We start from the raw sequence: 144,179 nt of genomic DNA, 5'->3' as shown, positions 1-144,179 counted from the left end.
CATAGGCAACTTGGATGGCACTCCAAGCTCAGGTCGACCTTACACACACTTCAATAGGATTTTAGGGTTGTATTTTATTTCTTGATCATTTTCGAACCCCAAATTAAGTAAAATAAATCAAATGAATCATCTAGGATTCCCTCAACTTAGATTTTTTTAGAATAACTTTAACATATATCGAATCAAACTGAATCAAAAAATATCAGAGAAATGCATCTACGAACCACATCGAGATTAGATTTTCAGGATGCATGTCACGTAGATTACATCAAGAGAGTTTAAATGAGCCTGTTAAAAGAAATCCAAGAGAGTTAATCTTTGGAATTGAAGACCGGATTACAGGGCGAGAATGATGCCTAACACCTTCCATTCTCGTAATTAGGTAACGGATCTAGACTTCTGGGATCGTAAATCATTGTAGTATCACTCGTGGGTCCTAGGTCCCTTACCTAGGTGGCGACTCTGGTCATTCTCTTTTGCGTGAAATTCAGATTTCTCTAGTGATCCCAAGTTCACGGAAAAGAAGATTTATATCAATAATTGAAAAGCACACGCCGCTCGTGTGGGTACCGAGAGACCAAGAGAGGCGGGTCGCGCCCCTCTCACGGGATCGAGTCCCACAGATTGGCGACTCTGCTGGGGACGACCTAACTTCATTATAATTTCAAAGAATGACTCACCTGGTTTTGATTAAAAAGGCTTGTTAAAACTCTCTCTTTTATGCTTATGCTGCTTTTGATAGATTAGTTTGTATGCTATGCTCTATTTCTTTATCACATCATACTACAAACTAAATCTAACAAAACCTGAAGGCATCATAGATTATGAAAATTTACTGCACACACTATCATCACTTCATCCAAACCCTTACATATCACATGCACCCACATCCTATTTAGGAATCCAGAGTGCTATCTAGCGTGGTAGGCTGGGAGGTCATTACCCAGTGCCTCTTGTGTTAATGAAACATTACACCCTTAGCCCAGTACCTTCGTGGTGCGTATAGCACGGACATACGTACTTCACATGTGTGAGCTTAGATTAGGATATCCTACCCATTTTTGTCTAAATTAGGCCGTAGTCCATCTTTCAATGGCTACGATCTGTTTTAGTTGAACGAACAAGTCATGAGTCGTGGTCATTTCTCCACTCCGCTAGATTAGGATTAGGATTTGATGCCTTCAGGAACCCTTAGAGCCTTAGATTTTACCTAAATTTTAGGTTTTAGGAACCCTTAAAAGACTAAAAATCACTAACCTAATAATTTGGGTTAATCAAATCCTGGTTTTGGAACTATTGGATCATGGTCCCACTTCATAGGAACCTATAGAGCCCTCTTTGGAACACTTAGGTTAAGTCGAGTTCTAAGTCTTAGGGTGTCAAGTCCGGTAAGCCTCATCACAACCAGTTGCCCTTGTTAGCAACTGAGTCTTAGATTAGATTCCACGTAGTTAACATTTATCCTTATGGGGCATGCCTAGTTAACTTAGGATGTAGGGTCCACTTGCATTAGTTTAGAAAATTGCATTTAGTTAGGAGCATATAGGAATAGCATCCTAGATGGAATTTTTGGATAAGAAAACGTAATCTACTTGAATTAATTAATCCCTCATAAACTGTTGAAACAGTTGAGTCCAGTCTAGATCGGTGTCCTAGATGAGTTAGCCATATGTAGCTTGGTTTAGGTCACCGAACTACGTCGACCTTGATCCTAGTGAGGCTTGGGTACGTAAGCAACTTGGATGGCACTCTAAGCTCAGGTCGACCATACACACACTTCAATAGGGTTTTAGGGTTCTATTTTATTTCTTGATCATTTTCGAACCCCAAATTAACTAAAATAAATCAAATGAATCATCTAGGATTCTCTCAACTTTGATTTTTTTAGGAGAAGTTTTACATAGATCGAATCAAACTAAATGAGAAAAGATCAGAAAAATGCATCTACGAACCATATCGAGATTAGATTTTTAGGATGCATGTCACGTAGATTACATCAAGAGAGTTTAAATGAGCCTTTTAAAAGAAATTCAAGAGAGTTAATCTTTGGAATTGAAGACGGGATTACCGAGCGAGAATGATGCCTAACTGTAGACACCCTATTTTGCTATGCCTTAATCGATAAAGAAATTAGTGTTTTTCCATCGATTTTCCAATGTCTTTCCTTCCCGCGTCCGTCTGTTACATTTCTAAATATTTTTAATCATTTCTGCCGTGTTTCGTTTTTTTCCGTCAAGTGTCGAGAAGAGTAATTCAGAAGAATCCAAACCAGAGATAATTGGGAACCGGTTGGTAGACCCGCATTGAGCGATTCGGATGTAATGGGATCAAGCAGGGGCGCCCTGCATTGTTTTAATGGAATGAATGCATTTTGATTATATTTGGATCCAATAAGCAAAATCAATGTCCATGATGGACATAATGTACTTTGCTGGATCTGGCCCGGGCTCATTATTGAGAAAAATTAAAATTTAAGGTGGTGGCCCATTAAACGAACAGTTAGGGTAATCTTATAGAAAGGGTTAGGGGAGTGCGCTACTAAATCATTGCGAAACCCAATTTGTGCCATGGCTTAGTAATTGAACGGCTTGGGTCGGCCCGCAAGGCGCCACCCGTTGGTGTGATGTGGTCCGTCTAATGAACGATTTAAATTATCTTATGAAAATGGTTTTTGGGGCGCCACCTGCTCATATAGTGGATCATAAAATCGATGGTCGAGATCATTTTAGTATATGTGCGTGGTAGCCAATCAATCCGGCGGTGAGGATCACTTCATGGTTATCATGTCCACCCCATTTAGTTGGATAGCCGAATAACCCAAATCCATGCACTATGTGTATTCACGTGATATGCTCTCCTGAAAATGCGGGCCCCATGTTTAAAACATTATGACGCCTATTCCAAAATTTGGTTCGGTCATTGCTAAAGTAGAGGGCTGCCTTTTGCTCTGTTTGGTTGAAGGGTTTTTTTTGTTCCTGGGAGTTATGTGGGAGAGTAAGTTAAATTTTGATCCCATCCCATGTTTGGTTGCCTTTTAGCACTAGGTTTTTTTTAATCCCACTCTTGTAATGATTACTTGTGGGGTGAATTTTTTAATCCCACTTTTGTAATGATTGCCTTTTCATCCCATCCCAAGATAACCCTAGGAACAAAAATAAACTCAGGAACCAAAAATAAGCTTGAGAAGAATTTTTTTCTACCCAACAGTTTAAGCAACCAAACAAAGGTTTTTTTTTTTTCCCACCATATCTCCCAGGGTATTTTTTTCTCCCACATAACCAAACATGGGATTTTTATTTTACCAGGATACTTCTAGGACTTTTTTTTTCCCACCTATCGCCCAGGGTATTTTTTTCTCCCACGTAACTCCCAGGAACAAAAAAAACCCGGCAACCATACAGAGCATTAGTGTTTTTTTTTTGGAATTTATTGGATGTGGGCATATTTATTTGGAAAATTGACCAAGTCAAGTGTGGAGTTGCCATAAAAATAAAAATAAATAAAAAAGAAAAAGAAAAATAAAAAAAAGAGAGAGGCAAGTATCGTTTTTTATTGAATTGGCAATTTGAGCTCTTACGAAATGCAAGTAGGAAGTTGGCAATATTACAAAATCATATGCTCATGCTTTAACTTACACAATGGGTTTTCAAATGAACGGTTTTGATCACCTACAGGAAAGGGCATGCATAAACGTAAAGGTGGCACCCATTTGCATTACTTTTGGAAGCTTTTGCATCTTGCCTATTCACGTCAAAGCATGCATGCTTTCTCCTGGAAATAGTAATTTCTACTTAAATGTATTGCAAACACGTGCAATGAATGTGGGACCCACTTGGACTACCAATCAATGCAATAACATTATATTTACAGCAGTTATTCTCACGTGGGGGTGGAGTTACCAACTTGAGATGAAAAGATATATATTCAGTACAAGCTATTAGTTTGGGAAAAAAATACCTACTCGGCACATGCAAGTAGGACACTGGGACCCATGATTTTATTAGGAATTTTGAGTTCTCTTTCCAAAAGTTGGTTCGGTCAACTTAAGCTAAATTGGAAATTGCCATAAGGAGATTTGAACTTGTTGTTTTGAAGCATATAATGGCAGAAATAGAAGGTTTTAAATGGACATTTGCAAGTGCCCATATGAATAGAAACCTTGATGATTTTGGAATTTATTCAATATGGTGTTGGTTTATTTCCAGTATGGAAATTCTATCTTTGATTGACCACGGCATAATTGCCATTGAGCCATGTTCCAATTTGTGACAACGGCAATAATCTTAATTGGAATAAGAGGTTTCTTAATATGATGGTTGGAAATCCAAGGTAAGCAGGTCAAGTTTTTGGGCTAACACAAAAAAAAAAAACAAAAAAACAATTTAAATGGAAGAGAAAATCGGCAATTGGCTTCTTCTTGGAAGATTCGTCCCTTTGTTTTTCTTTGATAAGCTTTTTGTGGTATACTCTCTACTCTCTCTTTTTACTACCTTACTCTCTCTCACTCTCTCCCTATGCCCTCTTTTCTCTAAAAGTTCTTTTCTCTCTCTCTCTCTCTCTCTCTCTCTCTCTCTCTCACTTTCATCTCTCCCTCTTATTCTCTTTTGTCTTCACCTCTCTGTTACCCTCTCTCTCTCTCTTTCTGTCTCTTGTTAGAATATGTGTGTGAGATCCAACGGTTGGATTGGGTTAAGATCTCACCGTTGGATCATCTTAGAGGTAGATTGGGTAAGTTGGCTAAATGAAGCAACTAGATAAATTAGCCAAGTGGATTAGAAGAGGCAAGCAAGAGAGAATAGGAAAGTAGATTTGATTAGGATTATTTCCTTCTATAATTATCTTAATTCCATTCTATGTTTATCATGTAAGTGCTCTATATAAGCACACCTTGAGATTATTGTAAAGCATCCAAGAAATCCAAGATTAGTGAACATCTCCAAAATTCTTCATGGTATCAGAGCAAGCGATCCCCTTGGCCTGAGCAAAACCCTAGAAATTCTGTTCTCCGGCGGACGGCAGATCTAGCCGTCCGCCCGGCCCCATTAGATCTAGGAAACCATTGTTTCCTCCTGCAAACTTCAACCTCTTTTCCATGTGTACATCTTTCTTAGACCCGCCTACAAATACCTTGTGGCGTCTCACGCCAATCTCTTCTCTTCCTCCCAGACCAAGCTCCCTTTTTCTTCACTTTGTTTCCCTGTTCTTCTTGTAAAACTGTAGCAACGAGGCACGTTAGGCTGCAGCCCATCCTTCCTGGTGGTGCTATCTTTGTTGGCTTTGGTATTGTGGGCATGAGAACTCACCATCGACATTACTATTGCCGGCAATGGAATCCGGCATAGGTTTCGGAGTGCCGTTCCTGGTCATGCCCAAACCTTTCCTAACCGAGGAAAAGAAAGTAAATGAGCCATTTGGTCAAGAAGGCATTTAATGCCTTCGAAGCAGAGAAGTGTTGGTTGTTTACTTGTTTGCCAAAAGATTAAAAAAAAAAGGTGTAAAATTTGTCATCCCTCATTTTTAGTCCATACACCCTCTTCTCTTTTAAAGAGCCTTCTGGTATTTGCACTCTCTTAGCTTCATTTTTTTCCATTCAAGTTATTTTTTTATTACCACAAAATGCCAAGTGCTTTCTTACACGTGGAAGGAGGAAGTTGGAATTTGCACTCCATTGTTTGCCTTTTACAAATTATCTACCCTTGAATTGATATCAACACTCATCTTTCCATTTTTAGATTTTCCCTTTCAAGCTTTAGACGAATCACATCTCTTGGTATTGTTATTGGCACCCCTCTTCATTTCATCACCCCATTATTGATACTTACACCCCTACATTTTGCACACTAATCTAATTTCTCAAGGTCTCGTTCGATGTTTGCCACTAATTGTTGTCCTTAAGCCACTGGTTGCCGTTCTTCTCTATCTTCTTTTTCTTCCATTTTTTTTCTAACTATTTCAGTTGAGGTGCTTCAGTCCATTAAGGTATATGCCTCGGACCCTTGGGGTGCGTGCCTGAAATAGTGCTGTACTCGGTTGAGGTGCGTGCCCAAGAGTAGTTTCGAATTCCCATGAGGATCGGTATTCTAAAACCGACCCATGTTGTCTTGCCCATTGTGGCCATTTCTTGCCCATTCCGGCATCGGTCCATAGTGACCCATATCTACTCGCCCACCAAGGCTTGAGTATCCTCTAGCCCCATCGAGGCTATGATCTAATGGCTTTTAAGCCATCTTCGTGACAAAATGTCAAGCGGCATCTTCTTTGGCAACCATCATCAATCATCATTGGCAGCAACATCAATCTTTATCAGAGGATCTTCGTCATCGACTTCTGGAAGTGTGCATCAAATCGGTTGATTTTGATTACATTTGTAATTTGGGGAATTCTATTGTATTGGGATTTCTTTTATTGTCAAACGTATATCGATTTTCAATCCATATACGTTTGAGGGGGCATGTTAGAATATGTGTGTGAGATCCAACGGTTGGATTGGGTTAAGATCTCACCATTGGATCATCTTAGAGGTAGATTGGGTAAGTTGGCTAAATGAAGCAACTAGATAAATTAGCCAAGTGGATTAGAAGAGGCAAGCAAGAGAGAATAGGAAAGTAGATTTGATTAGGATTATTTCCTTCTATAATTATCTTAATTCCATTCTATGTTTATCATGTAAGTGCTCTATATAAGCACACCTTGAGATTATTGTAAAGCATCCAAGAAATCCAAGATTAGTGAACATCTCCAAAATTCTTCATCTCCCACCCTCATTCTCTCTATCCCTCTCTCTCAAACACTCTCTACCACTCTCACTATCTCCCTATCAGTCTCTCTCAGCAGCGAGGAAAAGCAAAGAAAAAAACAAAGAACAAAAGAGGAAAAAAGAGAAAGAAAGCGGCGCGGATCGAGCGTCGGCCGGATTTTCGGATTTCTTCGGCTTTTGGATTGGGCAGGATCTCGACTACAGGTAGGTACGCGATTCTCAGATTTTTCAAGATTGTTTGGTATTTTTCATGTATTTTGCATGATTTTTAAGCATTTAATTGAATTTAATTCAATATTATATGTGTGAGCTAAAAATCATGATCTGCATGAGTGTTTCAATTCCGTTTCGTCCCGAAATTTAATACGATATTCTACTTAAATAGAGTAAAATAACTATCGGATCGGATCGGACATTGGATCAAAGGTTTTTTAGAATTTGAGTGAAGAGTGGAATTTTATTTAAAATAATGGCTGAGTAATTACGAAATTTGAAAAATAGCCATCTCAGGATGATCTATTTTTTGGAATTTTAAATTTTTCTTGTGTTCATCATATCAGAACAAGATTAAAGGACGTTTTCCGGAGTCGTAATTTTCTCGAAAATCGTGTTTTAAAAATAAAAAACTCTTCAAAAATATCTTTTTGACGAAGAAAAATAAATTATATAATAAACGGATTCAAAAATTAATGAAATTTCGTGAAAAAATAATATGATACTAGGTCATTATACCATGAATTTTTGAGAATTTTTGGATTTGGTTTGGTATATTATTTTATGCTTTCTTTGAAAATTATCAGATTTTGGGAGAATTTTTACAGACATCAGATCATAAATAAAATTCCCAGAAATTTTACAGTAGTCTTATATTCCATATTTATAGTTTTTGTAAAAGTTTTAAGTGATTTAGATCTTTTTTCATATGGGATGTAGTGTTAATTCATAATCTGGTTTGAAAATTGAAAAATCCGAAATTGATAGTAGATAGTTTCTAAAATTCATGTAAATCTCACAGCACGCTATCTTTACTTATATATTACTACTGTAGAAATTTTAATGAATTTAGATTTCTATTTCTAGTAGTTTCTATGTTATTTTTGCAATCTGGTCAATCAATTGTTAAATCAAAATTAAATATGAGCTTAATGTAACAATCTGTAGAAATCTTTCAGTAAGCTATATCTCATCATATCTTGCTGCTGTAGAAGTTTCAACTCATTTTGAATTCGTTTGCAACAGTTTCACTTGTAAAATCACTCATATGGTTTAAAATTGATAAAATTCAGTGAAAATCCGAAATTAATTAAAAGTCATCGCAAAGCTTCTAAAGAACCTTAAAATTCTGTCACATATTAATTCCTTAATCCATCAAAATAGAAATTTTAGGATTTTTAGATTTTCCTGGAAAAATGGCCAGCGCATCCACAATCGTATCCATATTGCACTCGATCTTTGACAATTTGAATATTTAAGCTATAGCATGTTGTTGGCTCCGAGGTTACTGTCCACGGAAATCCTGAGATATGCCAGGCAAGAAGGTGCTATAACCTAAGTATTAAATTGCACAAGGAAAGAGCGCACGATTCCCTCCCTTGGATGCCAGTCTGGGCCGAAATTGGTGAACCCTAGAACCATTGGTATTCCTTAATTGTCCATAAACTGAAAATCCTTAAAATCTGAAATTCTTTAACTTCAAGAACTGAAATTGATTCATCTCGTGTCTCTCGGAACCATTGGATTATGGTTTCTGTCATAAGAACCCTTAGAGCCCAATTTATGAACACTGGTGTCAGGTCGTGTCCTAAGTTTTAGGGAGTCTTAGGTTTTAGGGAGTCCTAGAGTTAAGAGTTCAGCCTCATCACGGACGTTTGCTATGTATAGCAACCGTGCCCTAGGTCTAGTTACACTAGTCACCCAATCTTTCCCTAGGACAAGCCTAGTAAACTAAGATGTAGGTTAACCTGCATTAGTCTAAGGGACAACTTGCACTTAGATAAGATCATATAGCATCTTAAATGAAATCCTAGGATAATAAAATCCTCAACTTGAATTAAATAACTCCTCTTAAAACTGTTGAAACAGTCAAATCCGTCTAGGTCGGTGTCTTAGTTGAGTTAGGCATAAGTAGCTTAGCTTAGGTGCACCGAACTATGTCGACTCTGATCCCAGCGAGGCTTGGGTACGTAGGCAGCTTGGATGTCTGATGGCATACCAACCGCGAGTCGGCTCCACAACAAATGTGGGGTTTTGTATATTTATTTTATTATGAATTCTTAATTAAAATATGTAGGATTTCCTTGAAATTAGAATTTTAGGAGAACTTTCACTTAGAATGAATCCAGACAAATTAAGAAATCAAGATACACATTTAGGATTCACATTGAAATTAGATCATAGGATGCATGTCCCGTAGTTCGCACATTAACAGAGAGTTGAATGAGCCATTTAAAATAAATTTAAAAGAGTTAGCTTTTGGAATCGAAGACCGATTATCTGGCAGGAATGGTGCATGTGGTGGATAAATTCCCATACCTTCCATTCTTATAACTAGGTAGCGAGTCTAGATTTCTGGTTAATCATGAGTCCTAGATCCCACATCTAGGTGGCGACTCTGTCGGTCTCTTTTGTGTGGAATTCGGATTGCCTTAGTGATCCCAAGTTCACATAAAAGACGAATTAAAATCAATATTAAAATGCACACGCCAATCGCGTGGGTACGACAGACCGAGAGAGTGCATGGCGGCTCACGCCCCACCCCTCTCGCGGGATCGGGTCCCACACTAACACCTTCCATTCTCGTAATCAGGTAACGGATCTAGACTTCTGGGATCGTAAATCATTGCAGTGTCACTTATGAGTCCTAGGTCCCTTACCTAGGTGGCGACTCTGGTCATTCTCTTTTCCGTGAAATTCAGATTTCTTTAGTGATCCCAAGTTCACAGAAAAGATGATTTATATCAATAATCGAAAAGCACACGCCGCTCGTGTGGGTACCGAGAGACCAAGAGAGGCGGGTCGCGCCCCTCTCGCGGGATCGAGTCCCACAGATTGGCGACTCTGCTGGGGACAACCTAACTTCTTTATAATTTCAAAGAATGACTCACCTGGTTTTGATTAAAAAGGCTTGTTAAAACTCTCTCTTTTATTTTATGCTGCTTTTGATAGATTAGTTTGTATGCTATGCTCTATTTCTTTATCACATCATACTACAGACTAAATCTAACAAAACCTGAAGGCATCATAGATTATGAAAATTTACTGCACACAGTATCATCACTTCATCCAAACCCTTACATATCACATGCCCCCACATCCTATTTAGGAATCCGGAGTGCTATCTAGCATGGTAGGCTGGGAGGTCATGACCCAGTGCCTCTTGTGTTACTGAAACATTACACACTTAGCCTAGTACCTTCGTGGTGCGTAAACAGGTCTGTTGATTCATGTACTACTACCCGAATACCGGTAGAGTATATCGAGTACGGATTCGCGCTAAGGGAACTCTTTGCCTTACCCCTAGATTACCCCACACTTGCATATAACACTGACATGCGTACTTCGCGTGTGTGAGCCTAGATTAGGATATCCTACCCATTTGTGTCTAAATTAGGTCGTAGTCCATCTTCCAATGACTACGATCGATTTTAGGTGCACGAACAAGTCATGAGTCGTGTTCATTGCTCCACTCCGCTAGATTAGTATTAGGATTTGATGCCTTCAGGTAACACCAGATAAAATGTAAGAAGATTAAAAAAAAATTCTTTGAGATTAAGATATAAATCTCATCTTTCTGAAGATCTTATAGGTTAGTCTCTTCTTGATCTATCCTTCAAAATCGATCATGTGCGATCTCGCCCAATCTTTTGATCACGTGTCTATTGTTCTTCTCTTATGTAATTCAATCATATCTTTATTCCTCCTCTTGATTGCCATGAACCATGTCTCAATCTTATGATTATGAAATCATGATCCTCCTTTTAAATGATCTAACCATACTTGTATCCCTCCTTTTGGTTTGCAGGCACTATGTCCACCTGCAAAATTCTAGATTGGATCCATGGGACTTTGAATGAATCACACATTTTCGCCTTGCACAAAGAGGAGAAGAGGCTCTTTGGCTACTTGACAACCCTTGAAGTTGATTGGGAATTACTTTATGCCGTATCGGAATGTTGGGTTCCCGATCATCATGTCTTTCGCTTTGGTAGCTAAGAGATTTGTCCCACCTTGGAAGAGTAGTGTGCTTTATTGGAGTATTCTATGGACGGCCCTCTTGTCAAGCCTTCTTGTCAGCAAGACTATCGTCCTTTGTTCCGTCGCTTGATAAAGACCCCAGATGAATCCATTGATTCCTTCATAGATGATCAAGGAGTATCCATGCAGCAGTTGATCGACACTTTCTCTCCCATTGGACACCGTGGCGATTTCGAACTCCAAAAATCTAGACACCGCGCTTTGATATTCTCTGTTTATGATAGGTTCCTCACCATCCAGCCCTCTCGCTTTGCGTCAGCTATTCTCGATCTTGTGGATCAGCTTGATCGTGGTCCTAACCCAGTTCCTACAATACTAGCAGAAACTTTCAATGCGTTGGATGATGTGGCTCTCTTTCGTACTAGCTCATTTCCAGGTCGTTATGTTCTCTCTCGCATTCGCTCATTTTTCAGGTTGTCCCGTCTTGCTCTATGTGTGGTTATGTCACAAGCTGAAGATCGCAAATCCTGTGAACGATGATCATATATTGTGCACCTTCCACAATTGGCATCACGATGTTTCCTTTAAGTACAAGTCTGATTGGACTGATTGGTTAAAGTCTCGCCAACAAGATCAAATCTGTTGGCAAATGCCTAGGATCCAAAAAGCCGTTTTCAACTCCAGATAGGCCAAGTATGTTCGGCTTCTCGGCATTAAAAGAACCTCATTTTATATTCCTGCCAGGATTTTGCGTCAGTATGAAAAAAAACATTCTGTTGCACCTTCACTTCGTCCTTTCTTTCTGCCTGAAGATCTCAAGCCAAAGATTGTCAAAGCCGTTTCATCTGCTTGGGATACCAAAACCATCAAGTCTCTAGAAGAATCATTCTAAGAATATCTCCATCCAAAGAGAAAATCTAGAAAGAATGTTTTGTTTCATTATCTTGTCTTTAATTTAATAAGAGTGAACCATGTATTCAAATTTTGGTTATCAATCAATAAAGTTGATCTTTCTTCTTCATTGTCTCTGTCTATATGTGTTCATGTGTACTTTTGTCCATATGTTTCCATGATTTTAAATTTGTCTTTCAAATATCTGAAGGAAGTTGTCACCATAGATAAGCTTACCACTTCTTGGGTTCGAGTTTCTTCACGGTTTGAAAGGAGACCTGTTTCTCCACCACTCTTTGTAATCGTTCCTGCATCTCCTCCTTCTCTTCTGTCCACACCTATGGCGAAAATCTCAGATAATCCTCAGTCTAATGCCAATGCTGAAACCTTTACCCTGGTTCTCAAGCAACTACAAGAAATAAAAGAAGAGAACTGGGTTATCAAGGCCCAGCTTTCTGAGAAGTTTGGACCATCACCTTTCAAAGACAAGGGTCCCATGCACCATGCTGCTACTTCAGAAGCGCCCACCCAGCCTGTGTTTGTCTCATACGGTGGTTAATAAAACAGTCATGGAGAAACTAGACAGTCTCACCAAGAAAGTTCAGGATATCCAGCTCCAAGATCAGGGGGCTTTAATCCAAGTGATCTCACTCTGTTTTCTGAAATCCGTCTTCCAGCAAATTTCCAGATGCCGGATTTCGACAAGTATGATGGCGTTATTTGCCCGATTACACATTTGTAGATATTCACTATCATGTGTCAACCTTAAGGTCTATCTCCTGAACAGTTGGCTCAGTTGTTTCCTATTTCTCTGACAAAGGTTGCTAGAAGGTGATTCATGGTCCTAGACAAGACTCGTCATAGGACATGGAACGATATAGGTGAACAGTTCATAAAGTAGTTTAAGTATGATGATGGCACAGAAATTACCAAGAATGATCTGGAAAGAGCTAAACAAGAAACGAAAGAATCCTTCTTAACATTTGTGAAAAGATGGAGAAGGTTAGCGGCGCAGATGATGGAGCGCCCTTCTGAAAAAGAGCAAGTCCAAATCATCATGAAGAATATCTTCCCTCAGCTTCAATATCACATGTCTCTCCAATACTATCCAGACTTCAAGCACTTTATCGTTGCGGGCACGCAAATTGTGGAAGCCATGGCTCAAGGGGTGTTTAACCGTAGTAACCCGAATACCAAAGAATTCAAGAAGTCTCCAACAGCCCAAATTAGTAATCTTTCCCGTTCCAACCCTCAGTCATCAAGATCCAAGAATCCTCTAGTGATGGATTATACTCAACCCGCAACCTCACCTCAACCATAGGCCAAGGTAGAATTTACCCCTCTCCCTGTTCCACCATCTGAGATACTTAGGCAATGTTTAGCCTCGAGACGTATTACCCTATCACCATTATGGCTCCTCGTAATCCTTTACCAGCAAGTTGGAGAGCATACCAACATTGTCATACCATAGAGGCCCTGACCATCTCACGGATAATTGCATTGCCTTAAAATTTAGGATCCAAAAGTTGCTTGACAATGATGGCCTTGTATTCCAGCCAAAGCCCAATGTTACAAATAACCCATTACTTGGTCAGCAAACTCTTCTGCTCTTGTTAATGCTATAACCATAGGAGACCTTGGTTTTGATCCCCTCACTCTTATTTGTGCCTTAGAGCCCACCTCTGAACCTCAAATCATACTTTGTGATGAGTCGAACCTAAAGGAGTTCGCATCTCCCCTTGGTTATCACCTGTGATGAGCTGAAAATGAAGGAGTCTGCATCTCCCTTGGTTATCGCCTATGAGCCACAAACTCCTCAGGTTATTACTTATGATGAGCCCGAGTTGGATGAGGTTAGAAATGTTACTAGGGGCGGAAGAATTTTTAAGCCTGCTGAATTGAGAGTTGAGAATCTAGGGGCATTGGCTCGAGGGGAAGAGCTACAGTATGTGAAAGATCAGGATGACGAGGTTGTACAGCAATTGAAGAAAACTCGGGCTGTTATATCTATTTGGGTATTATTGATAGCATCTAGAAAGCACAGGGAAGCGGGGTTAAGGGAATTGAACACTACTCAGGTATCTTCAGAAATATCTCCAGAACAGTTGGCAGAGGTTGTTGCTCTCACCCAGGCTGCCAGAATTGTCAGTTTCCCATATCAGGAGTTGCCTCCTCAGGGTCGAAATCATGTTAAGGCTCTCCATATCACTGTCATCTGTACGAAAGTACCATATGTTTTGGTTGATAACGGGTCTGCACTGAATGTATGTCCGTTGAGAACTGCCATTACTTTGGGATTCGGCCCCACCGACTTTGCCAAATCAATCCTTGGAATCCTTGCATATGACAATACTCACAGAAATGTACTTGGGGTCCTCACCACCAAAGTCATATTAGGGGGTGAAGAATTCGAAATCGAGTTTCAGGTTATTGATATCAAGGCCTATATTCAAAGGAATGAATGAATATTGTTATTTTGATTCCTACGAATGCTTGTCATGAGTATCTCAACTTGTTTATCATATATTCATGATAAGTCCTTTAGTCATGCCATGAAAGAACCAAAGTTTATCCTTATGCATGACAAAGTTAGGGGGGGTTCTTAACTTGAAAATCATCTACTCTTGCTTATTATGATATGCTTGAAATGATATCTATATAGCTTTATGATAAGATTCTATAAGGAATTAATAAAAAAAGAGAGAAAGAGAAAAGAAAATGAGGGGCTAATCATGTTGTACTCTGAATTGCTATTATTTTCATGATGATAAATTGTATTATATTGGGTCATAGGGTCTATAATAAGATTACTGATTATTTGCTTATATATTGTGCTATAACTTGCTAATCCACCTTTTTGTTGATGCCAAAAGGGAAAGAATTTGGGAATTGATTAGTCATCCATGATTTTATATGCATTGCATACTATATATTGATATTTTGGACTTGTGCATATGTTGAGGGGGAGTGGTAAAACGTTATCTTATGCATATATGCCTCTACAGAAGTTCCACTCACCTCCTAATCAATTTGGTTTGACATCATTAAAAGGGGGAGATTATAACCCCAAGGGTTCCCATGGGTTCAACCGATCACCATATTTTGATGATTTACAAACACAAATTGATTAGTTCTTATGGATTAATGTGTTGCCTTGAGTGTTGTGCTATAGACATGGTTTCACAGGTTGACATATACTAGCACATCACCATACATGGCCTATGCTTGAGGATAAACCAAACACAAGTCAAAAGAGCTGAAACAAACATGATTCATCATTCCTTGGAGGTACAACCAAGGAGGAGCTCTATCTCAACCATACAATGGAAGATCAATGAAGGCTAAAGTTGAGGATCAACATGCTTAAAGGACACATAACTTGAACACATTGGTGACATCATCCCACAAGAGAAGACCTATAAGAATGGAAGAAGTTAAGCAATCAAGCTCAAGATGAAGATCCCAAAGGCAAGCCATGCATTGAATGGAAGATCAAACAATGGCTAGCACAAGAGTCATTCAAGAGAGTGAACATAATGGTAGAATGTATTCCTCTCTCTCTCTCTCTCTCTCTCTCTCTCTCTCTCTCTCTCTCTCTCTCTCTCTCTTAGATTTATTCTTGATCAAGGCACACTAAAGAATACTCCAAAATATTTTCAAAAGTGACCCAAAACTAAGTGGCTTAAAGCCCAAGTGCTAAGTTAAGTTTCAAATGGGAAGACATGAAATTAGCACTTGAAAAATGGATCCAGCACATAAATCCTATCATAACTGGTCTAAATCATTTTTAAATATTTTTAAAAATATTTTGAACAGAAAGATCTCATCGTTTCCATTCAAATCGAGTATAAGAACGTCGAAATCCGATAAGAAAAGAATTAGATATGAATTTTACAAGTTTCGAGCTAAAATATGGAATTCAAGTATGGATTCCGTGGGATCCCACGGAATTCTGTGAAGTGTGCTGGAACTTAAAAATATAGCCGTTAGAATTCTAAAAGTTGCACAGAATTACCGTTTTGCCCCTGTAACTGGTAGTTTTGATTCTTACCATATATATATACATATATATATATATATATATATATATATATATATATATATGGGTTTAAACTTGAATTTTAATAAAAGAAAAAGTTTTTCCAACATATCGAAGGCCTATACAAACATTTGCAAACCTTCTTTGCCTTGAACATCTCTCTCCATCTCATTTGTGCCTTGATCTTGATTAAACCCTTTTGAGAGTAGATTAAGCTTTACTTGTAATCTTCTTTGAGAGAATTTTTGTGTGAGCTTCAACTTGTAATCAAACCTACATAGAGGCTATATATTCTACTTATTTCTTCAAGATTGTAAAGAGGGCCTTCGATTCGGCCCGCTAAGAAAGGTGAATCAAGCTTCTAAAGAGGGTCTTCGATTCGGCCCGCTAAGAAAGGTGAATCAAGCTAGTAAGAGGGTCTTCAATTCGACCCGCTAAGAAAGGTGAATCAAACTTTGTAAGAGGATTCTTTGATTCGGCCCGTTAAGAAAGGAGGATCACATAGTGGAAGCACCAAGAAGGTCTTGGTAGAGTGGATGTAGGGCTTAGCAAGGTGCTAAGTGCCGAACTACTATAAAAATTATGGTGTTTATCTTCCTGACTCTTTCACACTTAATTGGTATGCTCTTTACTTTGCCATATTTTTTTTCATCTTTAAATTAACAAGGGGTAATTGTATTCATATTTGCAAATTAACAAGGGTTTGCTTCATAACTCAATTATTTGATTTTTCCTTTGTGCTTTAAGTGTTACACTTGGAATCTTATTTTAAGTACTTAACTATTCAACTTTAAAAGAATTTTTTTTTTATAAACCCAATTGACCCTCGCCCCCCCTCTTGGGTTGCCTACTGGGATTTCACCAAGTATGATGGTGGCAACTCAAGAGGGGGGTGAATTGGGTTTTATAAAATACTTTTACCCTTTTCAAAACAAGTAACCAATTTTAGCCCAAATTGAAGTTAGAAGATCAATTAACAAATTAAACCAAGAAAGATAGATCTAAGTCCAAGAAATATAAAGAGGGAGTTAGAAGAAGTGCACTAAAAATTTAAAGTGGTTTGGTCCTTTAACCCCCAAGGCCTACTCCACTCCACCAACAAAAGGGTTGGTGGCATTCACTCTCCGATCTTCTTAACAACGGTGAAGATCCTACCTGTTACAATCCACTAAGTTTAACCTTGGTGGCAATCCTCACCATGGAGAAGGCTTCATGTCCTCCGAGCACTCGCCAATACAATGTCTTCAAACAATGGAAGAAGGAAAATAAAAAATCCCTTTAAAGGGTTACAATGATCTTCAATAAGATGTACAATTGAATCCTGCGTTCAATCCTCACTAAAGTGGTCACAAGAGAAACAAAGAGGTTTATCAACTCAAATATATGTTCAAGTGTACCTAGAGAGGGAGTTACTTAAGTCCAAGTGGGTTAAAGGCCTTTATATAGGCAAGGGTGCCCAAAACTACCCGTTATTGGTTGCCCAACCGCTTGTACAAAGACTACGCGCGGAGTTTCGTGCTAGCCGTTAAACTATTGTTATTTTGGACCAGAAGCCTCCGCGGAGTTCCACGCCAGCCGTTATTTTGGTCCAAAGTCTCCGCGGAGCTTCGTGAGATCACAGAGCTCCGTGCATGGAGCTCGGTGTGGTACCACAGAGGTCTACGCGCAGGAAAAATAGTTTTGTTTTGCCCAGTGATCCTCTGAAAATTATCTCTCTCATTTGTTGTCGGATTTCAATGTTCTTGTGCTTTACAGACATTAGAAGAATGAGAGGGATCTTTTAAAAAAATTTTAAAAAAATTTGGACATGTTATGATAGGATTTATGTTCAATGGACAATGCAAGTGCTAATTTTATGCTTTTTAATGTTTGAGCACACTTACGCACTTGGACTTGAGTCCACTTGATTTCCCTTATTAATTTCTATATTTATGGACTTCAATAATTCCTCCTTAATGCCTCTTATGAAAACTTGAGATGAGGATTGAACTTTAAACTCTAAATGAACTTGATTTGGACTAAATTCTTCATTGGTCTTCATCACTCAAGTCCTTCTTCAAAGTTGGATCTTCTATGATTTTTTGCACTTCTTGATAATCCATTGATGACTCCATTTACATTTATCCAAGCTTCCTTGGTTTCGATCAATTGAACTTAAATCTACAACTCATTGAACAAAGTCATTAGTAACACAAAATCACTTGTGTTTATCATCATCAAAACAAGGGATGGAAATTATCAAGAGGTGAACCATTGGGATAACATAAATATTTCATTTTTGTACTGTTTTATTTGAAGACCTAGAAAATAACTTAATTCTCCCATCATACTCATTTGAAATTTATTTTTCATTAGTTGTTCAAATTCATTACATAGACTTTCATCAGTTGATCCAAAAATAACATCATCAATATAGATTTGAGCAATTAGGATATTCTCCCCTTTTCTTTTAATGAAAAGTGTTTTCTCAACTTTGCCCATATCAAATTTTAGTTCAATTAGGAATGTACTGAGCCTTTCATACCAAGCTCTAGGAGCTTGCTTTAGTCCATATAATGCCTTGTCTAGCTTGAGGGCATGAATTAGAAAATTAAAACTTCAAAGCCAAGAGGCTACTCAACATATACTTCCTCTATAATATAACTATTCAAGAAAGCACTTTTGACATCCATTTGAAATAGTTTAAATCCTTTGTGACGAGCAAATGCCAAAAGCATTCTAGCTTCTAATCGGGCCACATGAGCAAAAGTTTCATCATAGTCTAGTCCTCATTCCTGATTGAACCCTTGGGCTATTAGCCTAGCCTTGTTTATAGCAATACACCATATTCATCTAGTTTATTTCTGTACACCCATTTACTTCCAATGATAGGGTGGTCACTAGGTCTAGGTAACAACTTCTAGACTTTGTTTCTCTCAAACCGGTTTAGCTCTTCTTGCATAGCCATCATCCAAAACTCATCTTGTTCAGTTTATAGAGCGGATTTTGACACTAATTCAGATAAGAAAGCTAGATTTACACTAATGCTTTTATAATATGACCTGGGTTTCTCTGTTGAGAATCCTAGCCCTAATAGATCTAAGATCTGCACAGAAATACTTCCTTCTCCGTGTCAATATTTTTTGGCTTTTTAGAAACATCTCCAAGTCTTTTATATTGCCTTCACATTTCAACCAAGCAAAACCTGAAACCATAAACCAAATTATATTAAACACGCTTGTACATGGTATCCAGCATATCCTAACAATCACCTAATGTGACAATCCTAATCCGTTTGATCCGTGAACATCTACGAAGGGGCCACTAAATATATGGTTCAAATTATGCATGAAGGGAAAGTTGACTTGTTTCCTCTTTTGGTGGAAAACCAAAATAAGAAAAGATGGTTTCAGGATTTTGGGAAAATTTTGAGATAAAAAAGGGTTTCTCAAGCACACGATGCAGTGTGTGAGGCTTAAAGGACAATTGAAACGAGAGGGTTTTATCTAGTATTCTTCTTGGCTGTGAGAAGTGGGAGGTGAGAGAGAGAGAGAGAGAGAGAGAGAGAGAGAGAGAGAAGGTTTTTCTCAGGTTCCTCAAGTTTTCTCTTTGGTCTTCTCTCGGGTTTCTCTTAGGTACAGTCTTGGTTGAGAGGGCAAGGAAGGGGTCGCAGGTTTACTGGTTTTATGTTAATCCATTGTAATCCTTGCATTTTTATGTTCTCATAGTGAAGATCGTCTTCTCACCCTTGTACATAAGCATCTTGGCCGAACCACGTAAAATTTCGGTGTTTATCATGTGGCTTGCTTTCTTATTTTATTTTTCTGTTTCATAATCAGATTGGATTTGCCGGGACGATTTTTTTCAACAATTCAAACATGAGTGCCTCACTATACATGCCTATCTATTGTATTATATTATTATTTTTTGGTAAAAATAGGAGGTCGTTTCCCCTCATCATGGCCAAGCAGCTTATGTTTCGTTGTGGGACATCTAATTGCTTGATTAATTTAGTAGTGTAGTTTTGATGGGCAGAAAAATACTTAGGAAATATTAGAGTTCATAACCGATTATCATTAACCTAACTAATTACTTTAATTAAATCTCCAACATTACGTGAATGTACAAAATTTCATGAATTCCTCCAACTTTACTTGAAAATGATAGCAAGTAGAGAAAATGAGAAAATGAGGGAAAAAATAAAAGAACAAAAAAGGAGAAATAATTTACCCCTATTAAGGAAAAATGACCAAAATATCATTCTAGGATATGAAATTACCAAAATACCCATATGTCCTTAAAGGAAATGAAATACTCAAGAGGGGGGGTGAATTGAATTTAACTCAATATTAGGCCTTTTGAAAATTATCTATAAACCCTAATTGGAATTTTTCTTCACTTAAATAAATATTTGGTTAGTGCAAATATAATTGAAAGAACAAAGTGAAATGCCAAACCAAAACAATAATGGAAATGCAAGAGTGAGAAATTGACACACCGATATATAGTGGTTCGGCCAACGGCCTACTCCACTCTACTCAAGGTCGCACTTGAGGGATTCCACTATAGGAGACCTCCACGATGCCCGGCTCCGAGGCGGTTACAAATCCAAGGGATATTAAACAAGGATGCCCTTACACCTTTACAAAGACTCTCCTTCTCCGCCGAGTTCTAAGCGGTTGCTCTCTAGGGAATTAAAAGGGAATGCCCTAGCCACCTACACTAGATTTGAAAGAGAATAGCTTGGCTTCTTCTTGAAAGCTTGATGCTCTTTGTAGACCCTTGATTGCTCTTCAAAGATGGTGATTTGCAAGTGAAAGCACAACTATCCAAACTCAAAAGATTCACAAGTGAAAGGCAAGTTTGGGATGAAAAACAAAAACTCAAGCTAAAATGGATTGCAAATGTTTTTGATGCTTAAGGATGTTTTTCAAAGATCAAGAGAGAGTGAAAAACTTCTCTACATGTTGTATATATAACCACACCAAAGAATATGACCGTTTGGGGGTGGAAATATCAAAAACCAACAATTAATTTGAATCCCAACGGCTATTTTTTAGTCTGTCGCGAGGTTCTCGGAGTTCCGAGAACCATTCTCGGAGTTCCGAGAATTCTCGGAGTTCCGAGAAATATTCTCGGAGTTCCGAGACAACGGCCAGAAGAAATAAAATTTCTACTGGACCATTTCTCGGAGTTCCGAGAAATTGTCTCGGAGTTCCGAGAAAGTGTCCAGATGCTACTGGACCTTTTCTCGGAGTTCCGAGGGAACTCTCGGAGTTCCGAGCTCGGAGCTCCGAGAAAAATTCTCGGAGTTCCGAGAAGCCTAAAAATCCGCAGTTTTTGATTTTTATTGCAAATTTGATTTTTAGCTTTTGGAACTCAACTCCTATGGTTATTTTGGAATGTTTATGAGGGTCCCAACATGTTGGTCCACCACATAACCATTCACTAATGCATTTTAAGTTCTTAAGTGTTCTTTGAAAACTAAGTTGAAAACACTTTGCCTTGACTTGGAAATCTAAAGAGAAAGGATGTACAATGATACCTATGCAGTCTTCAACTTCTCTTTAGTCTTGGTCTTCAATTGATCTTCCATCTTGTGTATGCTTTGCTTGAGAGATGAGGTGAGCTTCACTTAGCTCCTTTGACTCTTGTATGGGATATCTCCAAGCATGACCATGTTGTGTGTTGGTTTCTTCAATGATCAATCCTATCTCAAACACAACACTTCAAAGCAAATTGATTAGTATTCAAAAACACAATCAATTATGTTTAGAATCATCAAAACAAGATAGGAGAGTAGACCCTTGGGCTTACAATCTCCCCCTTTTTGATGATGACAAACAAAATTGATTATGAGGTGTGTGTGGAGTGACATAGTAGGCAAGTGAATACTAGAACTCCCCCTCAATATATGCACACATATAAATGATACAAGTTATAAGCAAGTGGTGCATATAGTCAATTGAATAGATAATCAATTTCAAACTTCTCCCCCTTTTGTCATCGACAGAAAGGGTGTAAAAAAAATAGGAGTGGATAACTCCCCCTGAATCAATGCTTATGGTATAAAATTATATAATCAAGTAATGCACATATACCTGTTCATGATCGAGATGTTGACATATGTCAAGATGTTAGGTATTTTAATTAAAGTGAAGATACCTCTCCAACTTAGAAAAACTAAGAAGGCTAAGAATATCAATTGAGTGATTTTTAAGATTAAAAATTTGACATCTCATTCATGCAGATACTACCAAACAAAGATTATATATATAAATACTATATAGATAAGCTGGTTAAAGGCACAAAGTATTTATTTGGCAATTTCTTTGATTTGATCCGCACTCCATATGTTTAAGGCACTTCGGATATAGCAAATTCTATCATCACTAAGGGGTTTTGTAAAGATATCCGCTAATTGTTCTTCAGTGTTGATATATTTTAAGCAAATATCCCCTTTTTGTGAGTGATCTCTGATGAAGTGGTGCCTAATCTCAATGTGTTTTGTTCTTGAGTGTTGTATGGGGTTCTTTGTTAAGCTTATAGCACTAGTATTGTCACATTGGATGAGAATATTATCCATTTTGATTGCATAGTCCATCAATGTGCTTTTCATCCATAGGACTTGAGCACAGCAAGCTCCAGCTGCCACATATTCTGCTTCTGTTGTGGACAGAGCTACTGAATTTTGCTTCTTGCTAAACCATGAAACAAGTGATTTACCCAAGAATTGGCAAGTCCCACTAGTGCTTTTCCTATCTACTCTACATCCAGCAAAGTCTGCATCTGAATATCCGATGAGAGTGAAGGAAGATGATCTTTCATACCACAGTCCTAGACTTTGGGTTCCTTTTAAGTACTTGAAGATCTTCTTAACTGCCGACAGGTGAGATTCTTTAGGATCCGATTGAAATCGGGCACAGAGACAGACAGTAAACATAATGTCTGGTCTGCTGGCTGTCAAATAGAGCAAACTACCTATCATACCCCTATACAATTTCTGATCCACAGATTTGCCAAATTCATCTTTTTCTAGCTTAGCAGTAGTACTCATGGGAATTCTTGATGTCTTACTGCTATCCATGCCATACTTCTTTAATAACTCCTTTGTATATTTTTCTTGATTTAAAAATATTCCATTTTTGTATTGTTTAATTTGGAGTCCTAAGAAGTAGGTTAACTCTCCCATCATGCTCATTTCAAATTCATTTTTCATTAAGGTTGCAAATTCATCACACAATTTTTGATTAGTTGAGCCACAGATGGTATCATCCACATAGATTTGGACAAGGAGGATATCATGATTTTCTCTTTTGATAAATAAGGTTTTATCCACCTTTCCCATCTCGAATCCCTTTTCAACTAAGAAAGTGCAAAGCCTCTCATACCAAGCTCTAGGAGCTTGCTTTAATCCATATAAAGCTTTATCAAGCCTGAAGACATGATTTGGATGTTTGAAGTCTTCAAAACCTGGAGGTTGCTCAACACACACTTCCTCTTGGATATAGCCATTTAGGAAGGCACTTTTGACATCCATTTGATATAGTTTAAATCCTTTATGAGATGCATATGCCAAAAGTATCCTAATAGCTTCCATACGGGCAACAGGAGCAAATGTCTCATCATAATCTATCCCTTCCTCCTGATTGTACCCTTGGGCTACAAGCCTAGCTTTATTCCTAGTGATAATTCCATTTTCATCCAATTTATTTCTATACACCCATCTCGTGCCAATGACTGGATGATCACTAGGTCTAGGTACTAGCCTCCATACCTTGTTCCTTTCGAATTGACTCAACTCTTCTTGCATGGCCATCAACCAATATTCATCCTTTTCTGCTTCCTTGATGGATTTTGGTTCCAATTCGGATAGGAATGCCAAATTATTGCTCACACTACGATAGTATGATCTAGTTCTTACTGGCAATGTGGCATCACCTAAGATTTGGGATTCAGGATGATCTACCAATGTTCTCCTATCCCTAGGCAATGAGTCATCATTTTCATTTTCTACTTCCTCACTAGGTAATGTATGACTTGTTGATGCATGAGGAGGGGCACTCAATTTTGGAAAAAGATGTTCAATGGGTTCATCCTCATCATGTGGCATTTCTTGAGGTATTGGCTCTCTTTCATCAAATGTCACATGCATGGATTCTTCTACAACTAGGGTTCTCCTATTAAATACTCTATATGCTTTGCTATGAGAAGAATACCCTAAGAATATTCCATCATCCGACTTCTTATCAAATTTATGTAAATTATCTCTAATGTTCAAAATGAAGCATTTACATCCAAACACTCTAAAATAGCTTATATTTGGTTTCAAGTTTTTCCAAAGCTCATAAGGTGTTTTCTTAGAGATTGGCCTTAAGTATACCCTGTTTATGATATAGCAAGCGGTGCTAACCGCTTCCGCCCAAAAATATCTAGGGAGATCATTTTCATGCAACATTGTTCTAGCCATTTCTTGGAGAGTTCGATTCTTTCTTTCTACTACTCCATTTTATTGAGGTGTTCTAGGTGCGGAAAAATTATGTTTAATGCCATGTTCATTACAGTAAGTGTCAAAGTGTACATTTTCAAATTCCGTTCCATGATCACTTCTAATGTGGGAGATGGCAACACCTTTTTCATTTTGAATTTGATTGCATAATGTTAGGAAGTTTTCATAAGTTTCATCTTTATGTCCTAGAAATATGACCCATGTGAATCGTGAGTAGTCATCAACAACTACAAACACGTACCTCTTTCCACCTAGGCTACTAGTCTTCATTGGTCCAAAAAGATCCATATGAAGTAGCTCCAAAGGGTAGGAAGTTGAAATCATATTTTTAGGTGCAAAAGAGCTTTTCAATTGTTTTCCTAATTGACAAGTTCTACAAATGTGATCCTTGATGAATTTGAACTTAGGCAATCCTCTAACACTTTCTTTTGAGGAGAGGGTCGAAATGAGATCCATTCCGGCATGACCCAACCTCCTATGCCATAGCCAAGAATCCTCACTAATGGCATTTAGACAAGTCACTTTTTGGAGTCTAAGATCATCTAGTCCAATTGTATAAATGTTATTGTCTCTAGACCCTATGAATTTTACTTCTCCATTTATCTTATTTTTAACAATGCATTTGTCGGGATTGAAGACAACTTCAAAACCATTATCACATAATTGACTAATGCTAATAAGATTATGGGACAAGCCATCAACAAAGAGTACATCATGTATGGGAGAGGTAGAGTTACCTATGGTGCCTTCACCTTTGACTTTTCCTTTCTTGTCATCTCCAAAGGTAACTTCTCCACCATCCTTGAGTGATAGGGATGCGAATTGAGTGAGATCTCCGGTCATGTGTCTAGAGCATCCACTATCAAGGTACCATGTGTTCCTCTTGTTGTGGCTTTTAAGGCATACCTACATAGGAATAGGCAAGTGAGATCCCTTAGGTACCCAAATCTTCCTAATCTTGCTATGTTCATTTGTTTTCACTTTAGAGTTCAATTTGATCTTATCTTGTTTAGCATGCAAGCAAGCAACTTTATAATGACCTAACAATCCACAATAAAAGCAAATTTTGGTACTACTAGAGGAGGTCTTTTCAAGTTTGTTTTTATAGTTAGATATTGTGGTATTCCATCTATGTCCAAGTCCACTTTTGTCACTTGACATTCTTTGAAGATTTACAAGTTTATCCAATTTTAATGAACTATTTTCAAATTTTTCAAAGAGTTTCTTGAGTTCATCATATTCAAAAGATAGTTTACCGTTTTCATGCTTTAGTTTGTTATTTTCAATAGAAAGATTTTGTCGATTTTCATTCAAATTCTTAATGGTAGCATTTAGCTCATGAATCTCTACTTTGCATTTTTCATTTTCATCATCTAAGAATTCATGATCCCTTTTTAACCAACCAAATTCTTTTGTCATGTTAGCAAGAGAATTTTCAAGTGATGCAATTTTATCAAATTGAATTTCAAGTTCATCATTTGCACTTTGTAAGGAATCTAAAACTTCTTGTAAGATAATGACATCATTTAAAGTGTTTACCTCATTGTTGTCGTTTGTTGAGGCCATGAAGCACACATTTCTTGCTAATAGGCAATCTTCCCCATCATTTTGTTCGCCTTCGCTTTCAATCTCCTCATCCCATGTGGCGGACATTCCTTTCTTGCCTTCTCTTCTCTTGAAGCGGTTGTTTGAAGTAGGTTCATTGTTGAGTGGACAATCCGGGCGAATGTGTCCAAGCTTCTTGCAACCGTAACATCGGGGTTGAGAAGATCCATCACCAACTTCTTCTTTCTTCTTGAATGGAGGATTGGTCCTTCTATTTCTCATGCCTCCCATGTTTCTTTGCAAGAACTTGATCCTTCTTGTTAGGAGAGCTACTTCATCCTCGATGTCTTCCTTTGCATCTTCACTTTCACCTACATTACAAGCAAAAGCAATTCTTTTTCCTTTTTCGATTTTAGTTTCGATTTCGGGTGCTTTTGTTTTGAAAATCATTTCATGTGTGATCAAGGACCCTATAAGTTCATCTAGGTTCAAAGTGTTCATGTCCTTGGCTTCGGTGATTGCGGAGGTTTTGGATTCCCAAGACAAAGGTAGGGACCTAAGAATTTTAGTTACTAAATCTCTATTGGAAAATTGTTTTCCAAGTCCCCTTAATCCATTTACAAGGTTGGTGAATCTAGTGTACATGTCGGCAATTGTTTCATCGGGTGTCATTTGAAAAAGTTCGTATTGCCGAAAAATATGGTTCATTTTAGATTCTTTAACTTGATTGGTTCCTTCATGGGTGACTTCTAGAGTGTCCCAAATTTCCTTAGCCGAATTCAAATTTGATACTCTATTGAATTCTCCGGGAGATAGAGCACAAATGAGAGAATTCATGGCTTTGGCATTATAATTCGAAGCTTGTTGTTCGGCTTCGGTCCAATCATTTAAATTTCTTGTGGGTAGGATATATTCATTATTAATTGCTCTCCACATTTGATAGTCTTGAGTTAAAAAAATTTTCATTTTAGTTTTCCAAAAACCATAATTTGTACCATCAAAATAGGGTGGCCTAGTGTTTGAATAACCTTCATGATGTTGAGGGTAGTTTGCCATTTTTGAATCTTTACTCTAAACCGGTTAGGGTTTTCAAAAAAAATAGAGACGAGGCTCTGATACCAATTGAAATACTCAAGAGGGGGGGTGAATTGAATTTAACTCAATATTAGGCCTTTTGAAAATTATCTATAAACCCTAATTGGAATTTTTCTTCACTTAAATAAATATTTGGTTAGTGCAAATATAATTGAAAGAACAAAGTGAAATGCCAAACCAAAACAATAATGGAAATGCAAGAGTGAGAAATTGACACACCAATATATAGTGGTTCGGCCAACGGCCTACTCCACTCTACTCAAGGTCGCACTTGAGGGATTCCACTATAGGAGACCTCCACGATGCCCGGCTCCGAGGCGGTTACAAATCCAAGGGATATTAAACAAGGATGCCCTTACACCTTTACAAAGACTCTCCTTCTCCGCCGAGTTCTAAGCGGTTGCTCTCTAGGGAATTAAAAGGGAATGCCCTAGCCACCTACACTAGATTTGAAAGAGAATAGCTTGGCTTCTTCTTGAAAGCTTGATGCTCTTTGTAGACCCTTGATTGCTCTTCAAAGATGGTGATTTGCAAGTGAAAGCACAACTATATCCAAACTCAAAAGATTCACAAGTGAAAGGCAAGTTTGGGATGAAAAACAAAAACTCAAGCTAAAATGGATTGCAAATGTTTTTGATGCTTAAGGATGTTTTTCAAAGATCAAGAGAGAGTGAAAAACTTCTCTACATGTTGTATATATAACCACACCAAAGAATATGACCGTTTGGGGGTGGAAATATCAAAAACCAACAATTAATTTGAATCCCAACGGCTATTTTTTAGTCTGTCGCGAGGTTCTCGGAGTTCCGAGAACCATTCTCGGAGTTCCGAGAATTCTCGGAGTTCCGAGAAATATTCTCGGAGTTCCGAGACAACGGCCAGAAGAAATAAAATTTCTACTGGACCATTTCTCGGAGTTCCGAGAAATTGTCTCGGAGTTCCGAGAAAGTGTCCAGATGCTACTGGACCTTTTCTCGGAGTTCCGAGGGAACTCTCGGAGTTCCGAGCTCGGAGCTCCGAGAAAAATTCTCGGAGTTCCGAGAAGCCTAAAAATCCGCAGTTTTTGATTTTTATTGCAAATTTGATTTTTAGCTTTTGGAACTCAACTCCTATGGTTATTTTGGAATGTTTATGAGGGTCCCAACATGTTGGTCCACCACATAACCATTCACTAATGCATTTTAAGTTCTTAAGTGTTCTTTGAAAACTAAGTTGAAAACACTTTGCCTTGACTTGGAAATCTAAAGAGAAAGGATGTACAATGATACCTATGCAGTCTTCAACTTCTCTTTAGTCTTGGTCTTCAATTGATCTTCCATCTTGTGTATGCTTTGCTTGAGAGATGAGGTGAGCTTCACTTAGCTCCTTTGACTCTTGTATGGGATATCTCCAAGCATGACCATGTTGTGTGTTGGTTTCTTCAATGATCAATCCTATCTCAAACACAACACTTCAAAGCAAATTGATTAGTATTCAAAAACACAATCAATTATGTTTAGAATCATCAAAACAAGATAGGAGAGTAGACCCTTGGGCTTACAGGAAAGTATTTGGACATTTTATATTAAAAAAGGGTATTTTTATTATTTCTTTAAGATGTGTTTTTAGGAGTTTTTTCTATTTTAGATTTTTTGTTTCCTTTCAAAAAAATTTACACTATGAGAGTAATGGGTAAAAATTATGAACACTATCAGAATTAGGTTGGCCTATATAACAGTCAAAACTAGACCAAATCACACTAACAAGCATGTTCAATGAGTGATTCACATTGGCTGGTGTGAGTTAGTGACTAATCTGGCGAGTTTTGATTCTGGACCTGAAAGTGTATTTGGTTGACTTGGGTGAGTTGAATGAGTATGGTATTAACACTGCAGAGTAATATTTCGAGTATACTCAAGAAAGTCAATATTATCCTAATGAGTTCAATGAGTGATTCACATTGGCTGGTGTGAGTTAGTGACTAATCTAGCGAGTTTTGATTATGGACCTGAAAGTGTTTTTGGTTGACTTGGGTGAGTTGAATGAGTATGGTATTAACACTGCAGAGTACAATTTCGAGTAGACTCAAGACAGTCAATATTATCCTAATGAGTTCGATGAGTGATTCACATTGGCTGGTGTGAGTTAGTGACTAATCTAGCGTGTTTTGATTATAGACCTGAAAGTGTTTTTGGTTGACTTGGGTGAGTTGAATGAGTATGGCATTAACACTGCAGAGTAGTATTTCGAGTAGACTCAAGAAAGTCAATATTATCCTAATGAGTTCAATATTATACATGTTAGTTGTACATGTCACTTACAAACTTAAATATTTGGGGTCAAACCGAAATATTAGGGGTCTCAACAGATCTAATTCATATTAGATCCACCTATATGTAGGACTTGGTCTGTTCCTTATCATTCTTACTTTTATTACCTTGGTCATGACCTATTTCGAATCGGAATGTCCATTGGAGTGTCCTAATTTATACGTATGCTGTGCATAGTTCAAATTTTGACAAAGTTGATTTCGTAGGAGACTCTTGTTCCCTCAGCAACCATTCACCTTTAGAAAGTCAAAGTTTGGTGATTGTTGCTTTCGCATGCTTACCTATTGATATGATTGATCCGACTTATTTGGGTATTGTAGCGAAAGCATCTATACGGATATAAAATGACATGCATGAGAGATAGATTCAACGATGTTATATCCTAACCTTAGTAGATCTGATCATTAGCCGGCTTTCTTGATTATGATGAGACATTCATGAAACATACTTATGTTCCGTATCCGTCGACAATGTTAAGTATTTTAACTGGAGATTTACAAACTGTTTCTAAGATAATTACATTTATTTTGAAAATAAGATTTTATGAAATATCGGGTTACCCGATTAATTGATATCTTGTTGATATCTTGTTCCAGGGTGAATAGTAAGTGAATTGAGTTATCTTCTTGCTTGGGATTAGACCTTATTCAGTTTAAGAGTTGAGATATTGTCGTGATGTTACGTGTGACTAATATAAACTTCTATGAAGTAAATATATATAATCCTGTGGATAGAAATTAATACGAAATGCGTACAGGCATCTAGCCTTTAGGATTAGTTACTGCATAATTAGTTAGGGGTTAGGGTTAGGGGAAGATGAAATAATGAATCAAGATGAGAGAGACTAAGAGAATCAACTTGAGACTCCGTTCCTTCCAAATGATGGAAAATGATTTTGATCTAGAGTTTTATGTGATAAAAAAGATCCTTCCCAACTAATTGATTTTCTAGCTATGTTTGAGCTTGATCTAGTATAATTTTTGGACCATATGATATTGGTACAAATTAATCCAACGGATCCAACTATTGTGCCCATGTCTTGTAAAATCAAGCTCGAACCTTTTGATTCCATCGGACTGTCCGGTTACCAAGACCCCCACTAAATTTGTAAAAATGGCATCCTAGAAGATAATGCCATACAGAGTATTTCACGACATTTCAATGCATGCCAATATCTTTGCCAATATCTTTGCCAGATATTGTTTGGTTGTAGATTTATTAGAGTCACTGAATGTATCGTGAATTTTGATGTCATTTTCCCTATATAACAACGCCCCTTACCCTACCTCGTACGCCAATATCTTTACCAGATATTGTTTGGTTGTCAGATTTGTTACTGTCACTAAATGTATCGTCAATTTCGATGTCATTTTCCTTATATAACAAGGCCCCCTACCGTACCTCGTACGCCAATATCTTTGGCAGATATTATTTGGTTGTGTATTTTATTAGTGCCACTGAATGTATCGTTGATTTTGATGTCATGTTCCCTATATAACACGGCCCCTACCTTACCTTTACCTAAGCCTTTTTAACTTTCTTTCGATAGTTGTCATGCCAACACTCCAAATTGAGCCTTTGTTGGTATCGTGGTCCATTGGCATCAACGCCTTAGAAGTTGAGAAGTTTTGGCAGGGTTGTTTCATACAAGATTCTTGTAATGATCCAACTCAAGAAATAGTCCTTGCCAAACGACATTATGGAATGGGTGATATAGGAAAAGATAATGTGGGGAATTCGCAAGCAAGCCTGATTTCTGGTGGTCTACTTCAACACATGGTTGTCTCAGTCGGCAACTTGATCAAAAAGGCGGTAATAAAAGAAAATTCATCCATTATTTGTTTTTGTTTGTTTAGGTATATATATGTGTCTGTATGTGCCCACATGTCTGCTCATGCATTTATGTGTGCTTGTATGAAGAATTTTAGAAAGGGATTTTTATCTTTAAGTATTTAATTTATAAAATATACTCCACTTAGCCATTGTAAAATATGATTTAGCCCAAAAGGTAATTTTTTGAAAAAAAAATCTAATAAATATTTATTTTTGTTGCATGAATTAGACGAACTTGTTTTCTTCAATATGACCTTTTGAGTAACGCTAAAAGGCAATCTATTTTGTCCGAAGATTTTTTTTGTTGTATTCCTAAGATTTTATTATCTTTTGTTATTAAAAAGATTGTGTACATATGTGTCATATGTCCAAGAGAAGAGAAAAATAAGAGGGCAAGTCTGACTGTCGCCTGAGAACTATGTCGCCAGGATGTGACCAGCAGCATCGAACAAAGCCTTGTTCCCTTATTATTATGCCTTAATTGGGCAGTCTGCCGATGAAATTTGGTCGGCGGCAAGACTCCACCTGGTGCTGAAATTATCTAATCGACATACAATTAATTAACATTGACATTTAGCTGAAAATGTAACTATTTTTTATACTTTACAATTTGGATAAGTATGAAAGTATTTACAAGAAACTAGTGAGGGCATTTCAAGTTATTTTTTCTTATAAAGGCCAATGACCTGATATCAAACCCTGGCCTAATATAAAACTCTTATATAGAAAAACCCTAAACCTTGAAACTCTTACATGCATAAGTTCATAAATCTCTTGTTTTATCTCCCAAAAGGAAATATCTTTTAAGACGAGAATCATTTTTGTTAGTAAAAATTACCATGTATGACTTGAACAACTTGCCTCTTGTACGCTGACCATGTCCATGAATAAAACATGGAGCACAACCTCTTTATGGATCGGCCCAACAAAGTAATGGTTTGGATCATCCTATCAAGTGGCCGGGTCGTACTTTACTATTTGAAAATTGTTGGACTTCTAGGCTACAAACCATATAAAATCTCATGTTGGACAACCTCGAGACAAATGTATCTTTACATAATTTCCCATTTTCTAATTAATAGTAAAAGGTTATATTAAAATCTCCAATGGAAAATATGAGTGGATACCATAAAACTCCTTGGGTGTTTGGATCCTGGAGAAACAAAATTTTGAAACTTTAATTTTTCTATGAAAAAAATTTCTACTGAAAGTTAAGAGCTAATTAGATGTAGAATGCCATCGACAGACACTCAAGAGCTCGGTACATGATCACATTTTTTGAATATTTGATACTTCAATTCGGTGTAATCATTTTGATTTGAAATAATTAACTTATTTAATGTATATGCATTATATAATTTTAATATAATATAATCATAAGAAGAAATATTTATATCCATTTTAGGCCACATTTATTTCATGATATGCATCCATACATTTCTACATCACAAACGGTTAATGTCACAATTCAAGTAAATATCTTGCAAATTGTTTATCTAAGAAATGGAAATGACAAGCTTTCGTAAGTAATTAGTTATATTTGTCATGGAAACAAAAATCAGGAATTACGTTTTTTTAATTTCCTTTTAAACATTATTTTAGTTATATTTGTCAACGAGATTTAGAATTTAGTTGTTTTTCTTGAGAAATGAAACCCCGAATCCCTCTTATCTTTAATAACCGGGAGGATCTAAACTAAGAATTTTTGTCTGTTCTTGTGAGGATGATCTACTTGGTAGTTGGATATCTTTCTCTACCCAAAATAAATTCTCTAGGTTGATCGTTGATGTTCCAAAAATTTAATGTATTTCTTGAGCCATTTTCCTTCTAAGGAATTGTTTTAGATTGTTTCCTGAAAGCTTGAAAGATGACCAAATGAATTTCATACTAGAGATGATTGGATGAGAACTATTATCTTGTGTAGTTATCTATTTGTAGGTAAAATTTATACTATTTTTCGACAGCAAGTACTTCTCTTGATGCCGAACACAAACATATATGTACAACAAAGTTATTAACACATGTAGAATTGCATATAGTTTTCATTATTTCTTATTCTATATCCTTCACTGAAAATCTGAAACCATGCGATATTCAATTTCTAGTCGCTTGACCATGCAAAATGCCATTACCTTATTGGATAAATTATCTTTGTAGGTATCTGTTAGACCTAAAATCGGTAACAGGTACAGCAGTGGCGTAAGAACTGAGAGCGAGTGACGAGGGAGGTTGAGTATGAGTCCTGTGGTGAGTGCTTAGTCCTGCACAAGGCAAACGAGGTCAGAAGACCAGACCGGATTTTACTCCGGACAGGTCCTTCGACACTCAAGTCAGTATGAGCAAGAGTGAAGGGAAATGTCAGAGTTTTTAGGGAGAAGAGGGTTTTTAGCATTACCCCTTAGTCTGAGCTTTAGTCCCCTATTTATAAGGAAAATCTGTTGAGGTGTCCTGGACAGGTGTCCAGGACAGGTGGCGGCCTGTGAGAGGCTGGATCTCACCTACTCTGAACAGGTGGCAGCCTGTGAGAGGCTGGGTCTCACCTACTCTGGGACAGGTGGCAGCCTGTGAGAGGCTGGTGTTTTCACACCCCATCAGTTGCCCCCCAGTTTTCCAAGTCATTGAAGGACTTGGGAAAGTGTGATCACTCGTTTTTCTGGATGGGGAGACGTTGTTCGGGGGTGAATCGAAGAATTTAGCACGGAGTCCGGAGTTCGCAATCCGGATTTCGCAGTCCGGAGTTCGGAGTTCGCAGTCCGGAGTACGGCTTCAACCGGACTGGGTTCTGATGCTTTACAGAATGCTCAATATCCGGAGTCCGGAGTTCGGAGTTCGGAGTTCGGAGTTCGGAGTCCGGAGTCCGCAGTTCGGAGTACGGATTCAACCGGACTGGCTCTTGACGCTTTTCAGAATGCGCCGTATCCAGTCCGCAGTCCGCAGTACGGAGATCGCAGTCCGCAGTTCGGAGTACGGCTTCAACCGGACTGGCTCTTGACGCTTTTCAGAATGCGCCGTATCCTGTTCGGTTTTACCGGACTTTTTTTGTCGTCTTGCGGCCAGTTCGGTGCGGACCGGATTGATTTTTGTCGTTTTGTGAGAACGCGTTATATCCAGTACGGTTTTTTCCGGACTGAGTTTTGTCGTCTAGCGGCCAGTTCGGTGCGGACCGGACTGATTTTTGTCGTTTTGTGAGAACGCGTTATATCCAGTACGGTTTTTTCGGGACTGAATGCGGAGTGCGGAGTGCGGAGTGCGGAGTGCGGAGATCCATTCTTGGGACGTGAATGTTTACACGCGTGCTTGATCGTATTGATGGTGGGAGAATGTGTCCGTCATAAATAGGGGACACGTGGCGCAATCCGGATGACCTCGAGATGCGTGCATCGCATTTATTGCCCCACCGCCTCTTAAAAACTATATAAGGAGGTTTACCCCCCTTCACTTTTTACTTTTTACTTTTCATCTTTTTCCTCTTCTTGCTCTGGGAGTTTCCACTTCTCAGTTCGCAGCTCGCAGTCCGCAGATCGCAGATCGCAGATCGCAGTTCGCAGCCCGTAGCTCGCAGTCGCGTTCCAAGATCTTTACGAGCTCCACTCACCGGTATTCCTCTCAGCCCTTCCTTTTACTATGTCTGGTAGTACTTCCAATTCCGAGTCCGGTACGGGGTCCTCCACTAGCAGTAGTTCGGAGTTTAGGATGCCTCAGGAGCCTGTAGTGGCTAGGGCGTCTGATAGGATAGACCTTGTAGATAGTGACGACGGAGGGGATAGGGATGAAGTGTTCTTAGATCTGAATGCCACTCCACCCTTGACTGGCAGTCTCCCGCGAGCAGGAGGGAGTGTTGAGAGCGACGTTGCTGAAGCGTCCACAACATTCCTTCCTGGCCGGGCGGTGGAGGTGATCGCTAGAGCGCGGATGGATGCCGATCCAAAATACAACTTGCGAGCTCTAGTCGAGGAGAACTACCTCACCAGATCTATGCTGGGAGATATCAGGGATAAATACTGTGTGCCCCCGAGATTTGAACTGAGGGCAGCTATAGAGGGAGACAGAGCCTGCAACGAGAGCCAGGACCTCTGTATTTATGAGGAGTCACTGAGGGCAGGACTCCGATTTCCGTTGCACCCCTTTTTCTCAGCGGTGCTACGATACTACGGACTAGCCCCGGCCCAGGTAGCTCCGAACTCATGGAGATTATTAGTTGGGTTTTTATACCTCGTCCACGGTCGGTTAGAGAGGAGCGTGACTTTGTCACTGTTCCGTGCTTGTGCACACCTGAAGAAGCATAAAGAAGGGGGCTGGATCTACATTAGCCAGCGCCCTGAACGGAAGATAATCACTGGCATTCCTTCGTCGATTCACTCGTGGAAGAATAGATTCTTCTATGTTGTGGATCAGGAGGCCAGTGAGCCCTGGTCCGTCCCTCTAGTGTGGGACACTCCAGATACCTCAAAACTGAGTCGAAAGCCGCTCCTCGAAGGTGAGGACAGGATAACATTCGCCTTGATGCGGAAGGAGATCGAGCAATCGGGCCTCATCCGTTGTAAGGAGTTTTCTGAAGAGGCGATTCTGGTCGGGCTGGGCGTGAGTGCCGCGACTCCAGAACGTATGTAGCTAGACTTGTCTATGCAATCTGTTTATTTTTTATATACTTGCTTCTGACCGTTGGCTGCTCATTTGTCTTGTAGAGATGAAGAAACAATCAACCGTCGAGAAAATCAGGCAAGGAGCCCCGCCACGGGCACAGGAGGGTGCTGCACAGGCACAACAGGAGCGCCAGAAGAGAAAGGCGACTGTACTGGGGAGTCCGGCCCCGTCACAGGGCACTCCACCCCCATCCCAGAGGCCCAAGACTACGGTGAAGCTAATAGGCCCCTTTGCTCAGGGCGGTGGCTCTTCTAAATCCGGTGGTGCTTCTACCGGAACCGGTTCTGGGGCTCGTCCTCCTACGGGGCTTAGTGAGCATGTCTTTCGACCCAATTGGGCCGTTTTGAAGGATGACACTGCCCTAGGCGAGAGCCGAGTAGCAGCAGAGCTCATGAGCAAGTGTTTGCTGCGGAAGGACAAGCAACAGGTCCTTTACGAGCCGCCAGCTACAGGAGAGGAGGCTGTGTTATCCTCAGCTTACCAGGTAAGGAAGTGGTGCTTCGATTTGCTAACTTTCTGCCCATTTCTTCCTTTCACCATACTGATGCCTGTTTCTTTCTTCAGATCTTGCTCTACTATAATGACCTCAAGGAAAAGAGTAAGAAGTTCTCCCAAGCCATTACTGCATCTGAAGAGGTGAACGGAAAGTTGGCCGCTGAGGTGCAGGAGCTTCAAACGAGCATCGGGCGAATAGAGGAGGAGAGGAGGTTGTTGAAAGAGGATCTGGCCGCAGAGAAGAGGAAACTGGCCAAGGCTGCTGAAGCCATGGAGGCTCAAAGAGGAAGAGCTACTGAAAGGCAGGAGAAGGCAGTGAAAGAGGCCACAGAGGCAAAGGAGGCTGAACTTTTCAGCCTGTCGAGCGAGGCTTATAGTCTTGGATACTACGACTGCCTCCAGGAGCTCCAGGCCTGCAATCCAAACTTATTGATGCAGAACATGACTCTCCCTGCCAGGCCGAAGATTACTGATGAGGAGCCAGATACTCCTGCTGATGCTCCTGCTGACATCACCTCTCTTCCAGATGCTTAGAATTTTTTTTTTGTTTTCGTTTTGACCTCTTTTTGTAATGGTCCTTGAGACCCTACAGCTCTTACCAGCATTTTTAAAGTGAATTTTGTAATGGCCCTCGAGGCCCCACATATTCTGATCAATGAAATCACATTTGTCTGTCTCTGATACTTCTCAACTGAGTGATTTGCTTGACTTTGTCTTTTTAATTTTGATAACCTGTGAATGAGGCTGTTGATGGTCGAGTTGTGACGAACTGGTCTTTTAACAAGTACCCAAGTTTTGTGAACTGGGTTTCTAGTGAGTACCCAAGTTTAAGAACTGGGTTTCCAGTGAGTACCCAAGTTTTGTGAACTGGGTTTCCAGTGAGTACCCAAGTTTAAGAACTGGGTTTCCAGTGAGTACCCAAGTTTTGTGAACTGGGTTTCCAGTGAGTACCCAAGTTTTGTGAACTGGGTTTCCAGTGAGTACCCAAGTTTAAGAACTGGGTTTCCAGTGAGTACCCAAGTTTTGTGAACTGGGTTTCCAGTGAGTACCCAAGTTTAAGAACTGGGTTTCCAGTGCGTACCCAAGTTTAAGAACTGGGTTTCCAGTGAGTACCCAAGTTTTGTGAACTGGATTTCCAGTGAGTACCCAAGTTTAAGAACTGGGTTTCCAGTGCGTACCCAAGTTTAAGAACTGGGTTTCCAGTGAGTACCCAAGTTTTGTGAACTGGGTTTCCAGTGAGTACCCAAGTTTTGTGAACTGGGTTTTCAGATATAAAAGTGACACTGAATTTGCAAGAAGATTATTTATTCATAACAACAAATATACAAATTTACAAGATCACCTTTTCACGCCGGATAATTCGACTACTGATAATATTTCCTGAGGTTTTTGGAGTTCCATGCGTGGGGTAATAGGTGCTCCTCCAGTGTCTCTAGCTTGTAGCTTCCTGGCCGGATAACTTCCTTCACTCGATAGGGTCCCTCCCAAGTTGGGGAAAGTTTCCCTACTTTCGTCGGCTGGGAGACGGCTGCCTTTCTCAGGACCAGATCCCCTGTCCTGAATTCTCTGGGGCGAATTTTGGAGTCGTGATAATTCGACACCTTCTGCTTATAAGCGGCGACCCGGATTCGAGATTCCTCCCGGATTTCTTCTAGTAAGTCGAGATTGGCGCGGAGTCCGTCGCTGTTCAGTTGCTCATGGAAACTGATGACTCTGGGAGATGGGGTGCCTATATCAACAGGTATCACGGCTTCGGTTCCAAAAGAGAGGTTGAATGGTGATTCACCAGTCGTCGTGCGAGGAGTGGTGCGGTAAGCCCACAGAACATGGTAGAGCTCATCTGCCCATCGGCCAGCTTTTTCATCCAGCTTCTTCTTTATCCCTTGAAGCAAGATCCTATTAGTTACTTCCGTTTGCCCATTGGTCTGGGGGTGAGCAACCGAAGTGAATCTCTGTTCAATCTTTAGGTCAGAGCAGAACTTCCGAAAGTTCCGGCAGTCGAACTGTTTGCCGTTATCTGTGATTAAGGCACGGGGAATCCCAAATCTGCAGACCACTGCCTTCCAGAAGAAATTCTGTATATTCTGCTCAGTGATCTGGGCTAGAGGTTCTGCCTCCACCCACTTGGTGAAGTAGTCGATTGCCACTACTACGAATATGCGCTTTCCGGAAGCCGGTGGAAAAGGACCCAGAATGTCCATCCCCCATACTGCAAAAGGGAGTGGACTGATAATTGGGGCCATCGCCACAGCAGGCTGGTGGATGGTGGGGGAGAATTTCTGGCACCTCTCGCACTTTTTAACCAGATTCAGCGCGTCTTGTCGTATGGTGGGCCAATACAATCCTCTGAGGAGTACCTTGATCGCCAAGGCTTTGCCCCCCAGATGTTCTCCACAGATTCCTTCATGAGTCTCTTGCAATGCGTACGCGGCGTTACTTGGTCCCAGACACTTCAGGTACGGGAGAGTGTAGGACCTTTTATACAAAATGTCACTGCTGAGGGAGAATCGGGCGGCTCTCTGTATCACCTTACGGGCTTCCTTCTTATCTTCGGGAAGTTTCGCGTCCCGTAAGTAATGAATGATCTCATCCATCCAGCACGGCTCGTACTCCACCTGCATTATATCTGCGGCTTCTCTTTCGATGCTAGATCTTTGTAGGAATTCCATACGTATGCTTCCAAGAGTGGTGTATCCAGAAGCAGCCAGCTTCGACAGTACATCTGCTTTGGCATTTTCTGTTCGTGGTACTCTGATGACCTCGAAACTGGCAAACCGGCGGGAGAGTTGATGAACCTTGGCAAGATACTTAACCATACGCTCATCTCGTGCTTCGTAGACCCCTTGGATCTGATTTGCTACCAGCTGTGAGTCGCAGTATGCTTTTAATTTCCGGGCGCCGGTCTGAATTGCTAGGTTCATTCCGACAAGGAGGGCTTCATATTCTGCCTCATTGTTGGACGCACGGAATCCGAATCTCAGAGCATAATCCGCAGTGAACCCCTCAGGCCCAGTGAGGATGAGGCCTGCTCCACAGCCGTTTTTATTTGAAGAACCGTCGACATATACTTCCCAAGTTGGTGTGCTGGTCATGGAGTCCTGCTCTGCCGGCGGTTGCAAGATTTCTGTCTGAGTTTCTGCTATGCATTCGTCAGGAACCGCTTTCTCTGCAACTGGGAGTAGTACCGTTTCAGGGTCGGCGACTTGCTGGGGGATGGTGCACTCTGCTACGAAATCTGCCAGTACTTGGGCCTTGATGGCTGGCCTTGGAGCGTACTGGATGTCGAACTCGCTCAGCTCTACGGCCCATTTCACAAGTCGTCCGGAGATATCTGGTCGATGGAGTACTTGCCGAAGCGGCTGGTCAGTCAAGACCTTTACAGTGTGAGCTTGAAAGTACGGTCTTAATTTTCTTGCAGCCATTACCAGCGCGTAAGCCAATTTCTCGACCCGCTGGTACCTTGTTTCTACGTCGTGAAGAACCTTGCTGACATAATAGATTGGTTTTTGCTGGCGGTGCTCTTCGCGGACGAGGACAGCTGCCAGTGCCGTGGAGCTGACGGAGAGATATAGAAATAACTCCTCACCTGGCTCCGGCTTTGTTAATAATGGCGGGGAGGACAGATACCTTTTCAGCTCGTCGAAGGCAATCTGGCATTCTTCCGTCCAGGGCGCAGTTTTGAGGCCCTTAACCGCACTGAAAAAAGGCAGGCATCTCTCCGCCGATTTGGAGATGAAGCGACCCAACGCCGCTATCATTCCCGTGAGCCGCTGAACTTCTCTGATGGTTTTTGGGGCGATAAGCTCCATCACGGCTCTGATCTTTTCTGGGTTTGCTTCTATCCCTCGCTGGCTCACCATAAATCCTAAGAACTTCCCCGAACTGACACCAAAAGTGCACTTGGTGGGGTTGAGTTTCATGTTGTGCTTCTTTAGGACCTGAAATGTTTCTCTGAGATCAGACACGTGGTCTTGTGCACTTCGACTTTTGACCAGCATATCGTCCACATAAACTTCCATGTTTCGGCCGATCTGGTTCTGAAATAGTCTGTTCACCAGCCTTTGGTAAGTAGCTCCAGCGTTTTTGAGGCCGAAGGGCATGACTCGGTAGCAATAAGTCCCTTGATCTGTGACGAATGAGGTCTTTGGTATATCCGATTCGTACATCCTGATCTGGTTATATCCGGAGAAGGCGTCCATGAAGCTCAACAGTTCATGACCCGCTGTGGCGTCGATGAGCTGATCGATCTTCGGGAGCGGATAACTGTCCTTGGGACAAGCCTTATTCAGATCAGTAAAGTCGACGCAGGTTCTCCACTTTCCATTAGTCTTCTTGACTAGGACTACGTTTGCTAGCCAGTCCGGATATCGAATCTCACGAATGAAGTCAGCCTTCAGAAGCCTCTCCACTTCTTCTTTTATTGCCTGTCGCCTTTCAAAAGCAAAGTGTCTCCTTTTCTGTTTCACCGGTCTGCAGGTTGAATCGACACCAAGCCTATGAGTGCTGATCTCTGGATCGATGCCGGGCATATCGGCAGGAACCCATGCAAAGACATCTGCATTGCCCTGGAGAAACTCGGTGAGTTGATGTTGAATGCTACTACTAAGGGAGGAACCGATCAGAGCGACTTTCTCACCGTCCTCCGGGCACAGTGGGATGGAGAGTAGGTCCTCAGCGGGTTGAGTACCCCTGAGTTCGTCCCTTACATCAAGCAGTTCGATTGGCAGTGATTCCACTGCGTTTTTTCCTTTCAGTGCCATTGCATAGCACTCCCTTGATTGAGGCTGATCTCCGCGAACTTCCCCCACGCCATTAGGGGTTATGAATTTCATTTTTTGGTGGTAGGCTGAGGCGACTGCTCGGATCAGATTCTGGCCAGGCCGTCCCAAGATAGCATTATAGACCGAGGTGGCCTTCACTACCAGGAAGTTAACCATGGCGAACGCTTGACATGGTGAATCTCCGACAAGAACAGGGAGCTCGATCTGTCCTACCACTTTTACGACCTCTCCGGAGAAGCCGAACAAATCTGAGTTCGCCGGCCTTAGACGGTCGTCGCCTATCATCATTTTCTCGAAGGCATGGTAGTATAGAATATCCGCTGAGCTCCCGTTGTCCACAAGAATTTTCTTTACCTCCCAGTAAGCAACGAGCATGGTTAACACCAATGCATCGTCGTGGGGCAAAATAAGGCTGTCCAGATCTGCGTCCGAGAAGGAGATCTCATTCTCCGTTCTTGACTTTTTGCTGGTTGTGTGAACGGCGTTAACTTGCCGTGCATATGCTTTTCGAGCAGCAGAGGAGGTGCCCCCAGCGGCTGGTCCGCCCATGATTGTATTGATAACCCCCCTTGGTTGAGATCGGGGTGCCTCAGGCTGCGCGTCGGTGACCTGAGAAGTCTTATCCTGAGGAGGGGGCTGCTGTGATCTTCGAGGGCTACGGCCCTGGGGACTCTTTCCTTTGCGCTCTTGGGTGCGGCCGTCATTCTGGATGTATTTTTTCAAATAACCCCGGCTGATCAGCTGCTCAATTTCTCCCTTGAGCTGCCAGCAATCCTCTGTGTCATGGCCGTGGTCCTTGTGAAACCGACAGTACTTTGAAGGATCTCTTCTGTTTCCCTTGGAGATCATTCTAGGCGGCCACTTCACAAACTCCTCCTCACTGATCGCCGCCAGTATGTGCTTTCTAGAGGTATTGAGAGGTGTGAAGTTCTCTTCTCTTCTCTGAGGGGGTGGAGACTTCTCTTTCCTGGGAGGTTTATCCTCCCTACGCTGTTTAGGCAGATTCTTCTCTTCAGAGGTTATCCTCCGGTTTGAATTAAGAGCTGCCAGTGTTTCTTCCACTGTTATGTACTCTTCTGCCCCGGCCATGAGATCCGCCAGTGAGTGCGGATTTTGCCGAGCCACCGCTCGACGAAAATCATCAGATCTTGCACCGGTGAGGAGTGCGTTCATAGCCGCTGAGGGATCTAAATTGGGCACCTGTAGTGCCTCCCTGTTGAAGCGGCGGACGAACACCTTCAGGGGTTCATTATCATCCTGTCGCAAGGCCATCAGGGATGCAGTCGTTTTCTTCGGCCTACGGCTACTCATGAAATGGCGGACCAGATCCTCTCCAAAATCATCGAAATTGTTGATGGAGTTTGGTTTGATTCTGGAGTACCAGTCTCTTGCCGCGCCAGTGAGCGTCGTTGGGAAGGCTCTGCAGATGAAGCCGTCGGAGGCGCCGTGGAGGAGCATCATTGTTCTAAATGTCTCCAAATGATCCACGGGATCGGTAGTGCCGTCGTACTGAGGGACGGCAGGCATTTTAAATCCTCTGGGTGCTGGAGCACTCAGGACATCACTAGTGAACGGCGTTCTGCTTGAGAACGCTCTGGAGGCGGGCCGGCTCTGATCTTTCGCCAATTCCTCTATTCGGTGGTTCATCTCCTCCATTCTCTGTAGCAGCGGATCCGTTCTGCGGTCTGGGGACCTGATTCTTCCCACAAATGGGCTTGCCGCAGAACCAGACTGACTTTCCGGACTCCTACGACGAGGCCGAGATTTTGCCGGTGGCAAACGATCTTCGTGAGGCCGGCGCCTCTGCGTGGAGCGAGACCGCGATCTTTCGCGGTGATGAGGTTCTGTCTGGGCGTGCCTCACTATGGGGCGATGAACTTGTCTAGCGGAGTGATGAGTTCTGCCCTCCCCATGACGTGATGACTCTCCCCTGTGGACTCCTTGGGCAGATCGCGGGGCCTCTGGAGGAGGTGGAGGGGGTGCTTGAAGTAGTTGTTGGTACTGACCAACAAGGGCCGTCATCTGCTGGAAGAGGGCTTGGACTTGCTCCGAGGTGGGCACGGGATTGTGATGCTCCGAGCGAGAAAGGCTTTGGTCGGCAGATGCTGCCACTACCATCGAGGCGATTCGACCGCTCCGGGTCCTGCGAGGTAGCGCGGCTTGGTCGTTCTGCGCAGAAGCTAACCGCGCACTCTTGCGCCCTGCCATTTTTGTAAGTGAGATATGTAAGAACAGCTTTTAGTTCTTGGTCCCACGGATGGCGCCAATCTGTTAGACCTAAAATCGGTAACAGGTACAGCAGTGGCGTAAGAACTGAGAGCGAGTGACGAGGGAGGTTGAGTATGAGTCCTGTGGTGAGTGCTTAGTCCTGCACAAGGCAAACGAGGTCAGAAGACCAGACCGGATTTTACTCCGGACAGGTCCTTCGACACTCAAGTCAGTATGAGCAAGAGTGAAGGGAAATGTCAGAGTTTTTAGGGAGAAGAGGGTTTTTAGCATTACCCCTTAGTCTGAGCTTTAGTCCCCTATTTATAAGGAAAATCTGTTGAGGTGTCCTGGACAGGTGTCCAGGACAGGTGGCGGCCTGTGAGAGGCTGGATCTCACCTACTCTGAACAGGTGGCAGCCTGTGAGAGGCTGGGTCTCACCTACTCTGGGACAGGTGGCAGCCTGTGAGAGGCTGGTGTTTTCACACCCCATCAGTATCATTTTCTGGGTGTATCATTTTCTAGGTAAAATTTATCTTGTTTATGATCTTATTTGCTTATACCAAATCATTATTGCCAAATAATCTGCTACTATGCGACAATCATATAGTGAAAATAAGTTACGGTAATGCTTGGCTCATTGAATGATTGTATGAAATGGTCAGAATCTACAATTTTGTTCTTACCTTATATGTATTATCAATGTTATAAGTAGCATTTGGTGTTTATTAAGTGGGATTTAATTAGCGCTTCCTGTCTTCTCTTTTTTGGGGAGAAATTATTTCCTAAAATTAGGTACACCTTGGCCTTTCTGGAACCTCACCAAAGACAAATAACCGGCCGGCATGAAGATGGGAAGTTCTATTTTTGGGTAGAAAAATGCTAAAAGGTATTCTTTTCAGGCTCTTTCATAACAGTCACTCTCTGGGGCCATGTATGCCACGGGATCTGATCCGATCCGTTGATCTGACTATGGGCACAAGTTTGGCCCTTTCCTTTCGAAGCCCACATTGATAGGATGATCATAGCCCATTGATACATCAAGTCTCATTTAAGTTTCTACCCAACAAATCTAGAGCATTGATTTCTGTAGAACATAATTGAGTTGATTCTACGGGATCGAGGATATCTTTTAAGAATGGCACTAGGACTATATGGGTCTTCTCATGATGGTCTACAAGATCAATGGTATTGATAATTGATGACACATGCATATCAGTTTGCCGGACTCTTTTCTTGGAAATGTTCTCCTTCAAAATACTTAAATACAAAGTCACTTTCACCCTTCTTCCTAAAAGATACCTATATTGGGCCCAACTTATATCTTGTTTACACGATCAGATCCGTTGATCTGAATTGCAACCACAAGTCGAACCAAATGTCATTAAGAACACCTTGATTGGATGATATCCCAAGGCCTTTGATCCATCATGCCTTCTTTATGTTTTATTTGGTCGCCCCCCATTAGTAGAAAGGAAAGTGACAAAGGACACATTTTGCAATTTTATTTTCAAAATTCACCTCCTCCACTTTCACTTTTTTCGTGGAATTCTTTTTACAAGGATTTCTTTTTTCACGTAAAGAATGTTTGCCTACCATGATTTTTTTTTCATGATAAATCAGTGTAAGGTGAAATGGCTAAAAATCAGGAAAAAAAAAACAGGAAATTAGTGTCTCCAAGTGATAGCAAAAAATAAGGAGACAAAAATTCTACTCAAAATTGGATCTATTTTTTCCAGATTTTAGCCACTTCTCAGCTCCTCTCCATCATGCCCTTTCAAATCTCTCTCCTTCTCCCACTGCCCTAACCCTCTTTTATCACCTGGAGACACTGATTTATCAAGAAAAAAAAAATTCCTAGCAGCTGGACATGACCTCAGGACACGTTTGGCTACCATGAATTTCTTTTCATGATAAACTAGTGTCTCCAAATGGTGAGAGAGGCGTAGGAAGGCTGGTGTCACGCAATCCATGTCGGCTAATAGAAAATTAATATAGCAAGTAATTTGTAAAAACATGGAAATAGTCTCAAACATAAACTACATGTGTAAAGTACATGCTTTTACAAAAAAAAGGTTCCAACCACTCATTTCTGCAAATTTTGTTTTGAAATCCATGATGAGAGTATATGAGTGTCCTATGGGGCCAATTTCCACTCATATTGGCACGTAATATCAATAGGCAATGGATTTCCTACTGGCACGTCAACATTACGAGCAGATAATCTCGACTGGTCTACGAAATCACGATACGTGTATTACCCATTGGCAGGTGCTGGATACTGTAAGCAGAGAATTTATATGATGGGTGGCCGTGAAAACACGTGAAGTCTAAAAAAGCAGGTATGGCCTACTTTTTTTGATGATCCAAACCGTTCAACTGTTTGGGCACAATGTAAATAGGTTGTGCCCCAAAAATCATTTCCATAGGATGATTCTAACCCTCTGATCTGAACTGATCTGAATATGTAGTGCCCCAAAAATTATTTATAGAATCTTCGACAGATCGGAGGGTCAGGATCATCCTATGGAAATGATTTTTCGGGCACAACCTAATTACGTTGTGCCCAAACAGATGAACGGTTTGGATCATAAAAAGAAGTGGGCCATACCTACTTTTTTTTGGACTTCACGTGTTTTCACGGCCACCCATCATATAAATTCTCACTGTAAGCATGTGATTTTGCAAGATATCTCCCTTTAAAGAAACCAACTAAATGCCCTTATTTTGCCATTATTTACAGCCGATAACCCTTTTATTTTAAGTATCAAATAAGCCAAAAACTCTTTCGAATTTACAATAATATGCCATCCAGCCCTAAATACGAGAGTTCTACCATTCCATATGATTTTCCTTCCCAAAATACAACCAGATCTCATCCTCTAACGAAAATCTTGCCAAAAATCATGTGATTTCAATCAATAAGCCATAGATATCTCAAAATCTACCTTTTTTGCAGATTCGCCCTCTCTCCAATCCTATTTAAACAAAAAAAAAATCTCCATTCTCTTGCCCAAATGCCAAATCTCGCCCAAAATCCTCAATTGCAATCAAAATCCGAACGTTACCTTGCTTTACATACTATTTTCTTTTTGAAATGATGACCAAATCTAATCTTTTCAATCCTTAATTGATACCCTAAAAAGGGCATTTTTTCCCCTTTTCACCTATAAATAGACCCCTCTGCAACCCTTCAAAGGCACGAAAAATCAAGAGCAAAAGCTCCACACAAAGTTTTCAAGCCATCAAGCTCTCTTTCCCTCTCTCAATCTCTCTTTCTTCATTATCTGCAATTTTATTCCTTTAAGCATTTCACATTTGTTTCAAAATTTCTCTTTATATCACTGTTTTCCGTCATTTATGCCGGCACAGTGGCTTTGGCTTCGTCTCAAAGGCCTTCAAACATCCCATATGCAAGTGTCGACACAATCTTCTTCTCTACTTGAACCTGGATTTAACACAGGGCTCGAAGGTCATCTCTGCAAACAGGGAAGGACTAAACCTCATTGTCTTGGTTCATTTATTTCATTTGTTTAGACCTTGCTCAATTACTTTCATTTTGCATCTTTGTGAAATTTATGTTTCCATAATCCTCCCTCTCTGCAAATTATCCCCTATTAAGAGACACCCAAATTTTATACACCAAATTTACTCACATCAGATCAATTTTCTTAACTCCCTATATTGTCATGATCCCTTTGATTACAAGGTTAATCTACCAATAGTACAATACTTGCATGATTCCTGGACTTTGCTAACCACATATTTCATTTCATTTATATAATTGAATTTTATTTTGGCTTGATAGAGCATTTAGTCTTCTAACATATTTATCTTTACCTACAAGACTCTAACCGTACTCTGTTTCATAACCATACATTGTTTGTCTCTGCCAAATTATTTCGGTTGCACCAATACTATTTTCATGTTTTGGTGTGAAGCATTTCATACAGTTTTGCAACTCAAAACACTGACTATTGTGTAAATCAGTTGCTTGCATCTTAAACTTCAGTTTGTTACATAGATTCAATTTGAATTTGGCTCATTGTAGGGGCTTGGATATCGTTACCTTGAAACATTTTTTACCGGCCTATTTATTTAGTTTTTAGAGTGTCTTGGCCCACTACTCGCTGACAGCCAAAGAGATCTCTTCGTCGCCACACATCGATCTCTCAACCCGCCGGTCAGATCAAGCACCACAACAGCAAGAACTATCAAAACAGCCAGTGAACATCTAAACCGCCCAAAAAAAACAAAGAAATTTCGCTCCGCTGGTGTACATCGGACTCGCATCTTGCCAATCAGGCAAAGCTCGCCACAACAAGTTGGTACCCCTTAATCTTGGAATCTTCATTAAGTGACCGAAACTTTAAAGCCCCAACTCCTAAGACAAGATTAAGTTTGATCTAAATCCAACCATTAGATCCCAATCCGAACCGTTAGAACTCTCATTCAAGCCTTAAAGGCCTCTTTAATTAAAGTCGAATTTAAACTTTATAGTTTTAAAAACCTTTCTAAACTTTTCTTCAAAGCTTTCATTTGGCATCTCGGTGGGGCTTCCACGACTGTTGTTATTATAGATTTCGAATTATCAAGTCATTTCTTACCCAAACTCAATTTGTTACAGCAGCCCACTTCTCTTAATTATTTAACTACCTCATTTTGTTAATTTATCATGTAACTTAGCTTCCCTGACCATACTGCCATAATTGATCTGTCTCACAAAATTTCTTGTAAAGATGTCTATACTAGTTACAGATCGTTGTTAAGCTCCACTGTGCATGGTAAAGCTTCTTGAGACCGTCGACAACCCTTCTGTTCCACAGTATTTCAGCCCATTGCTCGCCGTTTGGACTCTCAAATTGCAACTTCTGTCAACACAGCCAATAAAATTTCTTGCAGCCAGACCAATCTCGCCATTTGACAATAGAACCAAGCTCATTGCAACAGCCAATAAAGCTTCCTATTACAGTCGCGCCAAATAGGTCAGTACCTCTAACTTTGGAACTTGCCCATATTAGTGCCCAAACCCTGTTCACAAGCCACCCACTCTAGATACTAGAGCTTGATTAATTCCTCAACACTTACAGTAAGATCATTAAAAATTCAATCGAAGCTCAACTAGCAGACCCCCAATTCAAGTCTTAAAATCCTCCCTTCAATAATTTAAATTCGAATTTTCAAACTCGCTTCACATTGTTAACTCTAAATTCAAAAATTTGCATTTTAAACTTTTAAGCTTTCATTTGGCACGCCCGAATTCCCCCCTTCACCTATTCATTAAGATCATACACTTAATCAACTACACAAAGATCCTGCATTCCTTGTATGCCCAAAGCAACACTTGTAAAACGTAAACCCAAATACAAAAGCATAAACGGAATAACAATGTCTAACCAATTCATTATGCCTGAAATCCCAACCGAGATTTCTACCGTCCACAACATGGCACAAAACACACCGATTGTTACCATCAGTGCGTCCCCTCCAACCACACTTGAACACGAAATGGAAGAGGCTATCGCGTCCTTAAACCAAAAATTTGCTGCCCTTGCAGCTGAAAACATAGAACTTCGCAACCACATTAAAGCAATTACCCATGCAATTCCACAATGGCTTCATATCCATCCTCAATTACACCCTAACCCACTCCCCTTTACAAATATCACACCACAAACCCTTCCTCCGTAAACCCCCCTCATCAAAACTTACTTCAAACTCCAACCATACACTCATCGCCTATTCATACCCCTCCACAAGGCATCCTAAAACAAACTATACAAGACATTGTGGCCGAACATTTAGCTAACCAAAACAACCATTCCATCTTTCTACATGACCTTTGCTCACTCCCATACGCTAACTACATATCCTCTGTCCCTTTTCCCCCTAACTTCATTATTCCATAATTCATGCTTTAAAATGGAACCGGAAATCCACGTGCTCACATAAAATCGTTCATCTATAAATATGTTAATATTCTACAAAACGAAGCCTTATTAATGCAACTCTTCCCTCAAAGCCTAACCGGATTAGCGTTCACAAATCCCAAGCCAATCTATTACCTCCTTTTTGCAACTCTCTCGCGCCTTTATCGAACAGTTCTCATATAACTTGGGTATCGAGATATCCCTCGATGACCTCACAAACATGAAACCAAAACACGACGAAACTTTTACCCAATTTTAGTCAACTACCCGGAAATCACCTTGAACCCTTCATGGTCTCAACATTCTTTCGTGCGTGAAATGAGATTTCAGCTATCCGTCTTGTGTCTCACCTCATTTAACTAAGTAATCCAACACGGTATAGCCTAACAACGCACCTTCGAAGCTAGTGGAACTTTTCCATTCCGATACATCAACCCGCAACCATACGTTCATACACAAACTCTCAAACAAGTTCCATACATAATACTGATAAACTTTTTTTCCTATAAACCAACCTTAACACAAACACCGCAAGAAAAATAACCACTTAAGCCACTTGATATTAACTACTCCTACTTATTCGACAGCCTTTTAGCGGCAAACATGATCCATCATCCACGCATCAAACCTAACGCACCCAAAGGCAAAAACTACCATAAACCACCCGGACACTTAGTCGGAAACTGCATTGCATTTAAATACTTTGTCCAAGACTTAATCAATAGGTCCAAGCACCACTCCCACCAACCAATCATCCACACCTACCCAACCACTCCCTACCCAACAAGAGGAGTTAGGCATTTATACTAACCCCCTCCCCTCCCACTCCTTAGATACACATCCAAATCACTCTTCTAGTTCCTCCTCATATATGGCCACCTCAGTCAACACAATAAGAATCCACCACTCAAATACACATTCACCCTCATTTCATTACTCACCTGCATTTACTTCTCAGCCTTCTTCCACCACCATGCCAGAAACTCAAGTACAAACTAACCAAATTTTCCACCTTTCTTTACTTCAATTTTCTTCAGCCCCTAAGTCATCCTTCAATGACATACTACTTAACACTTTTGTTTCACCCACTCTCTTACCCTCTGACTTAAAACACATTATGCAATTTTCAATACTTTTTCCTCAATGCCATGTGTAAACAACATCCAAGTTATACCACAACCACACTTACACACCTATTCCTCCATCTACACATTCCATTTCCACTTCCTCACCATCTACTCTACACATTTCCCCTTCTTCTACTAAATCACAATAAGAAAATACATCAATTACATATTTTGTCTACTTGTTCTACCCACTCGCATCCCATGTAAAAACAACCTCAACCCAACCCTACACTACCTTCAAACATAAACCTTTCTCCGAGGACCACGTCTAAACCTCTTAAAACTTCCTCTCAAAATACTCACAAAAATCAGTACACACTAAAAAGATATGGCTACAACTACACTCGCAAAGGATATCACTTTCCAAATTTTATTCCTCCATATATTGGTCTCTCTTTTCCTTTCCACCATCTCCTATTTCCTATCCGTTTTCATTTCCTCACTTTCCCTTTCACTCATTATATATGCAACCACCATATTACATGAGTCATCCCTATGCTCATTCTCTACGCCCATAGTAGTACATTTTATTGTTGTCTATACTGAAGGCACATTCCTATATTTGCTTTGATATAACTTACATGGTAAATAATTTACATTACTTGCACTCTACCGGATTACACACTATCATGTTGCCTCGGTATAATGTAGCCTCAGATACTATTTGGCTTTTGGATATAATGTCGCTTCAGATTCTACGTTGCCTTCAATGTCGCCTCGGAAATAATGTTGCCTCGGATATAACGTTGCCTCAAATACAATGTTGCCTCGGATACAATGTTGCCTCGATAAGCAGTTCAGGAGATCCTTCAAACCTCCACTTATAGTCCGGAATGACTCTGAACTACCATGGCTACAGTCTCATGCGACCCTAATGCACACCTTTTCCCGCAGAATAGTTACCTTCGATTATTATGTTGCCTCAATTATCATGATTTCCAAAACCTTGCATTTTCATCATTTACTTTATTTCTAAAGTTTTCAACTGGGGCAACCAATGCTTTACACATGAGCTCCCTCTCATTTTCAACGTATTATTCTTCAAATTATTTTCAACTTCAAAACTTGCATACATATAAGGCGAATCGGATAGCCTGAGATTGCTCTTTAGCTGCTCTCACATATCCTCTTTGTCAAAATCAACATGAAAACCATCCAGACGGCGCCGCTATCTGTTGCTGCCCTACTATTTTATCTTCTCTTTTCACCTTCATTAACTTTACTTTATTTTCATATTTTATATTTTCACTTCATTTTGTAAGTTTGTGCCTATCTCCTTCTTGGCTACCCCATGTCTTTACATGGGGCACCCAAGAGGGGCATCTCATAGGCATCCATTTTGAAATCAAATATCTGCAACTAGGAACCCCATTTTGTACATTCACTTATTTGCCACTTATTGCACACAACAAGTGACAAAGAGGATCAAATGTAAGCACATGATTTTGCAAGATATCTTCGCTTAAAGAAACCACCTAAATGCCCTTATTTTGCCATTATTTACAGGCCATACCACTTCTATTTTAAGTATCAAATAAGCCGAAAACTCTTTCAAATTTACAACAATATGCCATCCAGCCCTAAATACGAGAGTTCTACCATTCCATATGATTTTACTTCCCAAAATACAACCAGATCTCATCCTCTAACCAAAATCTTGCCAAAAATCATGTTATTTCAATCAATAAGCCTTCTCAAAATCTACCTTTTTTGCAGATTCGCCCTCTTTCCAATCCAATTTAAACAAAAAAAAATCTCCGTTCTCTTGCTCCAAATGCCAAATCCCACCCAAAATCCTCAATTGCAATCAAAATCCGTTACCTTGCTTTACATACTATTTTCTTTTTGAAATGATGACCAAATCTAATCTTTTCAATCCTTACCCTAAAAAAAGTCATTTTCCCCTTTTCACCTATAAATAGACCCCTCTGCAACCCCTCGGAGGCACCAAAAATTAAGAGCAAAAGCTCCACACAAAGTTTTCAAGCCATCAAGCTCTCTTTTTCCATTATCTACAATTTTCTTCCTTTAAGCATTTTACATTTGTTTCAAATTTTCTCTTTATTTCACTGTTTCGTCAATTACGCTCGGGCAGCGGCTTGGGCTTCGTTTCAAAGGTCTTCAATACAGGAGTCGACAAAATTTTCTTCTCTACTTCAACACGGATTCAAGACACGGGGCTCAAAGGTCATCTCTGCAAACAGGGAAGGACTAAACCTCATTGTCTTGGTGAAATTTTGGGATAATATTAAATAATCAATTAAAAACTGATATTTTGGAGATATTCCTGAAATTTCGGGGGAAACAAAATTTCGATCGAAATTTTGTAACGTTTCGACTTTACCCAATTTTGGTTTCGGTCTCCACCGAAATCCGAAATTTCGGGTTTCGGTCGAAATTTAAACCTTGATGGGTGTTATGCAAGCTCCTGCAAAATTGCTATACAAATCTAAGATCTCTAGCACCAACTCCGAAGGCTAGGAAATGAGCTTACTTAGTCAATCTATCTACAATCACCCATATAGCATCATTCTTCTTAATGGTCATTGGCAAGCCGATCATATAGTCCATAGTAATGTGCTCCCACTACCACTCTGCAATAGGAAGAGGTTCCAATTTCTCTCCAGGCCTCCGATGCTCAACCTTCACCTACTGGTAGACAATACACTGAGATACATACTGAGTTATTTCTCTCTCCATAATATTCCACCAAAAGGTCTCTTTCAAATCTTTGTGCATCTTGGTGCCTCCAGTGTGTACTGAATATCCTGAACGGTGGGCTTCTCACAAAATCTCTCCTCAATTCTTCATCAATTGGCACACTTAGACGATTCCCAAACCTCAAAGATACATCTTCATGGATCCTTAACTATGATTGGACCCTGCTTCTACCTCTACCCCGATCTTCTGAAGTCTCATTAGTATTATGAGTAGTCTTTATTCTTTCTAACAAAGTGTGCCATGCCCCGAAACGAGCCATACCAAGGGCACATGACAATGCTACATACCTACAAGCAACCTCACATATATGCAAGGCAACAGTTAGCAGAAATAATCTAACCATTCATGTATTCCATAATCCCAAATTAATCAACTATGAATCCCAAATCAAATAATAATTAAGTTGACGTGGTTCTCACAACCCGAGTCCCAAACATAATAAAATAGTAATTATAGAGTATCTAACTATACGATAAACAATGAATAAAAAAATACAAGTCCAAGCAACCCATTGACGCTCGAACTCCAAGCCTCCAAATCACGACCCAATCTAACTCTCGGGATCTGTCAAATGTTATCAACAGTCAGCTAACAGCCTAGTACGTTTATATGAGGATCCATGACGGATCCGAGCATGCCACAAGATAGTCAAAGGGTCACCAATGAGTGCAAGGATAAGATAATCACCGAAGGATAACCACAGTGTAAATCCAATGACCACAAGACCTTTGGTTCCTCGAACAGAGAAAATCAAGCACAAGACAATCATTACACAACTCCAACTGGGTACCCAAGCCTCTGACACATCATCCTCAGTATTCAATACGTAGGGTATGCCGCACAAGCCTTGAGGGCCATACGAAAGCAACGCACGTGTCAGGTATGCCGCACAAGCCACCATAGCCAGACCAAAGAAACTTGTGAATATCGCCATTCAAATACAAGGAATACTGCACAAACCACGAGGGTCCGACAAAACATCACACGTATCCAAATATCCAAGTATACCGCACAAACCCCGAAGGGCGTAACCAAAGTATACCATGCATCCAAATATCCAGGTATACGCCACAAACCACGAAGGCCCGACCAAAGTATACCGAGAGTCAAACATAAAACCACAATACTACCCATGCATCACATAGCATGAAAAGGAATCAGTGTGTACAAGTAGAATCGACAACATATACGAACATGGATTTCACAATGATAGAACTTGATAATAATTGTCAATGGCATACCATATCCTAACTTAGGATGTTCATGGTACAATCATCAGTAGGTAATTGTGTTTCCAAGCACCAATACATCATTGGAATCGCTAACAAAGACACAGCGCATATCCAACCCAACAACTTTTCAAAAAATGCAGGGTTCTTTTCTAGGAAATAAGTCAACCACAGATCCAACATAAAACATACCTCAAGACAACTTCCTCAACTTTTCAGGTCCTCCAATCGATCCTCTAATCGCCACAAATCATCCTTTGTTTGGAGGATATGAAGCACAGAGTATTTACGAACAACATGTTAGAACATGGAGTGCAAAGGCGGTGAAAAAGACTCAACAGAGTTTTGCTTAGTCAACCAAGGATGCTTAGTAGACCAACTCTGCATGTTCTTGGATAGTCGACTAAGGCTAATTATCCAGCGGACACTGCGAACATCTCCTAGTTTTCATCATTTTGGGGATCCAAACACACCCACTGACCTCCGATTCAACCGCGGTTGCAACCGAAGGATTTCTTATGAGGAAGGGAGTCCGTCAAACATAATCAAATCGCTGGAAATCTACCGGGAGACAATTGGAGCGGATCTAGGGTTTAATGGAACTACTAGTTGTATTTCCTCCTTCAAGCCTCGATAACAAACCTTCTCTGGTTCCGTTGGATTTCTTCAACATAAGTAACCCCATGGAACATCGATCTATGGATAGAACACACATGGAGAAGAAATACAAGACGTCCAACCAATTGAGAGGGTAAATCCAAACTTCACCATTCAAAGAAAATGTTTACGAGATTTGGAAAGAGACCTTATCTTGATTCTCGATCACCATACTTGATCTCCCTTGGATCTCCACACGATTTTCTTCCTCTCCCACAGCCATTTCTTCAAGGTTAGGCAAAAGTACTACAAGATTTAGCCCTAAGTTAGTATTTATGCGAACTTAAGAGAAGCCCTAATCTTGAGCAGGGACGAAAATACCCTTACTCCATAACAATGGAATGAATTTTTGATAGGGGTATATTGGGCATTGTGGGGTATTACATCCTTCCCCCTTAAAGAAATTTTTCCTCGAAATTCACACTCCTTATGCCCTCTCTCTCTGGAAAACTACCCTACAGACTCTTGACACTTGAACAATATAATTTCCCAGAATAGATCTTTCGGGCTCCTACATCTCTACTACGGATATTCGAACCTTCTTTTCTCATTCATGCGAAACAGATTACATCCACATGAAGACCCCTGGAACACAACTTACGGATTGTATCCGCATCCTCTCATCTTCAACCAATGTATCCTCATAGATTTCTGATTCCAAGAACATTTAAAGTAGGTCACTTACAACAGCCACAATCCACCGCCAATGGTATCAGTCAATCTTCTACTGAAAACACACAGAACAATCCAAGTTCTTACACAAACAAGATGGAGAAAATGCATTCCAGCAACCACAATAACAAGAAAACGAGAGTATACATGCCTCACCACAATGGGCTACATCCGCAGGCAAAGCATCATACAATTTACTATTTGGAACCAATGGTACAATGTTGCTTCCATCAGTACAATTCACCGGAAGACTCTTCGCTCCATCCTTTTGTGTGCCCACAAAGTAACCTTTGAGCCTCTATATAGAGTACAAGCCACAAGGTTGCCAGAGCGGGAATCGAAAGCGGGAACAAAACGGGAATCGAAAGCGGGAATCGAAGGCTCCCAGGGAAGAATCCTACTCAAGGTTGCCAGAGCGGGAATCGAAAGCGGGAATCGAAACGGGAATCGAAGCGGGAATCGAAGGCTCCCAGGGAAGAATCCTGCTTCCTTACTACAAGGATAATCTCTCCTTCTAGAATTAGTTGGAAAATCCCTCAACATAATGCTCCTGCTATAAGAAACTGAATCCAATGGAGAGTAAATCTAGTTTGGAAGAAAACATTTATTTGTTTATTTATTTTTATTATCACAAGAGTCCTTCCAGAGTACTGAGAGAAATCCTTTTCTCTTGTCCAAGTCTCTCTTCTCGTAGTCTCTCCTTTTTCTTTTCTTCTGACATTTTCATAACTATTCTGCTAGCTTTGAGCCATTTGATGCTGCTCTCTAATCAATTGTACCTTTATAACCGTTTGTTGTACAAGCTCGGGACCTAAAATCCTTCTCTCTACATCATCATACCAGCAAATCAGGGATCTATACCTCCTCGCATATAAGCTCTCGTAAGAGGCCGTCTGAAGACCTGCCTGATAACTATTGTTAGAGGCGAACTCCACCAGAGGCAGGTGATCATCCCAAGAATGCTTCAAGTCAATGGAAAATGTCCTCAATACATCCTCCAGTGTCTGAATGGTGTTCTCTGATTGACCATCCATTTGCAGATTATAGGCCATTGTGAAATTTAGCGAGGTCCCCATAGCCATGTGCAAACTAGTCAAAAAGTTCGTTATAAGATGCGCGTCTCGATCGGAAACTAGTCACCGGTGCTCTATGCAACCTCACTATTTGCTTAATACACAACTTTGCCAGATTTCCGTCAACATCCTAGTCTTGATGGGTAGGAAATGCGCAGACTGAGTCAACGGGTCAACAATCAATCACATAATATCGTTTTCCCTGGGAGTACAAGGCAAACCTGATACAAAATCATGAGTGGGGTAGTCTTGTTCGTAGGGTTCCAACTGCCTTGAAGCATAAGCTATAACCTCTCCATTCTACATCAATACACAACCCAATCCTTCTTGGAAGAATCATAAAAATTGATGAAACCTTCACCACTAATCTTCAAGGTAAGCACGGGAGCTCTTACAAGGCGACACTTCAACTCATGGAAGCGATACTCAGAATCATCCGACTACATAACTTGATCCCTTTCCTGGTCAATGTAAGAGGGGATGCAAGACGAGAAAAGTCCCATAATATCTGGCTAGTCCCAAGAACCTTCGGATATCTGACACGTTGTTCGGTCTTTTCCAATTCACTACAGCCACCATTTTCTTATGGTCCACTGATACCCATCAGCCGATACCACATGCCCACTTGCATTTGTTCAGCTTACTAAATAATTATTCTTGCCTTAGTGCCTCTAACACTGTCCTCAATTGCTTCTCATTCTCTACTTTGCTCTTAGGGTAGACTAAAAATGACAAACAACTAGTGGTAACCATATCTCAGTTTAATTTTTGAAAACACCTGAGCACCCTGAAGTTGATCAAACATGGCATCTATCCTCAGTAGATGATACTAATTCTTAATAGTTACCTTATTCAACTCTCGGTAATCTAACTATCTTTCTTTCTCACAAACAACACCAAGGCTCCCTAGGGTGACACACTAGGTCTGACAAAGCCCTAATCCAAGAGCTCTTATAACTGTTCTTTTAGCTCTTTCATTTCTGTGGGCACCATTAGGTAGGGGGCTTTCGATATCGAGTGTCGTGCATGAGGCTAAATCAATGGAGAACTCAATCTCTCTATCTGGTGGTAGCCCAGGGAGGTCCTCAGGAAACTCATCAGGATACTCCCTCACAACAGGGATGTCATCAATCCCACAGCCACTCGGCCTATTGTCCACCACTGCCGCCAAGTAAACCTGTCCTCCCTTTCTAAGTAGCTTCCCCAACTGCATGGCCAATACAATACTCGGGGTGGTAGAAGCATTCGTCCTAACAAAATTTAAACTCCGGCTCCCCCACAAATTACACGTATATATGCGAAGATATTAAAAGTGGTACCCGCCACAAATCAGTTGGTCTTAATGTCAAGTAACGAGCACCAGGACATGAAACACTAAAAATCAATAGGTAAATCCCTACCATTAATTTCATCCACACATGGTTGATAGACAAGTCAGGAACCAAAACTTCTCCCACAAGAGCATCAACATAGTTTAACATTCACGGGATGAGTAATCGCCAAGCTTCCACTGTGCCACCCTGCCACCCTGATCAATGGAGTCACTCTCTTATTCCTTACGAATAAAATTTCATGTATAGGGGAATATTCTCAACAGAAATACAATGTGTTCCCAGAGAAACCTCTGTCATTCACAAACTGGTCAGGCTATTCATACAACTGATTCATGTGCTAATCAAGTTCTTCTGGTGCACGCGAATTCACCATACCATCCCATACCAGCATGGTTCATTCCAAGGAAGCAGGATTCTTCCCTGGGAGCCTTCGATTCCCGCTTCGAATCCTGTTTCGATTCCCGCTTTTGATTCCTGCTCTGGCAACCTTGAGTAGGATTCTTCCCTGGGAGCCTTCGATTCCCGCTCTGGCAACCTTGGTTCACTCACACACCAAACCAAAGACTCCTAGTCCACATGCGCTAACTCTACTCTTCGGATCAATATTGATTTACAATAGTAACTAAAATCAATACATACGCACAAATATATATGTATCAGTTGAACCAACTAGGGTTTCCTATTCTAACCAAATAGGACTCCTTATTAAAGACTATAAATATTCTTATAGACCAAAAATCCTGCAGAAAACTCCCTTGGTCAAATTTGTGTGGAGGCTTTAGGGAACTGAGAGAAGAAAATCGTTTTCTTCCTTTAAGGTATGAGTTGAATAAAAGATTAATTTTTGTTAGTTTCTTGATTTAATCATAAAATTCCCTAGAGATCTTTGGGTTTTTAAGGGAATTGGGAGAAATCAATATAAACTCTAGGATTGTGGCTTTAAAAAGTTAAGAAAACCCATTCATTTAGTTCTTTTTTTATTCTAGGCATGGATGGTATTTGGAAGAAGAGTAGCCACAAACTAGAGGTGAATCTTGATGTTTTAATCACTGTTAAATTCAAAGGAAAGTGTTTTCAAAAGGGAAGAGATCCTTTTGACCAATTTTGGCATTTTTTGGATCATGGCAAATCGTTTTCCCTAATGACCTTGATAAAATCCTTGTGGTTACAGAACCCAAATTATTATTAGATTTAAAAGGGTAAGCAAGAGAGTTATTTGGGGGTGTATAATGGCTAAAAACGGGGAGTTTCGGAGAGTTTTTGCAACAAAACCCAAACCAACCCGCGGTTGTAACAGAACCCAAAAAAGGGTTTTGTTTGGATAGTCAACCGAAACCCTACTCAAAGTCGACCGAGCAGCACGCTCTGGAGTACAAGTTGAGTTGGGTTCTGGGTTGAATTTCAACCCCTTTCCGAGTCTTTTAGGGCCTATTTGAACTTCTCAAATACCATATGATTGTTGTTTAAATACTAAACAAAATTAATATGGATTTTAGGAGATCTTTGTAGAGATTGAAGGGTTTTTGTTCAAGTTCGTGCGTGACAGTTATTGAACAAAAAATAACGAGTGGATTGTTTCCTATAATGGTGTTTTCCTACAAACCATATTTCATGTTTGAAAAGCATACATACATACATGCATACATACAATATATATATATATATATATATATATATATATGGAAAAGGTTTCTGAGCTCGAGCTCAGAAACTCCATCTCCCATAGTTGTTTGAGTCATCCAACCCATTCATTCCATAGAACCTTACATATGTAGGGTGTCCTTGAGGAATCATCTCCCTAAGATCATGGTAACTGTTGATTTGCGGAGGTTTAAAATGGATGGCTGAAAAATGGGCTTCCATAGATTCAATTGTTAGGATGATAGTATGGAGATGGTTTCTTAGGAACACCAAAAAATGTGGGGTTTTTGGTACACACCCTATCCATGGAAGGGCCTTCCAAATGAATGCTTTGGATACCCCAAAAAATGTGGGGCCACATGTGTTTTTGAGCTATAGCTTAGATAAGCTTAGATAAGCTATAGCTTAGGAACACTTTCCTCATCATATATATATATATATATATATATATATTCTTTCTAAGAATCATGTATATTGTTGACATCAAGAGCATATTTTATACTTTGTTTTCATTGGTTTCAAAACTATATATGGATCGAGTATATTTGCATGTGGTGGGTGTTTGCTCTTGTTGATCATGTTTGTGTTTTAGCTATAGGTATAGCATTGATACTGAACTTGAAAGGATGTTATATTCTGATTCATAAATCAAATTTGATTGTGTTCTATAACTAGACATTCATGCAACTATTGTGTCTGTGTGGCCCAAAGTGATGTATCGTATTGCATGTATCTTGGTATCAGAAATTGGTTAAATTGTACCTACGCAGGTAGGTGTTGTGAAAACCGAGTGTGGTCACATAAGATCAGTCCAAGAAACTTACCCAATAGGTGTTGGGAATCTCGTCTAGTAGATTGTGAAACTAGACTTACCTTGTCTAGTAGGGGCAGTGAACCTAAACTTACCTCACTCAGTAGGGGTTGCGAAACTGAGAATCTCACCTGGTAGGTGTTGTGAAAATGGGAACCTTGCCCAATAGGGGTTGTGAAACTGGAAACTTGCGCCGATAGGTGTTTTGAAAATTGGCCGTGACCTCACAGGACCAATTGTTGACTTCACCTAGTAGGTGTTGTGAAACTAGAAGTTGTGATAGTCACAAGTGTGGTGACAACGGTATTGAATGTTATTCTTGCATGTAAGTCATGGAAATTATGTAGTATTCTTGATGAATTGATCGCTCGACTTTGCGTTGAGACACCAATTAGTGCAGGAACTTATAGAGTCAGAGTTACATGTCGATACCCTAATTGGAGGTGCCTGGTGATTTGATGGTGTTACCAATTAGAGATTTTGATGTTATTTTGGGGATGAATTGGTTGTCTACTTGATCTACTCCTCGAACGGCCACGATCGTTCTCAACGCCGAGGACCCGCAAGTTGAACCGATGGATTACTTTGAATTGCACAAAGGGATACAGAACAACTATTGTTCTAATATAGGTACTGATCTATGTCAGAACCTTAAAGGGAAAAACGAAAATCTATGTGGAGCTTTTTGTTTCTTTTCTCAATAATAAAAAGAACTTGTAATTGTGAGAAGTTGAGAGAAAGAGAGAGGAAAAACTATGTTTCAACTTGGGAATTTTTTGGACGAATTTTGCAGGTGTGTTGGTGTAAAAAATGTCCACACATGTATTTATAATATGTGGTGTTTTGATTTTATCAAATTTCTATGAAATCTTAAACTAGTTTTATCAATTTAGCAAAACTAGTTCCAAAAGTGTCTAGATACAATGTATCTAATGTAGTAATAGAGTTGGACGAATTATACAAGTCGTATTTCTGTAGAAAACATCCAAATAAAGTTATTTGGTTAGCTTTAAGTGGGCTCCACAAAATCCCTACAAAGTCTCATCAATTTTTTTAAAACTAGTTTAAAAAATGGTCTACTTACATTGAATCTTCCTAGAGAAAAGTGTTAGACGAAAATCTTCTATGGGTTGGAATGTTTTTCACCCTAAGAATTCTCTCCCTTTCTTTATTAAAAATAAATTTGATTGCAAATCAAATTCCTACTTTCTCTCCATCTCTCTTTATCTCCCCATTTTTTCTCTGACTAGATCTTATCTAGGACTTTTATTTAATTCCAAAATAAAAAGGTGGTTAACGAATTTTACACTTGGGGATGTAAACATTTTTTTTGGTGGGTCCCACCCACATTAGATAATTTCCAAAAATGCTTTCTCCTTTATTCCATTTTCATTTTGTAATTGAAATTCTCAACTCAACTCAACAAAGCCTTTGTCCCAAGCTAGTTGGGGTCGGCTAAATGAATCCTTTAGAAAAAAAAAAATTCATGAAAAAGGTAAAAGGGATCTACTCGGCTCTAATCCTAGTTCTAGTTGGGTTCTTCTACGTGGATCATTTTCTTCCATTCTATCCTATCCAAGGTTATGTTCTCTATTATGTTCCTAGCTATCAAGTCTTTCCTCACTGTTTCTGCCCATGTTATTTTTGGTCTACTCCTACCTCTTTTTACTCCCTCAATTTGGCACGAGTCACCTCTTCTCACCAGAGCATCCAAAGGCCTACGTTGGATATGTCCAAACCATCTTAAGCGGTTGCTCTCTCGTCTTCTCCTCAATTGGAGCCACCCCCACCTTTTTATGAATGTCTTCATTTTTAATTCTATCTAACCTTGTGTGGCCGCACATCCCATCTAAGCATTCGCATCTCCGCTACACTCATCTTATGCACATGCTGCTTTTTGGTGGCCCAACATTCTGAGCCGTACAACATGGCTGGCCTCACAGTTGTCTTATAAAACTTCCCCTTCAACTTGGTAATTGAAATAAATATTAGTTTTTATTTCACTTTGTAATTGAAATAAAAACTAATATTTATTAAAACACTATTAATTCCTCACATCCAATGGGATACAAGCTCCACATCCAAAATTCCCAAAATACCCCTTAGTTAACTCTTAACTAATTAGGTATTCCAAATGTGTCCCATGATGTATATACACGCAAAGAACTACATGTATCTTTTCCCTTGCATCAAATGCAATGGATCCAATTCATCCATGCAATCTAGTAAATGTGGGACCCTAATTCAAAAGGATGTTCACTGGTCATAACGAGTCATGAGTGGGATCGTTGCAGGGATCCGACGGTTGATCCCGCAGAACCCAATGATGGGCTCCACTGTGATCTCGCTTTGTAGTTGAAACTACAATCACATTGGATCGGTGGCCTCCATCAAGACGTAACCCTGAAGATGATCGTCCGATCATCATACCCCTAACCACATCTAATATGTTCAAGTCCTTTCTCCTCTCTATATTTACTGAATTGGGTCCTATAGGGGGGTCCTATAGGGGGTGGACTCCGTTTATCATCTGGGCCCACTCATAGTATACCTTTCCAATTAAACAATTTAATGCCCGCAATTGCATTTGCAAAACCAATTCAGAAACATATAAGTGTTTTGGGAAAACCTTTGGCCTTTTCTGGTCAGCGTTCCACAAAGGAATTGGAGAATTTCCTTTGGGACGTGAACCACTATTTCAAGGTGATATGAACCCGTTATGTTGACAAGTCGAATACAAAGAAGGAGATATGGTAATGGTGAAGTTACAACCTTAGCAGTTTAAAGTCGCTAAGCCGGGTTTTCTAGCACCGGGTCGTGGGGTTTTTGCGTGGTTTTGTTTAGGTTTGGTTTTGGTGAATTTGGTTGGTGCGTGATAAACAATTTATCAAATCCGCCTGGCCAGGCTACTTATAAGCCTATTGCTCTGACTGAAACTGTAGATGTTATTCCCTATAAATTAGGGCGCATAATTTCATGTTAGGTATCCCTATTGGCCTCGAGGGTTTTCCCTAAGATCCACTACTATCCGAATGTGATCCCGACTGTAAGATAGACCAAAACACTAGAATGGGCCCATAGACCAATATGACCCCTCAGGTTAAAGCACATGTAAAGGGTCCCGTTTGGTAGAATAACCTTACTCACTCTTGTCCACAGGCTATTCTAATGTGATCTTGTTCAGTGCGTGATCCAATCATCGCTCCACTCTTCTTGCTTAGCGTCCACTACCCAGGTGACTGAGATAAGCCACCTCACGACACGTGCATGTTGGCAAGACTGGTGTTGGTTGTGTCCAGGATGAGATGTCCAGTATGAACTCCAACCTCCTACCTTTAAGGTCTGCAAAGAACCGGGATACCATATCTCCCTGCTCCCTAAGATCTGTGAATCCTTGAGCATGGTATTCCTCCTTTGCTACCTAGGGACGAATATGCGTCGTAAATTAAGCACATCACACATATTCGAATATATAATACCCAATAAATGTCATGATATTAAACTTTTATAGATACATAAAACATAAGATATACTAAATGCATTGGCTTTTAGGGCACTAACTCTAACAACTAAAGCACAACGGAATAGAGAAAACCAGTAGATGGGGAAACATAAAACAACACACTTCCAAGATGACTAGAGTTCATGAAACCGGTAAGGGAGGCAAGGGATTATCAAACAAATAAAGGTTCACAGAGTGGAAGCCAGGGAGGAAACATTCAAAAAGGATGGTGCCATCAATGCCATAAAAATCATGGAGATAAGGTTTGCATGTGTGTGACATGTGGATGTTTCCATTGTTGTTTGATGGGACACAAGGCATGTGAGTGTCATCGCAAAAGGAATTCCCGGACACAAGGCGCACCTCAGCCTACACCACCAAATCTGAATCAGGCTCGGAATCACAAGCTTAAGGCACCTGAGATGCTTTATTCGATGACATAGCAGAATGCCAAAGCCCCCAATACCATGGTGACAGGCACTTACTAACTTATGCGAAAGCTTCCAATACCGTGGTGATATGTACTTACTAACTTTTAGATTTTAAATGTAGACTATGTTATTATGCATGCTACCTTTACTTGTTGAAATTATTAATTAGCAATAAATGGACCAATATGACAGGCACATTATCACTATAAAATATGTATGCTCGAATCTTGTTTGATTCTGGTGCATCACACTTGTTTGTAGCTTCTAAATTTATTAGAAAACATGGTCTGAAATTGAACCTATACATATAGAATTATATGTAGATACCCCTGTGGGAGGTGCTTTAGTGGAAGATCGAATCTGCAAGTCGAGTGTGAGCAAGGATTGTCATAAAAAGATAGTGAAGTTTTGTATTCCTAGGCAGATACAGTTCAGTTTCATGTGCAGCACGAACCAATAACCACCGCGTGATATCACCTTTGAAAGACAGTCGATTATTGAGAAGTAGACATTACGAGTTAGCTTTGGTAGTGGATACCAGTAAAACAAAAACAAAGTTGGAAGACATTCCTACCATGAGTGAGTAACCTGATGTATTCCCTGAAGAGTTGCCCGGTTTACCTCCAGATAGAAAGATAGAATTTACCATCGACCTTGTGCCAGTTACAGGTCCTATCTCTAAAGCCCATGCTGTATGGCTCAGGCAGAATTAAAACAACTTAGAGGATCGTTGCAGGATTTGTCGTATAAGGGATTGATCAGACCAAGTGTGTCACTTTGGGGCGCACCTGTTTTGTTCGTGGAGAAATACGGGAGCATGCAATGATGCATAGATTACTGAGAACTGAATAAAGTGACGGTGCGAAATAAGTATCCCTTACCCAGGATTTATGATTTTTTTATCAACTACAAGGAGCCCAAGTATTTTCAAAGATCAATCTTCGCTTAGGTTATCATCAATTGAAGATAAAGCCAAGGATGTGCCTAAGACAGCTTTTAGAACACTAATATTGACACTATGAATTCTTAATGTTGCCTTTTGGCTTAACAAATGTGGCAGCGGCTTTTAGGATTTAATGAATCGAGTATTCAAATCCTTCTTCGATACTTTTGTGGTGGTGTTCTTTGATGATATTTTGGTTTACTCAAAGGGAGAGGCTAAGCATGATGAACACTTGAGGATTGTCCCACAAACTCTAGTAGAGTAGAAATTGAATGCAAAGTTCAAGAAATGTGAATTTTGGTTAAAAGAAGTTGCATTCTTGGGACATGTAATATCCAAGGAAGGAGTGTCAGTTGACCTTGAAAAGATAAAAGCAGTAGTTGAAAGGGGTAGGCCAACCAATGTGACTAAAGTGCGCAGTTTCTAAGGCTTGGCTGGATATTACAGAAAGTTTGTGGAAGAATTTTGCTAGCCTTGCCATACCATTAACGTGACTTACACATAAGGGAACCAAATTTACCTAGACCGAGGAATGTGAGAAGGGTTTTAGAGAACTAAAGAATCAACTAATAACAGCACCAGTTCTTACCTTACCATCTGGCATTGGAAGATTTGTGATTTACAGTGATGCGACCAGGAGGGGACTAGGCTATGTTTTGATACACATGGTAAAGTGATAGCCTATGCCTCTAGGAAGTTGAGGCCGCATGAGCAGAACTACACTACGCATGATTTGGAGCTAGCAGCAGTTGTCTTCAGACTGATAATTTGGAGGCATTACCTGTATGGAGAATAGTGTGAAGTATTCAACGAACACCAAAGTTTGAAGTACAGCTTTACAGAAGGAATTAAATATACAACAAAGAAGGTGGATGGAATTGCCAAAAGACTACGATTTGACAATTAATTACCATCCGAGAAAAGCAAATGTGGTATCTGATCCATTGAGCAAATAGTCGTAACAGAGATTGGCAGCACTAATCACAACACAGAAAGAGATTATTGAAGACTTGAGGTAGATAGAGAAAGCGGTCAAAGGAAATGAGCTGGATGCTGTAATTGCAAATTTGAAACTACAACCCACCATAACAAATAGGATCAAGTCCAACCAAGGAACCAATGAGCAGTAACAAAATATCTGAACAAAGGTGGAAATTGGGCCAATATAAGAATGTTGAATCCATGAGGATAGGACAGTGAGATTTGGGAATCGATTATGTGTACTGGATGATGTAGATTTAAAGTGAGAAGGCTATTCAATATACCCAGGAGGCAAAATAATGTACAAGGACTTGAAGAACAATTTTTGGTGGAATAAAATGAAAAGATAAATTTCACAGTATGTAGCGAAATGCCTAGTTTGTCAGTAGGTCAAAACTAAACATCAAAGACCAGCGGGAAAATTAGAACCACTTCCCATTCCTCAGTGGAAGTGGGAAGACATTACTATTGACTTCATGGTGGGATTGCCTCGAACACTCAAGAAGTTTAATGCGATCTGGGTATTGCTGATAGGATGACTAAGTCAACACATTTCCTACCTTATAAGTTTGGTGCTACTATTGAGCAGACGGAAAAATTATTCATAAATAAGATTGTTTTGTTGCATGGGGTACCGGCTACTATCGTGTCAGATAGAGATACCCAGTTTACATCTCATTTTTGGCAAACTTTGTACAGGGCTCTGGGAACAAGGTTAGATTTCACTACATTCCACCCACAGACCGATGGGTAGACGGAGAGAACCATCAAGATTTTAGAAGATACGTTGAGAGCTTGTACCATTGATTTCAAGGGCTCGTGGGATGATCAGTTACCTTTGGTTGAGTTTGCGTCTAATATCAGCTGTCAAGAGAGCATCAAGATGGGCCCATATGAGGTCTTATATGGCAGGAAGTTCAGTTCCCTGATATGTTGGGATGATGTGGGGGAACAAAAATTTGAAGTACGAGAGCTTACACAATAAATAGAAGGGAATTGGAATTCAAAGTGGGTGACCCTGTGTTTTTTCGGATCTCCCCTTCGAAGGGAATAATGAGGTTTGGAATTCAAGGAAAACTTAGTCCAAGTATGTGGGGCCTAACCAGATTCTTGAGAAGACCAGACCAGTGGCTTACCATCTAGCACTTCCACCCACTTTAGCGGGAGTTCATAACGTTTTCCATGTTTATATGTTAGGAAGGACATTTTTTATCTAAGTCGCATACCGTGTGATTGTCAGTTGTCACAATTTTATACTTTTTTTTTACCATGATATATAAATAGTACAAGTTGCTGCTTCAAATGCACATACATAGAATAAATGCGTATACATAGAATCAGGTGAGATGGGCATAATGGAAGCAATCGATCAAGCGAAGCCTTCGGCCTAATATTCACATTTGTACAATGAGCCCGTGGCTCGATTACAAGGATAGACATTTCCATGACTAGTGATTACTAGTGATTAGTAGTAGCTATTGATTGTCGGTTGCAACACATAGTGACCCTGTATCTGTATCTAGGGATTTTGAGTTAAAATTTTTGAATATAGAAGAGACTTAAAAGCTACTTAAAGCATGCTTGTTATACTTGGATGCCTTTGGATCATATTAGAACTTTTGACTTTGTTTAATTCTTTTTTTTAATATCCTTAGATATGTTAGGAGATTACAGAAAATCAAGATTTTGATTTAGGGATTGATATCTTGTTATGTTTTTTATCGGGAATAAGATTTGAGCATGTGTATTCATAATCCATTAGATTCTTAAACTCATCATAATTACCTTTTCCCTTCGTTTCATAAATCTTTAGATGCTATTTAAAGTATGCGTGTTATATTTAGATGAGTTTAGACATTTTAGAACTTTTGACTATGTTCAAGTGTTTTCTTTTTTAATATCATACGGACTTTCTTTCTTAAATAGTCATGGCGGGAAACGAATCCATTGTCTTGGGAATTTATGAACTTGTAATAACATTCATGTTATAGTTAAAATTTAAGAGACGATGAGCCATGATTGAAATACTTTAGCAATTAAGATGATTCATTATGTTGTACTAAAGAACTATTTGATTGATTTGATGCACATATGTTGAGAATGCAACGATAGGCCCAAGTATGATGGTGGCAACCCAAGAGGGGGGTGAATTGGGTGTTAAAAAGAAACTTTTCCCTTTTCAAAACAAGTAACCAATTTTCACCCAAATTAAAGTTAGAAGATCAATTAACAACTTAAACCAAAAAAGATAAATCTAAGTGGAAGAAATATAAAGAGAGAGTTAGAAGAAATGCACCAAAGATTTAAAGTGGTTCGGTCCTTAAACTAGCGAGGCCTACTCCACTCCACCAACAAAATAGGTTGATGGCTTCACTATTTGATCTTCTTAACTTTGGCGAAGATCAGTACCAAAAATACAACCAACTGCTTTACCCTTGGTGGCTATCCCCACTACGGAGAGAATGCTGCGCGTTTCCGAACACTCGCCCAATTACAATGTTTGATGAAGAAATAAAGAATGCAAAAAATCCCTTTCAAAGGCTTACAATCTTGATGAAGATGTACAATGGAAGCTCCTAATCCAATCCTTATCTTTAAATCAAGAGAGGCTCAAGTATGTTCTTTAACTCAATATGTATTCAAATGAGGCTTAGGGAGTGTTAGAGTGGTGTTTAAGAAGGTTAGAGAAAGGAAAACCAAAACTAGTGGTTATAGGGGCTCCCATTACGGAAGCTACGCACGGAATTATGTGCTAACCGTTAGCCCTTTTTTTATTTCAGACCAGAAGCCTCCACGGAATTCCGTGATATCCCATGGAATTCTGACCTCGGAATTCTGTGGGATTCCACGGAATTTCGTAACTTGTTTTCCAGATTATACCTGCTAACTTGTAAAATTCATATCTCCTTCGTTTCTAATCGGATTTCGATGTTCTTGTTCTCTATGGACATTAAAAGAAGGAGATCTATCTGCTAAAAATATTTTCAAAAATATTTAAAAATATTTTGGACCAATTATTATCAAATTTAGGTATGTGGTCACTAAATGAACTACTAAGCAAGTGCCAATGATGTCTATATTTTGGGTGTGTTCTCGAAGGCTTGTCCCAAGATATTTATCATGTTTTAGGACCTAATAGTGTATGTTTAAACCTTGTTAAGTGCTGTCCTCTCATAGGTCCTAAACTAAGGATTGGATTAAATGAACTACTAAACAAGTGCCAATGATGTCTATCTTTTGGGTGTGTTCTCTAAGGCTTGTCACAAGATATTTATCATGTTTTAGGACCCTAATAGTGTATGTTTAAGCCTTGTTAAGTGCTCCTTGGTCCTCTCATAGGTCCTAAGCTAAGGATTGGACTTTTACATTCTAAGACTTGACAAACACTCGATTTTTTCAATGTCTTCATCTCTTCAAGTCTTCATTGTCACCATGGATCATCTCTTCCATTCTTTTGGCTTCACAAGGTCTTCACCATTTGGTTCATGCCACGATCCATGCAATGCCTTTGACTTTTGTGTTTGATTGCTTGAATCTCCAACATATGCACTTAAACATCAAATGCATTAGAAATACAACACAAATCAACTTGTGTTTGGAATCATCAAAACATAGAAGATTGCGAAGGTGGCAACTATTGGGCTTTACGTATATCCATTAAAAAAACAAAATTCATTCTTTTTGACACAGCCGAGCATGATTCTTCTCAAAGAAACAAAAATAATTCATTCCTCGAAGTGAGTTTGTTGAACGCAATTGTCTTACTAGGAGCATTTAAAAAATGCATTCTGATTGTTGAATCTAAAATAGAATCAAGAGAATGGTTGTCAAACGTTGCTTCTGTTGGTGTCTTAGAAACTCTATTTCTTAAAGCCATTTTGAGTATAAATACCCTTAAATAAGAGAAGCCATTTTGACTATAAATATCCTTATTAAGAAAAACCAAGGTGTGGCTCTTCGGCTTAAAGTCATGGGTATGCTCCATATTGACGCGAGTTCGAATCCCCGGGTAAATGCGCGTGGTTTACGGGTGATTGCGCACATCTGTAAATAGTCCCGCCCTAAAAATTTGGGTGGGGATACCCTGTGTTGCCAAAAAAAGAAGTAATTGATCAAACCTTGACCTTGTTGACTGAAAGTAGCCTTGAAAAAAATCTAGGGCATGTTTGGCAACCATGGAATATTCGTAGGGCCAGTTGTGAGAGAGGAGAATTGAGAGGTTAACCGTGAGCGGAGCATGAATTGCCCCGATAAGACGAGAAAGAACCAATTTATAGTACCCTATTTTTTCACCATTTTTAGGGATTTCTCATGCTCTCTTCACTTGTGCCTTCTCAAGTCTCTCCCTCTCCTTCTCCTTCTCAGCCCATTGCTCACAATACGGCCCACTAATATTCCATGGAAAAAAATTTCACGCCAAACATTCCTTTAATGACTCTACAAAGGTTATTATCAGATGTTAATCACACTGCAACCCTATCATTTCATAGTGGGCCTGTTATGATTTTTCTTCATCTTGGGTTCTTCTTGTCGGATTTAGGATGATCTGACGGGCAGCATGAGTTTGAACGGAGGTGAATTTGCACACCAAACAAAGGGTCGGAAGAATATTCTAATTAGGATTCACTCGGACCATTATTGGGTCGTTCTGGTTGACACTAGGATTGTCACCGGACCCATATAGTTTAATGGATCCTTTGGATCTGATACTAAATGATTGGTACATAGATAGATGGTGTATTTTTGTTGGAGTTTATCACGTGGGACATAGACAAAAACCCTAGTTTAATCCGATGGGTCCTGCAATTTCGAAATGGAAATTGATATGGAGATCGAGAGTACCACCAAGCATGGGACCTGTAATGAGAAAATGCCATGTGTACACAAATTATTACTTTTTCTTGATTCTCCTAAATCTAAGGGATTTCTCAGATCACTTCGCATGTTGTGGCAAGAATCAATTTGTTCGGTCTCCGTAGGTTCTACTCTCTGTTTCCCTAGCATTACTCTTTTGAAAAAGTTCGTTTCACTTTCCAAAACATGAATATATTTTTGTAATGGCATAAAAATTCTAAGGCTAAACATGTGCGGTTCAATATTAACATCTAATACAACAAAACGAAAAAAAATCTCATTCCAAGGAATCAAATCAAACGAATGAGATCTACAACTCCTCTCTCTTGTTGAACCCTAAGCCCATTTGCCAGAGCGAGAGTGATTGTGTTCCCCAAATAGCCACTGAAAACACACTTAGTATAACTTTATAAAAGATTTTTAATTAGGTAAAGCAATAGCAGGATCCAATCGAATTTGGAATACACACTATAGCCCCTGTTTGAATTGCAGGATTTCTGCAAAAGTTTGGAAAGGAAAATTATTCTATCAAAGATAACTTGAAGCAGCACTATTTAATTTTTACTCAGAGGGACCATCAAGTTACTATAATATCCTTGTAAATTAACTATAATTATATCATTCCCCTCTACATTGCGGAAAGAAAAAAAAAATTACAGGGCGTAAATAGAGACACAAGAGTGTAGAAAATTTAGTGATTGCAGTATTCATCAAGAAAAGAAGGTACAGAATTTAGTGGTACTAATAAGTCTCTAGAAAAATACAAATGGAGATACTGTTAATGTTTATGAGAAATATATTTCACTAAATTTTGATGAAGAAAGTAAGAAAGCCCTTGCAAACTATGTCTCCAACTAGAATCCACATCAGAAATCTATTGAAAATCCAAGAGGAGGACTAGCCGGCTTTACTTGGACATAACATGGGATAACACAATACAAGAACACAACATCAGAGAACAACTCTAGCACAAATTATAATGAGACAACCCATAAAACTTCCACAATAGAGCCTTTATCACGTGACTGAAAATAGAAGCAAACACTAAGCAGCAATCCTCTGCCCCAAGAGTAGACCATAACCTGAATGAACATACATAAACCAGCATAGACCTCAGCCACAAGCCTGTGGAAAACCCTCCTAATTGTAGCCAAACATGGAGCAGAACATATGCTAACAGCAAGGCAAGGATGCACCCAGAAGTAGGCTTTGGTTTACATGACTACCACACCTTGAAAGCAATGAACAACCACCAGTGTATTAGAAAAGAAAACAAAATAGTGGAGTTTGGAGGAGTGTAAATAGACAGGCAATATTATAGGATCCTCTCACTGAAATTAACATAAAAGAAGAGATTTTCTCTTTATGAAAATCCCTCATTTGCAAACTATTGTGTCTATTAATTCAGACAGATATATGAGGAAAGGGTTCCTGCTAACGTTAGCAGCTTAGCTGCTAACATTAGCGTAAAATAAGGCTGGGCCACATTGTTGGGCTGATCCAAAGCATTCATTTGAAAGACCTCAACAGGGATGAGGTGTCCACAAAAAATCAGCTCCGTTGGATCATCATAGAATGTCCATTTGTAAGCGTGAAAATGGACATATACTATTTGTCCACTAATTTGCCCATTTTTTCACCCCACAAATGGACACCCTAAGATGATCCAATGGAGCTGATTCTTTGTGGACACCCTATCCATGAAAGGGCCTTCCAAATGCATGCTTTGGATCCCCCAACAATGTGGGCCCACCTTGTTTTACGCTAACGTTAGCAGGAACCCTTTCCTCTCTCTCTCTCTCTCTCTCTCTCTCTCTCTCTCTCTCTCTCTCTCTCTCTCTATATATATATATATATATATATATATATATATATATATATATCTCCAGGAAATATCGTTTGTTTTTTATCATGTTAAAAACAATTGAAGTTTCCATAGGAATATTGAATAAATAAAGTTTTGAGACTGCAAGAAATGTGCATGGAAAATTACCCACGACTGGCATCTTTTTATTTTCATTAAAAAAAAGTTTAATGCCTAGAATATGTAAACATAAGTAGTATTTAGGGACTTGCTAAAAATATGATTTAAAAAAGTTTTTTTTTTAAAGCTAAATCATGATTCTTGCTAAGTAAGTTGAACATAATTTGGATATTAATTATTAATGGATAGAACGTTAATTAGTAAAAAGAATGATACATAAGACAATTTGTAAGATGATACATAAGACAATTTGTAAGAATAAATGATGGAATAAAGCATATGCAATTCCACATAAGTTGAGAAAGCAAAATCTAAAGGAAGGAGGCATTTGCTGTATATTAACATTATTTGGTGTACATGGATTAAGGGAAAGAGAGTGTAACAACACAAGTTATTAAAAGATAAAGAGGGGATGAGGAAATAACAAACCTGGCAGTGACATCATTCAATGGTGATAAATGGTACATGGGCTATCTTGTGCCAATCCTCTCCTCTCTCCCTTTTGCATCGTCTCGCTAAATGAGGACAATCTTCAATATAAAGTTGTTTGAGCGCAGCGAGGCGTTGTAGTCCGGCGGGCAAAGAAGTCATATTACCACAATTACGGATGGACAAATATCGAAGCGAGGTGAGCTTTTCGATCCACTCTGGCAAATTCTCCATGATCAGACATTTTTCAATTATTAGGATCTGCAGTGTGGTGACATGTTGTAGCCCATTTGGCAATGATGCCAACCCATCACAATAACCTATATTCAGATTTTGGAGGGCAGTGAGGTGTTGAAAGTCATCCGACAAAGAAACGAGCTTATGACAGCCCACAATAACCAATGATTGAAGAGATATCAAGCCCTGCAGTACCCCTTCCTTAGGTAATGATGCCAACTCATCACAATATTCAATTTCCAGCCGCTTGAGGGCCGTGAGGTACTGCAAGTCATTCGGCAAAGAAGTGATTGGACATGATGAAATAAGCAATGTTTGAAGAGATATCAAGGCATGTAGTACCCGTTCCTCGGGCAAAGATATTAGACTATCACAACCTATAATCTCCAACTTTTCGAGAGATGTGAGGTTTCGTAATCCCTCCGGCAAAGACACCAGCTCATCACAAGCGTTAATACTCAGTGTCTTGAGGGCAATGAAATTGTCCAGCTCCCTAGGAAGACTCCTCAACTTTTTGCAACGATGAATATATAAATGTTGGAGTACATTACCGTGTCGAAGAAACCTTTCCGGAAAGGATGACATCTCATCAAGATATTTAATGCGAAGGGAGGTAAGATGCAGAAAACATGGCAAGGTAATCAACTTTCGGCAGTATTCAATCTCAAATTCATTGAGGCAAGGAAAAGCTCCTCCTTCCTCCACCGATGCCCACATCTCTAAATTATCCATACCGTTTAGCCAAAGTTTTTTCAAAGATGGAAATGAAAATCCATTCGATTTGCTATTACCATAAAACTCATTGTTGATCTGCTTCAATGCACGCATTCTATCTATCTCAAGAATCTTGAGTGAAGGAAGCTGCCCAAGTGGTGGGAGATTTTCACATCTTTGGCAATCAATAAGAGAAACTTTAACTAGATTTGCAAGTGACGAAGTCTGCATCCAACCTGGAAATCGAATACCCGCATAGCCTTGTATCAACAAATCTTTCAAATAGCAGTGCGGTTCAAGGCCTTCTAACACTTTTACCTGCATCTCAACATCACCAGGATCATCCTTCCATGATAACTCCAATTTTCTGAGGTTTTTCTTGCTTTTCAAGTTTGCTTGTTCGGCATCTTTTGCACTTCTCACTAGGCTAAGTTGTTTTATTGATAGTTCTCCTCTAAGATTTAGATTGTGCAACTCAATGGGGCGACGTCCTTCCTCTTCACCCACAATGAAATTTGATAGCGTCTGGAGGCTACTCAGCTGCCCAATCCCAATGGGAATACAAGTTAATGATATACAACCGCACGTATCTACATGTCTTAGTCTACTCATTTTTCTCATGTCCCTGGGCAAATTACTAAGAACAGAGCATTCTCTTAGTTTCAATGTTTGCAAATTTTGTAGGCAGCTAATCGATTCAGGTAATGTTTCAATGGAATCATTATTTGACAGGTTGAGGTATCTTAGCTGTTTCAAATTGCATATTGAATGCGGGATCTCTTTAATATTAACTCCACTTAGATTTAGGCATCGCAAGTATCTTAGTTCCTTGATGTCGCTAGGGATCTGGATACCATATACTCTCCCCAATAGCATCGTCCGTATGGCTTTGGCTTTATATAAGCTCGGACATTCTAATAATGAATACTGATCATCAGAAAAGACATATCGAGTCAATGGAGGAATATTATCCCTTTTTTTCAAATCCACGACATAACACATATTCCCAATAATAGACTGTGCAAGATCGTGCACCAGGTCATTCATCTTACACGTTGTTATATTTCCGTCATAGTCTTTTTCTATGTCTTGGAAGAAAGAACTCTGTAATAAATCATTGAAAATCTCATTGCCAGTGTCTTCCAACTCCATTCTTGTGTTAGGGGTAACAAAGTCATTAACTATCCACATAAGAATAAGTTCTTCTTTCACAATTGTAAAGCCTTTAGGGAACACACAGCAAAAGGAAAAGCATTGCCTTAGAGGAGATGGCAAATTAGTATAGCTCAATCTTATAGTGGGCAAAATGGGCAAATTTTCATCTTCTGGTAGTTCCCATATTTGTCCATCTCTTACTGACAACCACGAAGCTTCCTCCCTTTTGAGACGTAGGAGGCTTCCTAATGCCTTTGCAGCCAACGGCACACCCCCGCATTTCTTGACAATCTCTTTACCAATTTCAACCAAGTTTGGATGCTCTTTACTTCTCCCTACTTCAAATGCTTGACTCTCAAACAGAGACCAACAATCACTGTTTGATAAACCAGTCAAGTGGAGGGATTCAGGAAGCGCACACATCACTGATGCAACTGTTTCCTTACGAGTAGTTGCAACGATTTTGCTTCCTTTTCCTTTACATGTTAAGATCTTCTTCAGAGTACCCCACTTCTCTCTATCTTCGCTCCATACATCATCAAGTACAAGTAAAAATCTCTTCTCACATATTCTATCTTGGAGGCGTTTTTGCATCTCATCCAACTGTGTAAGATCAGTTGAACTTCCAGTTGCAGAATCTAAAATTGCTTTTACAATTCTAGTAACAACAAAATCTTGAGACACATAAATCCACATTCTTAGCTCAAAATGGCTCTTTACACTCTGATCATTGTAGACCAATTGAGCTAGTGTGGTTTTCCCCAGGCCCCCCATGCCAACAATGGCAATAACTGGGACATCATTTTCATTACTCACATCGGCTAGCAGTAGTTTCACAATCTTTTCTTTATCCACATCTCTGCCATAAACTTCTGATTCATTTACTAAGGACATAGTAGGTGTTCTCTCTTCATTCTCAGAACTCAAAGTTGTTACTTCCAAGTTGAACTTTTGCCTCTCTTCTGCAATTGAGTTTAATCTCCCGAGGATCTCTTTTACCCTAGTTCCTATCTTATGGCGAAATGTGTTACGTCGGAAATGAAAACAAGGTAAGAAGGTATTGCTTACTTGTATGTTGCCACACCCACTTGTGCTTGCAACTTCTACTCGTTGATCTTCCACAGCCCAGTCTGCCAAGATGTCATCCGCATCATAAGCTGCATCTGAAAGCTCTGTGAGCCAATACTTCAGCTCCTCATTCTTGACTGCCATGGCCTCTCCATTTGGGAGTATAAGTCGAATCCTTTTTACTATTCTCAAAAGATTTTCCATATCTTTCTTAACACCCCCTAGGAACTGAAACTCGTTTTGGATTAGAGAGTGCAAATTCTTAAGCAGTATACCAAGGATAGCATCCGCCATATTTCCTTGGTAATAGAAAAAAATTTCTCTAGAGCTAGAGCGAGTAGAATCACACAGGTATCTTGCAAGCTCTATCCTATAAGAATCTATGGTATATAGACTTTCTTTTTCTTTTTAGTTTGCTTTATGCTCTTCTTGCTTTATATATATATGCTCTTCTTTTTCTTTTAAGTTTGATTTTTCTTTGAAGTTTGTTTTTAAATGATTATGGTCGGGGTCTGCCTAACCCTAACTTACTCACAAAAAAAAAAAAAAAAAAACTTTACATATATTTGCTTTATTTGATAGGGTGCTGATAAATTCACCCCCTTTCGGTCCGCATTAGCCCCCGATTTACCCGAAGCCCACAACCGGATATGTTGTGGCCCATTAAATGGACGGTTTGGATCATCCTATGGTGTCGGCCATACGGTTCATTTTGAAAAACTGGGTGGCACCTACCTTGCTCACAGATTCAAACAAAGTAATTGTTAAGCCCACCAACCGTTCATGTTAAGCCCACCAACCGTTCATGTTAAGCCCACCAACCGTTCATGGAGAGAGACCGGTTTGGAGCAGTGTTGTACCTGCTGTAGAGTAGAAGTGGTTATCCTGGGGGAATATCAATGCCCTTGTTTTATTCACATCCAACCTTAAAGATATATTTGCTTATTTGATAGGAGCTGATAAATTAGCCCCCCTTTCAGTCCACATTAGCCCCCGCTTCTACCGGTTTTGAAGCCGACATCCAGGTACAGACACAGTCTCTCTCTCTCTCTCTCTCTCTGTGACGACTACCGTGACCACTGTTCAACAATTTTTTGACGAAGAAACACGCCACGCAAAGAAGGCCTTATTTTGACAAACAAACAGGGCCCTTAACGGCGATGAAGGGTGCTGCAAAATCAGAATCTATTATGAAGGCAGTGAATGGAGAGAATGATGTGATTTCAAATGATAAAACAGAGAAGAAAGCTTCCCAAACTCATTGTAGCGGGCCAAGACCTGAATAACATCCGCCAATCTACCACCGGCGAACACACGAAAATACCCAAGATCAATGCACTACAAGATGGAGAAATATGCCAACAAGCCACAACAACAAAGGGAGCAAATCACAAGCAACCACGAGAAGACAAGATATACGTGGTTCACCACAATGGGCTACTCCACGGACAAGGCAACACACAATCCACTATTTAAAACCAAAATAGTACAATGTTACCTCCACAAGTAAAATCCACAGATAACACACTTCTCTCCAACCTCTATGTAACCATGAAGCAACCCTTAAATCTCTACACCAAGTATAAGTAAAACCCCTTTGGAAAATCCTCCAATACAATGCTTCTTTTGCAAAAAAGAAACCTTTATGGAGAAGAAGAACAATGGAAGAAGAACAAACCTTGAATAAAAAAGAAGATGAGGAAAAACCATTTTTGCTTCACCACGAAGAGCCCTCCTAGATCCCCCCAAGAGAAAGCCCCTCTTGCCTTGCCCTAGCTTTCTCCTCAAGAAAAAGAACCTTGCTTTTGCTCCACCACAAAATCCCTCGTAGGACCCCTAAGAGAAAACCCATCTTGCCTTGGCCTAGCCTTTTCTCCTCTCCCCTCTACATTTTCCCTTCTTCAAACCCTCTCTTTCACGGGAACTTGTATAAGGATCCGAGTTTCACAAGAAAAGAGAGGTTCTCAAAGTCGTCATCTTGGTTAGGGCCTAGGACCCATGATCTGCATTTCTAGTGAATTTGGGATAAAAATTTGAATGTCACAATAAAGGCAACGATCGATGTTTTTGTCTAGTCTGGGGCCTGAGCCCCTGATTAACTCTATTTTCGGCATGGTGTCGACAAAAAATCTAGGTAAGGGATATGGTTACTGTTAGCCCAAGGTTCCCCATGGGTTCAACTAATCACCTTTACCTTGTTGTTTTAATGCTAGCTAACCCAAATTGATTAGCCTTTATGGACTAATGTGTTGGTTTGTAGTATTGTGCCTTAGACAGGAAACTTAAATGTCAAACCAAAGTTAGCACATCTAGTGTGTTAACTTGCGGATCAACATGCACAATGAACCAAACGAGCATTGTACATACATTGGATACATAATCCTTGGAAAATGTTCAAGTTAAGAGCTCAAGTTAAAGATTCCACAAGTATGCCTTGCAAAGTGCTAAAAGAAGCTCGGAGATGAACTAACATTGGTAACCACCTCATGTATCATTGAAGATGTTCAAGGAATGGAGAAAGTCACAAGGCCCAAAGCAAGTTGAAGAGTTCACTCACAAGTTGAAGATGTCCAAGAAAGTGCTAAGGAACCAAGACAATCCATGAAGACTCAAGGTTCTACTTTTTATAGATTGTATTGGAGTCCTTTTGTCAAAATGTATTTGCACTTTCAAATGATTTTCAAAACAAACTTGACATCTTTGAAAACCACCTACATATCCAAAAATGTGTTTGAAAATCTTGGACAAAAGACCAAAGACCATAGGCCAAAGCCCTAAAGTTCAAATGTGTAAAGACAAGTTTTCAAAACATGATCGGTCGACCGGGGCATCCCGGGCGATCGTGGAATGGATGCTGAAACTCCATCATCTACTGGATAAAAGTGGGCCGGTCGGCCGAGGCAACCTCGGTCGACCATGGATGAGCTCCTGGAAATTCAGGAGTCATCCAGAAAGGTCTTGGCGGTCAACCACTATTGGTTCGGCCGACCGTGGATAGGTTTTAGACAAAAAATAAAAATGTTAGGAAAGCCCTCGATGGGCGACCGCGGCACCCCAGGTCGACCGCGACAGTTTCAAATTTCAAAATAAAAAGGAGCGCCCGATAAGAGCGGGCGACCACGACACCTCGGTCGACCGCCCTGAATGGCAAAGTAGCCGTTGGGGCTTGCGTGAGTTGCTTTTTCTTGGCCCGTTTATTACGATTTTGCCCCCAAATGGTAATATCTTTGCTAGGGCTATTTATATCATATCATTGACCTTTTAAATAACCTTTTGCAATATCAGTTTCACATCTTTAAGAGATTAATCTTTGAAATCTAAGGTTGTTCCAAAAATCCTCTTCATGCTTTAATTTGTGTATTTACATTCTACAAGAGGTTCTCCATAGAGCTTTATTAGTGTAATCTTTTGGAGAGATTGTGAGCTATTCATTATTTGTATTAGCCTATCAAGAGGTATTGCGTAAGCTTCATCTTCTTCCTATCCATTGTAATCAGGATCTATGATTCGGCCCAACAACAAAGGTGAATCTGGCACAAATAGGAGTCTCTTCGAGGCGGTTTGCAAAGAGGGTTAATCTCCTTGGAGGTGGTTCGCGAAGAGAAGTGATTCCCTTGGATGCGGTGTGCGAAGAGGGTTGATCTTCTTAGAGGCATTTGCAAAGAGGTTTGTTCCCTTGGAGGTGGTATACTTTGTAAAACTTGAGACTCGGCATTTGTAGAGGTCCAACATAGTGAAGGAAAATCCCAAGGAAAGACCAAGTACTTGGGTAGCGGGGTAAGAAAATCTCCTTCTTGCCTCCTTTGGGTGTTTGGTAACATCTAACCTTTATTGCCCATAAAAAAAAACATCTAACATTTATTTATGTTTATGATTAATTGAACAAAAGTTAGATTTAAACTTGTGATATTTTCAAAATCTTAATTAAATTTGATTGAAAATTTTAATTACCCAATTCACCCCCCCCCCCCCCGCCCGAGTTGCCTTTTGGGATTTCAGTTACATGAGGGGAAGGTGTTAGGCACCCCTCATGCTCGGGAAACCCAATCTCTTGACTTGAATTTGTGGGTGTTAGGAAACCTTTAGCAAAATTTATCTTAAACTCATTTTTACAATTAAGCTTATTCTTGAGTTAGATTCCAAACAGAAGGAAAGGTAAAAATAGTAAAGAAAGTAGGTCTTTTGCTTATTATTGAATATAAATATATAAAGCAGTAAAGAAAGCAAGTAAATTGAACGAAAGCTCTTTCGCCATAGGGATTGGATTTATTTTATGAAGAAAAGTAAAGGGTTTTCTTTAATTCAATCATTGATGGACGGTAATGCTCAAAAGATTGAGATTGCCCCTAAATCTACTTCTTAGGCGTAACCCCTTTTGAACAAGTCAAATGAGCACCTAGAAACGGAGGCAATCTCAAGCTAGTCGATTACTAGAGGCGATCTCAAGCTAGTCGATTACCGAAGGTGAAGAGTGAGAATTAAGGAGAAGTCTTTACGAGGGAAAGAAAGGGATTTTTTATTAAAAGGAGCAAGGAAAACCTTTATTAACAAATCACATTTTATTCTTTTAGTCAATCTAGACCGTGATCTATAATCGATGACTGCCCAAATTAGGTCTTACATTATCCCACTTGAACAATCATTTATAACAAGACAAAAATTTAGTGCCTATAATATTTTGTGGTTATAATGAACGGTTCATATTATAGCATGGTTCGGTCAAGGAGTGGGATAACTACTAGTTGATTCTTTCCACTGGAATCCATTCATTTAAGTGGGGTCCACCATGCCCTTTGAAAAAAAGAAGAAAAAAGAAATGTGGAGGTCATCTACTGCTTGCACGAGTCTATGTTTGGATGGCAAGTTAAAATTTTGTTTCTTAATTATGAGATGCAAGTATAAAACATTTGCTTATATATTATTGCATAGAAAAGAGACAACACATGTGGGACCCACTTGAAGTTTCAAAATAGCAGTCCACAGTTTTGAAATCAAAATATAATGTATTGTATATATCATATAATGCAAGTGGGACCCACTTACTAACTTGTTTGCATATTTAATATAAATGGGACCCACCAACCAAGGAAGGAAAAAGGAAAGCTACCCATTCCCATGTAAGAGTTGTAAGAAAAAGTCAACAAAAGTTGCTTAAGTTACCAAAAGCAAGTGCAAAGTTGCTAAAAGTATGAGGAAAAGAAAAAGAAGTTGGTGAAAATACAAACAAATGGTGGAAGTTCATAAATTACCAAAGACAGGTGGTTGTTGCCAAAAATACAACAAACTTGCCAAGTTTGTGTCTTTTCTCGGGTGTTGAAAATAGAAGGGTGTTCTCTCTATATATTGAAGTGAAGGCTCTCTTCTTTGATTCTCTCTATGCTCTCCACTCTCTCTTAGGCTCTCTTGTTCTCCACTCTTTCAAGTTCTTCTTTTTCTCTCTCAACCAAGGCTCTCTCCAACCGTCCAAGATTCAATCCAAGGGTGACATCAAGATATTTATGGGGTTGATTATGGGGTTGGAGGCTCCCCCTTAATAACACATTTATGCAAATTGTGTCTCCCCCTCAGTATATGCTTATTATAAATATGATTATTAAGATATATACAATCATTTAGAGCATATGACAATGAGTACAAGAGAAGCATACGTAGAGCTAACATGGTGGCTATTATGGTGACTAGGGAAATCATATGCATGGAGAACAACGAATGAAACAAGTGAGCATACATGCATACATAATCAATCTACCCTTCTTCTCCCCCATTCGTCACATCAAAAAGAATGGGGAAAGATAGAACAAATGAAAATTTCCCCCTTTTTTTAAATGTAAAACATTTTTCTCCCCGTATTTTATAGAATGCATGCCTTAGTAATTATAGTACTAATCAAGCAAATAGACATGTTCATGGTCTTGATGAGGCAATAAGCCAACTGATTAAATATTTTAATTAGAAAAATGAGTGTACACTCTTCATCTTCCAAAGTAAGAGGACTAAGAGTACAAATTGAGTAGATTTTAAAATTAACTTGACATCAAAACCATGCACTCCATACACACAACCATTAAAGTATATAGAATATATGTATATGCATGCCAGTTTAAAATTCTTTTACCTCTTGAAGTGACCACATATTCAAACCACTTCTAAGATCACAGAATCTCTCTTAACTTAGAGGTTTGGTGAATATGTTAGCAAGTTGAGCATCGGTGTGAATATACTCAATTGATATGTCACCCTTTTGTGAATGATCTCTACGAAAATGATGCATTATTTCTATATGCTTTGTCTTAGAGTGTTGAATAGGGTTCTTGGTTAGATTGATCGCACTTGTGTTGTCATAATGAATTGGAACACAATCAAATTTGAGACTATAGTCTTCCAGGGTGTTCTTCATCCAAAGGACTTGTGCGCAACAAGCTCCTGCCGCATTATATTCGGCCTCTGTAGTGGATAAGGCGACCGAATTTTGCTTCTTACTAAACCAAGATACAAGGGATCTACCAAGAAAATGATAAGTGCCGCTTGTACTTTTTCTATCCACTCTACATCCGGCAAAGTCAGCATCTGAATACTCTACTAGGTTAAAATTATTGGAACTTTCATACCATAAACCTAGGCTAGGAGTCCCCTTGAGATATTTGAATATTCTTTTGACACCTTGCAAATGGGATTCCTTAAGGTCTGACTGAAATCTAGCACATAAACAAACACTAAACATAATGTCATATCAGCTGGCAGTCAAATATAGTAGACTCCATATCATACCCCTATACTTCTTTTGATCACTAGATGGGCCGAGATCATCTTTGCTTAGTTTGGTGGATGTACTCATAGGAGTAGGCTTCGTTAGAGAGGTATCCATCCCAAACTTTTTAAGCAATTCTCTAGTATATTTTTCTTGATTAATGAATATGCCATTTTTCAATTGATGAATTTGTAGACCTATGAAATAATTGAGTTCTCTCATCATGCTCATTTCAAATTCATCTTGCATGCATTGAGGAAACTCTTTACGCATACTCTCATTTGTTGATCCAAAGATGGTATCATCAACATATACTTGTACAATGAGTATGCCATTTCCTTGACGTTTGATGAAAAGGATTTTATCAACCTTACCCATATCAAAGCCCTTGTCTAATAAGAATGAACTAAGCCTATCATACCAAGTTCTGCGAGTTTTAATCCATACAAGGCTTTGTCCAACTTATAGACATGGTTAGGAAATTTGAAATCTTCAAATCCGGAAGGTTGTTCAACATAAACTTCATCCATTATGTATCCATTTAGGAATGCACTCTTGATATCCATTTGATATAGCTTGAATTCTCTATGGCAAGCAAATGCAAGAAGCATCCTAATGGCCTCTAACCGGGCTACGGGTGCAAAGGTTTCGTCATAGTCGATTCCTTCTTCTTAATTGTAACCTTGGGCTACCAATCGAGCTTTGTTCCTTTGAATCTCCCCTTGTTCATCCAACTTATTTCTATAGACCCATCTAGTGCCAATCACATGATGGTCTCTAGGTCTAGGAACTAATTTCCAAACTATGTTTCTTTCGAATTGATTTAGTTCCTCTTACATGGCAATAATCCAAAAATCTTCTTTCTCCGCCTCATCTGTACTCTTAGGCTCTATATATGACAAAAATGCAGCAAACTCACACACATTTCTATAATGAGACCTAGTTTCGACTCCTTGAGAGGTATCACCAATGATTTGGGTACTTGGGTGACCAGATGAATTTATTTCCCTTTCCTTTGATCATCAACATCTTTAGGAGGACTTTCTAGCTCCAGTGTCTCTAAGGTTTCACTAATATTATCAACAGGCACTTCATTTTCAATTTCGTTTTGGTTTGTGTTTCAAGGGATAACTTCGTAATCTTCATCATCATGTGATCTTTTCATTTCTTCACTAAGTTCATCACATTTCGCATGAATGACTTCTTCAACACATAGTGTTCTTCTATTGAATACTCTATATGATTTACTTCTAGTAGAGTATCCAAGAAAAATTCCTTCATCGAATTTAGCATCAAATTTGTGAAGGTTGTCTTTGATGTTCAGGACATAACACTTGCACCCAAACACCTTGAAATATTTAATATTTGGCTTTCTATCATTCCAAAGTTCATAAGGTGTTTTATGAGTGTGAGGCCTAATCATAAGTCTATTTATGACGTAGCAAGCCGTATTAACAGCTTCTGCCCAAAAATTTCTAGGAACATTTTTGTCATGAAGCATAGACCTAGCCATTTCCTGAAGAACTCTATTTTTCCTCTCCACTACACCATTTTATTATGTGGTTCTAGGTATTGAGAAGTTGTGATCAATTCCATGTTCTTTGCAATATGAACTAAAGTGAATATTTTCAAATTCGGTTCCATGATCACTCCTAATTTTTAAAATCTTGCAACCTTTTTCAACTTGTAATCTATTGCATAAAGTATAAATATTTTCAAAAGTTTCATCTTTGGAAGCAAGAAAACAAACGCAAGTAAAATGAGAAAAATCATCAACAATTCAAGCACATATCTTCTGCCATTAAGACTACATGTTTTTATGGGACCAAATAAATCCATATGCAACAATTGTAATGGTCTAGAAGTAGATATGATATGCTTGGGTTCAAAAGAATCTTTATGTTGTTTACCAAGTTGACAACCTTTACAGACGAGATCATTTTCATATTTCAACTTCGGTAAACCTTTTACAATCTCTTTTGAGGCAAGTCTCGACATTAGATCCATATTCGCATGGCCTAGCCTTTTATGCCAAATCCATGAATTGTCTTCCACGGAGGAGAGACATTTCACGTCTTGGTCCTTTAGCTCTTCTAGGACCAAAGAATATAGACTTTCGTCTCTAGCCACTGCAAATTTGATTTTGCTTTCATTTTCTTTCTTAATTATGCATTTGTTGTTTTTAAATAAAACTTCACAATTAACATCGCATAGTTGGCTAATACTTAGCAGGTTTTGATGCAAGCCTTCAATAAGAAAAATATTTTTTATGCTAAGGTCTTTGAATTTAATAGTACCTTCCCTAATGATTTTTTCTTTGCCATTGTCACCAAAAGTGACATGTCCTTTGTCTCCCAAGATAATGCTTGAGAATTTGGTGGGGTCTCCCATCATGTGTCTTGAGCATCCGCTATCCAAATATCATTTGTCTGTTGTGGATCTTGAGCTCAAACACCCATTGAGCTTGGAGGAATCACTTGCCATGTAGCATACAAAGTTGGATTTCTCGTCTCCACTTGATTTGCTCTCTGATGTGTCGCTTAGGCCATCCCAATTAGCACTAAAACTCTTTTTCTTTTTGTCATCTTTTCCTTTTCTTTTATCCTCCTTTTTCAATAACGGACAGTAAGTGCGAATGTGACCCTCTTTGCCACACTCGAAGCACCGGATAGGATCATCATTATTGTCTCTTCTTCTTCTGTCTTTATCTCTCTTTGGGGAGATGCTCCTTCTTGAGCTCCTATTTTTATGATTGAATCTCCCAAACCTAGAGTTCCTTTTGGAGATGAGAGCTATTTTCGAAGTTAAGTTTTCCATATTTAACTCTCTCTCTCTCTCACTGTCTTCTTCTTCACTGTCAATCTTGGCTTTGAAAGCCACATCCTTCTTTCTTGATTCTTCCTTCTTCCCTTTTCTTTATCTTTCCCTCTTCTTCATCTTCATCTCATGAGTGATGAGGTTACCCATGAGATCATTGAGTTCAAGAGAGTCCAAGTCTTTTGTTTGCTCTACTGCCGTGATCATTGGATCCCATGAGTTCGGGAAGCATCTTAGGAGCCTTTGGACCAATTCATAATTTGTATGTCTTTCCTAAAGCATTCAACTCATTTACAATATTAGTAAACCTTGTGAACATGTTGGAGATAGACTCTCCTTCACGCATCTCAAATGCTTCAAAATCACTTATAAGCATATTAACTTTAGATTTCTTCACTTGAGTTGTCCCTTCATGGGTTGTCTCAAGTGTGGTCCAAACTTCCCTAGCCGTCTTACAAGTTGAGACTCTATTGAATTCATCAGGAGAGAGAGCACAAAATATTAGTGTCACTCCTTTGGCGTCCAATGTAGCCTTTCTCTTGTCGGCGACACTCCATTCCTGCCTATCCATTGTGGGTTCAATGTACCCATCTTGGACTACCTCCCAAATTTCAAAGTCCACGGATTTTAAATAAAATGACATTCTTATTGTCCAATATCCGTAGTTTAATCCATTGAAATATGGAGGTCTATTTGAGCCATGACCTTCCATGTATCCGGAAGAAGTTATTGGAAGAGGAGGGGGAATAGATGAGGAGGTCTCTTCGGTTGCCATAAATCTTTCTCTTGTAGATTTTTAGATTAAAAAAACTCTATAAGAGCCTAAAGCTTTGATACCAAATGAAATCCCAAAGGGCAACAACCAAGAGACGTGTGAATTGGTATTTTTAAATTTTTCTATTTGAAAAGCTAGGGCAAGTGAGATTAGCCTAATTAGTTCTAACCCTTGTTCAAGTTATATTCAAAATAGAAGGGAAAGAGATTACCAACACCACAAGAGAGAGGAGAAAGAGTAAGGAGACCACACAATGATTTATAGTGGTTCGGTCACAACTTGACCTACTCCATTACCCAAGTACTTCACCTTTCCTTGGGATTTTCTCCACTATGATGAGACTCCTTGACGCCGCCTCACAAAGACTATACAACATTCACCACCTCAACAAGTGTACATACCCTTGTATTACAAATCCACCTCCAATGATGTTTTTCTTTGTTGCACTCCGACCTTGAAGCAAGAAACTCCTATTTACAATCTCAACAACAAATGAAAGAAGGATGAAGAAAAATGAAAAACACTCAAGCCTCTTGTAGGCGTATACAACTCTCAAAGCTCACAAAACTCCCAATGATTGAAACTAAAAGCTTAGGGAGAACCTCTTGGCAAGAAATGAATGCAAGTTTGAATGCTCAAGAGATTTGAAGAAAAATCCTTTTGATTTCAAAGAGTAAAACTCTATGGTTTGATAAAATGCTCAAAAGGTATATAATGAGGTTTCTCTACATGTTTAAATACTCATAGTTGATTAAGAAACCCTCAATGGCAAAATCGTAATAAAACTGGGTAGGTGGGGTAGTTACACCTACCACTGGCAAGTTTAAACGGCTCTTTCGCCAATCCAGCGCAGTCGACCAAGCTGTCGTGGTCGCCTGCCTTTATCATGCACCTCTTTTTAATTTTCAAAATTTTTATCGCTGCGGTCAATCGGGGTCAACAAGGTTGCCCGCCGAGGGCTACCTGTTCGAAAAAATATTTTGGCTCGAAAACAATATCGCGGTAGACCAAGGGGGTAGCGGTCGTCCGCGGAGACCAACCCGAATGATTTCTCAAAATTGAGAAATAATCCAACAGTCGACCGAGTTGGCCCGGTCGACCGGCCCGATAAATTTTGAGATGCCCTGAAATTCCAGGTAGCATCCCGTGGTCGCCCGGCCTAGCCCGGTCGACCGGCCCTGCTTTAAAACCTTGTTTTATAATATTTGTGAGAGGGACTTAGGGCCTTGGTCTTTGGGCTTTGAACATGTGTTTTCAAATACATTAATACACTTAGAAAAATAATTTTAAATATGGTTTGGAAACATCAAAACATGCAAACATTAAATGCCAAGATGACTCCTTTGCATTCTAAACATATGAACATTGAGTCTTCTTGATCTTCAATCTTATTGGGTGCTTGCATGAGTCTTCCTTTGTCTTGAGATAGTCTTCAGATACATTCTTGTACTTGTGGCTTCCTTGATTCTTCAATACACCATACGGCTTGAAGGATGACCACCAAGACTTGACTTTCTCCAAGACTAGCCCTTATTATTCTAGCTTCAAGTGTTGACATGAATGAAACCTGTCTAAATCACAACACTAGAGAAGCCATTAGCAAACTACCATCAATTTGGGTTTGTTGATCATCAAAACAAGAGAGGGATGTACCATTGGGCTTACAATTGGATCACAATCACTCATGCCATTGGATTTCCCCTTTCGTACGAGTAATTGCCGATAAACAAATATAATTTCTTATATAATCTATAAAATTGAATCGTATGTTTGATCAATCACTCATGGGCAATGACATCCATTGATCTTATTTCCCATTGACCGGATTTATCAAATACACTATCTAATGCAAAAATTGGTTTAATTGATTATCCAATCCAAACCCATGGTGGATTCTATCCCTAAGTTATCTTTTAATTGAATTAAGGTTCCAATTTAATTTTCAATTCCTTTTATAATCAATTTCCAATTTAGTTTAGAGTAGTTTTTCAAATCCAATTTTCCAATTAATATAGGATTTAGATTTAGATTTTATAATTAGGCTAATTAATTAGTAGAATTCCTTTTTGGTTTACTTTGGCTAAATATAAGGGTTAAATTTGTGACCGTTTCTTTATTCTTTTCGACCCGTGTCTATTTAGTTTATAAATTTTAAATATATTGTTGGATCCGAAGTTGTAGTCCACAGAAATCCTGAGTCCATTCCAGGCAACAATATATCATAAGTTTATTTTCCAAATAGTATAAGGGTAGAAATCACAATAAGCTCTTTCCTGAGTTCGGCTCATAACTACACGCGATCCGTGCACTTGCAGTTATTTAATATCACAATCATTCGGCATAACACTTTGTTGTCAAGCACCTAGAAGGACGGTCTATCATTAATCAGATTATTTGTTGCGTACAAATAACCGGATTTAAGGAAATTACCTTTGTTTAGGACTTCATATACAGTAAAAGGAACTTCTTTAATCTAATGTGTTTATAAACAACACAACAAAATGATTTAGATAGACGTCACTGCAATTCTCGGATGTTAGTGGGCATCACAGTCATGCTTCCTTGTATCACTCTCAAATACCGAGAAGAATGGTCTATCGTTAATCAGATTGTTTGTTGAGTACAAATAACAGGATTTAAGGAAGTAGCCTTTGTGTGAGACTTTATTTGCATTAAAGGGAACTTCTTTAATCTATTGTGTTTATAGACAACAACACCAAACTGATTGAGATAGACGGCACAACACTTCGCTGTCAAGCACTTAGAAGGACGGCCTATCTTTAATCAGATTGTTTTCTGTGTACAAATAATTGTATTTAAGAAAGTAGCCTTTGTTTAAGACTTTATTTACATTGAAGGGAACTTCATTAATCTAGTGTGTTTATAAATAACAATACTAAAATGATTGAGATAGACGGCACAATACTTCGCTGTCAAGCACCTAGAAGGACAGTCTATCTTTAATCAGATTGTTTGTTGTGTACAAATAACAAGATTTAAGGAAGTAGCCTTTGTTTAAGACTTTATTTACATCAGATTGTTTGTTGCATACAAATAATCAGATTATACAGAAGTAGCCTTTGTTTAAGACTTTATTTACATTGAAGGGAAGTTTGTTAATCTAGTATGTTTATAAACAACACTAAAATGATTGAGATATACGGCACAACACTTCGCTATCAAGCACCAAGAAGGACGGTCTATCTTTAATCAAATTGTTTGTTGCGTACAATTAACCTATTTAAGGAAGTAGCCTTTGTTTAAGACTTTATTTACACTAAAGGGAACTTATTTAATCTAGTGTGTTTAGACAATAACACCAAAATGTTTGAGATAGACGGCACAACACTTCGATGTCAAGCACCTAGAAGGATGGTCTATCTTTAATCAAATTGTTTGTTGCGTACAAATAACCGGATTTAAGGATATTGCCTTTGTTCAAGAAAAAGAGGAAGAAAGAGGGGAATATAAATGACAGAAAGTAAATTATAGAAAGTAAAGTACCAGAAAGAGAGGTTTCACTATATGACCTGGGGTCACAGGATCCCCAAATCTTATAGCCACCACCTCGATCTCGATGGAGCGAAATATAAATGATGGAAGGTAAATTGCAAAAAGTAAAGTACCAGAAAGAGGGGTTTCGTTACACTACATGGGGTTATAGGATCCCCCAATCTTATAGCCACCGCCTCGATCTCAATGGAGCAGGATGTAAATGACAAAGAAAATTACAGAAAGTAAAGTACCAGAAAGAGGGGTTTCGCTACACGACCTGGGGTTACAGGATCCCCAAAGCTTATAGCCTCCACCTCGATTTTGATGGAGCGAAATGTAAATGACAAAAAGTAAATTAAAGGAAGCAAAGTACCAGAAAGAGGGGTTTCAAATATATGACCTGGGTTATAGGATCCCCAAATCTCATAGCCACCACCTTGATCTCGATGGAGCGGAATATAAATGACAAAAAGTAAATTACATAAAGTATAGGAAAAGAGTTAAGTTCTCTCCGTTTGTCCAACACTTTAGGAGCGTAAAGCTCTCTTATTTGTCTCTTTCGACCCATGATGGGGCCAGAGATAGAGTGATTGGATAAGGAGAGAGAATGGAACTCTACCTGTGAAAAAGGTGGTGGGGATTTAGGCTATAGAGTTTGGGGCAGAAAGGATCCTCAAACCCCGTAGCTAGCCTACCGAGTTTATAATGGAAATACAGAACGCAGTAACCTAATCTAAGGTTGGTGCTGCTCTAAATCCTAAGAAATTCGGCAGAACTTTGACGTACCATGTTATGTCAGAGGAAATTTCTGCAAAACTCTGATACCCGGTGATATAGCATAAGAGATTTCAGTAGAAACTCGTTCGGAAATCTCTTCAAGCTTCAATAACTTTCTCTCCCTTTCTCTCTCTAGGGTTTTCTAAAACCAAACGGGGAAAAAGGGGTGTGAACACCAATGAGGGACGGGTGCTAAATTAAAAGGGGTGTACTAACCAAAAGGGAGGTACTAATGCTAAAGAGGTGTCACAACCGAAAAGGGGGTGTGAAAACCAGAGTAAAAGCAAATGGTGGAGTGAAGAGGTGGGAAAGGAATGAAAAATGAGGGAGGGGTGAGCCACTATATATAGATTTTGAAAATAAAATCGCTGGGAGGATTCCCCTGCGATTTTAATGTCCCACGGACTCCCCCTGAGATTTTGGGAGGTGGGTCCCACCACCACAAATGGGTTCTAGTTAGTGTATCCGAGGTTTCAGGGTTCTGGAATGTCATTACAGGCTTCCGGGAGTGGATTTCTGGGAGCGGGAGGGCTGGTGCACTTCAAAACAGTTGTTTTGGTGACCCAAACTAATCTCCAGTTGCCGAAAAATGGTTCCGAACAGTGAAAAAGTAACTTTTGGTAGTTACTTTATGGTTTTTTGTGACCGATTTTGCTATCGGTTGCTGGTAAATGGTTTCTGGTTTCTGATTAAATATCTTTGGTAGCCAAATGTGATATTTGGTTCCTAAGGAGTATTTCTTGTTAACCGAGGGTGGCTTTTGGTTCCCAGAAAGTGATTTCTAATGACCAAAAGTGGTTTTCGGCTCTTGGAAATGGGTTTTGGGTCACCGAAAGTTGGTACCGGGTTCCCGGTTTTTTGTTCTGGTTTGTGGGTTGCTTGACAAGTAATCTTTGGCTTTAGGAAGGTTGTTCCCGGTAGCCAAAATGGTTCTCGATTTAAAAAAGTGGCTTCTGGTAATCGAAAGGTGGTTCTAGTTCCCAGAAATGGCTTCCGGTGGAGCTTTTGCTGAGTTTTGGTGTTTAGATCTTCAGGATGTTGTGTTTGCTATAAAAAGTGAGTGTCGATCTATTGGGTTTTATCCTTGGGACCTTTGTTTGACCAATTCATGGCTCTTTTGGAAGGTTTTGGTGAACTTGGATGGTTCTGAATACAAACTTGGTTGCAGGTTGTCTTGGATATTGGGTGTCTGGGTTGTTTGTGTGGTTTGGGTAACTTTGTGTCTTGGAAAAACCTTGAGAAATACTGAGAGAGATATCGAAAGAACGACCTGAGAAGCTTCAGGACTCATAATAGGATCCATCATTACAACAATCTATCATTAGTCCGGTCTTGACAAAATGGGGTGTGTACACTATCATATTTGGTAAATCAGGTCGAGTTTGGGTTGGTAAAGTTATAGCCAGGTTGGGTTTGGGTTGACCAACATCGGGTTGAGAGTCGGGTTAGGGTTGGCCAAGTAGTCCTTCGGGTTGGGTTCGGGTTGGCCTTAATTTGACCCAACCTGACCCGAGTTGCACCCCTAGTTTTATATCCTGGAGGTAAGTCTACCAGTTTTCATATTTGGTTTGACATTAAGGACTCTATCTCATCATTAATGGCTTTTCTCCAAATTCAACATCAGAAGAGGACACTTCTTCCTCTAACGAAGATGGATCTTTTTCTAAGCTAAAGGCATAGAAAGTCAGGGCCAAAATCTTTGGCCTAGCCCTTTTTCTTCTTGTTGGTTCGATCTCAATTTTAGTGTTTGCATCGAGACTATATTTAGTAACCCCAGTATTTCCAATAGATTCGGTATCCCCACTAATAGATTTAAAAGGAAATTTGTCCTCAAAATCTTCAGTATCTACTGATTCAACTGTAACATTGTTTTTTAGGTCAAGAAACATATATGTTTTATATGTAAGTGAAACACCATAAAGGCATACTCTAAGGCTCTACTTCCTAATTTGGGTCTTTTAAGATCAGCAAGTCTAACATAAGCTAAACATCCCCATACCCTAAAGTAAGTCATATTAGGTTTCCTATTTTTTCATAACTCAAGTGGTGATATTTTAGTTTTATAGTTTGGTATTCTATTACGAAAATAGTTTGAAGTCAGAATTGCTTCACCCCATAGGTTAGAAGGGGATCTTGAACTTAGGAGTAAGGTATAAGTAAGTTCAACTAATGTTCAATTCTTCTTTTCTACAAGCCCATTTGAGGCGGGGGAGTAAGGAGTAGTTGTTTCATGTATAAAAAGATTTGACAAAATCAGTAAACTCTAGAGATTCATATTCACCACTTCTATCACTTTTAAGTCCTTTAATTTTCATGTTAAACTGGTTCTCAACTTCTAACAAATAGTTCTTAAATAATTGTAGGGCTTCACTCTTTTGTCTTATTAGATAAATAATTATGTATGTAGAAAAATCATCTACGAAAGATATGAAATATCTTTTACCACTACAGGTTAAAATATCATCTAACTCACAAATATCAGTATGGACTAACTCTAACAAGTTTGAGCTTGTTTTAACACTTCCAAAAGATTTTCTGGAGATTTTGGCTATACTACAAGTTTCATATTTTTGAAAATCTTCTAATTTTTCTTTTGAAATTAAACCAAGTATACTCATATTATGTACATGCTTCTTATTTATGTGACATAATATAGCATGCCATGAATTTACACAATTAAGCATATAAACGGAAGAAGAAATTTCATTTATTTCAAGATTAAGTTTAAACATTCTATCACAAGCATATCCTTTTCCATCAAAGGATCCATGCTTAGATACAATATAATGATCAGACTCGATGCTTTGTTTAAAGCTAGCCTTATTCAACAGAAAACCCAAAACTAAGTTCTTCCTTATTTTATGAGTATGAAGAACATCCTTCAGCATCACTTTCCACCCAGACTGAATCGGAGTTCAACATCCGTAGCTCCGAGTACCTTAGTGGTATGAGAGTCTCCTAACAACACCTTCTCACCATCGACTGGTGCATATGTCTTGAATCATCTCCTATCATAACATAAATGACGAGAAGCACCTGTGTCGGCCCACCAGCCAGCAACATTCACTTTAGCGATCATAACCACAAGTAGCTCTTCTGTCACGTTGGCTTGGGTACTTGTGTACTTTTCTTACACCGACACAACCAAGCAATATGCCTTTTCATACCATATATGTAACAAAAACCTTACAATAATCATTCTTTTTAAGGTTCTAGTTCTGACTCTTAGAGGTATCTCGGTTTTGGTTCTGTTTCCTCGTCATCATTTTCTTCTTAAGCTTCAGATTCCCTTGAGGTTTCTAGGTTGGGTTTCTTACAATAGAAATAGCATGCACATTACTAACATTCTCTACATCTTTCTTATCTTGATTGAGATTTTCTTCTTCAAATCGAATACGAACAAGAAGGGCCTCCATAGAAAGTTCTTTAGTTTTATGCAAAAGAGAATTTCTAAATTCTTTCCATGAAGGTGGTAATTTATCAATCACGGCTTCAACATGAAATTGTTCACCAATAGTCATACCTTCTACAAGAATTTCGTGAACCAATTTTCGCAACTCGTGGGTTTGAGAAATTACCGTGTTCTCATCCACCATATACAACCTAAAATATTTACTAACATCGTACCTTTTAGATCCATCCTCTTCCGTATGATATTTCTTTTGTAAGGCATTCCAAAGTGTTTTGAAATTCTTACAATCACTATAGAAATTGTACTACTCGTCGGAAAGGCAGTTTAAAATAAGGTTTTGGAATAGAAAATCAAAAAATTTCCACTTATTTTTTAACACCTAACGTGCCGGTTCAAGTTCTGATTTTCATAGTTTCGAATCTGTCAAAACATGGGCTACATTTTTGTGGATAAATAGAAGAACATCTTTTTCCATCTCCTAAAATTAGCACCACAGAATTGAAAAGGCTTATTGGGATCTAAGGAATCTGAAACAACCACATCATGGGATGCCATCTTTAAAAGCAGGAATTGATGATTTTTCCTCCAAAATAAAAAAATGGTGTACCTGATTTCTATAAAAAAAACTAAATATAGATAACTAAGAGAAACCTTTTTCGATACGGCGAGAAGAGCACGGACTATGTCGTTCTCTTTAAGGTGAATTTACGCCTCTGCAAAAACTCATCCTGATGCAGCATATTAGTGGCCACAATCACCCCCAGGATACAACAGCCCGACGTACCGTCGATCTCTAAGAATTGCACGTTCAAAGAGATTCAAGCCACACGAACACTCTCATTGCCCAGCAAAATAGTAAAAGTAGGAAAGAGGAAGAAAGAAACGAAATGGAACTGTAAATATAAATTAAAAAATGCGAACCGATGATTTTTGTTTGTTTTCTATGTGTTGTGTCAAACACATAAATAGGTCTCTGTTTTTATATGCTTAATATGTCTGTTCAACACACCCTTTAAGACTATAAAGACAACCGTTGAAAATGCCTCTTAAGAATAGATCCATTCAAACGTTATAGATGCGAACGATAATATCCCAAAAGGCCACTACGCAAAATAACGGTGAAGTTATTTTGGTGTTCGTAGGGAAATCGCGCTTTAAAAACTGCAGGAACGACGAAGTTATTTACCCAACAACAGCGACATTTTTACTTAGAATGACGAAGGTAAAGGCGAGGGTAGACCGATAGTAACAAAAGCGGGAAAAACCTTGGATCACGCGCGTGGTATAGCCAAAATGCCCACCGGGTCCACATGGTGACTCATGCGCGTAGACCACCTTTCTCCTCTACTCATTCACAAGGCAAAAGAAGTAGGTAGCAATATAAACTCATAAACCTTTCCTTCTCTTACCAATACGGGACTATTTACTATTGTGAAGGGAGAGTGAAGACTCACATTTCAAACCATTGTGGCAGTTTTGTAAATAAAACAAATTTTATAAATAAAAGCAAATTCCACTTTTTGTGTTAAAATACCAAAAAAATTCGTTCTTTTTTGTATTAAAATTCCAACAAATATACCTAGGGATCAAAGCGAAATATCAAGAAATGAAGCTCTATAAGAAAGATAGATGGAGAATGAGGGGAAGCAAGATCTGATTTTTTTTCTACAGGTGGTTCTCTGTTTTTCTCGCCCGCTCCAGCTATTTTTCCCTCTTTTCATCGGTGAGAGAGAGAGAGGTGTTGCCCACCGGGTGTGAACTTAACAACAGGTAAAACGTTCAGATGGGGGTGACTGTGTACTAGAAGGGGTACTCTCTATTTCTTTTGTGCACCTTTGCTTTATTATGTCCCCACTTACTTTTTCTTTGTTTGTTTCTTTTTTCTTTTACTTTTAGGTACGTTTGCTTTATTCTGCTGACAACTTGTTAATGTTATAATATGAGATCACAGTACTATTTATGCTCTTAATCTTCTGTTAACTTAGGCCCTGTTCGTTTGAGATTATGACAACTGATGGTGAACCCCCGAACCGATGATTGGACTCAAACGGCATTAATTTTGAGTCCAACAATCAGCTTGAGGACTCACCATAGGTTGTCATAATCTCAAACGAATAGGGTCTTAGCAGAAGAGTCCACTCTTTATACTGAAAAAGCGTGGTTATTTCTTAAATGAATGTTCTTATTCACTATAACGAACTTACCCCTTTAATCTTACAAAATGCCTCTTTCCTCACACTGCATATAACATTTTTATGGACTGGTTACAGGTCAAGGTGGCAAACGGGCCATGCCAGCCCGCGGCTCGCTAAGGCACGGCATGCCACGGATAGCTACAGTGACGCGTGTCGTGCCGGGCTTGGTTGGGCGGTTTGGACCCCGATCCGAGAGAGGCGGGGGACGAGCCCCCCAGAAAGTCTCTAGATCATCCACGTAATGGAGAGCTCCGCCAAGGAACTCTCGAAAGAGTGCCCCTCAAGGCATGAGTGGCGATGTAAAGTGAGATACCTCTCGATTCAGGGACTAGACCCGGATTCGAGGCGTACCTTAAACAAAGAAAGAGCCGCCATCCAAGGAAGTAGGCCCTGGATCCCATACTATGCTCTGTCGCAACAGATAATCAGAGATACAAAATGTCCGTGCCTGATGACGAATAGGGAAGGGGTTAGGCGCCCCCAATTCGCCCAAGTGCAAGCACCTGGTCTCTTATGCCATTTATTTATTGATTTTGAAGAGTTTTGGGCAAAAATCATGTGAAATGGGAACGAATATCTCCGAGATGACGTCTATCTAATCATACATCTCTCAGAGATGAATACTAAGCACACACAAAAGAAATGAAAGACATGCCACCTAAGAATACCTAGGTTATGAGTGGCATGCTTAATTGGTGTCTAAGTTCCGATGGACAAACACATACATGTTAAAGTAAGAAAACACAGCAAAAACACACAACACAACACGACTCCACACACGACTCGACTCGACAAACCCTAGACTCTAATGCAATACTTGACTCGGACCAAGATGGCCATCCATCCCGGCTGCTCTACGTATCCCAGCCTCGGGAAGAATCAGGGTCGACGTAGTTCGGCGGCCTATTCTAAACTACAATGCCTAACCATCTAGGACCGCTATCCTAGACTCGATCAACTAGACTCAACTAGTTTTTAAAGCTTCTTGCGTGATTTCTTAAGTTCAAGTGAATGGTAATTTTTAGGACTCCCTATATGCCATAACTAATGCAAGTTGGTTAGCCTTAAGCTAATGCAGGTGGTTCCTATATCCTATGTGTAACTAGGTTGTGTGTCATAAGGAAGACCATGGGTTAACTAAGTGCGTCCTAGTCTAGCCATCGGCTCGACTAAGTGTCTAACCGACCACGACTCGAGGCCTCCTAACTCTAGGGACATTCACACAACAAGACACAGCATATCAACACAATCATGACAGACTCTCTAAGACACCCCAAATGCCTAGGACAGACTCCTAACTCTATGGGAAGATCTTTTGAAAATGGTTTGCAAGGTTATTTTGAAGAATTTTTATATTTTGGGAAAGTTTGAGAGGTTTTGAAGCTTATGGAAGTTTTTGAAGTTGTGACTGGACTCAGGATGCCAGCTGCAAGCCTGAGCTGCCTACGTACCCCTCAGCTAGGGATCAAGCCATCCGTAGTTCAGAAATTTTCTAAACTACGAATCCTAGGAACATGCAGAGACTGACTCTGAAAGATGGAATGACGGAATCCTAAACTCTATGAAGGTTAGACAGACTCTTATACTCTATAGAGGTTGGACAGACTCCTAACTCTATAAAGGGTAGGACAGACTTTGAGACTTCTTAAGGGTAGGACATACTCCTAAACTCTATAAGGCTAGGACGGACTCCTAAACTCTACAAGGCTAGGATGGACTCCTAAACTTTGTAAGGGTAGGACGGACTCCTAAACTCTATAGAGGTAGGACAGACCCCTAAACTTTAAAAGGGTAAGACAGACTCCTAAACTCTAGGATGGTAGGACAGACTCCTAAACTCTCTATGACAGACTCTAAAGAGGAAGAAATCCCTTAACCTGCAAAAACTCTAAGGCAAGAAGGGAAGGGGTTGGCTCAAGAAGCATTCCATCATAGCTCGACCCGAGGGAAAGCCCCTAAGATTAATAAATAAGCCCCAAAAACTGATAGGAATCTTGAAATTGTAATAAATCTCGACCTAAACCAAAGGACATTTTGGAAAGAGAAGAAATGGAGTCATAGCAAAAAATTTGAGTCTTATCCTATGCCACCCATGGCTCCAAATAGGCACAATAGGAATAACGATCAACAGAAAGGGAGAAATCAGAATCGATAATCAAATATCATAGTGCCTTGTAGATATGCATTTGCCTTTCGAACATAGACACATTGACTTACAAAAATCAATAAAGGCCAAGAACCAAAGCTTAATTGATTATTGCCATCCCATTGTACACCTCAAAAATCCAATACTATTATAGAATTGGAACTAGTAAACGATACTACAACCTTATCCTCTCTTTTGGGTAGTTCAACAGGCAACACATATGCAAGAAGTTAGAACCACCACCTCCGACAATCATTTCTGATACCCAATATCCTTCTCCTAATCAATTCGATGATATAGATTATTGACAACAAGAAAACCCTTTTTAATGAAGAATGCAATAACTTTCAAAACATTATAAGAAAATTTTGGAGTGAAAATTTGTCCTGTTTCCAAAAACTTACAAGTAAACAAGCTCTCCACATATAAGAAAATGAATCTCTACACATCAATGCTAAGTTTTCATCCATTTTAGCAAAAATGAATTTTGGTTTTCAGGAAATCAAGCGAGACCAAGCTACCGATTCGTTCTCGAATTACAGAAAGAGGGCTCTCAAGTGAAAATAAAGAGAGAGTAGCAAATCAACAAGCACTTATAAGACTGAGAAGGGGATTAAGGAGCTGAGATTTGGGAAGACTAGAAGATGAAACAGAAATCAATGAAGATAGCTATGATCAATCATTCACATGGGGGAAGAGACATAAAAAACTATGCTAGAAATAAGAGAGAATGAATCAAATTTTTACCTCTCCTGTCGTCTTCCTCTTCTATCAATTAGATATAATTGAAACTCCAATACTTTGTTACGACTCTTCTGTTTCTTTCGCCGATGCCAATTTGGAGAACCCAATGGAGATGATAGTCTTGAAGAGAGATCGATGGTGGTGGATAGGGTCTGCTGGAATGGTATAATGGCTGAGAGATAGGGCTATGAAATCCTCCTCTGCTCTTTTTTTTTTTTTTTTACCTTTTCAAGCTTCTCATCATAAAACTCTAACTACTCTCTTCATCTCCAAAACATGAAAATCAAAGCCCTCTTTTCTATATTTGCAAACCAAATTAAAAGAACCCTTTCCCTTTGTCTCTTTTCTGCAAATTCTCTTCAAAAGGGTTTTGGAACCCTAGTTAATCTCTTCTTTCGCAGCCCTCGAATGAAGATCAAGCACCCCAAACCCTCTTCCTTACACATCCTAATCCCTCTTCCTTTCAATTTTTCTGAAAATCCTTAAATGAAGATGAAGGAGGTGGGTTTCTAAAGTTAGGAGAACTAGGAAATGGATGTGGAAATGGTAGGGATGGTGGTGGAAATGAAGAGATGGAGAAGATGGTGGGGGATGGGGTTAAAGGAGATAACAAGAGGGTTTGATGGTGGAGCTTGAGTGAATCCGGCCGGATTTAATGGTGAATGGCCGGATTCCGGTGGGTTTCTCGGAGCTTATGGGTTTGGGCCTTGCTACATATGGGTTTTGATGGTGGCTGAGGGTTAGGGATTGGAATAAAACAGGGGAAAGATTTGATAGTGGATGTGGAGAAGGGTTTTAAAAATCTACAAAGGGTTTGAGTATGGTGGTGAATAGAGGAGATGGTGGTGGTGGTTGTCGGAGTTGCAGAGGTTGTGGGAGATGGTGGAGCCGAAGGTAGAGGTGGTAGTGAGTGGAGCTTGGGCTCCTTCCCTCTCTCCCGATTCCCAACTCCCTACTCAATTTTTCTAGGGTTTTTCCCTCAACAGAAGATCAAAAATCCCATGCCCTAATTCGAATGGCATATAAAGGGAATTATATTTGCACCCCTTCTTCTTACTCGGACAGCCCCTCTACTAGTTAAATCACCCCCCTTTTATCTTGGTTTAAAGGGAAATGGTATATTAAGACCCTCCTTTTTCCACCGGAATAGCCCCTCCAAGTGTTATTGACTCCCTTTTTACAAATCTTTGGATAAAATCCTATGAACCAACGAACAAGGCAGGTTAGTAAAAACTTGGGTTTTCTTCGCATTTGAACTCAGGAACTTTATTCAACCTCGGGACTTTATTCGGATACGAGGAATTAGGGCCCGGTCAAAATGGGGTGTCTACAGGCGGCCGGGCATGGCACGGCCCATTTGCCAAGGTCCGACACGGCCCGCGAGCCCAGTTCCCCTTTATAAAATGTATTTTTTTTAAAACCCGAAAGTACCCTCCCAACAACTCTTTTTGGGGGTATTTTGGGAAGTTAAAAGCTTTTTACCAAATTAGCCTCCCCCCAACAACTAGTTTTGGGGGGTATTTTGGATTTTCATTGTTTAAATCTTTTACCTTCCCTAAATACCCTCCCCAACAACTCTTTTTTGTGGATATTTAAGTCATTTCATGCCTTTTACCAAATTAACCCCCCCAAGAACTAGTTTTGGGGGTATTTTGGATTTTTATTGTTTAAATCTTTTACCCTCCTTAAATACCCTCCCCAACAACTCTTTTTATGCGTATTTAAGTCATTTCATGTCTTTTACCAAATTAACCCCCCCAACAACTAGTTTTAGGGGGTATTTTGGGAAGTCAAAAAATAACCCTCCCAATCCTATAAATACAACTTTCCACCCCCTTCATTTCTCACCAAAGCTCACTCTCTCTCTATTATCTAAACTCTCCAATTAAGTTCTCTCTCTCCCTAATCAAGTTCTCTCTCTCCCTAATCAAGTTCTCCCTCTCTCTCTCCCAATCAACTTCTCCCTCTCTCTCTTCAATCCATTTCTCTCTCTAGTTAGTAGCACTAACTACTCATCAAGAGGGCGGCGATTGGCGATTAACACGAGGGCAGCGATTGGCGATCAACAAGAGGGTGAGATTTTGCTCAAATAGGTTGAGGTTGGTACCAATTTAAATATTTAATTGTAATTCTCCTTTCACTAATTTTTTTTAAACCTCTCTTAATGGCCGATTCAGAAGAAGTTTTCTACCCCAACATTGGCCATGACAACAACCAAGTCATGGGCAATGATGAGTTAATGGGAGCTTGTTTTGAAGGTCAATGGAGTGAAGACGAGGCTGAATTTGAAGTCCAAAATGAACCCAACCTTAGTGCTAGTGGGAGCCAAGCTCCTTCTCGCTCTAAAGTTAAAAGGGGTAGAACATCAACTGTTTGGTCTACCTTCACTCGTGAAGAGAGAAGACGTCCCATGGGAAAGTAGAAGTTAGGGCAATTTGTAAACATTGTAAAAGGGATCTTAGTTGTAATGTTTCGAGTGGAACGGGTCACTTAAAAAGGCATGCCGATGCTTGTGGTAAAAAGCATGGCCCGTTAGACCCTAAGCAAACCCAACTAAGTCGCACGTCTAGTTCAATAGGAATATTTTCCTACTCTCATGATAATAATAGAAGAGAACTAGTCGCATACGTTATACACTCCGAACAACCATTTATTTTTGGAGAAGATAAACGTTTTGAAAAATATGCTAAACAAGCTTTAAATCCTGCTTTTAAAAGGGTACCTAGAAACACTCTAAAATCAGACAGTTGTAAACTTTTTAATGAACGTAAACAACAACTAATTTCATATTTTGAAGGATTTAATGGGAAAATTGCACTTACTTCCGATATTTGGAGTACCAAAAAGGGTTATTCATATATTTGTGTAACCGCACACTATATCAACTCTAATTGGCTTTTAGAAAAAAGAATTATTAGCTTTAGTCTAATTGATTACCCACATCCTGAAATGTTATATCAACACATATTTTAAATACTGCTCGTGAATATAATATTACAAAAAAAAATTTCTATAACTCTAGATAATGCTAGTAATAATACTTCCGCAACAGAGTTATTAAAAACTGAAATGAAACCTATTTTAAGTGGAAAACTTTTTCATATTAGATGTGCATGCCATATTTTAAATTTGGCTGTGCAAGATGGTTTAGCTCTTATTGACCCACAAATAGAAAATATTAAAACTTATATTACATTTATCAATTCTTCAATGTCTAGAAGACAAGAATTTGCAAAATTATGCAACAGCTATGAAAAAGAATTTTCTAAATTCAAATTAGATGTTAGACATAGGTGGAATTCAACTTATTTAATGTTGAAACATTGATTCCCATATAAAAATTTAATTCAATCATTTGGTAATGAAAATATACCTCAACCGCTCCGTTACATTGTCGGTCTCCCAGATTAGAACACTTGTGAGGGTTTCATAAGTTTTTTTGAAGTTTTTTATACTGCAACTAATGTTTTTTCTGCTGTTTACAAACCAACCTCAAACATAATTATGAGTAACTTATATAACATCCCGCTTACTTAAAAAAAATAGAACTGAAAGACATGAACAAATAATTGAAGTCATGAAGGCTAAATTTAAAAAATATTTTAATGAAATTCCACTTTTATATTACTTCACCACAGTAATGAACCCTAGGTTTAAGTTACAAGGTTTAGAAGTCTTGTTAGAAGAGTCCAATAACAACCTCGGTAATGATCCTGAAGATTCACGGAATAGTATAAATGAAATTAAATCATTATTAAGGTCTATGTATCATATATATATGAGGTGGAACATGGACAAAGAAGATCCAGTTCTTCTACGAGCTTGGGGCCTAAAAATAATCCAATTTTTACTATAATAAGCCTAAAAAAGAGCAAACCCTAGTAGTGTTGGTGAAGCATCTTGCAATGAGTTATCAGTGTAATTGGAAAATGAACATTATATCAATCCCGAAGAATGGGAAACTTTTAAAATTTTGCCTTGGTGGAAAGCAAATGAGAAAACATATCCAGTGATATCCGTCATGGCACATGATCTACTAACCCCCCGGTGTCTACAGTAGCATCGGAGTCCGCTTTTAATGCAAGTAACAGGATTTTAGAAGACAAAAGAACCAAAATGTCATCAAAAATATTGGAAGTATGTGTGTGCTTGAAGGACTGGCTTGATGTAGATGCTAGGATACAAGGACTGGAAGGCTCAAGCTCATCATTTGAAGATTGCTGAAGACTTTTAATTTAGAAGTTATTGTAATTTCAAAGTTGTATTTATTTTTTCTCTTTTCTTTCCTTTAAAGGGTTAGAGGCAAGGTTCTATGTCCTCCTCAGGTCCCCTTTTCTTGTTATAATATTTGATATTAATAAAATGTAAAGGTGCCGCCGGGTTCCTGGATAAATATTCCGGGCACAATCGATCTTTGTTTCTAAATTACTATTGTAAAGTAATTGTAAATGAAATTGACAAAAGAGGGACCAAGAAAATTGTAAACAAAAACTGACAAAAGGGGACCAAGAAAATTTTTCACAAAATTTGAAAAAAAAGAAGTTTTTTTTTAAAACAGAACATTTCTCGGAACTCCGTGGGAATCCACGGAATTCCGAGAACAATTCTGGGAACTCCGTGGGATCCCCATGGAGTTCTGAGAAATATTTTGTTTCAAAAAAAAACTTTCTCGAAACTCCATGGGGATCCCACGGAGTTCCGAGAAATGTTCTGTTTCAAAAACAATTTCTCGGAACTCCGTGGGGATCCCACGGAGTTTCGAGAAATGTTTTAATTCAAAAAAAAAAAAAAACGGGCCGGCACGGCACGGCGTGCCGCAGGCCGTGCCATGCCTAGCCTCGAGGATTTCGGCCAGGCACGGGACGGCCCATGAACCCTTATGTGTCGTGCCGTACCCAGCCTGCGGGCCTATCCTGGCCTCATTTGGTCGTGCCGTGCCGGCCTGGCACGGCCCGTTTGCCACCTTGAGTTGCAAGGCATAAATAGACCCTATCTTTATTTTTCTCTCACAAGTCAGAAGGCCTAAATATACCCCTCTTACGTCACATGCACGGCACAAGAGATGTCCACTACTTTTTATAAAGGGATTTGCTAGAGACCATTGCAGATGGCATTTTGTGTTTGCATTTTTTGTGTGGCCCACATTGCTGGGACCCACCTCAAGTAGAAACATTACTTTTCCTTCTCTACTTTGTATTGTATTCACAAAGAGAGTCTCCTAGATAAGTCCCAAGTCTTTTTAATTTGTAAAACACAAAATTATTTGAGTTGTGGTGGGATGCAAATACGTGCACTCCCAATCTCTATATAGCTAAAGTTCCATCTAAAGAGAGGGTCCCTAATCTGAGAGGAAGGTTGTGCCTGCGATCCATCATCGAGCCCTAAGGTCTTCTCAAGATTAGAAGATCTATCTTCTCTTGTTCGTGCGCAGTGGAGATCGTGGTTCGTGTTCGTCGCTCGCCAAAACTTAAAGGGATTCGTGATCTACAATTCTAATCGCCATGGCCGGAGGTAAGTTCCGCATTAATTTGGTTCAATAAAGTCTTACAGTTGGCATCAGAGCCACCCTTCGGGTGTGGCAATTGATCGATTAGTTTTGGAAAGGACAAATTCAAGTCAGTTTTCATAAATCTGCCCTATTCGGTTAATTGTCAATTAAAAGGGTAAATAATTGAAGGTTGATTTGAATCTGGCATAAATCAATCACTCCGAGTGTTGTTATGGCGTAAACGCCATTAAAATTTAAAGAAATATTGAGTTTTGGGTTTTTGGAAGAAATTTGAATCTGATAATATAAAGTTTGATCGGTGAATGGACGGCATGTGTCACACCCCGACCCCACTGTGTAGATATTGTTCGGTTCTGGGTCATCTACCCTCCCCAATTTTGTTTTCCAACAGCACTAACTGTGCCCAACCCACTCCACAGGGCCCGCCCCTTGGAGTAGGGGTGTTCATTATTCGGTTAAAATCGAATAACCGAACCGAACCGAATTGGTTTGGTCGGTTCAGTTCGATTTTTTTTCTTTTCGGTTCGGTTTCGGTTTTTTTTTTGGAAATTCGGTTATTCGGTTTCGGTTTCAGTTATCTCAAAAAAAAAATCGGTTAACCGAATAACCAAAATTATGGATGAAAACCATTTTTTTCCAAAAAAAAAAAAATTGTTGTATGTGCACTCTGTGGGATGATCAAAATCGTCCATTTGATTGATCACAACTTAATTAGGTTGTGCTCAAAAAATCATTTCAATCGGATGATCCTAGCCCTCGGATCCAAACCAAGACTTTTCTTTTTTCCCTCTTTTCCTCCCACAATTCGGCTATTCGGATATAACTGAATAATTGAATTTTTAATCGGTTCGGTTTCGGTTTGGTTTTTAGGAATTTCGGTTCGGTTTCAGTTATCGAAATTTGATAACCGAAATTATTACGGTTATCAAATTTCGGTTTATTCGGTTCGGTTATAACCGAATAACCACCCCTACCATGGAGATGCTGAAAACACGTCTACATAGGGAGAGGGGAAATCCACATATATAGCCCAATAGCTTTTCCTCCCTTTCTGATGTGGAATCTTTCAATCCACCCCCCTTAGGGCCTATCGTCCTAGCTGGCACACTGTACTGGATGGGAGGTCCCGCTCTGATACCATTATGTCACACCCCCCACTATGTAGATATTGTCCAGTTCAGGGTCATCTACCCTCCCCGGTTTAGTTTCTAGCAACACTAACCGTGCCCGACCCACTCCATGGGGCCCGCCCCTTGGAGATACTGAAAACTCGTCTACACAGGGAGAGGGGGAATTCACATATATAGCACAGGAACTTTTCCTCCCTTTCCAATGTGGGATCTCACAATCCACCCTCCTTACCGCCCAGCATCCTCGCTCGCACACCGTACTGGATGGAAGGTCCCGCTCTGATATCATTATGTCACGCCCCGACCCCACTGTGTAGATATTGTCCGGTTCTGGGTCATCTACCCTCCTCGAATTTGTTTTCCAGCTGCACTAACCATGCCTGACCCACTCCACAGAGCCCGCCCCTTGGAGATGCTGAAAACGCATCTACATAGGGAGAGGGGAAATCCACATATATAGCCCAGTAACTTTTCCTCCCTTTCCGATGTGGGATCTTTCAGAATGTATGAATAGCCCATCTCATGCCAAATCCAACAATTCAAACGGCGAGGAAAACAAACAGTTGGATCATCTTTAATGGCAATTGAAAGTTTTTCCAGAAACTTAATTCCAAAGTGGGTTTCAAAGCTGGAAGAAGAAGAGCGCGTTTCGTGCTATTGAGAATGGTGACACCATATGGGTCACCAAATAAAGTGACATCACTTCTCCTTTTTTTTAGAAGAGAGTTAAAAGGAAAATAATAAAATATAGATAAAGTTAAAAGGTAGGACCGCACTGTCACCATGATGCCGCCTGCGTCACGGTGACATGAGCGAATAAAGTTGTTGATTGTAACTTTTTAAGAGAATTTTGTCATTTTATGTATTTTGTCTTTTTCCTAGTTTTAATTATAGAACTATTTTGGGCCCTCTAATGACACCTTTATGGAAAGTGTTGAATTGTAACCTATAATTTTTCGGCATTCCGAACTCAACGGTATTGGTTTCAGAACAATTTAAGACCTGTTGGTTCCTTTTCAAAGGCTCTTGAGATAATCATCTCCCTCTAATGGAATTCTCTTATAATAACAGTTACCAAGCGAGTATCAAGATGGCACCTTTTGAGGCTTTGTATGAAAGAAAGTGTAGATCGCCCATATGTTGGGACGATGTGGGTGAGACGAAGCTTGTGAAGACCGAGTTAGTTCAGCAAGCTGTGGACATCGTACAGATAGTTCGTGAGCGCCTTCGTGCAGCTCAAAGTCGCCCAAAAAGTTATGCAGACAATAGAAGAAGAGAGCTGAAATTTAAAGTTGGTGATAATGTGCTCTTGAAAGTGTCACCTACAAAAGGGGTGATGCGATTTGGAGTCAGAGGAAAGTTAAGTACAAGATTTGTAGGATCTTATGAGATACTAGAAAAGATTGGGAAGGTGGCTTCTAGACTTCTTTGCCACCATCGCTGTCAAGAGTTCATAATGTGTTTCATATATCGATGTTGCGAAAGTACATTCCAGATCCTAGCCATGTCATTGATATAGCACCGTTGGAATTGTGAGAAGACCTGTCATTCGAAGAACAACCAATTCGCATTGTTGATCGTAAAGACCAAGTTCTCAGGCGTTGGGCTATACCATACGTAAAAGTCCAGTGGCAGAATCACTCAGAGCGTGAGGCTACCTGGGAACTGGAAGAAAAGATGAAGGCCAAATATCCATTCTTATTTGATGATTTAGGTACGTGATTAGTTAAATTTCGAGGATGAAATTTTTGTAAGGGGGGTAGAATGTAAATACCTGAAAACCCCCCTAAACAAAAATTTGTTTTCTCCTATTAAGGAGGGCATTTTTGTCCTCTAGTGTTTGGCTTTGATTAGGGCTTCTTAAAGAAAGCCTGTAAATACATCTTTTTGGATTTTAATCAAAGCCCCCAAGAGAGGATTTTTCTGAGAAAGAAAGAGAAGATCGAGTTTTGGAAGAAGAAAGCGAAAATCAAGGTAAGATCTATGTTCTACATAAGATTTGGCATGTTAAGAACCCTAAAACTAGGATCTAATGAGACTTGTTATTATAATTTAGGTGTTGTTATTATGATCTAGATGATTAGGTTTCATATAAGGAATTGTATAAGAATTTATGGATGAATTTATGGATCCCTAAGAAACTACGAGTTGAGTTTTGGAACTCTAAGAATCTAGGTTTGAGTTATGCCCTAAAGGCTTAGAATAAATTTGGTAATTAGATCTGAGGACTTCAGAGCGTGAAATTGGGTTCTGTGGATTCCTCTATCGATACGAGTCCAACGGATTCGACCACACGCAAATTGGAGTTCAAACGAATGAGTTATGATCGTTTTAGTGTCAAAAAGGGTGAAAATTGTGTTTCGGGGAAAATTGGGTGCGCACATGGGCGGACATCTGGAAAAAGATGGCAATCGTCTGACTGTATGTAGTTGGGCAAATTGAGAGATTCTCGGACATCTGGCAAAGTTCCCGGACATCCGGCACGACAGTTTTTCCCCTGGCAGTTCATACTTTGGAAATTCTTAACTTCTTCGTTTCTTATCCGTTTTCAACGCTCTTGTACTCTATGGATATGCCGGAAATGCGTTATTTCTGTTAAAAATAGTTTCAAAAAGTTTTAAAAACTTTTTAATGATGGTAATTCTAAAATACTAAAAAGAACTCTAGGGCAGTTTGTCGATTCTTTCCCAAAGAGGCACCAAAGTGTGTCTTGTATCAGTAGGAGTATATATATGCCTGATAAGAGTGAACTTAATGATGAAACTCATGGAGAATATTCATACTCTTGATTGTAGGAAATTAAGGTGAATTTGAAAAATGAAAGTATTCGTCATTGGAGGTACGTAATTTCGCACTACATTAGTGTTGCGATTTACCATTCGATATTACATTCTTTGATCATAAGTTGCCTAACTTCTTTGAATATATGAACTTTTGAATAGAATCTCATATCTATATTGGGTCTTGCATGCTTTAGCCCCTTTTAATGAATGAACTGTATTGAATTTTGTTATTTGGTGCACCTACAAGTGTTGGACTTGTGAAATCCCTTTCAGTTTTCCTAACTATATGAATCTTTGAACTATCAGCCATCCTCTACTATATGAATCCACTTTGGAACTAATGTGAAACACCCACTTTGAACTTTGAACACCTATTGAGAGGCTTAGGTTATGTGAACTCAGAAAAGACCCCCGCTAGTGGGGCATAGGCATTAGCCTATATGTGAACATAAGAACTGTGATCCTGCCAATGGGGGATAAACGTTGGCCCTGTCGTCAGGTATGTGAACCTAGGAACTAGTTCCGACACCGTGGACGGGCGGTGTAAGCAATAACTTGCTTTGTGGACCCATGGGCAATCGGGGTGAAAATAACTTGCTTTTGGGACTAAGCCGATGATCTCGGGGTGGAATCGTAACCATATTGATTACCTTCAGTTACCCTTTGAATATTGTGACCTCTGATGTGATACTTGACTTATGCCCTTATGAACCTTTGTACCCTCCTTATTGACTTGTGTTAATCACTTCACTTGTGGCTTATATCTTTTATCCCGTTGTGAACCTCTCTTTTATAGCATGAAACGACCCCACTTTTGTAGTGCGTTACTGAAATACAAGTGTGAAAACCCAAGAGGGAGGTGAATTGGTCAATTAGAAATTTTAGGCTTAATTAAGGGAAGATTGAAAATTAATCCATTTAATTAAGCACTAATTAGTCTAACCCTTGTTCAAATAGGTATATCAATAAAATCTAAGGTTTAGACATTCTAATCATGCACATTTGCTAACCCTTGTTTAAATATACATTATAATGCAATTAGGGTTTAAACATTCTAATCAAGTGCATTTACTAACCCTTGTTTAATTAAAAGCACAAATACAAGTTAGGGTTAGAATTTTCCAATCACCACACGTGCAAGAGAAGGAGAGGAAGAGAGAAGGAGACAATGAACACAAGATTTATAGTGGTTCGGTCTATCACAAGACCTACTCCACTCTTTACGTCTACGCGCGAGTTCTACTATCTCGATCCTCCTTCAAAGCCGGATCAATGAGCCATTTACAATGACCAAGCTTTTCATTTCTCAAGGGCCAAAGCGTTAGCCCATCTGCACAAAGCCTTCGGCGAGGGGACACACCCTCATATGCCGGATTCACAATTCTTAACTAGCCGAATCGGAGACCCTCATCCTAACAATTATTAGCGGACCAAAGAGAAGACCCTCAATGGAGAACAAAGAATAAAATGAAAAACACTCTATGCCTCTTAATAGGTGGATTATAACATTGATAGCTCACAATTACTCCAAGAAAATACAAATGTAAAGCCCTATTGAGTGCCTCTTGAAAGAATGTGAAAATACAAGTTCAAAGAGGTTTTGATTTTGATTTTCAAATTGAAGCATAAAGAGAAATGGGATTTGGTCTTTCTCAAATGTTCAAAAGCCTGTTTAGATAGGTTTTAATCATGTATATATAGTGTATTTGAAAATATGACCGTTTGGGGGTAAAACCGTAAAAAAATGGGTTGAAAAAGTCAACCTGCGAAAGCCCCAGCGGCTAGTTTGCCCAGCTGTCGCGGTCAACCGAGCCACGGCGGTCGCCCACCCCTATCGGGCGCCCTTTTATATTTTCAAATTTCTTACCGTCAAGGTTGACCGGCCCATGGCTGTCGCCCGGCGAGGCTTACCTGTTTGCTCAAAAAATTCGGCTCAAAAACCTATCTCGGTCGACCGACCCACGGCGGTCACCCGTCCAAACCCATGACGGATTGCTTCTGTTGAAACAGAAACATATCCGCGGTCGCCCGGCTTGACTCGGTTGACCGGCCCGCTATTTTTCCGCAAGCGCTGGAATCCAGCCATCTTACCGCGGTCGCCCGGGAGACCCCCGATCGACCAGCCCTATTTAAAAATCCAATTTAACATTAAAAATTCAGGGATTTGGGCCATGGTCTTTGGGCTTAAGTCCAAGGTTTTCAAACACATTTTTGGGTGTGTTAATGGTTTTCAAAGATGTAAAATGTTAAGTATAAAAACTATTTGAAAATATTTTGAAAGTGCATTTAAACAAAAAATCGGGAGGACTCCAAATACAATCTAAAAGATGTAAACCTTGAGTCTTCTTGGAATGTAAAGGCTTCTTTGCACTTTCTTGGACTTCTTCGGCTTGAGTGAACGTCTTGCACTTGATTCGGCTCTTGTGACTTCTCCTCCAATCTTCAATGCATGTTGAGGTAGATGAGGTGTCACCATGGCATGTTCAACTCCAAGCTCCTTCTTGACACTTGTTGGGAACTTGTGAAATCTTCATGATGAACTTCTTAATTTGAACATCTTCAAATGAGGATGTCTTCACTGTAGGTGCAAGCTCTTGGTTCCTTTACTCCTTGATCCACAAGCAATGTGTTGTGAAGAGTTGTGTAATGGCGATTATGACATGAAATTCTTGTATACAACACAACACCTCAAAGCAACACATCAGTCCATAAATGCTAATCAATTTGGTTTGCTAGCATCAAAACAAGAGGTAAGGTGAATGATTAGACCCATGAGAACCCTTGGGCTTACATTCTCCTCCTTTTTTATGATGACAAACAAATTGATTAGGGAGGTATGAGATATCAACCAAATAAATGAATAAGAATGATATGATATAAACAATAGAGCATAGCTCCCTCTCACTATATGCACATGAATAAAATGATAATGTAAAGCATATTGTGCATATACAATGGACTACATAATTAATTTCCAAAAATCTCCCCCTTTTGGCAACAGCAAAAAGGTAGAGATATGCAAGTGAAAGTGCAAGTGGGGTGTCAAGGTGAATGATAACTTATCTAAGCTATGTGCTAAGTATATGATATTACATTAAAGCTCATATCTTATCAAAAGATAAAACAAAGTAAAAAGCATGATAAGCAGCTTTTTTTTGTTCTAAAGATAGGCAAATTAAGCACAAGTAAAAAAGGGGGCAGTAGATATTCTGAGCATATCACAATGATCTATATAAACATGAATATGAAACCATTTGGCTCTCCTCCTATATGATAGGGCATGACAAGGCAGAATGGTTGAAAAGGTGAGTGATTTAAACACTTGGGCTTCATTTGCAACTTGCAAGAGATGAGTCTCTACCTGAGCAAGAATGTGCTCAGATTGATGACATAACCATTTGGGTTCACAAGTTGCTTCAAATGGGGGTTTTCTTATCATAGGGCAGATAAGTCTCTTCCTGAGCATGAACATGCTCAGAATTATAAAATAACTTTTGAGTTCAAGTTGCTTGCCCCTAGAGGATTTGCAAGTGAAAGCACCCCCTGACTATTGCATCTAGACTAACTGTGATAGTTCAAGGCACATAGAACCCATGATTTAATTAATCACCTTTAACCATTCGGATTACTCCATTCACAAAATAATTACATTTTGAATATGAATGGATGATTAATAGACAGAGGATATGAGTTTAAGGCAGATGGTCTAATAAACACATGGATATGAGAATGAAACCAATGAGGTACATATCCATGGCAACCAAAATATCATGTATACATAGATAAGAACCATAAAGCTCAATATACATGATCAAAATGGAAGATTAATACCACATTTCATTTAATTCATCTTGAAATGATAAAAGTGGTATTTGAAAATCTCTCGAAAGAAGCAAAGTTGAACTTTGTATTCTTCTATCCGGAACTCTTCTACTGATGAATATTTAGAAGAGCTTAGATCAATACTTGACCCTTTTTCCATGTAAGGGTAGCATCTTTAAAAGTTCTTTCTGGATTTGAGAGAATGGGTACTTGCTTTAAATCTTTCTCTTTCTTCAAAGGGTCATCCATGAAAGGATGGCCAGAAAGTGCACATGCCAGCCTTTAGATATGAGTTTTCAATTTACTTAGTCTCTGTTCATCCTTCACTGTGGAAAGAGTGTAGGGTTGGACAGAGAAAAATTGAGTACATCTACCATCTTATTACATCTGGCACGATGGAAAGAGATAAGTACCGAGACAAGCTGCGAAGGACATATGATTTGAGTGGAGTCCTCCGAAGCTAGAATCTTAGAAGAAATGATGGGACATGACAAACTCAAAAATATTTTTAAATCATCCTTCTTCCAAGAAATTGTCATTGGCCTTTTATACTTCTTATAATGCAAGGCCTGACAATATACAATGGCTTAGATATTAATGTAAAAGTACAGCCATTGGATCTTATCATGATAATATATTTTCATTCAAAAATACATGATAAGAGATTACTTCATAGACAATGAGATGATCATCTCAAGCACTGTCCTATGAAGAAGGATTCTAGAGATTTTTCAAACTCTAGAATAAGATACTTATCATTGGCAGAGATAGAAACATATAAGTCTATCCAAGATAAGTATAAGGCCCAAAAAAAGATATGTCACTAAGGCTTTAGGCCAAGGGAACTTGCCAAAAGATGAGAGATGATCTCAAATTTAAAGAATAGGAAAAGACCCAGCTACAACACATATGGAGCAATATGGCTCCATATGAGTGTACTTATCATATGTGATGCACATCAAACATCATATGATAAGATGGATGGACAAACATTGAGCATGTATAGCTCTCCCTTTGTAAGTGACTCATACAGTGTATGAATCAAAGGGATGTCCAACCAAAGGGACACCAAGGAATTTAAAGGTGAATAATTTTTAAACCACCCTTGGGCCACTAATGCATGATTTGCTAAGGTTTAAGGTATCAACCTAGCATACCATACTCCCCCTAAATATGTGCATATAATATATGTATAACACACAAGGCACATATGGCTTATCATAGTTAAGATGTTGGCTACAAGCCAAAGTAATTAGATGTTTTAATTAATAGTGAAGGTACAATCTCCTTCTTAACAAGTAAGAATGATAAAAGCACCAATTAAGTAGCTTTTAACTTTAAGTTTACCATCTTACCATGTACCATACCAGGGGAATAACTATAGATTATATAGATTACCAATTAAGCTTAAATCTATAGAAGTTAGACATTTTAAGAGGGATCAATAGAATCACATCTCTAAGAGAGACATCCATGGCTCATGCAAGTGAGAGCATTCATGGATAGTCTACCATGTTTGGACACAAGGATCATGGTCCAAACATCTATGCCTACATCCACAAACCACTATATATAAGATAGGGCATTTAAGCACAAACTGCAAAAGGCCCATTGAAAACCAAGATGTGTGGGATACAAGTGTTCCCATCACAATGTGTTACATGATAACCACTATAATGAGTAGCTGCCCAACAGAGATACTAGATTCCTATGACATTTTCAATTTAACTCAATTGAGTTTCACACATTGAATCTAGACTTATTTTTAATTCTCTACAAAAAAATATTCATGCAGGACTGTAGAGAATAATCCAAGGACTTCAAGGGAATGTCAAGTGATGATCACCTTGGACACATGCATTCTAAAATGAACTACTATGACTAGATAGTTTTATCTTAGTCATGTGAGGATATTCATTTTAAGCTTTTTGGAATACATCGATTTTAACCCATCAAGATTTCTTATGCATTTAATGATAATCATTAAGCACATAAGAATGGGTTAGAAGGACAACTAGGTGCATAGTATTAAACATACTTACTCACTTAGGGCATAAGAGATGTCTAAGAAAGGATTTGAGTGAATTTTCTTAGACATGGCGTTTAGCACACAATTTTGCTAGAAATGATATTCTACCTAAGTTGAATATGCCAAGATCTAGCAAAAGCCAAAATTGTCCTCTATAGAGTTCAAGAGAAAAGAATTAACTTGAAGGATCAATTTGAACTAAAGGGCAAAAAAATTGTTCATTTTCATGAAAGCACACATATGGTTTTCACATTGAATTTTCTATTGTGGATTTACTTTGTGGATGCTAAGTGTACAAGTGATGTGATTTGCACTTAGATAGGCTTTTCAAGAAGGATATTCAATAAAGCACAAAAATATAGTATAAGATAAAATATATCATTGAATTATATTTAGACTATAGCAAGAAAAAGATGTGATCATTTAAGCACAATGAGCAAAGATACATTTTATTAAGAACCTTGTATAGTAATGTGTATCTAAGCACAAAAATAAAAAGATATATCATTAAGCTCAAGAAAACTAGATACAAAAAGTGGTCAATGAATTAAAGTATCTAGTATGAATGTGAAGGATATGAACATTTAACATAGCCCCTAAACTAACTCATTCACTATTTAGTTTAGAGGGATTCTTTGGAACCCAAATCCTTTTGGTTCCATCCAAGTTTATTTGTGTGAGTGTACATTTTCTTATCCAAACAAACTTGTTAGAATTGTGATGTCCAAATCACCTTCAGTCCATTTCCTTGAAAAAGAAATTCCCTCATCAATGACATCTAAAATGTCATGATCTATGGATTTGAGAGAAACTTGCTCCATAATTCGTTCTATTAAAGAATGGAGGGATTAGGGTGGATCGGCCTTTCTCAAAATCCATTTGCATTGTCACAGATCTTTTCTCTTGTAGATTTTTTAAAGTTAAACAATCTCTTTAAGAGCCTAAGCTCTGATACCAAATGAAATACAAGTGTGACAACCCAAGAGTGGGGTGAATTGGTCAATTAGAAATTTTAGGCTTAATTAAGGAAAGATTAAAAAATAATCCATTTAATTAAGCACTAATTAGTCTAACCCTTGTTCAAATAGGTATATCAATAAAATTTAAGGTTTAGACATTCTAATCATGCACATTTGCTAACCCTTGTTTAAATATACATTATAATGCAATTAGGGTTTAAATTTTCTAATCAAGTGCATTTACTAACTCTTGTTTAATTAAAAGCACAAATACAAGTTAGGGTTAGAATTTACCAATCACCACACATGCAAGAGAAGGAGAGGAAGAGAGAAGGAGACAATGAACACAAGATTTATAGTGGTTCGGTCTATCACGAGACCTACTCCACTCTTCACGTCTATGCACGAGTTCCACTATCTCGATCCTTCTTCAAGGCCGGATCAATGAGCCATTTACAATCACCAAGCTTTTTCTTTCTCAAGCACCAAAATGTAAGCCCATCTGCACGAAGCCTTCGATGAGGGGACACACCCTCATATGCCTGATTCACTATTCTTAACGGGCCGAATCGAAGACCCTCATCTTCATAATTATTAGCGGGCCGAAGAGAAGACCCTCAATGAAAAACAAAGAATAAAATGAAAAACACCCAATGCCTCTTAATAGGCGGATTACAACATTGATAGCTCACAATTACTCCAAGAAAATACAAACGTAAAGCGCTATGGAGTGCCTCTTGAAAGAATGTGAAAATACAAGTTCAAAGAGGTTTTGCTTTTGATTTAAAAGTTGAAGCTTAAAGAGAAATGGGATGTGATCTTTCTCAAATGTTCAAAAGCCTGTTTAGATAGGTTTAATCATGTATATATAGTGTATTTGAAAATATAACCGTTTGGGGGTAAAACTATAAAAAACTGGGTTGAAAAAGTCAACCTGCGAAAGCCCCAATGGCTAGTTTGCCTGACTGTCACAGTCGACCTAGCCACCGCGGTCGCCCGCCCCTATCTGGCGCCCTTTTATATTTTCAAATTTCTTACCGCCGTGGTCGACCGGCCCATGGCTGTCGCCCGGCGAGGCTTACCTGTTTGCTCAAAAAATTTGGCTCAAAAACCTATCTCGGTAGACCGACCCACGGCGGTCGCCGCCCAAACCCATGACGGATTGTTTCTGTTGAAACATAAACATATCCGCGGTCGCCCGACTTGACCCGGTTGACCGGCCCGCTATTTTTCTTCAAGCGCTGGAAATCCAGCCATCTTGTCGCGGTCGCCCGAGAGACCCCATGTCGACCGGCCCTGTTTAAAAATCTAATTTAACATTAAAATTCAGGGATTTGGGCCATGGTCTTTGGGCTTAAGTCCAAAGTTTTCAAACACATTTTTAGGTGTGTTAATGGTTTTCAAAGATGTAAAATGTTAAGTATAAAAATCATTTGAAAACCTTTTGAAAGTGCATTTAAACATAAAATCAAGAGGACTCCAAATACAATATAAAAGATGTAAATCTTGAGTCTTCTTGGAATGTATAGGCTTCTTTGCACTTTCTTGGACTTCTTCGGCTTGAGTGAGCATCTTGAACTTGATTCGGCTCTTGTGACTTCTCCTCCAATCTTAAATGCATGTTGAGGTACATGAGGTGTCACCATGGCATGTTCAACTCCAAGATCCTTCTTGACAGTTGTTGGGAACTTGTGGAATCTTCATGATGAGCTTCTTGATTTGAACATCTTCAAATGAGGATGTCTTCACTGTAGGTGCAAGCTTTGGTTCCTTTGCTCCTTGATCCACAAGCCATGTGTTCTCAAGAGTTGTGTAATGGTGATTATGACATGAAATTCCTGTATACAATACAACACATCAAAGCAACACATCAGTCCATAAATGCTAATCAATTTGGTTTGCTAGCATCAAAACAAGAGGTAAGGTGAATGATTAGAGCCATGGGAACCCTTGGGCTTACAGTTATTATGTACTGAGCTTTTTAGCTTACGGTTTATCATCATTTTCAGAGTTTGATCCTCTTGGAGTCGATGAGGAGGCGCAGGCGTGATCTCTGATTTTTTGTTATCATTATCTTCCAGTACTTTTACATTTATTAGACAGTGAGTATCGTTTAGGATTTATTGAGACTATGTCATTTGATTACGTACTTGACTTTTATGGGATTGATAGATGAGAGATTTGGAAAGGAATTGAGATTTGATTATTGGATTAATGTAAGACATTTAATTTTAGTTATTTAGATTATTGCAGATGGTTTTGATATTGCTTTGTTAGCCTTGTATGCGTGTGGAGCTTGCTTTGCAGGTATACAGCGTTGTCGCACCCTTAAGCCCTGTGTTGTGGTTATGTGTGTATATATGTATGGCTTGGGGGCGTGACAGAAAAGTGGTATCAGAGCCTAGGCTTTAGGTCCTAGGTGAAAGATTGATTGAATTATTTAGGAGTGAGATTGGGAATTTAAACAATCAGCATTTAGGAAGCACTTGACGGATTTGTGTGTTCCAGGGACGCCTGACAACACATAAGTCAGTCGCGCAACCAGGGCCCAATTATAAATTCAAATGCACCTGGGAACGCTTGGGAAGCATGCAAGTTTGCAATTGGGTAAGAATTGTAAGAAGCTCAAGTGATAGATAATAGCTGCGTGGGGTATTTTGATATAGAGTATAGATATTTGTGAATTGTGAAACATGTGACAAATGACTAATCAAGTGTTATATGGAATTGTAGAATGGCGAGATGAGGAGCTCGTAGGGATCACACTCGATTCATAAATGAAATTGTTGGTGGGGATCAGAATGAAGTTTTTAATGAACCCATTAACCCGGAACCTCAGAATTTGGGTGATCAGAATCAAGAGCAGAATGTGAATCAAGCTTAGGATGTGAATCTAGGCCAGAATGTGAATCCTCAAGTTCCCCCACCTGTGGTCCCTCAAGATGACATAAAACAAGAATGGACTGAAATGAGAAACTTTATGAGAGCCTTTGTTGGGATGGCAAACCAGTATCAGCAACAGCCCCAGTTACAACAGCTTCAGGGGGCAGGGCAACTACATCAGATGAATGGCATGTCAAAATTTATGAGACTGGCACCAAGGTACTTCAAGGAATCCACTTCGGGGGGATGACGCTGAGTCGTGGTTAGAAAGTGCAGAGAAGGCCTTACGGCAATGAGATGTAATCGAGATGAAGATAATGTTGATTTTCCGGCATACATGTTAAAAGGGAGAGCCCTCCATTGGTGGAAAGGAATCAAGCGTAGGTATGAGCACCATCAGGGCCCTTTTACTTGGGCTATGTTCCGTACTGAATTCCTCACTAAGTATTTCCCTAGGAGTACCTTATATAGACTGCAAAGGGATTTCTATAAGTTGGTGCAAAGAAATATGACCATTGAAGAATATGAGGCCGAATTTGATAGACTCGCTCGTCATGTCCCGATGATGGTACCCGATGAAGATACTAAGAGGGACAAGTTTGAGCATGGGCTAGCCATGTATATTCAGAAGGGCATTGCCGGCTCAAATGCCCCAGAGACCTATGCCGAGTTAGTGGATCGAGCGAAGAAGCTCGAAGCAGTTCATGCTGAGGCTTGAAAACTCACCCAAATGAATCAGAAGAAGAGAGGTAGAGACGGTGATTTCAGAGGAGGACAGACCTCCAAGGGATCAGCCTCATACCAACCTTCAAGGAGGCAACAGTCGTTTCAGGAATCCAGTGGCAAGTCGGGAAATTTTAGAAATCAGAAGAATCAAGATAACCGTCAGATAAAGTCGAAACCTAGTAAAACCTTAGCAATCAGATGTGAAAGTTGTGGGAAGAATCACCCTACTGAAATATGTAGGTGGGCATTAGGTGCATGTTTTAAGTGTGGCGAGATAGGCCACAAGATTGTGGAGCGCCCTATGATGGTGGACGACTCTCAATTAGTTCAAAGGACTACTCTAGCTCAAATGAAACCCATTCAGTCACAGACCATCTAGAATCATACCGCTCCAACATTTCATGCAGCACAACTGAGGACTGATCGACCTCACATTCCTGGTCGCTTGCATGCTTTTACTCACCAAGATGCTTAGACTATCGGCACCGTGGTTTCAGGTACACTACCTGTTGCCTCTTTGTATGCTTATGTGTTATTTGACTTCGGAGCTACCCATTCATTTATTTCTTCCTCATTTGCTATGCTGCATTCATTATCTGTTATGCCTATGGACTATGAATTGTGTGCCAGTACACCAGTAGGAAGTAACCTTGTAGCCAATAGTGTCAACAAGATGTGTCCTATCAGGATTGGTGATAGAGACTTAACAGCGGACCTAATACTTTTAGATCTTTATGATTTTGATGTAATTCTGGGCATGGATTGGTTGTCAGCCCATCATGCCCTTGTGGACTGCAATAAGAAAATAGTGAATTTTGAAATCCCTGGAGAAGAAAGATTTTGTTTTGAAGGGAGTGGAGCTCGCTCTACCCTTGTAATTCTATCTGCCATGCAAGCATGTCGTTTGCTTAGACAAGGCTGTGAAGCCTTTCTAGCATCAGAAGTGGAAGTTGAAAGTAATGATGTAAGAGTTGAAGATATCCCTGTGGTCAATGAATTTGTAGATGTTTTTCCTGAAGACCTTCCGGGTCTACCCCCAGATAGAGAGGTGGAGTTTACTATGGATTTGGCACCGGGTACGGCACCAATTTCTAAGGCCCCATACCGGATGGCTCCTGTGGAAATGAGGGAATTTAAAGAACAGTTAGAAGAGCTTTTAGAGAAAGGTTTTGTGTGACTGTAGACACCCAATTTTGTCAAGGCGGTACTAATGATAGGTGTCACGAGGAAGAACCTTATGACGAGCCCCAGAGCACCCGTTTGGTTTCTCTCAATCTCTCTTTAGGGTGTTTTTCAGAAGAAAATGATTTTTGACAGCCGTTTTAACAACCGAAAAGCCTGTTTTTACACAACACCTGCCTTTTTCGGCAAACCGAAAGCTTGTTTTACACAACACCTGCCTTTTACGGCATAAACCGGTAAGCCCGTTTGCACGCGGCATTTTAATTGGTAAGTTAACTTTGGGTCAGAAACTTTTGTTTTCACCCAAAGGACACTCATTTTTCGAAAGCATATAATATTAGGTTCATTGGAAAGTCCTCAGAACGAGGAATCCAACGGACCTGATCGCGCGTGAATCGAAATTCAATCGGAGGAGTTATGGACGATCGAAACTCACCGATAAAAGATTAAAAAACACATTTTTCGAGACAAGAACAAAGTGAAACTTCGCGCCTTCCGAAAAATGATGTCACCCAAGTGATGTCACTTGGGTGACACCAATTTTTAGCCGAAATTACCAATATTTACCCCCCCCCCCCCCCGCCCCCAAAAAAAAAAAAACTATAAATAGAGGGGGTAAGAGTAAAGGGTGAGAAATTTTGGGTTAAATCTCTTTCTCTCCCTCCTCTTTGTGGTTATTTCACCCCCCCTTCTTCTTGAATACACCAAACCCCTACAGAAATCCAAAAAACCCTAGTCTATTTGTTTCTAGAAGAGAGAAAGTAGAGAAACTCTAGGTAGCTCACACCGGGTGTCGGCATTCTGCCGAAATTTCGAAGGTTCCGAGCGGCATCCTTCAAATAATGTCGTTGTTCTGTCAAATTTGGCAAAAACACGAGCTATTTCTCAATAATAGCGCCGTTGTTCTGCTGAAACCTCGGCAAACCCGAAGTCTCTTCATCAACACCGTGCCATTACGCCGCCAAAATCTCCGCAATCTCGGAATCCTCTCTTTTCAGAATAGTGCATCTACTCAGCCTATATCTATTTAGCTTTCAGTAAATTTACATTTGTTTACCAAGCTTTATGTAATTTCCTTTACAAAGTAAGGTACGTGGTGGTGACATCATAAGATCTCCGGCTCACATTGCCTGATTGTGATATTATAAATAACTACGAGTGCAAGAATCGCGTGCAGATACGGGTCGAACTCAAGGAAGAGCTTATTGTGATTTCTACGCTTATACTATATGAAAAATAAACTTATGATATATTGTTGCCGGGAATGTACTCAGGATTTCCATTGAGTATAACCTCGGATCCAACAATATATTTAAGTCTATAATCTAAATAGATACGGATCGAAAATAATGAAGAAACGGTTACGATTTCAATCCTTATACTTAGGCGAGGAGAACTAATATTCTAATGATTTCTACTAATTACCTATCTAATCTAATTAGAAAACAAAAATATATAAGCCTAAATTAATTAGAAAATTAGAATGAAAAACTACTCTAAATTAAATTGGAACTTGATTGCAAAAGTAATTACAAATTAAATTGGAACCTTAATTCGATTAAAAGATTACTTAGGGTTAGAATTCACCATGGGTTTGGATTGGATTATTAATTAAACCAATTTTTGTATTGAATTGTATATTTAATAAATCCGGTCACTAGGAAATAAGATCAATGGATGTCATTGCCCATTAGCGATTTATCAAACATACTATCCAATTTTAAGGGCTATATAAATATTTATAATATTCATAGCAATCATTCATACGAAAGGGGAAAGCCAATGTCATGAATGATTGATATGAAACAATTATAAACCATGAATTCCATCACATTGAATTTAATTAAAAACCTTTCTCCTTTCCCATGGCTTCATCTAAGATGGGTTTAGTTGTTCATGGAAAAGGTGAAAGGAACAAAAATAAAGAAAAATAATGCCATTGAAGAACTTAGAAAAGAAAAGAAACAAAGAGAACTCTTCTTTAATTGATATTGAAAGCACAAATACATCAGATTGTAACTTAGAATCAAAGAACAAAAGTAAGATAAACTTAGTTTTTTCTCTTCTTCAATGCTTAATTCATTGTCCTCCTAGCCTTGATGTCTCCTTGGATGATTGGATTGGATCTTGGACGGTTGGATCAAGCCTCTTGATCGAGATGAGAGCGGGTGAGATGAGATGAGAAGAAAGATTGAATGAAAAATAGTATAAGAAAGCAAGAGAGAAAATTGTGGACGAAAATTATAGAGGAATAGAAATGAGAGCACGAAAATTTTAAGAGTGAAAAAAAATTGGCCGAAACTTGGAGAGTGAGAATTGTTGGGCGAAAATTCTGAGAGATTATAGAGAGACAAGAGCAAGAGAGAGAGAGAGAGAGAGGTTGTAAAAAAAATACTAAAAACTTGAGAGTTCGCATGTGAGGTATGAGAGATTTTTATAACATGGGAGAGGAATTGCCATGATTACTTCTTATCTTTTTTAGAATCCTAGAGTTTCTAATCTAATTATTAAAGAAAGAAAGAATTCTCCACGTGTAGAGAGAAATTTATGCTATGATTATTAACGAGAGATGAAGGCCCAAAAAACATGCCGTTTTGTACAGCTTTTGTAAACAAAATTTATCTTTCTAATTAAAAAATTAGAATCTGTTCAAAGCAAGGAAACTCAAAGATTTTATTCCTTTTTTGTTAAATATAGACCCCAAGTCAGTCCTACATTAGAGGAGAGAGAGAGAGAAAGAGAGTTGCACTAACTCTCTTTGATAGAAAGAAGCTGTAGGGTTACTATATTTGGATAAGATCAAAATGAAAAACCCTATACAAAAGAGTGCCTTCCTAAAATAACAGAGACAAGTCGGTTTGCTGATATTTATTTTTGGTGGGACCCATTACTTGGCCGAACAACAATTCCCTCAAAAAAATTGATTTTTTAAACTTTTGTGGACCCCATCAATTTGGACGAATTCCCAACACTTTCTATTGTATGAGAGAAAAAAAATAGGCATCATGGGATTATCTAACCGTCCAAAATAATGGGTATGGGGGAGAGAGAAAGAGACAAATTAGGGGAGAGAGAGGGAGTGTGGCGATTGGGAGAGAGGAGAGATCCGAACCATCCAATTTGTGGGCTATAAGGAAGAGGGAGAGAGAGTCAAACGAATTAGGGGAGGAGAGAGAGAGAGAGAGAGAGAGAGAGAGGGAGGGAGAGAGAGACAAAATAGGGGGGAGAGCTAAGTCGATGGAAATTTCCCTATTTCTTCTCTTGCTCAATTTGTGAAACGACCAAGTAATCCCCACTCTTTGTACAAATTACAACCACACCACAATTATTTGCAAATGGCAAATCTACCCCTCCTTTGTACTGCACATAAAACAACTAATAATTCACTTCTCCCCTCTTGATCTCGAATGAAAGATCCAAGCCATCCAATTGAGGTCCATCATGTAAATTAATTGCACCCCAAAATCATTCCAATGAGATGATCCGAACCGTTGAATTCATGGATCCCAATGTGAATTTCTGATTTGCCAATGGTTGCACCTCTTCAATCATTTTTGTGGGTTGATCTAAACCATTCAATCGACGGGTAACAATGTAAAATTATTTGCACCTCGCAATCAACTACAATAAGATGATCTAAACCGCACATTGAGTGGGCCTTGAGATAAATTGCTTACGCTACTCGAATCTTTTTCCAAAGCTATTCCGAGCCAACCAATTGGTGGGCCATAAGATAATCTTAATCCTTCAAATGATGGAAAATTCTTTAATCTTCAACCTTCTTAGCTCCATTTTTCATGAAAATTCAAGAATAACCGTGTGTGGACCCCGATCCGAGAGAGGGGCGGCGGTGGACGTGCCCCACGCGCGAAGTCTCACTGGATCATCCACGTGAATGGAGAGCTCTACCAAGGAACTCTCGAAAGAATAATGCCCCTCACAGCATGAGTGGCGATAAAAAGGTGAGATACCTCTCGATTCGGGGACTAGCCCAGATTCGAGGCGTACCTTAAACAAAGAAGAGTCGACATCCAAGGAAAAAGGCAAATGGGCCCTGGATCCCATACTATGCTCTGTTGCAACGGATAACCAGAGATATAAAATAAGGTTCGTGCCTGGTTACGAATTCGGAAGGTCTAAAGAGCACCTCATCCGCCCAAGTGCAAACACCTGGTCTCTTATGCCATTTACTTAATAATTTTGAAGAGTTTTGTGCGAAAATCATATGAAATGGGAACACAAATCTCCGAGAAGACGTCTATCTAATCATGCATGTCTCGGAGGAATAATAAACACACATAAAAGAAATAAAAGTGTCACCTGAGAATAATTAGGTTATGAATGTCATACCTAAATTGCTGTCTGAGTTCTGGTGTGCAAACACAAGCATGCTACAGCTAAAGGTATAGGATCTGTACATGAAAGTAAGAAAACACAGCAAAACACACAACGCAATTCAATTCTATACATGACTGGACAAAATGAATCCTAACTCTAATGTGACCTGACTCGGACCAAGATGGCCGTCCATCCCAGCTGCTCTACGTATCCCGGCCTCGGGAAGAATCGGAGTCAACGTAGTTCGATGCCCTATTCCAAACTACTATGCCTAACCATCTAGAACTGCTATTCTAGACTCGATTCCACTAGACTCGACTGATTTTTAAAGCTTTTTGTACAATTGCTTAAATTCATGTGAATTGTGATTTTTATGACTCTATATGCCCTAACTAATGCAAGTTGGTTAGCCTTAAGCTAATGCAGGTGGGCCCTACATCCTATATGTATCTAGGTTGTGCATCCTAATGAAAACCATGGGCTAACTATATGCTTCCTAGTCTAGCCATCGGTTCAACTAGGTGTCTAACCGATCAACTTGAGGCCTCCTAACTCTAAGGACACTCACACGACAGGACACACCATATCAATACAAATCAGGACAGACTCCTAACTCTAAAACACCCTAAATATCTAGGACAGACTCCTAACTCTAGAGGAAGATCTTTTTGAAAAGGTTTTGAAGAGTTTTTGCATTTTTTTTTAGGTTTGAAATGTTTATTTTTGAAGGTTTGGCTGGACCTGGGATGTGATCCCAAGCTGCACTACGTACCCTGTTGAAAGGGATCAAGCCAACGTAGTTCAGAACAGAAATTCCTAACTACTCTTAAAGACTCAAGATTTTTGAGATTTTGAAATGTTTTTGATGTTTTGGTTGTTTTATAGTGTTTTTTGAGTTTTCAAGTATTTTTGAAATGTTTTTTAAATTTTTAAGTGTTTTTAAAATGTTTTTGAATTTTCAAGTGTTTTTTGAAATGTTTTTGTTGTTTTTGACACCAGAGAACATAATCCTATCATCATAAGGGCAGGACGGACTCCTGATATCCCGCAAAGGTCGGACAGCATCCTATGCCTTGCAGGGGAAAAGGACAGAATCACGACTCTGCAAGGGTTGGACAGCATCCTATGCCTTGCAAGAGTGGATAAAAATCACATGATTTGATAAGAGGTTGGAAAGAATCCTAACCCCTAAGATGATAGGACAGACTCTTGAAAGACTGACACGTAACACTAAATGACTGACTCCTAGTGCACAACACTAAGAGGGGATGCTAATGAGACAAGGCATGTCTCCTAAAAGAAAATGAGATAAAGAAGGGTGCTAGTGAGACTATGCAAATCTTCTAGACGCAGAGGTGGGCTCCAAGTATCCTTATCATTGCCCTTGCAATGAGAGGACAAAATAATGATGAAACTAAGTCTATCTCGAACAATGAAAAGCGAAAGAAGCTATTATGAGACTAGATAAGTCTCGAAACAGACAAAGGGAGGAGTAGGCTTCGCATAAAGTGCTATCGAATGATCTATCATTCCACAACCATTGCCAATCATTACATGTGATCATCAATAAAACTTTCAACGCAATTCACCAAAGTGGCCCTTATGTTATCGACTAAAACATGTTATAGATTATGTATACAGAATAAATTTACCTTCACATAACCATAACTTGCAGGAATAGTCACAGCACAAAAGAGAACATCCAATTAGAACATATGAATCACTTAGGAAAGGTGAAACATGATTTAAGGGTTTCCTAAATAAATTGTATATGACCAAGACACCCATGCGCACATTACCAAAATGATTTTGAATGATGCTAAAATATTCTTCAGGCTCACTGCATCCTACCCATAGTCATCAAAATCATTAAAAAAAAAAAAAAAAAAAAAACTCTAGGCATCCATTTTAATGAGAGAGATAACATGTTCATATACTCTTGCAGAACATGGATGCCAAGACATCTGTTGAATTCCTCTAACCATTTACGAACAAGGTCAAATTTTAAGGAACAATGTCATACATCCTTTGACACTTTTAATATGGAAGACTCCCCATTATATGATGATCTAAACCATCTATTTGCTTCCATCCCGACATACACCCAAAAGAAAATCCTCTGTACAAAATATTAGACATATCCCATATATGTCCAGAGTTGACATTCAAATACCTCAAATGAAACCATATAACCCCTTTCTTCCTTACTCTACTAAAATGGTCCCTGCATCATAATCCAAAATTTTCACAAGGATAGAAACCCAAGAAACATTACAGATAAGAAATAACCCAATTGCTTGGCTAAACATTATATTTTGCAGGTTTCCCAAGATAATAGCCTAAAGAAGAAAGAACTACTAGATTAAAAATGGAATAGAGAAATTGACTGTACAAATCCACAACCACACAATCACATAAATTTTGTGGATACTGGTTGATGCAACTCAATCAAACCAATTCTCAAATGCATGCAAATATTTTCAAATCCTTTGGATAAAGTGCAATACCTGAGTTCCGGCAAAATCAGACAATGGAGAATGCTCGGATTTCAATGGAATCGCCGGATTCCGGTGAGATTACCGTCGGATCTAATAGGGAAGGTGACCGGAGGCTGATGAAAATAATCATATTCCGGCAAGGATTCGCTGGAGAAGATGATTCTCCCGGCCAAACCCTCTCTCTCTCTCTCTCTCTGTATATTTATACCCCTTTGCTAGGGTTTCAAAGATGGAAAATTATAGATCTGAAGGTTTCACAACTCTGATCAAAGAAGAACCTGGCTAGAAAATTGCCGGAATCCGATCGGATCTTGGCCGGAGAAGGAAGAGGGATAGATTTAGGGTTTAAAGGTTGAATCTATGGTTTTTGAAACTTGGCAAGGGTTAGATCGAGCTTAGATCTGAAGCTGGTAGAGGAGCAAAACAACTGTGAAGTTGATGCCGGCCGGAGCTAGAGTGTTGCCGGAGAAGAAGATGCCGGACGGAGCTCCGATGAGCTCACCGGAGAGGATGACCGGAGAAAATGGGTTTGGGAGATGATCTCAAAGATCTATTGAAAGAGATGGATCTAATGGTGAAGGTAGGTGGAGGATGATGGTCGGATCTCCGGCGAGATCGCCGGTGAAGGAGATCAAAAATCCCTCTCTCTCTCTCTCTCTCTCTCTCTCTCTCTCTCTCTCTCGCTGTCTCCCTTCTGGAATTTTTTTTCTCACGAAAAATGAAACACCCCCTCCTCTATGCCATTGCTCGATGGATATTAAAAGGGAATGATAAATTTTCACCCCTTTAATTCCAAGGACAGCACCCCTTTGAAGAGCTCTAAAAGAGCAATATCTATTGAAATGATATATTGACACCCACCCTCATTAGTGCCCTGGACAGCCCCCCTTTTCCCAATTCTAATCTCCTTTTTATGAGTGAGAGAAAAAAAAATCATAATAGCACCCCCACTTCAATAATCACACCACCCATTTGTCTTTTCCTCATGGTCACATACACATAGAAATTGGTATTGACACCTCCTTGATCTAATAAATCAACCCCCTTTCCATTATAAGAAATATTTTATTCAACTCCCTCCTCTTCTCTAGACAGCCACCTCTTTGGGGTATTAAATATTCATGACTATTCCCTTGTACAAGAGGGTGGCTTGGCTAGGATTTTTACCCTTCAATTTTTCCCAAACGCTCAAATGAGCTTCTCCTCAAATTCCTTGATCGAATGCTATTTATAGACGAAAAGCAATGTGATGATTTCAACATACCTCTGTTGTAGTAATTGCACCTCCCCACTTAATTTCTTCTTTCTAATCACCTTGCTCTCAAATTAGTCTTGGTCCACCCAGGTTTTGCTAAACCACCACTCCTTTATATAGAAAATAATATATTCCAAACCCTCCTTTCCTCCACTGGACATTGTCTGTGTAGTTGACTCAACCACTTGCTGTTCGGATACAGGGAAATTACATTGGCACTCCAATGATTTGATATAGGCACAAAATCAACTTGTCTTTTCTGTAACTTCTCGCCCATTCTACTTGAAATTTTACATGGACATACTTGGAAGTGATAAAAAAATATGGGAAACCTCTTCAGACACTAAAAGAGAACACGGTCAATGGAAATATCAAAACAAGGTTGAATTCAAGCCCCTTAGAGCTTAGGGATACCAATACAGTGGTGTTAATATCAAAATCCAAGGGATGCTTCACGTTTCTTTTTTTTTTCTTTTTTTCTTTTTTTGCAAATTTTAGGAAAATAATAAATGATATCAAGGGTAACGGATCAATGGATATTGATGGGATTCGGAATCATTCAGGCTCCACAAAGGTTTCAACCAGGGTCTGCGAATTGGTATTTTCCAAGTTCTTTCACATTTAGGGCTCGGTTTTTGCAAAAATTTCGAGATTGGGCTTCGAAATTTTATTCGATTTTGAGAATTAGGATCCGGTCAAAATGGGGTGTCTACACCGTGAAACACCAAAAACAAGCAAAATACCTTAGTAGTACCGTTCTAAATATAAAATATGCATGTTTTTTCTACATACAATTCACACATAAATGTGCTCATCAGATTCCCTCATACTAAGCTTTGCTAGTCCTCGAGCAAACAAAAATAAATAAATAAAAAATAAAACTAAACAAAAATAACCTAACCACTTTCGTAGGAATGACGATTGCACTGAGCACGTGCAACAAGCCTTTAAACCCCTAGGTTACCCTAGTGGACGAGTTGTGTCTCATGAGTGTTTGCAGTGAATATACACAAAAATTTTCAAAAATTAACTTTTCAAAAAATAAAAACTTACATTGCAAATTCTTAATATAGAATAACGCCAAATATAACACTTCCCCTTGCTTTAATATTTTACTCAAGATAGAAACTTCTAAAATACTCCCATACTTGATCTTTATTATCACATTCTAAGTTGTAAAATTCGATATATATCTTAATTAAGAAATCATCCTTTATATTTTTCACACTTTTGTCCCTATAGATAAGATTCTGATGTCATCTTAGTTACAAAAAAATTTGAATCAGAAATTTGATAGAAACTTGGACACCTATATGGTTCCACCTTTCATTCCACATTCCCATTATTTCTAAGAATTGAACTCAAGTATTCCTCTACTGTTGTTGGCATGAATGACAAGCAGGACTTGCACCAGACACCCAAGTTACTAGTAGTGTTGGAATTACTTTTGCATATATATTTAAGAAATTGATGCAATATGAGTGCCAAAATTTTGATCCGTGCAATGTCTTGACCTCTTAAGCTTTCTAAATGACCCTGTAGAGACCCTAATTTTGCTTCGCTTTGAAAAGCAAGAGATTCATAAGTTTCATCGAGTCTTGAGTCGGTCTTCCGTATTAGATTAGGTATTCTTGCATTTTTAAGGAGTTTTGAAGTTGATTTGCAATCCTAAAAGTCTCTAGGGGGTTCCAATGGCTTCCGGAAGATGAAAATTCAAGTTTCTGATCAAGTAGAAAAACTTGCTATTTTTGGAATTTCTCAGGATTTTCCCTATTATTCATCCATTTTTGCACTACATGGGTATTTTGGTCATTTTCAGTGTGTCTAATTTGACCCCCAAGTTGTGTCTGAGAAATCTTGAGTGATTTCATAAATTTTTAAAAACCTTCTAAATTTAAAACTTCTCAGGGGTTTCACTTGATTTGAAAATTTTGTGAGATGATGGCATTTTCAGGAGATTCCAAGTGATCCTGTTTGATATCACCCATCACAAGGAGCCATCTTAAAAAGTTTCTATTTTTTAAGTTTGATCACGAAGACTCTCCATTTTTAACTTCCCCCTTTAAGGGTTACTCGATTTGAATATAATTCGACCACTTTTGGGGGGCGAATTGGTCAAAAAAGGGGATTTTTGTCCGAAAAATAGTTTTTTCTAAAGGGTATGGTTCAACCATATGGTAGGGGTGCACCATAGATGCTACATGGGTTGGGTCTATTTATAAAATGTTGAATTTTATTGAATTTTTATGAAAAAAATCAAAAACCCATGTGAGAAGGTCCATTGGTAAAACCCAAATAGGAGGGCCCAAGTGGACCCACCATGTGGGTCGACCACATAAGTGGGCGCCCCACATGGGTGGCCCACTTAGTTGGGCGCCCAACCAAGGTGAGGTGAGATGATGACATCATATTTGTTTGAAATAAAAAAAAAGAAAAAAAGAAAGAAAGGGAATAGTTGTAATTGGAAAGGGTTGCTTATTTAAAGGTTATCTAAATCTGATTAAAAGCAAGGTTCTAGAGTATTCTTTTGTAATTCGAATACCTTGTTTTGCAAGGAATTCTAATTAGAAGGTTATCTAAATTAGAAAGTAGAGAGGAAGAGGGAAACTAACTAAGAAAGGAGTCCTCACAATTGGAGACTTTCCTTTCCAATCCAACTCTACCTTTTTAATATATAAAACCAAACCAACTCTCTCTCTCACTAACTTTTTTTTTAATGTCCAAATCAGTCCTCAACCTTGGGAAACGCTCACTTTTTCTTGGTTTGTGGAGATCATCTTCTCCACTTGATCTTTTCCAAAATTCCAACTTATTTTCCTCCATTCTTCTTCCATATTCGGTGTATTGGAGATTATATAATCGTTCTTCGGGGTTTCTCTAGTGTTTATAAGTGTGTGACGAAGCGAATATCCCGAAATCACACACCTTATAGACAAGGATTCGCGATCAACGGTAAGTGTTTTTCCACTTTTCAATTTTTGGTTTAGAAAGCATGTTTAGGATGTTTCTTTTTAGGGTTTGATTTTAGGATATAGTCTGAACGGATGAATTTGTTTATGAAATTTTAGTATGTTGTAATATGAATATAATATCATTAATTTTAAAATTTCACTGAAAAATAATTTTTCTCCATTAAATATTAATTTTCTTTTGTTTTTTATTCAATAAGGATTTGAATTGGGTTTTCAAAGCAAGTGTTTGAAAACATTATGTTGTTCTAAAATTCATATTTTCTGAGATTAAAGTAAATTCTAAAACCACTGGAAAATATAATTTTCACCCATGGTTGGCCCGTTTTATTTTCGTTTTATTTTTCGAAAGGTAACCTACAAAAGGGTAATTTTTCAACGAATAAAATTGAAAACGTATCAAATCAAGTCTAAACTTAATGAAATTTTGGTTCCAGTCCGATTTTGATATTTTCATATTACCAAAAACTATTCAGAATTTTTGGTATTTATTTGACTCGAATTTAAATTATTCTGAAATTGGATTATTTTTAATAAATATCAAATGGTTTTGAAAACTCATAAAACTTTTTAGATCTTAATTTTAGACATATTTTAAATTTTTCATGAAATAAACATTTTAAAATTTTGTTTTCTTTATTATTTTCTAATCAAAGATTTTTTTTGCGTGCCGTAATTATTTTTTGTACTAAAATTATTAAATTTCAGAATTTTCCTTTATAAACCAGTAATATATGATATTGGTATGTTATAGAAACATTTTCATGAATTAGTGTAAAGTTTTGATATGGTTTTTGAATTTTTTATGATAAAACGGGTATGGATCTCAAGAAAACGTTTGACGACGTTCCTTAAAAATTGAATTTCTGGAGAAATATTAACTTTAGAGTCCTAAAATTTGGATTGCAAATATTAGGATTTTTATTCAGTATACCTTAGTTTTATCATTATTTTAGGATTCCGTTAGGCATGCTTGTTTATTTATTCTTCCGAAATAGTCATTATTTGTTAAACTGGAATACATAGAAAATCATAATATTATCTGATGAAATTTTTACAGTACTTTTTTTTCTAAATTACCATGTCAGTATAAAATATTTATTTGAATTAGAATTCATTTTCTATAAGTTGCTTTGTAATGTCATGAATCTGGTCCGATTTTGGCAAAATCACTAAACATCGAATTTAATCTCTCAAATCATGAAAAATTCAAGAAAGTCATAATATTACAGAACAGATTATATCCCAAAGTTTTGAAAACAGATAACTTATTTTGCTATAGGATACTTTGTAAAATTATGATTCTGGTCCGATTCTAATAAATTCACTTAAAAATCAAACTAATTCAAAACCTCATGAAAATTTTCAGAAAGCTCTAATTTTCTAGCATGTATTAAATCCTTAAGCCACTTAAATAGAAACCTTAAAAGTCACATACTTTCTTTGTAAAATTGCTATCTTAGGTTAGTTTACATGCAAGGTTTGAATTCATGATCATTTACTTTTTGCGATCAATCCTGGATAGTTTAGCGTCTAAATTATAACATGTTATTGGTTCCGAGGTCTTTGTCCGCAAAAATCCTAAGAACATGTCAGGCAATAATATATCATAACTTATATGTTAAATTGTTTAAGGGTGAAAAACACAATTTCCTTTCATGAATGTAACTCAAGCATGAGATTGGTCAACCCCTTAGTGCCTTATGTTTTAGATGTTAAGAACTTTTAAAAGAACTGAAAATAATTCACTTAATGAATTTGGGTTGGGCAAACCCAAGTTCAAGTTTATCGGAACCGTTGGATTGCGGTCCCACTTCGTATGAACCCTTAGATCCTCTTTAGGAACACTTACGTCACTTTCTAAGTTTTAGGGTGTTTTAGAGTTAGGAGTCTAGCCTCATCACGGCCGGTTGGTATTATTAGCAATTGACCCTTAAATTAGTTTCATTAGTCAATCCCTTTCCCTTATAGGACAAACCTAGTTAACCTAGGATGTAGAGCCCACCTGCATTAGTCTAAAAGTTGTCTTGCACTTAGATATGACCATATAACATCTTAGATGAAGTCCTAGAATAATAAAATCTATTCAACTTGAACTAAATAATCTCTCTTAAAATGTTGAAACAATCTGTCCAATTTAGATCGGTGTCTTAGATGTGTTAAGCATATAGCTTAGCTTAGGCCACCGAACTACGTCGACTCTGATCCCAGTGAGGCTTGGGTACGTAGGCAGCTTGGATGCTTGGATGCCATTCCAATCACGAGTCGGTCCTACACACACTCCAGTAGGATTTTAGGGTTCTATTTTATTTATTTATTTCTTTATCATTTTCAAACCCTAATGTAAATCAATTAAATCACTTAGGATTTTCCAAAATTAGAATCTTATGAGAACTTTCACATAGATTGAATCCGAACAAATCAAGAAAATCAAAAGATGCATTTAGGAATCACATTAAAATTAGATTATTTATGATGCATGTTTCATAGTTTGCACATCAATAGAGTTTAATGAGCATTTTAAAAGAAATTTAGATGAGTTATTCATTGGAATTGAAGACCGGATTACAGGGCCAGAATGGTGCATAAGGTGGCAATCCGCCATACCTTCCATTCTCGTAATCAGGTAACGAATCTAGATTTCTAGGATCACAGATCATTGCAGTGTTACTTATGGGGTCCTAGGTCCCTTACCTAGGTGGCGACTCTGGTCATTCTCTTTTGAGTAAAATTTGGATTGCTTTAGTGATCCCAAGTTCACAGAAAAGATGATTTATATTAATAATAAAAAGCACACGAATTCGTGTGAGTACGAGAGACCAAGAGAGGGAGGCGGGTCGCGCCCCTCTCGCGGGATCGGGTCTCACAGACCCTTGTAATGAGCTTTTGGTCAATTACTCTCAAACTAGATAGCTTTAAGGAACTATGTGTAGAACACCAATTGGACTGACTTGCTCGAGTCAAAACGGCTACAAGTCAAAACTAGATCAAAAAGTACTTTCCCTTTTTTCTTTTTTTTTCTTTTCCTTTTATTTTCTACCTTTCTTTCCTTTTTCACTTTACCATATAAAAGCCAAAATTCGAATCTCATCTCTTAATCAAATCTTTTATAAATAAGATTCCAAAAGAAATATAACCTATAAGTGGAAAGCGTTCTTTTTATTTTCTCAAATTCCAAGATTAAAATATAGACTAATTTCCTTTCTTAAAAATGAGATAAAAATATCTTTCCAGAAATATCTAGTTATTTCTTTCTTTTGTAAAAATACTAAAAATAAAATATTCTACTTTAAACCATAAAAAGAAACTCACAATTAAGCTTTTCAAATATACTTCTCCCCCATACTTAAATCATGCAGTGTCCTCAATGCATGCAAAAATAGAGACAAGGACAAGGACAATGAAAAGAGACACGCACCTGATATGATCAAGAAAACATAAATAAAGAGACTCATGGAGATCCATAACCTCTTCCAAATTCTCATATTATATTTCACTGTAGGCTTTTGACCTATGAGGGGCAACTTTTGGATGGCTTCCTTCATCACAGGATTAGCCCTTCTTTGGGGTCCCCTTAAAGGTTTGGAACCCTCAATGAAGTCTATGTGGGGTTGCACAATAGAATGACTTATTCCTTTGATGTCGGCCATTGTCTAATCAATGGCTTCTTTTAACAAGTTAAATAACTCTTCCTCTTCACTTAAGGTTAGATCCGCAATTAATTAAGGAAAAGTTTGAATTTCACCTATAACCCCATATTTGGAGTTGAAAGCAAAGGCTTCAAATCTAACCGTATGGCCTCTTCAATGATTGGCTTGGGAAGGGATGTGATGAGCACATTTATGTGTCAATTGTAGGTAGGAAAAACATGCATATTTGATGTTTAGAGCGGTACTACTAAGGTATTTTCCTTATTTTTGGTGTTTCGGGGTTATTTATGAATTTTCCCAGAAAATGGAGCTAAAGAAATGAAATTCCAAAGAAAATTCAAGTGTGAGAACGGATGAACCGGATGCTTGTATTTCAATGGTCAAGATTAGAAGCTACAATACAATGCAAAGTCAATTTCAGATGCCCAATCAAATGGACGGCTCAAATCAGCCGATGGAAATGGTATAAAGGGCGGACAATTGTCATTGTGGCCAATGAAATGAACAGTTTGGATTAGCCCTATGAATCCCAGCTCTCACTCTCTCTCTCTCTCTCTCTATCTCTCTCATTTTCAAATTAGGGTCCACCAAGTCTTTGGATTTTAAGAGGAATAGGGAATTTACTTTCTTTTTGAGGAATATATTTCAAAATTGAAGTGGGCCCAACGTATTGGAAAATGTGTGAAGCTTACTAATTCAAGGAGGTTTTATTTTAGAATTGGAAATTCTCTCCCTAATCGGCTGCAAAGGGGAAGGATTGTCAATTTACGTTACAGCCAATCAAATGGACGGTTGGATCCTCATATTAGAACTAATTTGGGAACTTTGTACGAATGAGGTGGAGGAGTAATTTTGTCATTTGAATAGCTACTTGCCCAATCGTATGCAGAATATTATTCGGCAAGTAATAGACGCTTGGAGTCTTTTGGGGGTGGTTGCTATTACCAACAGGGGTTTCGCAATTAAGAAAAAAAGAGGGACACATGTTCGATCAATTGTGGACTCCAAATTTTAGTAAGCACTTTCCATGCAATTTTTTAGCAATATGTGAAGGTCTGGAAACGTATTTTAAGCAAGTAAGTTATTTTTTTACATGGTGGGACCCACGTGGGCTGATAAGGGAGACTTTAAGCAAGAACCGACCATCATTTATTTTGGCATCTAGCGAATCACGTCCATCCATATTTGGCTCTCGTGTTTTGGGCTAAAGTAAATAGCATTTTCTAAATAAAAGAATGACAAAGTGGGACCCACAAGGGGAAGTGGGAGCCACCATGGAAGAAAACAAAGAAAGTTGCCAAAATTTCCACTCATTCCCACGTAAGGCAAGAGAAAAGTCAACTTGAAATTACCAACAACGGTACCAAGTTGCTGAAATTGTGAAAAGAAAAGAATAAGTTTGTGCAATAACTAACAAATGGTGGAAGTTCATAAATTGCCAAAGACAGGTGATGGTTGCCAAAAATACAAAAAACTTGCCAAGTTTGTGTCTTTTCTTTGGTGTTGAAAATAGAAGGGGATTTTCTCTATATATTGAAGTGAAGGCTCTCTCTACATATTCTCTCTACTCTCTACACTCTTATACTCTCTTTGCTTCCTTTCAAGTTCTTTTTTCTTTTTCTCTCAACCAAGGGTCGATCCAACCATCCAAGATTCAATCCAAGGGTGAAATCAAAGCTTGAAGGAGGACAAGAATTCAACCATTGCTTGAGAGGACAAAGACTAAATTATCTTTTATTTTGCTTTTATTTTAGTTCCAATTCTATGTACTTTTATTTCAATCTCAATTAAAGGAGTTATTTTTGTTTTTTTTCCTTCTCTGAGTGGCTCCCTCTCTATTTTTTTCTTTTCTTTGTTTCTTCTCCCTTCTCCATGCATAACTAAACCCATGTACTTAGGATTTAGATGAAGCCATGGGGAAGGGGAAAGATGATTAATTAAAATCAATGGCATAATATAACATTATATATAAGGGTTTATATTTGTTAGATCTCAATCGCTCATGCCATTGGCTTTACCCTTCGTATGAGTAATTACTGATAAACAAATATAATATCTTATATAATCTATAAAATTGGGTCGTATGTTTGATCAATTACTCATGGGCAATGACATCCATAGATCTTATTCCCCATTGACTCGATTTATCAAATACACTATTCAATGCAAAAATTGGTTTAATTAATTATCCAATCCAAACCCATGGTGGATTCTAACCCTAAGTAATCTTTTAATTGAATTAATGCTTTTCTACCAATTCTGATTATTTTTCCAATCAAAATTCTAATTTGATTTAGGGTGTGTTTGGCGTACCGTTTGAAATAGCGTTTAAAACGCCGTTTTGCAAAACGGTGTTTTGCCAAATGGCGTTTTCATGTTTGGTTGGCTAGATCGAGACGGCGTTTTAAACGGCAAACGGAGGTATTGTGTGTTTGATTGCAAATGCCCCAAAACGGAGTTTTAGTGGTAAAATGACCAAAAAGGGCATTGTTTGGTTGGCTTCAATGTAACTCAACTACTCTCTCATTAGGCCCAATATTAAAAGGTCATTAGGATCTCATTCAAACACTATTAAAATTAAACATCATTGCCAAAAAGAAAAAAAATGGCTATACCTTTAGGGTTCTTCTCCTTCTTCTTCTTAACGGCCGGATTTGCCGGATTTGACGAACGAGTGGAGGCGTTGAGGCAGTGAGGTGGACGAGTGGGTTTACAACTTTGCAAAGTAGATGGAGAAAGTAAGAAACTAGGGTTTCTTTTAATTCTTTTGTCTTTAAAAAATCAAAATTAAGAGATCATATAATGATATCAGCAGCCCCTTGTTTTGAATTAAATATTAACAATTTAACAAATTTGTGTCCTCAAGAATGATATTAACACCCCCACTTTTTTGGTATTTGACATAACGTATAAAGTCGCACACATATATGTAAAAATGGGTTTTGGTGAGGGCAAACACGTAAAAACCCACAGCCCAAAAACTCCGTTCAAAACGGCATTTTGCAAACGGACCTCCCCCCCCCCTCCGTTTGCAAAACGCCGTTTTGAGGGTTCAAAACGGTGTTTCAAACGGTGGCTACACACCCAAACACTCCCAAACAACCGTTTGGCCCCAAAACGGTGTTTCAAATGCCAAATGGTGTTTTAAACGGTACGCCAAAAATGCACTTAGAGTAGTTTTTCGAACCAATTTTCCAATCAATTTAGACTTTTAGATTTTTGTTGTCTAATTAGATTAGATAGGTAACTAATAGAATTCCTTTAGATATTGATTCACTTTGCCTAAATATAAGAATTAAATTTGTAACTGTTTCTTCATTGTGTTCAACCCGTGTCTATTTAGTTTATAAATTTAAAATATATTATTGGATCCGAGGTTGTAGTCCACGAAAATCCTGAGTCCATTCCAGGAAATAATATATCATAAGTTTATTTCCTAAATAGTATAAGGGTAGAAATCACAATAAGCTCTTCCCTAAGTTCGACCCGTATTTACACGATCCGTGCACTTGCGGTTATTTATAATATCGCAATCAGGATGTAAATAGGGTTCCTCCTGGCTAGGCCTGGCAAAATTGGCCGAACCGGGCCGAAACCGAACCGGTAATTTGGTTTCGGTTTGGGTAAATCAAACCGATTCAAATTTCGGTCGGTTTTGGTTCGGTAGAACCAAACCGATGTTCGGTTCGGTTCGGTTTCGGTTTGAACCCTTGCCGAACCGAAACCGAACCGAAACACTAACCCTGTGTTAGAAACCACCGTTGAAAAAATTGCAGTAAAATTTTTTCCATGAAATATGAGTGACAAAGTTTTCTCCCGTGACTTATATCGGAAACCCTAGTTTCCCTCTTACTTTTCCCGACTCAAGCACGCTGCTGTGAGGAGAAAAACCAAGGGGAAAACTCCATCTTCAACCTCCCGCAGCCCGCTTGGCCATCGTCTTCAACCTCATCGTCCAAACAGTTGGTACTCTCTCTCTCTCTCTATCTACAATTTCTATGTTTCTTGTCTTCCTTATCTATCTCTTTCTCATTTTTGTATTTTATTTTTGAGAAACCCTTGTGTGCTCATCTTCTCTAAACCTAAAATAGGTTTTCTAAACCTGAAATAGGTCTTGTGCTCATCTTCTCCAACCTGAAAATTTCGTGTGAAACCCTATTTCATGATTTTGAGAAACCCTATTTTGGGTTAATAAATTGGGGGTTTTGGTTGCTAGGGTTTCTAGGGATTTTTTGACTTTTTGTTTTTTGATTTTTTAACTCATAGAACTATAGAAGTATGATTCAAACTCTCTCTCTCTCTCTCTCTGTCTTGGTTTTTTTCTTTTTAGAGAATTTTTGTTTTTTGATTTGTTTTTAATGTTTTTTTGCCTTCTTTTGTGGTTTGATGTTCTATAAAACAATCACAAATGTAGGAAATATTCCCTCTTTTGCTAAGGTATTAGCCCTCTCATTGACACCCCCATATATGTGTATGAAAAATGGAGATGTTTATCTGACATTTCCCATTGTTTTGTTACCTTGATGGCCCCGGCTATTTAGATTGCTTATTCATTTGCTGTTACAATTCCAATCAGTTGAACATATTAGACAGTTGAGGGGTGGAAATATCATTTCCCTTTACATATTAACTGCTGCTTTAGGCTTCTAATGGGGGTTTTCATCTCCATGTCGAGAAGCACGATGTCTCTGCTCGACATTATCTCCAGGGCTGGAGTGTTGTTAATTATTGTTCTTTTGAGTTGGCTTAACTTTCCTGTTATTCCTACACCGCCAGTGTGTCGTGGATCAAGTTAAAATTTTGATGGATCTTTGTTATGAAATCTGGGATCAGCAGGTACAGGAAATTCAATATGATTTTGATGAACATATTACTGTTGTAGTTTTGCTTATTCATCATCACACATTGCAGAGATTCCTTTTAGTGTGTGGGTTGCTCTTGGTTACAGTGCTGGGCTAGTCCACAGATCTCCGGGTTATGGATCAATGGAGACTTGAAAGATCTAATCCAAGATCTGCAGTTCCCTGGTATGGCGAAGAGATTCAACTTTTTGGTTCACTTTCTACTCTGTCTAGGAAACTAATCCACACAGCCATTCTCAGAGCTGAACTACCTCACATGCCCTTTGCAAAGCTATTTTCGCTGGAGCTTTCCCTACCAAATAGTTACTGAAGAATGGAACTGTTTCCATTGTTTGGATCATGAGTTCCTTGTTATGGACCTTGCTGGCTATATGTATGGAATCTCTTGTCTTTATTTGCAGTAGGGAAAAAATTTGATGAATCGCTCAAGAATCATTAGCTAGAACTCTAAAAATCAGAATCACTTTAGAAAATGGTTACCGAAACAAAGCCTAGACTTCTTTTCAACAAATTTATCCTTACAAACACAAAAATCTCATCTACCAAATCTTGAGAAGTAGAATGAAGCTCACCCCCGACCCAAATTTGATAAGTTTTTTTTTAATTTTCAATATTTTTTTACAGATTTTGGTTTTTGAGGGTTTTGACTAATTCACAAGTATAGAATTGTAAATGAAGCTTCTTAGAGTATTGTAACTTGTAAGTCTAATAATTTTTGCTCAACCTTTCCTAACTTTGCAGGAAGATGAGTTCGCAAAGTCCTTGTAAGCCCAATGGTTTTCACCTTGGCATTCCCATCTTGTTTTGATGATTCCAATACACAAGTGATCTTTTATCACTAATGTGTTTGAATGTCTAAGTTGTAGATTATGATAAAGTAAGATCAAGGATGCTTGGATTGAAGGCCAAGAAGCTCACATTGGACCACCAATTGGAAGGCCAAAGTCATCAAGCAAGAAGTCATGAAGACTTGAAGACATGAAGAAATTCATATTGAAGACCATTTTTTGTCTTTTAGAATGTAATTGATTTAAACCTAGATTAGGCTTTTAGAGGCATAATTAAGTTAATCTCACACACCCTAAAAATATATGTGATTGTATTTGTGGAGTTCCAACACCTTGGAACCCTCATAAGCAATCCCAACTTGGTGTTAAGTTGGAAGCCCAAAAACAGAAATGAAAATCTGCTCAGACATAGGCTTCTCGGAACTCCGAGAGTTTTTCTCGGAACTCCGAGAATTCTCGGAACTCCGAGAATTATTCTCGGAACTCCGAGAAATGGCCCAGTAGATCATTTTCCAACTTCTGTGTGTATTCTCGGAACTCCGAGAATTTGCTCGGAACTCCGAGAACACTGCAACGGTCGGATTTTGAGCCGTTGGGAATTTTCCAGAAATTACCGTAATGCCACTGAACGGTCATATTTTGTTTTTCCTATAAATATGGGTGTTCCAAACATTACAATGAGGAATCCTAACACTCTAAAACTTCATTTGAATATCCAAGAGTGAATCAAACTTCAATTGTGCCTCTCATCACCATCTTTAGGATTTGGATCATAGGCTCAAATTTGTACATCCATTTTGTAACCCTTGTGAGGGATTTTTCATTTCTTTCTTTCAACCTTCGAGTGTTGTATTCGGGCGAGTATTCGGAGAAGCGAAGCCCATTCTCCGTGGTGAGGATAGCCACCAAAGTTAAAGCTATTGTAATTGGCATTCGATCTTCGCCAAGGTTAAGAAGATCAAATAGTGAAGCCATCAACGGGTTTGGTTGGTGGAGTGGAGTAGGCCTCGGATTTGAGGACCGAACCACTTTAAATCTCGGGTGCACTCTTTCTATCTCTTTGCTCTTTTATTTGCATTGCACCATTAGATTTAACTTGTATGCTTGAATATTGATTCTTGATCTCTTAATCTTAAAATCGGTTTAAAAGTTTAAAATTGGTAGATTCTATTTCTTAAACAACCATATTCTCCCTCCTCATTGTGTTGCCAATCAAGTATAACTTGGGACCCCCCTACATCGGATTTTCACTTGGTATCAGAGCCTTGGCTCTTAAAAGATTTTAAAATTTTTGTGAAAATTATTTCAAAATCTAACTAGGGAAAGATTTTATTTGGCAACTTCTAATTGTGAAATGGCACACCAAATTGGAACCGGACTTCCGAAAGGCCATTCCACAACTAGACCTCCTTTCTTCAATGGGTCAAACTATGGACATTGGAAAACAAGGATGCGCATCTATCTTCTGTCGATAGATGTGGAACTTTGGTACATTGTGGAAAATGGATACAATGTACCTTCCAAACCATTTGAAGAATGGAACGTGGTAGAGAAAAGGCAAGCTAATTTGAACTACAAAGCAATAAATTCTTTATTTTGTGCCTTAGCTACCGAGGAGTTCAATCGAGTTGCTCTTTTTGATTCCGCCAAGACTATTTGGGATACCCTTGCTATTACCCATGAGGGAACATCACAAGTCAAGGATTCCAAAATTAACTTGTTAAAGAGCAAGTATGAAATGTTTAGAATGAGTCCAAACGAGAGTATTTCCGAAATGTATACTCGTTTTTCTCTAATTTCTAATGAACTAGCTAATCTTGGTAAATCTTATCCTAACGATGAGCTTGTGAGTAAGTTACTTAGGTCTCTTCCTCCCCATTGGGATCCAAAGGTGACCGCGATTCAAGAGTCAAAGAATCTCAAGACGCTAACCATAGAGGAGCTTGTAGGATCTCTCATCACCCATGAGATGCTCTTAACAAGTCGTCAAGAGGAGAAGAAGCCAAAGGAGAAGGAAAGGGAAAGTAGATCCCTAGCACTCAAGGCTTCCAAGGAAGACTCATCAAGTGAAGCGGATGGTGACGAAGAAGAAGCTTTACGAAGATTCAAGAGCTTGTGGAGAAAGAAGCATAAGAAAGATAAGAAGAAGAAAGAAGAAAGTGATGTTGATGGAGCCTTAAGATGCTTCAATTGCAAGAAGATTGGACACAAAAGACCGGATTGTCCACTTCTAAAATCAACTTCCTCTAAGTACAAGGGTAAGAAGGATTGGAAGAAGCATAAGGCTCTTGCTGCCGGTTGGGATGCGTTAAGCACATCAGGCAAAAGCTCAAGTGAAGGGGAAGAAAATAAAAAAGATGATCTTTGCTTCATGACATTCACCCATGAAGATGAGGTAAACTCTCACCCATCTTGTAAATCATCAAGTAGCGATAATGAAAAAATATCTTATGATGAATTGTGTAACACTTTGCACTCTCAAATTTCCAAAAACAAAGTTCTTAAAAAATCCATTTTAAAGTTAGAAAAAGAACTTGAATTTTTGAAAATTGATTTATCTTCTTCCATATCTCAAGAACAAGTGATACTTGAAAATCATAAACTTGAGATTAATACCCTTAAGGGTAGTTTGGATGAGAAAACTTGCCAACTTTTAAAACTTCAAAATATGGCAAGCTCCTCCAATTCTTATGAAGATGAAAGAAATGAGCTTTTAGTTCAAACATCCCATCTTCATAATGAAAATGAGAGACTTAGATTATGTTTACATGGATTTCTAAATGGAAATAAAATTATAGACATAATCCTAAGTAAAACTAGTCTTAGACCTCAACATGCTTATCATGATAGGACTAGTGTATCTAACCCTCTTGTTAGATGCCATTTTTGTGGAATGAATGGTCATTACCAATTCCAA

The 144,179-nt window shown here is 39.0% G+C and overlaps 1 protein-coding gene across 4 annotated transcripts; it reads right to left on the bottom strand.

Moving 5' to 3' along the window:
• Positions 1-71,822: 71,822 nt before the first annotated feature.
• LOC143880140 (putative disease resistance protein RGA4) lies at positions 71,823-128,666 on the bottom strand. Of its 4 annotated transcripts, none has more exons than XR_013251505.1 (2): positions 127,748-128,666; positions 71,823-72,414 (listed from the first exon to the last, which is right to left on the bottom strand). XR_013251505.1 is itself a non-coding variant. In XM_077382912.1 (2 exons), exon 1 carries the CDS (start codon positions 77,062-77,064, stop codon positions 73,609-73,611), a length of 3,456 nt encoding a protein of 1,151 aa, XP_077239027.1. In that variant the 5' UTR covers positions 77,065-77,191; the 3' UTR covers positions 71,823-72,414; positions 73,597-73,608. The 4 variants fall into 4 exon arrangements, 1 of the variants encoding a protein (XP_077239027.1); XM_077382912.1 differs by lacking the exon at positions 127,748-128,666 and adding an exon at positions 73,597-77,191; XR_013251506.1 differs by lacking the exon at positions 71,823-72,414 and adding an exon at positions 116,851-117,949.
• Positions 128,667-144,179: the final 15,513 nt, after the last annotated feature.

The sequence above is a fragment of the Tasmannia lanceolata genome, unplaced genomic scaffold (genome assembly GCF_043159265.1).
Source record: "Tasmannia lanceolata isolate RefF3 unplaced genomic scaffold, GAP_Taslan_0.1 ptg000006l, whole genome shotgun sequence".
In the NCBI taxonomy this organism is placed as follows: Eukaryota; Viridiplantae; Streptophyta; class Magnoliopsida; order Canellales; family Winteraceae; genus Tasmannia; species Tasmannia lanceolata.
This window is presented reverse-complemented; position numbering and strand designations above follow the sequence as displayed.

Coding starts and splice junctions, on each gene's coding strand:
- LOC143880140 (XM_077382912.1), bottom strand. CDS start 77,064: ATGGCGGATGCTATCCTTGGTATACTGCTTAAGAATTTGCACTCTCTA.